Here is a 111,117-nt window from a genome sequence, read left to right as displayed (position 1 = left end):
AATTAAAAATTAAAAATGTATTTAACTCGGCTCATTAAAGAAATAATAATTTATTTTTATTAATATTAATATATTAAAAAAACGGCTATTTTTTCTTTATAAATTTATTACAAAACAAGCAATGACTAATAAAAAGGAGAATTTATTTTTATTTGTCCGTGAACAAGAAGCTTTTCCCAATATTTTGGATAAAAACAATCATCAATGATTTGATTGATAGTAATTTTCGGGACATTAATTTATTTGTTTAAAGGATATAACGGTTTTCTTTCACATGAGTAACTTTTATTATTATCGACAAGCCATTGTAGGCCCAAGTCCTGTCACATACAAGCCGTACACAGTGCCTACTTTTGCGCAAACCATCTTTCATAGAAGCCACGTAACTATAGCATTCCAAACCCAATAAGACAGAATCAGCTAAATCCAAACCTTCGAAAACTACATGAAATTTCTATGATTTAACTCCTTTGTTTCTTCTCTTTTTAGAAATTCGGCAGCTTCCCTTGGCACTTTTGTGCCTTATATAGCCACGAGAGGACTTGTCAGAAGGAAACCAACAAAGTAAATGCCTCAGTCTTTTTCCAATCCATGATGCATTATTCCATTCCATCAAGGCATCTACCACTACCACATCAAAGTTGTGGCCTTGTGGGAAAAAATATTAACTTGTGTTTATAAACATGTAATATAACAAACCTATGGTCTTTGTAAGACAAAAAAAGGATGTAATGATTGTGCGTGAATGCATGTATCGATTATCATGTTATGATCCCTAGGAAAACTCTAGCATCCCAATTCAAAATATCTCAAAATTTATTATAAGATCCAAATTAGGGTACAAGGATAATCGTTAAACACCTAATAATCCAACTTGCATCTAGATTTAATTATGTGTGTGTGGGTCAACTCTTTGGACTACATGGCTAGCTCACGGCATCTTCTTGCTTTCGTTGTTTGTTACTTTTTCGTGTTTGGATTTGTCAGTGGCATGCAGCAGTCCAAAACCGAAGAAAGTACCAAATTTTTATGTCTCATGAATGAGAGGAAAATGCTAACCTCACGAGTCATTATTATGGCCATTTTGTACCTTCGTTAGTCACACTACAAGAGGTTCCCCGCACCTTCCACGAAAGAGTAACCCCTTTAGACAAGAAAATTAAAATCAGCCTCCAAATTGTTCAAGCAAAAATAGTGCCTAGCAACAACCCTTCCCGTCTCTTCGACCCTTTACAAAAAAAAACACTAATTTTTCCTTTACAAAAACCTTCGTCTGTACCAGAAATTGTCAATTTCTCATCAACCAATCCATCACTCTTTCCTTCCATTCTTCATCTGACTATATAAATGCACATACCCAGATTAACAACTTCCCCACAAAAAAAGTTCCTCTCTTTATTCTCACTATAGAGCCCAAACTCCATTCCTTTTCTTTCTTTTTTAGTCACAAGTGTAGTGTTGCATTGAGAAATTAACTAAGACTAATTAACCAATTAGCACCAATGGCGTCGAAGAAGAACACGGTTGTTTTTGAGGACTACTTCCCTGCAATGATGGAGAAACTGGGCACTGAGGGGTTCATGAAGGAGCTGACAAACGGATTTCAGTTGCTGATGGACAGAGAGAAGAAGGTGATAACGTTTGAGAGCTTGAAGAAGAACTCTGCATTGCTTGGGTTGGAAGGGATGAACGATGATGAGTTAAGGTGCATGCTGAGAGAAGGTGACCTTGATGGTGATGGTGCTCTGGATGAGATGGAGTTTTGCACCCTCATGTTCAGGTTGAGTCCTGCTTTGATGAACAACTCCAAGGAACTTTTGGAGGAAGCCATATACCCTTTTCATTAGTCCTTTTTTTATCCATAGAATTTGCAATACTGACGCGTTTTGCTCAACCAAGTAAGTTAGATCCCTTGATCTTTTCTCTTTTCTTTCTATCATTTTCTTTGTCCTCTTTTCACTCTCACTCAGCTCCTTAATCTTGTGTGTTCTAAGGTGGTTTTCATTTCTTGTTTTTGGTTTCTTTTTTAGTATTTTTTTTATGGAGCTGTTCTGTAGTGTGTAATTGCGGATTTCTGGTTAGTTGGTTGAAGTCTTATTCAACAATGCCATGCCACATATTAAGTTATTACTATTACTCTTTATTTTTGTCTATCAGGTTGCCTCCTACCATACGCGGTAAGCTATACATGCTGTTATGCATCAATATAGGCATCATAATATATTAAAAAAAAAAAGCATTGAAACAGCAATGTGGATGCTCTAACTCATGCTGACCTTTAATAAGCAACATTAATAAGCAATTTATTGTTGACTAAAAGTCCAAAACAGTCTAATTTATGTGCTGGGAATAATGGAAACGTTGAGATTTCATCAGAGCAAGAAGTAATCCAGGGGCAAATAAAGTAGCTTAAAACAGAGCACGTCAAGTGAAGGGAATTATCTATACGGAGATAATTTCATTTTCACCTGTTATTTGCCAAACCAGGGATTTTTTAGTGTAGTGTTACCATAACTACTTTATTCAATAGTGGTGTACCAATATCTAAATAATGCAATTATATAGATTAACTGCGGTGTATCAAATTGATTATACAAATGGACACCACTCCCACCCCCAATTTAGAAATCCAAGTGACGATGCCTTAATGATGGAGTAACTGATTCTTTTTTCATATTCTCCCCTTGGCCTGGACGGCACACAAAAGTGACAAATAGTCATATAGTCCAATATAGAATTATATTGCATATACAATATTTTTTATAATACTTTTTCACAATATTAGATATGAAATTAGTCCAAAAGTTAGTTAAAAACTAAAAAGTTAATTAGAAGTTAAAAGATGAAAATTGATAACTAAAAGATGAAAGCTGGTAGCCGAAAATTAAAAAGCTAGTTTATTAAATTATAATTATTCGACAAAAGTAGTTGTTAAAGTATTTATAAAATATAAAATAACTAAAAAAATAATAAAATTATGGTTTATTTAAAAAGGATAAACAAAAAATTTGACAAATATAATAAGAAAAAAAAGGAAAAAAATATTTTTTTAAGTAACGTTTAAAAAAATGTTAAAAATTATTAAAAAAAACTTATTTATCAAATAAGCAAATAAATTTTTTTATTAATAAAAAAATTAAAAATTAATTAAAATATCTTAACGAGCAATCATTATGTACCTAAATGTTATCATAACAATCTTTTCTTTCCACGATAATATTTTAAAATATCATTATATTATTTATACACGAACAAAAACATTTATGGTCCGTTCCGTAGAGATGAAAAAATAGAAAGGAAGTTAATTGAAATGAAAATTTTGAATTAAGGTATAAAAGTTTGAATCTCATCATTATTTATCTCATTTTTCACTCTCTTTTTGTCCAAACAAATCCACCCTTAAGGAAATGATGAGTTGATGACCCCATCGTAAAGGAAAAAAACGGATTTGGCAAATAAGCTGAAGATATTTGGCTTCGCTATCGCCATAAATGTCAGTTGAACGTAGAAGCGTCTTAAATACGCTCCACCGCATAATCAAGTTGAGGTTGAGGGTTTGGGACACCGGATGAACATGAAACCTAACAAGTTAACAAATGACCAGAGTCCCATTTAAGCAGAGATTCACTATATGCCTCTGAACTGATGGTGACTGTTTTAAATAACTGAAAGTTCACCACACTTTTCCCTTGGTTTGAATTGGATTATTTTCTATATTCCTTTTTTTTTGGTGGCGGGGGGGTCAAAACTCAAAACTCCTGCCCTTATCTAAAATTTGAAGCTGTCAAAAAAGTAAATGAGTAAGGTCATGAAAAATGAGAATATGGGAAGAGTTATTCATAACCATACAATCGCAATGGATAGTCAAGATTGGATTCAAATAAAACAATCTTAACCATCTATAATTAAGTCAAGATTAATTATCCAACCTATCAATATATAAGTCCCCTATAGTCATCAAAGAGCTATATTATCCATAAGTTCTACACGGTAATGATAAAATGATCATTTGTGCAATATTATTGTGTAACAAATGAGCACACATGCAAAACAGAAACTGCCATTGCCATTGCCATTGAGATAATGCACGTGCTTCATTCTACAGAAGCTACAAGGAGCCATGCTATTACACTAATCACTAAACCCCCATGGAGAGATATTGAGAACAATGAAATCATGGATAACATGTAAAGCAGCAAACATCAAGCTGGGTTTTAAATTGTTAGCGTGTTAATGTTGACGTACTTTGTTGATCAATCTCTTCTAAACAGGTAACGTTCAAGAAAATTGACCATTCAACATTAACAAGGTACAGACCACACATGTCCTATAGCAACCGGGCTGAGTGCAGAGCTGTTGCGGCTCCACACCACCACCAAAAAAGTAACAAAGAAAGGGTCTTTTCCCCAAAAAAGTCATCATTTTGGATAGAGGATGTCATAGTGACCAGGACGATATAGTAGTGTGATGAAAGGAATGTTCTTTTCAGAGCTGCAACTAGCATTTGGGAGATCACCAGCCACTGGCATGAAATCATGATGATTTACACTGACACCACCAGTATCACTTGAGCTGCGGTCAAGGTACACAACACGGACTGGAATGCCCAATGCATCTGAAAGGGCAGTAATGTGCACATGGTCGCTCTCTTCACCCATTGGTTCAACAGATGATTTGCAAAACTAAAAAATAAATAACATGATATTAAAATCAGAACACAGAGACCGTGGACAATTTTTCAACAATAGAGCTAATAGTTGTTTTCATTTTTGCCAGATTAACTTAACAACTAACAAGCAACTTTTTGAAGGATTATAAAAGTTCTCAACATTGAACAAACCTGCTCGACCGTTGTATTAGTTAAGCCTAGTATGAATGGTTCAAAAAATTCTGTGCGCTTTTGTATTGCGGCAGAGGTAACAAATCTGAAGAACATAACGACTGACAAAACAAATTTGTCAAGACATGTGGAAGAAATGAGATCCAGGCATTTAGGGTAGATTTTTAGTCACTCACCATAATCAGATACTGACTGATCTCGGCTTCTAAGAACAAGCTCTTCATGACTGTGATCATATCAATAAAAAGGTCATTCAAATAAAACCCCAGGGCAGATAGAAAAACAATAAGAAAATTAGATAAACAGTAAATTGTGATAATTAAATACTATTGGAGCATATCATGCTTGTGGTTCATGATTGTCAACCCAAATTCTTGGTGAAGGAAAAAGTTAACACCTTATGGAAGTCTCTTTCCCTTGAATAACAGATTCCAGCTGCTCAAGGAATAACTGAAATTTTTTACAACAATAGAATTAATCAAAAGTAAATTTATATATACCCTTAGATTATGAATAAAGTTGTATGTATGAGCTTTCTAACCTCTGGAAATGCCTCTACAGATTTAGAATTAGTACAAATAGAAGAAAAATATGCCAAAAATATTTCCAAATTCTTCCCCTTAGTAGAAAATTTTCTATAGACTGAACACAGAATATTGTATGATTTCCCCAATTATTTGAACCAGAAGTTTTTATTTCCCTCTTTAGTCAATTTTCATTCATTGGAAAATTACAACTTAAAAGAAAAGCAAGAAGTTGAGAATAGCTTCCAGTGCAACAAAAATAAAAATAGACCATAGCTCCAATCTATGTAAACTGTAAAGCACTTTGTCAGGTCCATAGGCATATCTGTTCAGGGCCCAGACTTTGCAGCTTCTATTGAAGTTGGTTTACTTTTTCGTATATGATTTTATAAGATATCAAGCTCACAGTGATTTGAAAGGGAAAGAGAAAAGAATAAAGAAAAGGCAATGATGATTATTGAAGATGGTAACTAGCTATCACATGATAATTAAGTCAGTCTACTTCATTTTAGTTTAATTTTGGGGAAACATTAAAAGAAAAAATGAGTTCAAATTTATTCCTACACAAACAAACTTACATAAGGATTATATAATGTGGTAATTCTGAAGACATGAATAGAAGTAATCACCCAATTCTCATACGACTAACAAGACTGTTAAGGAATTAAAACTGGAAAGATGAAAAATCTATTCAAACATTTCCCATTGTTTAAGGGCTTAATTTGTAGATATAAAAAGTATTGATAGCTACTTTCAACTACCACAATTTTTAGGAGAGATTAGTTCATGCACACAGTGCAATATCCCTATTTCCAAAAATAGCAATCAAAAGTATTTTTCAAATGTTAGTTGCGTGTAGTCCATTTTGCCAAGAGAATATTAAAATGTTAATAAATATCCCACGAGGATAAGGAATTGCAGTAGAAAAGTTACCGCAAAAAAATCTTCAAAAGTCAAGTCTGCATAACCCAAGGTCTGCAGTGCTTTTCTACTTTTTTCAACATTGGCTTGGATACGATCAACTTCTGCTTGGTCTTGACATTTCATAACATGCTCCTGAGAAAAAAAAAACAAAGAAAGTTTATGACAATCTATCATTGACCAAAATTATTAGAATATTTAGTTTCATACTCCATAGACCCCAAAATAGCCATCCAATGTAAGCAAAGGATATGCTTTTAAGCTAGATAAACCAAGACATACAAGATATGAAAACATAAAGCTTCGAAAGAAGCAGTTTCCATCTCCTCGAGTACGACGAATGGCAGCGTATTGCTCATCAAGCACCTGCATTAAGGGGAATAAGAAGGGAACTCAACAAACATGATAAGATGAAAGGAGAAAATAAAGCAAAAAATTAAACAGAGCTTAGAGGTTAGCAAACCTTTATTTTCTCCAGCAAGATAGGACTGCCTGATTTATATTCAGCAGCTAAGCTACTCAGTGGTTCCTGCCAATTTGTCACATGAAATCATTGTCCATACACTCATTATTGAAATTATAGTCCACCCCCTCCATCCCCAAAAGAAGTTGCAAAGAATAAAAAGGGACACAAAGTAATGCAATTTGAATGTAATGACTTGTGGTACTTTCCTCAAGCTCATATTCAAATAGATCAAATTCAGATCTTCAAGAGAGGGAAGTTATTAGCACTATACCCAGTAAACCAACTAAACCTAAATCGCTAGGTAAGAAATGAGAGAAGTTTCAAAGAGTTATGCACTAAGCCTTGCCTTGTCGCCCACAAATGGAACTTTCTTAGCCTCTTCAGACTGAATTGTATACTGCTGCTGCATTATGTCATCGTCCCCAAAATTGGTCCACCCATCAATTTCAGACCCTACAGCAGTCACACTCTTTATTTCCCCATCTTCCACAACAGCTTCTTTACTCTGCATTTTTCTCTCAAAAAAAGTTCAATATTTTTTACTATCCACTACTTTTCAGAACAAGCAACAACCTATTCACGAATTGTACAACCCTGCCAAAAATAATATCCGTTCATGTTAGTCTCAGAAACACTGTTAATATTTCACTGATGAAATTCAATTGAACTCATACCTCGGCGGCAACCATAATCTTAGGAATTTAAAGTATAGCAACAACATTAACAAAAATTGAATATATTGGCAATCAAAATCCAGCAATCGTTTATTTCCGTCACATCACAAGATGAATAAATTGGCGCACGCGGCAACATTAACATACAAACTATGGAAATTGAATAGAGACTAACCGGAAATTGATTGCATGGGCGGTGTTAGGAAAACCCTTTTCGGAGCAGCAACTGCAAATGAAAAGAGAATAAAAAACCACAGTGAAATCTGCTTCAATTCGCATTGAGAAATGAAAAAAATAAAAATAAAAAGAGCACGAAAAGGGGAATGTTTAACGGAACCTATGGTAGTTACGATGAGAACTGAAAAGAGAAACCCCACAATCTAGGACAGTGAGGTGGAAGACTGAGATCAGTAAAAGCAAATCCCTAAATTCCCAACAGATGCGAAACGCATAAGCGTTAGCGTTTTATAGTGCACGGCGCTGACGGGTTAATTAATTAGAAGATTTTTATAAGTTATAGTAATTAATAATTAATCGTACATAAATATATTTTTTAAGGAAGTGTATTGGATTGAGATTTTGAGAGAATATTTTGACAAAAACAATCTTGAAGATTTTAAAAGATTATGTGAGATTGTATTGATTTTGTGGGATTTTAAAAGATTTTTTTTAAAAGACTTTTTAGAATCAGGATTCTTAACCCAAGATTTTAATGGATTTCTAACACAGATTTTTAAGATTTCAAAGTACTTTATGGATTTTTAAGATTTTGAAAGATTAATACATTTTAAACAAAAAAATAACGGAAGTTACAAAAGTGAATGAAAAAGATGATAAATAAATTATAATGTTTGAATAAAGAAAATAAAAACGATAGAAATTTTAAACCTTTTAATAACAAAGTCATTATTGCCTAAAAAAATAATAACAAAGTGATTCTCACTTCATGTTCGCCTAATTATTAGCATTTCTTCTCATATATGAACCTATATTAGTCCTCCATATATTAGCATCTTCTCGTTCCTGCTCTTGTGTTTGAACAATGGGTTCATAATACACTAACAAGTGTCTTAAGGGCACATGTTAGCATTTTCCATAAAAATAATACTCATATATCATAAAATCATTTAAAAAAAACTATTAACAAAATAACAATAATAATAACACAATAACAATTAAAAAATTATTAACACAATAATAATAATAATAACACGCTGTCAAAAAAATAATAATAACACATTAATAATTAATATTTTAATAATAACACAAGAAAATAATAATAATAATAATGGACGTTGTAAAAAAAACAAGTTGAAGAAACAGAAAAAAAAAAAAGTTTTTTATTTTGATTTGCATATACAGTACTAAAAAAAAGCAATATGAAATCTTGATGCATATCAATTGTCATTCTTTTGATGCATATTCATTGCCTGGACGTTGAAAACAATATGAATACGAAATCTTGAAGCATATACAGCACCCTTTTCTTTTGATTTGCGTAATATACATATAGTATGAACAATATTGACTATCGATTGTCATTAAAAAGTAGGTAAAATTGATTGAAAAGTTGTAAGAGAATAAACCTGGTAGTGGTTTGTGTCTTGTTCGGCAGGAGAAGAAAAAGTCTTTGGAAGATTATGAAAAGTCTCAAGGGTTTGGGTGAGATTGTTGGAGGAGTATTTTATGTGTATTTCTAACTAAAAAGTCTCTCAAAATCCATTCCACAAAAGAATCCATCAAAATCTATTTACTTTTGAATACCAAAAGACATTTTAAAAGTGGTAAGAAATCTCAATTGAATACCAACAGATTTTGTTGCCCTGAAAAAAAAATCTTTATTGTCTTAATTGAATACCACAAGATTTGTTTATATTTTATAAAAGTCTTGATTGAATACCACAAGACTTTTTAATCATAAAAAAGTCTTTTAAAATCCTTTGAAATCTTAATCCAATACACCCTAGGATAATATTGAGATGATATTTTTTTAATAGAATCTACATTTTAAAACATCGATGATAAAATATTTAGATTGAAACAATGTTTCATTTCAAATAAAATAATTTCGTTCATTTTGAAAGTTTTAAACCTTGTAAATGTAAAATTATGCCCTTGAAAATTTATATAATTCTAACCACAAGGTCTTCAGTTTCACTCTTTTAAAAGATTCATAATAAGTTTCTATATCAAACAGAATGAAAACTTTGAAAAGAAATAAAACATAAGTTAAATTATCTATTTGATTCTTTATCTTATTTTTTTCAATTTAATCTTTTATTTTTTATAAAGTTTATTTTGATTATTTTTTTATTTAAAATGATTCAAATTAGTCCCTACTATTAGTATTTTGTGACTTTCGTTGAATAGTTTATGTTTGTCATCATCGAAACCATCAGAGTCACAATGGGTTTCACTTATAGTATTTTTTTTTAAACACTCACTGATACCATATATGTGTTTGGTTTTTTAATTTGTAGATTAATTTTAGATCTATGATATTTGTGCTCGTTTGTTTACTTTTTTCTAATATGATGGATTTCATTCGTCGTTGGAAACATCATTAAAATAATTTGTGACAACAGAAGTGAACAATGCGACGACAACAATGATGATAATAGCATTCAAACTCATAATCATTGTAGCAGTAGTAGTGACACAACGAAGGAAGGAGCACTAGAGGGAGATTGTTGTGCAACTTTTTATTTGGTTTTGAATACAAGATTTGTAAATTCTCTCAAGTTTTTGAATCAAAATCAAAGATTGTTTTTGGGTTTTGCTTGTAAAGATATGCAATTTAGAAGCCCTAAACCAATTTTAAGAATTGTTGCAATTGTTTTTGGTTATGGGTTGGGGATGTTCTAGGTTCATGGAGGTTAGAACATGTTTTTGTGTATTTTTTCAAACTTTGTAAATATTATAGTAGGAGTTAAAAATTGTTGATGTGTATTAATTATAGTATGGAGATATTTCAGAAAAGAAATTATGTTTTTGTGGCGGGTTATCTTTATATTATTAATGGTGTTAAATTTGCTTTTAACAGAAGGACTATTTCGAATCAATTTAAAAACATAAAAGATTAAAATAATTTTTTTAGAAAATAAAAGATCAAATTAAAAAAAAAGTCATTTGACCTAAATATGTAAAAATGTATATATTTACTTTTTCTTCTTCTTTTGTCTTTTTCTTTCTTTCTAATCACATTATTTATTATATTTTTTATTTTATTTTAGTTTCATTTATCATATTTTTCAAGTGAACATATACTATGAGAAATGAAATTCAGACAAAAAATATATTGAGAAATTAATTTTAATTATGTAATTATAATTTATGCATCCTAATTTAACTTGTACAATCAGTTAAGTTGATTTAAGGAGATTTCAATCTTCTTTCAATTTTGATAAAGATGTGTAGTCATTATTAACTTGTATGATAAAAAAATTATAATTATCAAATTATTGATTATTAACAGATTGACAAGTGTACCAATTTTATCACAAGTAGTAAAGATTAAAATGGAAGTCCAAGGGTTAAATTTACAGGGACTTTGGTTGTACTTAAGTGATGCAACCCCAATTATTAAGCAATAAAGAGAAGAAGACATAGATAAAGAATTATAGGTGCGAAATTTGGAGTAAGACAAAGAAAAAGATGACAGAAAAAATAAACAACAATTTAAATGTGAAAAGATAAAATCAAAATGTAATTATGTTGGGACCTAACAGGCTTTATTTGCTTAAGATGTATGATTTTAGATTTTTCTCTATCAATTTGGTGAATTTTTCCTACCCACATCTATTAGAATACTTGTTTCTAGTGTCTCATGATGATAAGCCTATCTTACTTATCTATCTTTCAAATGTATTTGTAAAGACTCAATAAATAAAATGCATGAAGTTCTAATTTTATATGTTTGCTTTGATGCATACGCATAATGCAATCACTCTATGTCTAGCAATGATTTTATTAAGAAACCTTTTCCTTTGAGTTATATTAGAAATTATCCTCTCCCGAGCGACTAATTGTTGGTCGCTGAAAACTTGTTCCACTGGTCAGCGATGCTAATCGACAAGTGCACCGAGTCGCACAAGTAATATAGAACGATAAGAACCGAGTGTCGACATGGAACTTGTTTCAATCAGAGAGCATTCATTCAGTAAGTAAATATTTGTATAAAGCCAATAAATATAAAGAGAAGTTGTGTCTATAGTTTTGATTTAACTACAAAATTAACTATCTAAATGTGAGAGATAAACAAATGATTAAAACGTTGGGTCTTTCTACTGAACAAAATGATGTAATTAAGTGTTTTTCTCTATTTATGGTTGTTTATGTGTTTTATGCCGAAAACGACTACCCAAACTAGGATTCCTCTAGTGAATGAGTCTAATTCTATTTAAACTTTATTCTAGATTCCTTGTCGAACTTAGCCTAAATGAATTGCATTAGGATTACAGCATAATATAAACTAAACCCCTACACTTCGTGTCCAGACATACAGTTCTCTAGTCTGTTTTATCCAGTTCTAAGGATTTAAAGCACTTTCCAATGCTAAAAATCCTAACTTTATACACAAATGGGTGATCAAGCCACAAACACGCAAGAATTAAATACAGATAAAAGCAATGAACACGTAAAAACAACTTTAAATAGATAGTGAAGAGTTTTACATCAAAGCTTAGCAGAAATCCCCAACAAGAGATTTAGCCTTCCATTGCAAGTTAGCACCTTTCAGCACCAAGATGAGGTTTTTGAGGGAAAATTAAGATTACAAAGTGGTGGGGATGTCTCATTCACCTCCAAAACCCTAACAATCACTCCTAAACCTAAAATCCTCTTGAAAGCTGAGGCCTTCCGTTCAAGTTTTCCTCTCTTGCTCTGTTACGTCTTTCTTCCAAAGAACTCTCTCTATTTTCTTTTTTTTTTTTGTCAACTTTAGTCTTTTAAGGGTTTTTTGATCCTGAAGGCTCGCTTAGCGTCATTTTTCAGCTAAGCGCGAGTTAGTGGATTTTCGCTTAGGGAGTTGTACGCGCTGAGCGCGAGAAGAGACAAATGACTCGCTAAGCGAGTTGATGGCATGCTGGGCGCGTGCATGAATGACAAATTATCTTCTAGATTCTCCCAACTCGCTAAGCGAGCTGAGTGCCTCGCTTAGCGGATGTCACTCGCTAAGCGCATATGCCTCGCTTAGCGAAACACCAGCTGCTTCAACCTTCTTATTTTTTATCTTTTAGCCTGAAATTGAAGTTGAACCACATTAATTCACAATATTGGGAATATCTACTGAGTAAAATTAAACTCAACATAAAAAATATGTACAAACCTACAAAAAGAACCATAAGTTGGGAAAAAGATATAAGTTTCATGAAACTTTTCAATACAAAAGTTACTAATCCCTAAAATCGATTCATGTAAGACCTTTCTTGTATTTATGTTAAGGATTATCCTATCCCGAGCGACTAATCCCTAAAGATAATGCAAGAATGAATGATACATGAAATTAAAACAAGAAAAGACAATAGGAAAGAAAATACCTGATTGCATTGATAGATATGAAGCATTACAGTACATCTTTTGACTTTTTAGGCCTGTCAGGCCCTAACTTAGGGGGGTTTAGTCTCTCATTGTCATGAGAGACTTTTACACTTTAGGGGGTTGATGTGGATGGAAGAAGATGATGGATGACTAATAACAAGAAAATGGGGAATGGTTAAAGAGAGAGGGTTTCCCCTAAGGGATAGATCCAGTGTGTGAGTTCTTGTCTTCCCCCTTCTGCTTCCTACTCCTTTTATAGGTCTAAGGTAGTTTAATTTTTACGCGACCTCGCGCTAAGCGCGCCTTTGGACTTCTTCATGGGCCTTTTTCGCGCCAAGCGTGTATTGCGCGCTGGGCCAGTCTTGCGCGTTAAGTGAGCTTTCCAATTCTTCCAATTTTTCTTTAAGACTTTCTTTTAATTTTTGCATCAATTTTCCTTCATAGCACTTGAAATCTTCTTCTTTTAATTTCTATTAATAAAAAATTGTAAAGATATTAATTTCTTTATTATTTCATTAAAAACAACAGTAAAATAAAGAAATTATAATCATTTTTAGTCAAAATTAACTCAAATTTCACGGTTATCATTGCTCAATATGTTTGTTCTAGAAATTTGTCTAAACTTAGTTTGGATACGATAATCCGATATGGTACTTTTCCATTACGATGGTATGATATGTAATTTAATATGATAATCTAGTGTTTGAAATTGTATATGTAACACATTGTGTTACAATTAGGTGACTATATATTCTTTGTTACCTGCTGTTGTAATCACATAGAGAAAGAAAATCAGTTTTTTTTTTTTTTGCGAAGAAGGAAAATGAGTGTGGTGGTATTGCATGAATAGAGAGATTTAATGTGCATTTATTACATGGACTATTAGTATAATTTAACCGTCACATAATAAAATATTATTGTTTCAAGTTATTTTTTAACAATTTTAAAGCTTTGCAAATTTTATGGCCTCGTCACATGATTTTTTTCCTCTCCAATTTAGACTATTAAAACTCTTTTTTAGCATTTTTACATTATCAAAAAACTTGCAGTGTTTACTGGTGATCAATGTCATAAATAAGGAATGATTTGAGTATGATCCAAGGTTTTATATGTCAAGACTTGTGTCTCTACTATTAGTATAAGCTTTTGATATGAATATTAGAGTTGTCAAGTGAGCCAACTTCACTCTCCCAAGTTGGCCTGTCATAGGTTAACTTAACCTAATATACTTTTGGTGAAATAAGAAATAATCAACTCGATTCAAATTCCATGACGATTTAAAAAGTTACATGCACTTATAGTAATACAATTCAAGTCACAATTAAAAGTTCATACTAGGGAAAGGAATACACTGAAAAATAAATATTAGTTTTAGTGTCGCCATAAAAAACTAAGTTATAAAAAAAGGTATAAGGCGAATGGAAGAATCCCATCTATGTTACCATGCACGGTTTAATACTAGAGAATATGTTAACCTGTTAGGAGTTTGCGATATAACTATAATCTATGTATATGTTACTTTTTCTTAATCCATGTGTGTTTGTGGGTGTATTTGACCAACGACCCAAATTGGCTCACAACAAGTTCATACCGAGGGAAGCTTTGGCTAAATGAGTTGGTTTAATTTTGATTCAAAGCTTTGATGAGTTGACTTTTTATCAATCCAATCCATCTCAATATGAACTTACATAGTAGTGAGTCACATTGGATCATCTGTCATGACTCCTATCAATATTTTCAAGTATGATAATAAATATTTTTTTTTGTCATATTAATTGATATGATAGACAACTTTTAATCTAAGTTAAGTATATTTTCAACTATCTCAAGTTTTTTGGATGAACATATTTACAGTTATTTTAAAGTTTGATGATGAACCTTTTTCTAAGAATGACGGAATAATATGCCTAAAAGATTGCGATGATATATTTGATGTAGAGTAGTATGAGGAGATTTACACCAATGAGACATAATAATCACATAAGGGAACTTGATACCACACTTTAACTCAAAACCTTAAGACTTAGGTTTATGGGTCTTCTCCTCACTTGTATGGTGCTCAACTTTTTAACTTCTATTTGATGTGGGATTTCACCTCACACTTATACTCCAACAATCTCCCCCTCAAGTGTAATATAGATGGGATAAAGTATACAAGAGAACCTCCAAACAGATACAAGAGAACCTCTAACAAATGCACTAAAACGTGTTACAAACAGTCAAATCAAAACAAACCTCAATTGGTACAATAGAGACAAGAAGATAAAATCCTAAAATATAGAGCAAATAATGTAAAATATTTATCTCTCTCTGTAGATATCTTTTTCCCGATCCAACCAAACAATTTGAAGTTTCAAGTGTGTAGAACCTGTTGTCCAAAAATCAACCCGATCCAACGGTGAACGAATCCGCAGTTGCAATCTAAAAAACGCTCTCCGGTAGGTATACGAAAATCCCAATGATTTTCTCTCTCTATAAATTTTTTTCCCTCTCAAATGAGTCTCTCTCATTGTGTCTCACTCTCTAATATGATTCCTCTCCACTTAAATAAGTGAGACATACTTGCCTTCTTATTTGGGTCTTTACTCCACATAGGAAGATAACCCAAAAAACCTAATAAATCTCCCCCTCACAACTATGTGGAGGTGACAGCCAAACCGGTGATCTCAGAACAAGCTTCAAGCATCCCTATTACTGATGCCTTAGTCATCATATCAGTCCCACTAAAAGATTTCACCTTCAAAGGACCACAAATATTTGAATGCACAAATTCAAGTAACTCAGATTTTCTGATGGGGAAAATAGGTCTACGAAATAACAAACTTTATAACAAAGTAATAGACAACGAAAATAAATTTCTCCAAACTTGCAAGAACCCGTAAGGAGCATCAGTAAAGTATAGATCGCAAAATAGAAATTAAAGAAAACAAAGACACAATTTGTTTAACATGAAAAATCTCTCAATACAAGGATAAAAATCACATGTCATCTAGACCAAATAAATAACTTTACTATAATTAATGAAGATACAAGAGAACCTCCAACAAATACACTAAAATGTGCTACAAACAGTTAACACAATAAGTAAAATATACTAGCCTTCTTATTTGAATCTTTATTCTAGATAGGAATTTCAAAAAATTCTAACAAATTTGTCTAAAAGTAACTTTTAATTGTTCCCAAGCACCTTCCAGAAAAAAATTATTCCCGAGCATGACACTCCCCTCTTGACGAAAATCCTATAGCAGTAGTAGTATTTGACTCCTAATTTGCTCGATATTGCATATTGTTGAACGGACGTTTCCTAAAACCACAAAGATGGTGTGTGCGATGCGACGAGAGAACATGCCAAATTGGGCAATTGGCAACCTCTACACCAAAACCACCTACTCCAAGAGAAAATTGAGGCAAACCTCAAAGAGAAGCCCACAGAATTCACTGATCATTGTATTGACGCGTGTCTATTCGGAGGCTGCGCTATGCTAAAGTTCCTTCTTAAAAAATCAAAGCTAATATTTGGCCAATTGGTGTTGTCATGGTGTGGCTATGCAATGCATATGCAACTTTTCTGTTCACAATCAGAGGGACAGAATTAAGTGCATCCGTACACTATCATCAACGAGCAACCGCACATGGACAAAGAGTAACACCTAAAGCTCCATGATGTCAGCAGTGAGGATAATTAAATATATATATATATATATATATATATATATATATATATATATATATATCAGTGACATCTGATGTGGCATGCTCTGGGTGGTGCTTAGCGAGTAAGCCACTTGAATAATATCTTATCTATCCGATTCTCGGTATGGAGTAAGAAATTTATGGAATTTATGGCATCATAATCATTTTGTCAATGGGTTTCGCACTTATTAGAACCAAAATTAGTCGGATATGCAATTTGTGAAAATCTCATCCAATATTCGGTCATGTGCATGCATTTTAAGCAAATTAGTCCAAAATTTCTCCAACATATTATAGCCATAATTATTGCACACCTACACCGATAAAATTGAAAGCGACTTTTCTATTTATTGTTTTTAGGTTAAATCATTAAAGAGTTAAATTAAAAAAATTGTGCATATATTTTTGTGTCCGAAACTATTCCTTTGGTTTGGTACTGACAAGAAGGACTAAATTTTAGCTTTACAATCGTTTAATATCAGAGAACCACTTTCCGTAAATACATATATCATCACCAAATTCTAACTCTCAAGTCTTAAGTACTGTACTGGTTGAAATTTGTCTTAATAACTTCATCCTATTTTCCTTGACCAAATCCACCTAAAAATTTCAATTGACTACATCAAGTTCAAACGCGGATGCTAACATATGACTAAAACTGGAAACGGAAATCATTAATGTGTTGAAAACTAACTGGTGGACCAACTATAGTTTTCTACCTTTTTTTCTCTAGTAAACAATTCACTTAATTCCTAAAATATACATACAACGTTATTATATTAGTCTTTAAATATGTATTCCATCAATTAAATTAATCTTTAGGAGTAATTTGACTTTTCAGATGCATATAAGCTTATTAGTTGCCATCATTCAAGATTCTTTAATTCCCGATCATTCAGGGAGAAATACTTTATATTTTAAAATGACAAATATCAGCGTTTACACTACAGTGATTACACAGTTTTTTTTCCCCTTCTTATTTCTCTCTCCCTCTGCCAAATTTTCCACCTAAGAGCGAGAAAGCAAAAATCTGTGATGAAAGACAAAGCAAGAGAGAATTTCAATAACTTGCAACTTGCCTACACCATATTTTTTTTTGTTCACAATTTAATATATGGTATCTAGCCTGTGGTGTGGCCATAACAAGAAGGGAGAGAAAACAAAATAATTTAAGGTTGAGATGAGGAAGTGTGAGCTCTGTAACAGTCCCGCGAAGTTGTTCTGCGAATCAGATCAAGCCAGCCTCTGTTGGAAATGCGATGCTAAGGTTCACAGTGCAAACTTCCTCGTCACCAAACATCCCAGGATTCTTCTCTGCCATGTTTGTCAATCACTAACAGCGTGGCACGGCACAGGACCCAAGTTTGTACCCACCATGTCAGTTTGCAACACTTGTGTCAACAACAATAGTACTGAGACCTGCAGCCAACAGAATCATGAAGACGATGATGATGATGGTACGGGAGAGGATCATGCAGAAAACGACGATGGTGGTGTGGCTGAAGATGATGATGATGATGATGATGAAGAAAATCAAGTGGTTCCATGGACATCTACACCACCACCCCCAGCTTCCACTTCTTCAAATAGTGTTACAACTAGTTCTACCAGGTTCTCTGATGTTGAAGAAGGTGGCTCCGATTAATAATTCCAATATCGTGATGGATAAAACTTCGATACAGTTTTTTAGGTGTTGTTCCTGCTGTTTTCTAATCAGAATTAGAGTTTTATTTCGAGAATTTATGTAATAAAAGTTTGCCTTAAAGAATTATATAAAACTTAAATTCTCGACTAAAGAACAGTGTAAACAACACATAGGAAATAATATATAAGTTCTATTGTCCTGGGTTCTTCTTCCTCTGTTCTTTTTTTTTTTCCTTTCTAATCTTGAGGATTTTTTACTTGTCACGTCTGTTCATAAAGTTACTAAGATACACCTTCAACTGCAAGGTTTTTTTTTCCTTATCTTTCCTTAAGTTTTTGTGATGTAATAATTATGAATCCACTTTCTCTTGTAGTAAATGCTGCTATCGATATGTTTGTTAATGTTGGCAAATATCAGAATATGCAACATAGTTGAATACAGAAGTTAAGAATGCCAGTGTCTCTAGTTGCTTATGAACCTTTGAGTCAATCTTTCATTCCTTCTCCGTTTGTTTTATCTGATTGCTTGATTTGCGAGATTTGAGTCCTCTCACAACATGTTAGTGTTTTCCAAGTGCCAACAGACACTACCTACTATTGATTTTGATTTTCTTGTTTTGGAAATAATGAAGGGTCACAATCATAGAGCATTCAACTTGCTGTTCTAATCAAAGATTTTGCCCACTTACATTAATTAATAGAATCCGTTAATTAATTATAGCAGTTTAATTTCATTTCATGCATTCAACTTCTGTTTGATGTGATAACATGGCTCTCCTTCCAGCACGAAATGTGAGGAAAATTGATTTATAACCTGTAATTTTCACTGACTGAAGAATTGTCTGATCTAGGATATTGCCTAGATTAGAATCTTTCTTATGTTTATAAATTAGTATACACGATGATCCCCTGGCATTAAATAAAATCGATCCTCACATAGATTTGTACGAATATAGAAGCAGGCCATGTCTTAGGTTAAAAATAAATAAAGGAAACAACAACCATCTCTAATGTGATTCACCGGTATAAAATATATGAGCTTATTAAGTTTTGTACCTGAGAATAAGGAAGTGGGACCAAGCAAATCCGACACCTTCACGTGCCTTCCATAAACATAATTTAGAATTTAAGTGCCAAGTTGAACATGGGATAGTACAATCCCAAAGAATGTTAAATTAAACTAATGTCAAGTTTGCAAACGAGATTTGAAGGAATCAATTTAAAAGGGGAATGGGATGGGAGCTAGGAATTATATATGCAATGACTGTGTGTGAAAATGAAATGGTTGCGTTACAAGAAGAGGGAACCAATGTATGGCTGTCAGTGTAAGCTTTTAATTAGTTGGCAAAATTTACCACCACGGACACGAGAGAGATATACTTTATGAGTTATCTGTGTTTATTCCTTGGATTCTTTCTGCTCCAAAGCCGTTGGTTTTTCTGATTTGTCTCTGATTGTACCATGTGTATATATGTATGAACCACAAGAGCAAAATATTCTGCATCATGGATATATATATCCTTTATCTTCAAATTATAGCCACTACTCTCCCTTTTGGTATCCCTCAAATGTCAAATGTCTTTTTCTCAACAAAGATGGTCTTATTAAGGTCAAGTGCTTTCTTTAAGTAACGAAATAAACACGAGGATATTACTTTGGATAATTTTTTTCTATAAATATAGGAAAAGAAATTAAGAAAATAAAATAAATTAAAATTAGTTTATATAGAAGTTAAAAATCTCTCATCTAGAAAAAGTTAGTCCGAGAAAGCTTATGCAAATTATATCAAATTCTAGGCAGTTTCAGATTAAGGAAAGGAAAAATAAAAGAAATGTTTGAATTGTAATTTTGGTTCTCTTAATTTTTTAAATTTATAATTTTGATTTTTTTAATTTTTAATTATAATATTTGTTGTTTTTAGTTTTATAAATTTACGATTTTGATTTTCTTGATAGATTGTTAACTAATAATTATATTTACAAAGAAAAATAATAATAATGATTATTAAAGATATTAAATTAATTAAAAATTAAATAAAAATTATTAATGATTAGAAATTTTAATAAAAGATTATTAACTCAAGCATGTTATTAGAGTAAGTGAAGTCGTGGGTGCAAGACCGAATATAGAAAAGGTGAATATAATATTATGAAAAATTAGAATTAATAATTTTTTATTTAATTTTTTAATAATTAACTTAATGAATTAATTAATCAGAATTATTTATTAATAATCTATTAAAAGGATCAAAATTGTCAATTTATAACTCTAAAGAATTAAATATTACAATTAAAATTCAAATAATAAATAATCAAAATTATGAATTTAAAAAATTAGATACACTAAAATTATAATTTACCCAAGAAAATAAGGTCTCCATCTAAAAATTTCTCTTGCTTACACAAAAATTCAAAAACAAATAAAAAATAATCTGGCATTATTATGCTTGTCTGATTATCACCTTGGCAATCCTTGAGAGGATTTCAACCGTTAGCATGATTCATGAAAGTGACGAACTGTCAAAGGTAATCACAGGATACGCTAGATGACAATTTTGTTGTGCGTCTGTGTACACACACACCAAGAGAAAGACGTATGAACAGAATTTGTTTATTCTTTGATTTTTTTTATTCTTCTTTGGAATAGACTTTTACTTTTATGAGTTAAATTAAGTCTTTTTTTTATAAATTAAAAGTAATAATATTTTGTTACACAATTTTATTTTACTCATAACATAGTACTACTTAAAATATAACTAAGTCTCTAGTAGTGTTAGATAATATATTTATAAATATTTGAAATTTGATATACAAAATTGTTAGAATAATATCATATAATTTAATAATTTAATCGATAAAACAATTTTTTTTTATAAAAACTTACCCCATTTTGATTCATGGCACACATAATACATACATTTTTATCATAATTAATAAGAAATAATTAATTATTTATATTTTATATTAAATACAAGAATTTTAATAGTTTTAGTCAGTTGTGTTGATCAAATTGTTCGAGAATAACAAATTTTTTATGCGTTAAGTCAAAAGATATTTATATCTTAAATATGAATTAAGACTCCTAATTATTTTGATTAGATATAAATAAATACAAATAATAAAAATTGTATCTAATATGGTAGATCATAGTTTGTATATCTGATATAGCATTTAAATAATGTATTTAAAATTTTCATTTAATATTCTATGTATGAGATTCTTTCACGGAGAAAACATTCTTCCAGGATCTCTCAAAGTCCTATGAAGAACAAATGAAATTCATAATTTGAAATACATTGATCCTCATAAAAAAGTGTGTCTTATTGTTGTAGACCTATTATGATGAAAGAAGTCACTTCTCTACTGATGTCTAAATCACGCTAGCCTATCAACATAGACTTTGCATGAAAAATTGACGTGCATTAAATGCAAACATTCTAAATCTGACTCAAAACTTGAGACAAAGTGAAGAATCCAACTATTATGAGACAAAAATACTTGGAGAAGAATACTATATATAAAAGAAGGTTTGAAGAAACAACATATGAACAATCTATGCAAATTATTTTTTCTTGTAAAGTTTTCTATAAATTCTTGTAAAGATACAAAATTCTCAAAACACCTTGTATAGATTGAAAGAAAAGATTAAAAGTGTTAAGTGATATATCCGTTTGTAAGACGACTATATATTTTAGTCAGTGTGCAATCTTCACTACTAAAATAAGAATTTTTTATGATGCGTATTTTTTATGCTTTGTTGCAAAGATGGTTCCTAATTAGAGAAAAAGAAAGGTAAAGTTACTTAACTGATGTGTATATATGTAGCTTAACATGTGTTGTGTTGTCTTATGAGTTATGCTTCTATAGGATATGGATAGAGTTTGTATTCTTCATGATTGAAAAATTTTATTTCCTTCATTAAAATATGGATGTTGCAGATCATTTAAACCATATGTATGGCTTTGAGTTTGCTTAGTATCAATAGTGAACGAAGGCTATACTGATCTCTGACTTGCTAAGACTTGAATTGGAGCATAAGACAATTTTCAAACTTTTTCTCATTTTTTATGTAAGATTTAAGTTGAGGTCATTTGGGATTTATTATTATTTATGAATTTATACGTATGTACATGTATGTATTATTTTATTAATTAAAAAAAACAATCTAAGACAGTTTTTTGAAAAATCATATTAAAAAGTATATATTTTAAGATGATTTTTGAGAAAACTATCTTAAAATTCTCAGTATTTTAAATTTTATTAAAAAAAAGAAATTTTAAGATGGTTATTTGAAAAATCATCTTAAAAAATTTATATTTTAAGATGTTTCTTTAAAAGATCGTCTTAAAATAGACATTTTTTTTTCTAAGACAGTAAACCATCGTAGAATCCTCGCTATTTTAAAAAAAATATATTCTAAGATGATTATTTGCCTAAAAATTATTTTAGAATGATAACTTCTCTAAGATGGATTTATAGGAATTGTTGTGAAAAGTCAAAATTTTCTACGATGTTAGCTTCAAAAAATGTTCAAAATCATTTTTAAATGGGTTAGAAAAATGTCGTAGAAACATGTTTTTTAGTAGTACTTCTAACAAATCTTGTTGATGTGTTTAGAACCAACCGTCATTTGGTAAGACAAAATATTGAGTTTAAGTCAATCTTGAGATAGAATTTGCAAGTGTAAATGTAAGAGTGAGTGATAATGAATAATACTTATAACTTTGATAAGTTAGTTGGTGGTTCTAAAGAACTGGACGTAGTCTCAGGTTTGAAACAAATCGATATAAATTTTGTGTGTTTTTTTGTTGCTGGTTTGAGTTTGTTCTAGATCTTATATATCTTTCTGTGTTTTAAAGAATTATTTTTCTCATTGTCTAATAAAAATCTAATGAAAATCTTTTTAAGTGATTTTAGGTTTATATGCATCGGACAACAAAATATGGCGTCATCTTTAAAAAAAGTTTTTAAATTTCTAAAAAATATAATTTAACCTTCCTTCTATTTGCTTCAAGAGCATCAATTTTTTTAAAGGAAATTTGAGTTGATTTTTCTTAGTTAAAAATCATTTAATGTTGCATCGTTTACCTTTGGATTTAAATCATTCCATGTTAAAATACGTTGAACGATAGACCAACTCTTGTAGCATATGTAATATTGTATGGATTTAAATCTTTAGTCCCACTTTTAAGTCTCAAATCTTGCCTCACCAACAGAGTGTGTGTTGCATGTCATTAATGTTACCATGTCTATTTTGTTTCCATTCACAATATATCGCTGACATAATACCTGACCCTTCCTAACATAGAGTAGCGCACGATCATAAACAATTGACGACAGTTTCTTCTCGTGGCTTGGGGTTGAAATCAGATTCTCTGATGGTGTTCTCCACCACTATATATCCCGCTTGTATATTAAGAAGAAGAAAAATTTGCTGTGCATCAAAGAAACAACATGGTAAAAAACAATTTGCACTTGTACATCTTGCTCGGGATTGAAATCATATATCTCTTGATAATATTTTATAGCACCGTAACAGACTGAGTTATATTGTTGGATCATGCTTGATTCCTTTGTCATATTATATCTAATAAGAATGCAATCAAATAAGTGGTTTTTGCTAAGTCATTGGAATTGTTTTATATCTTAGTTAGATCTATCATCTTTGGATCGAAATAGGCTATGCTTCATTTATCACAACCGATTGTTTTTTCACAGCAGATTTATTTTAATTGGATTGTTTTTTTTTTTTCGTGCAGTGCTCTTGTTGCTTATTCCAACGATTTTTTAATTTTTTAATTTTTAATCCTGTTGTTATGTGTGTTAAACAACGTGGTTAGGGATTCCTTAAGGGCAATATGAGAATTAATACAAAATACATGTGTCATTTTAAATAATGTGTCAAAATTTGATTGGTGGAACACAAAATGCGACATTAAAATGGGACCGGTGATTTAAATCCATGTATATATGGGTTGAGTTTGAAAAAGTTTTAGCTTAATTTGATTATAATTTGACTTAATGATATATCTAACGTGAATTTTGACCTTGGTGTTGTAAAGAAAAAATAATATGGAGGATTAAAAAGGCTTTTAAAATTCAGAAAATCATACTTACATAAAAGCCCATTAAAACCGAGAAGTCCAGCCCATATATTTTTCGTTGTTTAGTGTGGTTTGCTGGAGGAAATGAATTGGAAGTTGAAGATCTGAAACCCTAATTATCCATCGATCGATCTGGTGTGGAGGGTGTGAATTGTGAATTTGTGATTGTGGGAAAAAGATGCCGCAGAGGCACTCGAAGAACAACAACGATCTTGCGTTCTTCACGTACGATGAGAAGCGAAAACTAGGTTATGGGACCCAGAAGGAGAGGTTGGGCAAGGACTCCATTAAGCCCTTCGATGCTTGCTCTCTCTGCCTCAAATCCCTAATTGATCCTATGAGCTGCCAGAAAGGCCATCTCTTTTGCAAAGAGTGCATTCTTCAGTGCCTCTTGTCTCAGAAGAAAGACATTCAAAGGTATGAAATTCATTTTAACAACAAAAACAACTTTCTCTTTCCCTCATTTTTTTTTCATCATCTGGTAATTGAGTTTGAAATTCTGTGGCTGAAATTGCAAAGCCTGTGATTGAAGTCTAAGCACATGCGTGATTGAAATTCGTGCTGATTGCTGGTGTACAGATTGGGAATACGTAATTATTAATTGAATCGTATTGGTCGTTCTGTAATTATCTTTGTTGGAGTAAGGATGGGTGGGATGGGTTTTGCCGTACCTTTTAATTGGAATTAATATGAAAAGTTTGAGATATATCAAGCTGTGCGGAATTGTGGTCTTTTGGGTTTGACGCTTTTTTGTGAACAAAGAATCTGCACAGTTTTGCTAGAATTTATAGATGGGGTTTTTCTTCAAGGCTAGTTTTTGTTCTTTCGCGTAATCAATCTGCTTCAGTATTTTCTAATGCCTTTGGAATTTGGATAGTTCAGCTGTGTAGTTTAAGGCATTCTTTCTGCATTTTCTGTGCTTTGTTTTGTGAACTTGAGCTGAATTTTATATGTTGCAACAGGGTAATGGTATAGCAGACCTAGAAGGGTGATATTCTGCTCATGAATTTTGCTTGTTTCATGTCTCTGTCTCGACAATTCTTTATGCAAACTGCTGACTGAAGATTTTATTCCATTGTGACATGCTCTTTGAAATTTGGGAGTTGAGACTTGAATTGGTAGAAAGCCTAACAAAATATTCTCAAATAAGAATATCCTTTGTGACTTTGTAATTTGATTGTGGAATGGTTTCCTGATGTGTGATGGTGACAATAGCTCCACTTTTTAAGCAAAATGTCATACTGTGTAATGTGCTTATTGGGATATCAAATGGATATATATACATGTTTGTATGCTATATGATGATTAAATATGAATAATAAAAACTGATAAGATTGAAATGCAAAGAAAACATTTAATTATTTAAAGAGCTATTATTTTGAAAATTTTGAGCAGGACACCCTTACTCAAACAAAATTTGGAAATAGGTTCATGAAAATCTTTAGTAAATTTGTATCTTTTTGTCTAATAAGTTTACTTGTTCCATAGGATTTGATTCTTTAACTTGCTAGCTCTTGATATTGATTTAATTGGGTTATTGTGAAAGAATACTACAGGATTGTGTGGACATCCTTATAGTGTATAGTTTAGCTGCAATTCTCTTGCTAATAAAAAGGATGAAATCCACAATTTTAGGTTGTTTTTTCTGCTTATGTTTGTTTACTTTGTTAATGAAATGACGATTGAGGTGATGTTTCAATAGTTGAGTAAATCAACTAACAAGAAAAGTGTTACTTTCTCTCATAAGTCATAACCATATCATTTACCTTGGGTATAGTCTATTTGATAAATGTCATATCATGATTGCCTATTTCTGGGAGCCACTAAAGTTCAATACTTTATTACATGCACTCGTTTTTTTTTTTTTTTAATTTATTCATTTATTTCCTTTGATATGGTTCCAGTTGACCATCATCACCAGATCTCCTTGAGCTTTTTCATTGGCTTGTTTAATTTTATTTTCCTTTGTCATCACTCATCAATGTTTATATATGTTATAATGCTTCCACTATTTTTTCTTAATATTCTCTCTAATCCTTTGAGATCCCTATTCTGTTTTGGATATTGCATGGGGTTATCTTGTGACACTATGTATTCTATCAACCATTGCTGAACGTTTGTAATTTTTCTTATAATAAAGAAAATGATTATACCAGTCGTATCACGAAGAATTTGCTGTTCTCCATGATTGTTGGTCTGAGTTCTTATGCAGAATAACTCACACTGATTTGCTCAGAACTTTTAAATCTATATTGTCTTTGTTTGTAATATGTTTTTCCTTGGTGTGGATAGGATACAATGGCTGTTATTTTGTGAACCTTAACCAAGTGGTTCTGACAATTATTGATATTTATAATAAAACAGGAAGCTTGCAGCCCATGCTGCTCAGCAGAAGCAAGAAAAAGAGGAGGAAGAAGAGAAGTTGAAGTTGCAAAAGGCTAAAGAGCTTGATGCATTTGATCAACAAAATCATGGTGCTGTACCACAATACAGCGACAGAAATTATAGTCGTGATAAGAATGGTTTCCATGGGGCAAACAGTGTGAAGGTCACTTCCTATGAGGAGGAAGCCCTTCGGACAATGAAGGCATTTTGGTTGCCTTCTGCTACACCAGAAGCTTCTATTAAAGTAGATGCACCTTCTAACAGTACTATCTGTCCGGAAGGCAATGAGAAACTGAAGTTAAAGACACTTTTCCCTGTGCAGTTTACTGAGGATACTACTGAGCAGAAAAAATCCAAGGCTCTTGACAAGACCTACATTTGCCCTAGCTGCAAAGTTACTCTCACCAACACAATGTCGCTTGTGGCCCTTAGTACATGTGGGCATGTATTTTGCAAGAAATGTGCTGACAGATTTATGGCTGTTGATAAAGTTTGTCTTGTTTGCAACAAGGCGTGTAAAGAGAGAAATTTGGTGAATTTGGAGAAGGGAGGGACAGGTTTTGCCGGTCATGGGGATCATCTTGAAGCCAGAGACTTCAAGCATTTGGGAAGCGGTAGTGGTTTAGGGCTGGTTAGACCTGCAATGAAAACTTGACGCTTTATTGATTTAGGTTGTTGGGTGTATGATATAGTCCATTCAGGAGAAGAAAATTGTGCTTTAACTTCTCTTGATGAAGTTACCTTGTTACCGCGATACACATTATTATCTGTCTTATTATCTTATGATGTTCTACTTCGTTTTATTTTATTTTTACTTTTTTTTTTGGTTTATCCCAGATAAACCTTTATAACGTAAAAAATCAGCTTGATTCATTAATGACTAGCGATTGGCAATGTTAAATGTAAATGGATGCATTCTCTGCTGTATTCTTATTTATTATTGTGAAAGGATGCTGGCTGTCAACACTGTAGGTTGGGAATCTGGTTTCTTTGCTGTCTTTGTGCTGTCCGGTGTCTATTCAAAATAACATTGTATAACAATTGTGTTAATATTTGATTGTGGATCCACTCTATGAAAATCATAAAAATCATGTAATTTTGAAGGGGCAGAGATAGTAGGGAAAGGGAAACCAAGTTCGTAGATTGGTGGGTGAGAAATCATCTACCATGTTTATGGAGTTTGTTAATTTGAAATTATTGATAGAGAGCTATAAAATTTTGATTGATAGTTGGTTGCCAACTTTGTTGGGATCTTTTCATTTTTGAAATTTGAATAGTAATACTGATTTTGATTACTGCATATAATTGCCAATTTGGTGTGACCGGGACTCGCAATAGTCCAGACAAATTTGTCTCAGCACGAGCATCTAACAGGGAAAGTAGATCTAACAATTAATTATTTTAGGGTTGAAATGTTGATTTTAATTCTTATAAAAAAATATAATTTTTAATCTTTACATTTTATTGATCGTGATTTTAGTCTCTGGTTAAAGATTAAAATGTTTGTATGTATAAGAATTAAAATCATAAATTTTTACATGGATTAAGATTAATATTTTTAAATATTTGAGCGATAAAAAGTTTATTCCAATTTTTTATATGCATATTCTTTTGCCCATTTTTTTTAGATGGATAAATCATTTTAATGTTTTTACACGCGTACTATTTTGTTGTTTGTGGAAAACATTCAATTTCTAAGGCACAAAATATAGCTGAAGCTGGCTTGTGTTCAGGGGGCAATGGCACATGACACGTTGTTTTTTATCCATATCTATAATTCATCACTTAGGTTAAATTAGTTTTTTTTTAATTTATTATTTAGGTTTAATTTAATCTTCTAATTTAAAAAAAATAATTTAGTCATCTAATTTTTAATATTAATTATTTTAAAAAAATATATATTTTATGATAATTTAAAATCATTTTTAGTAACAATTTTAAATTGTGATAAAATATGATTTCTTATAATTTAAATTTAAAAGTCAAATTAAATCTAAAAAATAAATTAAAGGAATAAATAACTAATTTAATTCTTATCTTATCCTAGTTACTAGTTATATTTGCCCATTTTTTATATTTTGTCCCTACCTCTATCTTTATATAAAGATGACATTGATATGGAAGGTAAGTTTCCAACCTTTTAAATTTTAACTCAAACTAATAAACTTGCTCATTGGTTGTTTCATTTGTTTCTATTTTTATTTTAAAAATTGGAAAAATATTGTGGAAGCTTCAGTTATTTGTAAACAGGCAAAAATATCCTTTGTTAAGAGTCACAAATCACGGATCACAGCAATTCAAATAATTACAACTTTTTTGATTCATAATTCGTAATTACAATTTGTACAAACAGTTTTTTAAGGGTTTGTATAAACAGTTAATTGGGGATATTAATCATTTCAAATCTAGGTAACGTTATTTAAATTTGGTCAAAACAAACAGCCTTTTTAACATTTCAAATTCTGTAATACACTAGTACAATTATTATAGTCACATAACTTACATTAATATTTTTTTATTTGTAGAAATTAAACACAATATAAAAAAATTTATAACTAATATTATATTATATTAATATAATCCCGATTAACTTTTAATTTTATTTTAATCTAACAACATTTCAACTTTTAAAATAAAGATCTCTTATTTTTTTATTCTAATGATCTCTATTGTGATTACTATATTCCAATTATCGGTCAAAACCTATAAAAACCATATTTTAGAAAACGCAACTTGTTACTTTGACAGTAAAATTGGCTTCACATCCAGCCCATTTAATCTTAATCCATTGAGTTGTGTTATTTTTATTATAATCCAACTTGCAAAAGACCTTGTCCTTTTTCTCCAATTTCAACTTTTGACTCTTCTCATCTCTTTAGCGAAAGCGAGTTGAAGATGTTATATTTGGAGATTTATTTATCCTATCACGATCGAGAATTTGATCACGTTTATTATTAGCAAAATTACCCGAATTGAGAAGAACCCAATCAAAATTAGTAGACCGTTAAGTAATCCTAATTAGCATGGGAAAATAAAATCTCCTTAGCTATACTCCCGTGAGGATGTGGTAAATGCAGTACCATCCAAATTGAGACACTTTTAGGGTTATGGGTCCCACACGCCATTATTACCCGCCAACCGAGGGATCACACTGTTGGTATTATTATATTATCGCCGAAACCAAACATCATCGTCCCACTTGCTTTGCTTTCATTACATAACCTACGCACAAAGCCACCGCAACACAACAGAAGAATCCTCAATTCTCATTGTCCCTGTTTTTTGTTTGGAGGGGAAAAAAAGATATTCTTTCTTCTTTTTGCTGAAACCCAATAAAGCGAAATCGCAAAGGGTGTCTTGGAAAAGGGTGGTTTCATTAAAAAGCAGGGATCTTTGGGGGGGAAAGAGAAGAGAATAGGGGCAAGCTTTGTTTTGGGGCAATGGGAGATTTGGAGAAGCAAGAGAGGGTGGAAGAGGATGCGGAAGGAGAGAAGGAGAGGCTTTTGGAGGGTATGGCGGTTTTGGATTTTGACATGCTTTGTTCCTCTGTGGCGTTGCAAAGTTCGCATGGGAGTTGGGGGAAGCTTGGGGGTGGGGATGGTGATGAGGAGCAACAAGGTGGGGTTTTGAGGATGTGGGAGGGTGAACTTCTCGATTGCTTTGATGATCGCCGCATCGCTTTTGAATCTGCATGGTAAGGTTTAATGATGTTTATGTGCTATTTTTTATTCGAAAAGTGAAGTAGTGTTTTGAGATTCTGTAAGATGTGAAGTTGTGTATTTTGAAAATTAAATTTGTTTTGGACGATGATAGATAGCGTTAGTTGTTGTCGTCTAAAGCTAAAGGCTAATTTTGAAACAAATGAAGTAGGTTATTGTAATTATTCATGCTTCATCTCTGGCTAGAGAAACCATTATGATGTTATAATTTTAGTTCTGTGAGACTTTTTTGGTCATTAGGAATGTCAATTATGGGACTGATATATTGTTATTTTCTCAATGTTGGGGCATTCGGGGGGGGGGGGGGGGGGGGGCATTGATTATTTTTTTGAGTTACTGATATATTTGATCGAGTTTTGACAGATTAAGTTAAATTAGTTTAGTTTGTTTGCTCAACTATATCTTTGGCCACTTTGCTTGCTCATTTACACATGTATTTATGTGAATGCCTTTCTGGCCAATGAAAGACTAAAATGCAAGATGACACATACATGGATAATGTGCTGAGGGTTTGTAGTTATTTACAAGGATTTGTTGTAATATATCATGTTTGTAAATAGTAGCTCATTTGGTGTTGCAGTTGTCCTTGTTACCGATTTGGGAAGAACATGAAGCTAGCTGGTTTTGGTTCTTGCTACATTCAGGTATATTTGAAGTTCTTGGAAACTCAACGAGCATTTGTTGTTTAAATTGTTCAAATCATAACTCCAACAAAAGGGAAAACACTTTTAGAATTGGCAATTTCTGTATCAATTTTTCTTTTAGAATATAGCTCTCTAAAGTTGAAATTTCCATGTTTTATTGCAGGCTATAGTTTATTTTCTTCTTGCTATTGGTGCCTTTGTTACTTCCATTGCCTATACTATCACGAGGACTCACTACTTCCTATACCTAGCTGTTGCATTCATCATTGCTGTTGGAGCATATTTAGGATTCTACCGAACTCGTATGCGAAAGAAATTCAACATCAAGGTGACTTTTTTCTTCCAGTACTGCAATTGTCTGTTACCATTTAATTATTCAGATTGGTTATTTACATTTTGTCTTGTTTGGACAAGACTCCTTTACAGTAAGGATGTATCCACCCTTATTTAGTTTAAAGAATTTAAGCTGATCTTGATCTTGACCCTCTTAAATTCAAGGGTGGATTATCCTTGTTTGCTTTAGAGACAATCTCACTTATAGGAGCTTTTTTATTTCTTGTTTTCTTTGTTTATAAAAACTATTGAGGATATTGTTTCATTATGCAACATACATATTCCCAAAATATTTGTAACAAAATTATTACTAGTGGAGCATTAATACTGACTCTGGTGTAAATATGGCTATTCACATAGATGGACTGGAGAATGGAATGTATAGTTTTAATTTTTCTGTTTAAGGATAACAAACTAGTGGTATAACATTGTTATTGTACTCACTTGTGAGAATACCAGGTTCAGCAGGTTCCTGCACATCTACTGAAATTATATAGATTTTTATCACATTGCATATAAGTTGCTTACATGACAGTTTATGATGTTTAAAAGGCTAGATATGATTTGAAAACATTTTGAACTGGATGAATCATTTATTTATCTTGCTGGCTTGCAGCGTATTTACTTTAGTTTGATTCTGTGGTGACCTTTCTAATGTGAGATCAAATGACAAAACTGTTATGTTGTCTTCTTTATCCTTTTATCATATATTTCATTTGGACTACTGTGGCAAATTTTATTTTGTATTTTGCCTGCATGCCCACATGTTGGAACATGAATGTTTAAATTTGATTCTTTGATCAACTGACTTTCTAATCTGTGGACTGTAATGCATGTTGACTTTATTTTTATTAGTCATGTCATGTGCTTTTATTTGTCTGTTTAATATATGTTGACTAACTTTGACAAATTTTGGCTGTGTTCGTATATCTTACACGCTATTGATTGTTGATTTTTCCAGGGTAGTGATAGTTCGTTGGATGATTTCGTGTACCATTTTGTCTGTCCTTGTTGTACGTTATGTCAGGTCATTTCAAAATTCTCTCTCTTTTGTAAATTGTAACTTTGGTTATGTTGATTGAGTTAACTGTAACTGAAATAAAGCTGTTGATAATTGAATATCTTTCATCCATAACCAAAATGGAGACATTTATAATTGGGAGTTATTTATTGTGTTGGATATTTGTATCTCTGTGATATATATTGCAGGAGTCAAGAACACTTGAGATGAACAATGTTCAAAACGGAACATGGCATGGTCGGGGTGACACAATATGTATAGGTGGATTTAGAGATGAAAGTAAAGCTCTCTGTGAGTTACGTCCTCCTTCTGTTGTGTCCATCATGCCTAATGATGAAAATTGCATGGAAAAGAGCACAGATGTTAGCAATGGATCTTGAGTCAAGGTAGTGGGGAAGCTTTGAAACAATGGTTCTTCATGATCTGAATTCTATCCCTAGTGTCTGCAGTGCATATTTCATTCCAAGTTCTCATCGAATTTCTCGGCCAAGAGATCAATGTAATGGCAGCTGCAACACAGGTTCATACTAAGGACAAAAATTGTTGTATGATGATTCCCTCTAGGAAATTAGGAATGCTTAATTATGTTGATTTTAAAACCATTCCGGGGGGAGATGTTAGCTTGCAAATGTGCATGCAGGGTATGTCATTCTCAACTAGTGGGGTCTTATTTTTACCAAACCCCTGCAGTATAGTTTGATTATATATTGTTGGAAGAATGCCATCGTAATTGTGTATTATAATGAACCATTATGTGTGTTCTCGCATCAAAGTTAGGTCGATTTTTCTTGAGGTATTTCGAGGCTTAATGAGGACCGTTACCTTATGAGCATCTCGCGAAGGCTCACGAAAGAGAATAAGAATGTTGATTAATATTTATCTCTTAATAAAAGCTAAGCGGATCAGGATTCAAATTATATTCTTAACTATGTTTAATCAAAGCTTAATACGATATAGTCAACAAAAATAAAAATAAAAAGCAAGCATAATATATCGGTAATTTCATATTCTTGGCTGCTTATACTATAAGAGAAAAGGGGTTATACATTGATATTGTAAAAAAATTTACAATGTAAAATTTATAATGAAATTATTGATTTTTATGATAATTATTTTAAAAGTCATATAAACGATAATTTATGATACGATGACGGTATAAAATTATTTTACACTGTAAATACATCATCATTAAACTCATACAATAAATAATATTTATGTGTATTTGTTATTTCTTTCGTTTCAGTATTGCTTACATTTTTTTTATTTTTTGGATAAGAACGTTAAATTTGGATTTCTTTTAACAGCCATTCATTTATTAACGTCTGTTATTTTTAACTTACTAAGTATATTTTAGGTCAATAATACACATGTGTATTTTTCCATATTTGTTGTTATTCAGGTAAGATGTATAATTTAATATATCTTAATATCAGATCATATAAGCCTCCTTTTTTTTATTCACATTATAACCATCATTTTTATTTTCAATTTTAATTACATGCATTTTAATTTTTCTTGAAACATAAAAGTGTATTAAATGGAAAGCTAAAGAATCAATCACATTGACACAAGTGATAATTATTTTTGTTTCTTAAAAGTTATCCTGAATTTTAATTGATCCTTGTTATGGAATAAATTATGTTGCAATGAGAATATCCAACTTGTGTTCGTTTAAAGTTTCCCATGAAGATTTGTGACTCCTTTTAGCCGGAACAAATTCGTACCAATATGGTTATAAATAAAAGGCAAAGCTAAAGAATGATGACTGAGGTTCTGTGAATGGCAATGGCTCTGGTAACGAGCCACTTGAATCTGATGGTGAAGTTGTTGTGTCTTTCAAGGATAGACCTACGGTGGATCTTTTCAAGCCAAGATTGAATATGATTTACTTGCCTTAGGATTAAAATTTTGACCATTTCCTTTCGTGGTCATTAATAAGATATCCATATGTCTGCCTGTGAAATAATTCTGTCCCAACCTTAATAAACGTTCAATCAGATTTAAATTATACGCAGTATATAAAGTACTTGTTACTGTTCTCCAACCAGAATTGGGTTTCACCTATCAGCCGTTTTATTTTATTGATTTGGTACATGTCACCTTACAACTTCCATTTGATTTAGTAATTTCTGAATTTCATTCTATGCAATAGATTACAGTAATTTCTTTTTGGTGAACAACACTCGAGCGAATCTCAACTCTCATTTGCGTCCTCTCTTGTTTTGGACTGAAACATGATTGTTTTCCTTTTCCCTCAGCTTTCTTCTTCTTGAGTTTGAGAAAATTGGAATTTTCTCCAGCAACATAGGCCATCAAATTCTTTGTCGTTTAGTGTTTCTCTCCAACACACTCACTAGAGTTTCTGTGCTTAAAAAGCTTGTATCTGCCATTAACTCCTTTGCTTCCATTCTCATCATGTCTTGCATCAAATCGAAGCACTTGGACAATGTCTCCTAAAACAACCACCATCAATATCTAGACGCTATATATAGCAACAAATAATCAAAACGTCTGCTTTAAAGGGTAGTGATTAAATGTAAAGTGTAAACTTACCTCATCTAGGTACTCACAGGCTGTAATTGAAGCTCTCAGAGTAGAATATTGCTGTGGGAATAGTTCATGAGATGCAAAGATAAGGCTAGTTGCAGCAATAGTTGAAGGTTTATACTCTAAAAACTTAATGCCTGCAGCCATAATAGCGATGCAATTCAGAGTTTGTGCTGGTTGAAATTGAAGATAAAATCAAGTTACATGTATGAATAGAAACAAGCACTTACCATTTTGAGCATTGAAGATTATCTCTGAAGCTCTATTTTTAAGTGTTTGCTTTAGTGATTGGTCTTTAATTTCAGCTAAAGAGATAAAGAAATGAAGGAAAGAAAAAGGCGTAATTGACCTCATGCGCCATTTCAGAGCCCCGAGAATAAGAAGCTCCATTCTCTGAATACTCTGAGCCTTAAAGTAACAACCTTCTTTCTGTTTCATTGATTGTAAATATCACATGTTCAAGTTACTTTGGCAAGGTTAGAGGTTGTCTTTCTATTAAAATGATTGCAATTTCGTGAATTTGAAGACTTACTTGCATATCCAAAATTGATAAAGTTGTGTTCTTCATCTTTGAAGCAAGAGAAAGACATGATATGACAAGAAGCCTGAGAAACCACGGCTTTCCCTGCTGCAATCTCAGAGGAATAATGGCATAAGGGTAAAAAATTGGAAATTATGGAATGCTATTAAGGTACAATTGTTCCAAGGTTTCCTTACTTTACTATGAGTAAACATAAGCTTAAAGGGGAATCGTTAGATATCTTCTTACCGGAATTTCTTGGCATGACATGAAACGGTGCAAGTAATTTATAGCAAGATAAGCTACAAATTGGTCCAATTTGCAAGAAACCTGAACCTGAAGAAACATAACAATATAACATAATGTAGCAAATGTGGCATGAAGGAGGGGGAGCTGAACCTTTTACATAGACATAACTTTCACCTGAAGAATGAGAGATATGGCTTCACCACAGAAAACGTGAAAATGTGTTGAACTTAAGCAGTTTGGTGAGGGCACGTGTTCAGATTCGGAGGCAAAGAGTTCTGATATAGTAAAGGTTTGCTCTTCTTCCAAGCTGACTAGTGGGTCTTCAAGATCAAACTCCATCTTCCCTTTCTTGATAACCTAGTCTATGTTCTACATTCTGTGCATTGTTGTTGAGGAATTCAATGCATGAGAAAGACAGAGACAAAAAGTCTCAAGATGGTAACTTTGTTGATGGAGAAAGAAAGAGAAGCTTCGCATTCTTTGTTGATAAAGTGATTGTGTTGGCCTTCTTTATTGGCAGTAGTAGCATTTACAAATACATTTTATGGAATATGGACTCTTTGCTCCTCACTCTTTCTCATCTATAGACATAGAAATCAGGAAAATCACAGAGAAGTGCCTATAGAGTTGCATTTTCTACCACCTCGCAAAGATAAGAAAAGTTCTACAGGTATGAAAATTTAGGAAAGAGAATATAATAATGTAGCATGCGCGTTTGATCTGAGATGGAAGTGACAATGTTTTGGTTAACAATAGGAGTGTCACCGTTACTTTCACCCACCCCACACACAAATGGTTGAATCACCATGTCCCACTGATATCATGACGTTCATAAAATTTTAAATTCTACCATTGGTGCTTACATATTCTAGGCAAAATTGCATATTCTTGTAATTCCCTTTTGTTTTCTGTGGTTGTTGATGCCATCTTTTGTGTTTTAATATTTCACTATAGAAGTTATCTACATTTCTGTTTAGTGAGTTTCAATTAATTTAAAACCTCTAATTATCCTTACTTTTAAAATGGAATGCATGCTATTGTATAATGTCTAATAATATCACCATAAGGGTTACTTGAAAAAAAATTCTAATAATATCACCATAAGGGTAAGTGGTCCTCTGCTTGATCTGGTAATTATGAGCATGGTAGAGACAGTTGTGGTATGCATTCACCCTCTTGACCGAGAAAAGCGCTGCTAAACATTGCACCATGCTGTTAAATCCATCGCTAAGTACAAGCTAGTAGCAGCTGGAAAACCAACTTGTCCTATTGGGACTTGTTGTCACACCCTTTCTAGTGTAAACAACTAAACATGAGTACCTATTGTTTTGTGTTTATTTGAGGAACAAATTGTGCTTATTAACAGCTAAACAATGTTTCATGGCATTCTTCTAATTAATTATGTCGTAATGCATAGCCATTTTTAGTTTCGGCTTTTGATATGAGTCACACCCCTTTTGCCCGGAAAAATAAAGGGAAAAAGCAAGAAAATTCTTATTCTCTTCAATGATGGCTATGAAATCTTTTCCTTATTCCCTTTGACTCGTTATTCCCTATCTGAATCCCCACAAGAACAAGAAGGAATCCTCTTTTACTATGACATCCTCAATAATAATAATAACTTTGACTCGATTTGATATTCTTTACTATTATTGTTAGACTCATTACGATTATGATAATACTTTTTTTATCCCACTCACTGTGATAGTGAAATTAATAATGTTGCAGAATATTAAACAGTTTCCATAGCTCATCATGTAACACTTATTCGGCTTTTGTGTTCGAGACATTAATGCAGAGTCGTTCACATGATGATGATCTAGACGAGAGAACGTGTCAGATACTCTCGCTTGAATTGACCGTGGTCTGAGTTGGGGATTATCTGTAACGTTTTGGCTATTGGGGTCTTGAGGGACATTCAATTGTCTTCGCCAACATGTATTACATGTGACTTGTGTTAGACATACATGATAGATCTAATTTAGTACTGTCTAAGTGTCAAATCTCATAAAAATTTCATGAATTTAAGATAAAGATAAATACAAAAGGAACGACAACTAAATCTTGATTAAATAAGTATACGTATAAAATAACCCAAAGCGGTTTAATCATGATGAAGCATGCTAGATTCATAAGACATAAAAGTGTGTACAAGATATGTCCTTGATGTCTCAAAGACTATTCTCACTTATATGATGTTCACTAATATATTCTTGAGTGGGACTCTTCTTCGGGGACGGAGAGATTTACACCAATAAGCCATGAGCAACTACATAAGAGAATTTGATATCACACTTTAACCTAAAATCTCAAGATTCAGGTTTATGGGTCTTATCCTCAGTTATATGGTACTCAAGTTTTTCACTTCTACCCAATGTGAGACTTCACCTGACACTTGTATTTCAACAGTTCTAATTCTAGATGTTTGTTTTTGATGCATGAGCATAATGCACTCTATGTCTAATAATGATTTTATTAAGATACTCTTTCCTTTGAGTTCTATTAGAAATTATCCTTTTTCGAACGATTAATCCCTAAAACTGATGCATATTCTTTGTATTTCTATTAAGGATTATTCTCTTTCGAGCGCCTAACCCCTAAAGATGATGCAAGGACGAATGACACATGAAATTAAAATAAGAAAGAATAATAAAAAAGAAAACACTTGTTTGCATTGATAGATATAAAGCATATAATACATCTTTTGACTTTTTAGGCCTACTAGACCCTAACTAAGGGGGTTTAACCTCTCATGTTTAGGGACTGATGTGGATAAAAGAAGATGGATGGATAAAGGAGGAAAAAGGGATATTAGACATAGAAAGAAGGTTTCCCTTATTAGATATACTTAAGCTTAGAATGTATTTATTATAGAGCTTTGAGTCTCCGGGGTGGTGTAGGGATTGGTATCTCAGTGTGTAGGTTGTCCTTTGCTTCATACTCTTTTTATAGGCATAAGGTAACTTAATTTTCACGTGACCTTGCGCTGAGTGTGTCTTTGGATCTCCTCGTGGGTCTTCTTCACGAGGTCTTCTTCTCACTAAGCCTGAGTTTTCCCCTATTTAGCGAGGATACGCGCTAAGCGAACTGTCCAATCCTTTCAATTTTTCTTCAAGGCTTATTATTCCATTTTTTGCATCAATTTTTCCTCCAAAGCACTTGAAATCTTCTTCTTTTAAGTTCTGCTAATAAAAATCTATAAAGATATTAATTTTTTTTTTATTTCATTAAAAATAACAATAAAATAAAAAAATTATAATCATTCTTAGTTAAAATTGATTATCAAATTAATTCAAATTTCATTGTTATCACTTATCGTTTGTCATATCGCTCTAATCAGAGGATGAAATTTTTTCACTAATATTTTTTTTTAATTCTCTAATGTTTTAATACTATATATATATATATATATATATATATATATATATATATATATATATATATATATATATATATATATATATATGAAAGGAGAAATTATTCATTAGATTGATTTAGAATTTGATATAGGTATTTATCTCTAAAAATTATGAGACAAGATTGTTACAAGATAGTTTCCAGTGTTAAATATCTGGCCGAAGTGAGATACTATAGAACTGAAATAATCGAAAACTTATTGCTAAAAATATATATAGTTCATAAGCACGGATTGAAATAATCATTTCTCTCTCTCTCTCCAATTTAAAAAAATTATACATTTTCATTAAAAAAAATCTTTAAAAAATAGTATATTTCCTGGTTTTTAATTTTTTTTTACTGAAATATAACTTTTTTAATTAGAGGGAAAAAAAAAACATCCACCATAAACAAACATTCATCATACACTAAGGCATCGTAAAAATAAAAGCCATACGATGGAAAGGTACGTACCATTACCAATAATGGTGTGAGGAAAATAAGATTTGTTTTGCGCGAATGGCACGAAGGTCTAATTAGCGTCCAACACGAAATATTAGACCACACGACACCGCTAATCCATTGGTCGACGTCAACTAATTATGTGGTCAAACGGATCATCCAAACTAAAGGCTTGTTCAAAACATGAGCCCAATTTACTTCGCTACAGATAAGCCCAATGCATTCTTATTGCCTTTTGCCAAAGGCAAGACCAGAACAAAAGAAAAATGCTCTCGGTGACTAAATAATATTCGACACAGTGAACAAAAAATCACTTTATTTTAAGTTTTTACAGTTCTATTTTGTGAAAAATAATCTCATTAAGACATTAACTAACCGCATCTTTTGTAATTTGAACAATGATTAACTGTGATATTGTCTTCCCTGTTATCTATTTGACCAAGTCAACGCCAACCAAGTCAAATTCTTATCTTTAAATTTTATATAGTAAACTATATATATGTAATAAAATATTCGCAAGTGAATCAATTATAGTTTTTAATTTATATTATTGGTGTCAAGTATATATATCCACGGGCCCAATCAATAATTAATCTCTGCAGACTGCAGCAAAACTTATTTTTAGAAGGATTATTTTTTCAAACATGTTTTTCCTCATTATAAGACTTGAAGTTGAACTTTGTTTAAGAGAAGTGAATTTCACTTAGATCAACGTAGAATTAGTGAATTAATTATAAAATTTTAATTAATTAGAAATTATCTTAAATGTAATTTCTTAAAGTAATTATTAAGTTCATATCACAAGTTATAATTAAATAACAGGGTCAAAAAATATCTTTGCGTTGTCAATTTTATTCTAATTAAATTCTTAATTATATTGCAGCGCCACTTTCCAATTTCCAATTTTTTTCCAACAGGAAAAGGCGGTTTTTGTTTGCATATTTTGAATTATTAGATGAAGATTGTTGTGTGTGCAGTTAACACTTAACAATTATCACCAAAAGGATTTTTTTATTTACGAGCACTATAACCGATATATTTTTTTTTATCGATATGTATTATTATAGATATATTATTTTACGTTGGTTTTTTTATTTTCAAGTTATTTAACAGACGCACGTTGTTGTCTGGTTGTTGGTGGTGCAGACAAATATAGCCGTATTTCAGTTTCCCGTATTTGGATGAGTACGCTTTTTTAGTTTGTTACTAATTATCATAATACAATTCGATGGTTAACGTTAGAGGAAAGAATGTGTAGTCTTCTTTCTTTTCATGCAACCTTTATTTGGTAGTTCATGCACGTAATGTTCTTTAGTAAACCATTAAAGAATATGCTTAAGTTGAGAGTTCCTGAAGAAACCTCTCTGGCCATTTCCCATTATTCCGGAATCAAATGTCTTCTTGAGTGTGTAACATTTTGAATCTTCTTTCCTTTTTCCTCACTCCAACTTCATTAATGTGAACTTCCGTGAAGCAAGTTTCACCATTTTCATTATAAGTATGACGTACGCCTCTTGATCAACCATTCTTCCATAACATTGTTGTCTTTGAAGTTTGAAGGTTTCTGTGTTTCTTCTAGACCATACCTATCTTTTACATCTACGCTATTTTTCAAAATTTAGTCTCAAAATAGGTACGCATGTATTAATTTAGCCTTCCTTATTCATTTTTGCTTTGATGGAAATTCGTTCATAGAGAAAAACAAGGAATAAAGATTTCCATCAAATGGTGGTGGTGTGCTATATATAGAACCTTTTCCCTACAATGTTTAATTAGTTAATTTCCAATTACCGTCGCTTAATTTAGTTGCACGATTATTTTCTAATGATTATTATGAGAAATTAAGATTATCTTTTGAATTTTTTGTATAATGATTTTTATATAAAAAAAAAAATAATCTTCGATCTACAGATTAGTAGGCTAATATTCCAAAAACCCCAGTCGTTTTGTTTCAACTTCTGAGTGTTTACTGGAAAATTAAGGAGTATTAGAGATATATAATGTTAGAACTAATAAATATTTTTAGATGCCAAAAACTAGTGCAAAGTCCGATTCGTCAGTTGATTAGGTATTTCCACAAGGAACCAATTCCAGTGGCATGGAAGAAACCAAGAATTGGATGGACCAAATTAAATTTTGATGGGTCTTGCAAATGTTTAAGTGGAAAAGCTAGCATTGGAGGGGTTGTTAGAAATCACAATGCAGAATTTTTGCTTGGCTATGCTGAATCCATTGGACAAGCCAATAGCACCATCGCTGAACTTACTGCACTTCGGAAAGGCCTCGAATTAGTGCTTGAAAATGGTTGGAATGATATTTGGCTTGAAGGAGATGCCAAAACACTGGTTGAAATTATAGTGAAAAGGAGAAAAGTTAGATGCACGGAAGTACAAAGACATATAAATCATATAAATACCATTCTGCCAGAGTTTAACAACTTCTTTGTGAGTCATATATACAGGGAAGGGAATAGGGCAGCTGATAAATTTGCTCAAATGGGCCATCACTTGGACCAGCCTAGAATTTGGAGACATCCTCCTGATGAATTGTTGGCTCAATTACTTGAAGATGCTCAAGGCAAAACTGTTCTTAGAAGGAAAGGATAAATCATAGTATATATTATTTTTTGTTGTTGTTTGTATATAGACAATATGAATTCTTTTTAGGCAAGATGATGTATATATGTGTTATAAATCTATCCTTGCACAGATATTGGATGTGTAGGAAGCAGAATTATAATTTGTTGTACATGTAATTATGTAAATGACCAACTAATTAACAATATTTGAAGTTCAAATTGCAAACAGTTGCATTTTATGCAAAACTTTTCTTGATTATGATTATTTGGACCAATATTCTGTCCTAATTTTACACACACGACCACATAGCCAAAAGGAAGGGCTTCTCATCAATTTATACAGAGGTGAATTACTGGAACAAAAATGGGGTTCATGAGATGGCATATTAAATTAAATACTATAGGAATCTGTCCTGTCTATTCACTTTTATAATGAGTTAATGGAAGTGACTTGCGCTGGAAGCAAATAAGCATGATTGATAATTTATACTTTATATCTTGATCCTTTTGAAGCTTCTATTTTGCACAATGTATGTAAAACTGAAAGCAACTATCTTATATTTAAGAGTCTCTCTTTTAAGATGATATTATTACACTAGACGAGGTTCTGGCTTCTCTTAAAATGCAACGATACACAATCAATAAAAATATTTCATTATAAAATTATGTTCCGTGTGCTTTTTATTTTTTAATTTTGTGGCACAAAAAAGAAAGTGCATTGCCAAAACAAATATGCGTAGTGCACTTTACGTGCCGCTGGTGCTGCAATCGAATTTCCCTTAATTTTCGGTCACTGGATCATATTATCCACAGGCAAACGTAGGCTACTATTTGAGCCCACAGCCCACGTTCAGATCGAAACCGCTCTTTAACTTCCACGTTTGAACTTGCAACTGCATATATATGTCACAGATAATTAATTTTAAATTATGGAGTATATTTTTTTCTATTCATGTCTAGTCATGACAAAAAAAAAGTGTTGCGAGTTACCTGTAATTATCATAGAATGATATTGTTATTGGAACACTCCATTTTGGAGTGCAAAGAAATGGAAAGGAAAAAAGAAAAAAAAAAGAGTAAAATATGTGATATATTATAAAGATATTGTATAACAAATAAAGATATTGTATAATACTACATATATTATTATTGCTTATTACATGCAAATTTCAGCAAAAATAAGTTATATGGATAATATATATAATTCTACTCTCTAGACCTAAACTTGAGCAAAAAAGAAAGTCTCTAGAGCTAAGTAGATGAAATAGCAGTACAAGATTCCATTCCAGTACAACTGACCAGTACAAATTTGAGAAGCAAACAACTAGTCAAGTACTGAAAAGGTAGTACAAATCAGTAAAGGTTAATTGGCATATATATAATTTCTAGTGCTTTGTCTAAGCTCGTTGTCCACGTGATATCACATGATATAAGAGATGCATTAGGCAGAAGAGAGAAATATGGATGATCTCATAGAGTACTGTGAGTGTAAACCCCCATATTGGAGAAACATCATTGAGTGCAGCGTTGATGAAGTCCTAAATAGTAAATAGCAACTACCCCTCGTGTTTCTCAGGTAGATGCTTAAATGGTTTTATTGACGCTGCACTCAATCATGTTTTTTTGCAATATGTGATATGCCGATCATGGATTCATGCTCCTTGGTGAAAGGTGTTTATGCATTTTATTTTATTTTTTTAAAGTATTTTATAATCCAAAGTTAAAGATTAATCTTTTAAAATATTAAGATTCATAATAAGAGATGGACTTCTCTTCCAAATACAAAGACCTAGAGATCAACTTCTTGGCCACATCAAGACAGGTTATGCTTCTCTATACCTTTTACCTTTTTTCACTTGGTCGGATGTTATGTGAAATCTTGCATTTTATTACCTTTTTTTTGGCATAAAAATTGAGCAATTATACACTTTTCAAGTATTGTAATTGCGGAAATTCAAGAGTGTTGCATCATGGCAATGACTCGTTTGTTTGACAGAGTCCATCACTAGGAATAATGTTTGATTGAATTAATATTTGTTTTGATAAAAACAGCATAATACATTCTTGGAATTTCTCAATATTTCTTGCAGCATGTATGGATGGGACTCGAGAAATAAAAAGTTCAAAGCTAGCTGCAACTCATGATTTTGTTGAATATATATGTCATGATCCATCATTGGAACAAGAAATACACAGATATTTGGGTCCTTGGTAGCCACAGAAGTTCTTCCTCGGATACTTGAATTTAGCCCCTCAAGAAAAATAAATGCAAACGAGTTTTTCTTTTTTGTACTATCTTGCTCGCTCTCTTGGAATTTTGTATGCATGCATAATTTCAACTTGTTCGGAATTATGTTTGCCTACTTCTTCTCTAGTTAAAATTTCTCAAATTGAGAATCATAACCAAATTAGCAAGTAGTATATATTGGTTATCTGATTCAACGCCAAATTAAAAGCGCAACTATTCCATTTGAACTCAACTTCAAAGACATTCGTGATAAAGGTAATTAAGACTTTACTTACCAAAAAAAAAAAAAAAACCTTAAGAAAAACTCATATATATCAATTTATGCTATATATAAATTCATTAAACTTTCAAATAAGCAATCCCGAACTTGCACACTTGATTTGTTTATTCAGGATCTTCTATAAAGGTAAAAGACTCGTAATCGGTTCATATTTTTAAAGTTCATTTGACATATGCTAATTGACAAAATAAACAAATAGATATAGGAATTTCAGCTTTGAAGACTGTGATCATATATTAGAATCATTCTCTTTTCAAATGCTTAAACAGATTGCAAAGTTTTAACAAAACAAAACAATTTAAGTTAGTAGTGTCCCTGTCCGTGTGTCATGATAAGAGAGCCAATCCTTTTTTATCAAATGTATGCAGCAGCATAACTGTGTACTCTATCTGCATTTAATTATAAGCACAAAATTTCAACACGAGAAAACTGAACTTCATCAAACAACACTTAATTACATTTGGAACTCTAATTTACATAACTGAGCCGCAAAAAAAATAAACTAGCCTCCGGCATAATTAAGGAACTATCTCATATACCATGCAATACTACCGTGTTGCTTTTAAACTGTCTATGGAGTAACATTGAGCATATATGGATCAATACAGGAAGTTATAATTATAGTGTTTTTTGGATCAATTGATATGGAATTATTTTAGTTTACTTAATAATAATAAGTCGTGAGCATAAAGTTACTTGAAGTACTTGAAAAATCTGTTACATGTAATGATTTTTATCTAACTCAAACTAATTTGCTTCCTATGGAAGTTGCATATGGTGTCTTACATGAAAAGAAAATTGTATAGTTAGCAGGCTTATTAATCATTCTTTTGGGTAAATTCCTGTTATCTAAAACTAGACATTAACAAGAAAATCTAAACATTCCACAATTTGATTCTTGAAAAAGCTTTCCAATTTTATCTCTTTCACACAAGTAATTTTCAGAAAGTACAATAAATATATATATAATACAAAAGTGTATGTCATACTGTTTAATCAGATATCAGTTTCATATACATGAGATTGCACAGAATCAACATATATCAAAAACATTGACTTTGATCTAAGACTTGAGAAACAAAAACATACACACTGTTATATGATAGACATAAAAAAATAACTAATCTAATTCAACTAAACCACATGGTCCCTGCATTGGCCAATCAAGTATTTTATTTTATCTACTCTTATCTCAATCTCAATTGCTTAATCAAAAGTCCAATGCTAATTAGTAAATCACAACACTGCATTGATTTCAGCCCAATAACACCAAGAATAGCAAATCTGTTCAGACAAATTCCTCAATAAGCAACCTGAATTTTGCAGTGACACAATTCTCAACCATATAAATGCTAAGTCCAACAAAAAAAAACAACGGAAAAAATAAAAAAGATAAAGCCAAATCAAAATTCATATATCATAGTATACTTTTTTCACAGAAGAGCATGCAGTATCAGGTGAGTAACCAAAAGATAAGAACGATTTTGATTTTATTGAAAGAGTATCGATGAAATCATGATCCTACATTCGAATTAAGAGACTAAATAGGACGCTATAGTTTCCAATAATTACGGGAATATGCCACGCCATGCTTAATAGAATTAGTAATTTCTTTTCTTTTCTTCCCCAATAAATACACTACTCTTTTAGCCTTAACCTCCTTTCTTTTCTTTCTTTTATTCCATTCCTCTGTTCTGCGTGCTCCGCTTCTACTTTCCCCAGCAAAAAAATCCCAATTCCGCCACAAAATAAAAATAAGAAATAAATCAAAGAATTGTCATTTTTTATGGGGAAAAAATCGAATCCGGCGGAGGGAGAAGAAGCGGTGCCGGAGCATCTGCGGTGCAGCCGTACGGACGGGCGGCAATGGCGGTGCCGGCGGCGAGTGAAGGAAAACCTAAAGCTGTGCGAGATTCACTATGTGCAAGCTCGGCGTCGGCAGCACAAGAAGACGCTGAAGCTGAAGAGAAAGAGGCAAAACGACGCCGTTGAGGCTCAGATTGGGGCAAAGCGGGACCGAAAATCGAGAGAGGCATTGGTGAATAGGAGGAACCAATTGGAGCTCATAAGGATGGTTCTGCAGAGAGAGGTTGAGAAGAAGAAGAAGAAGGAATCGCAATTGAATTTGAATTTGAATTTGCATTTGTATTCCAATCACGAGTTGAAGAAGGAACTTCCGAATGGTGTTATGGCTATTGCGTCCAATGTGGCTTCTTCTCGTTACTTCAGGTCCAAGAATGCTGACAGCGGCTCTGTTAGTAAGTTGCAGGTGGGTTTTGACTTTTGACTTTTTGTTTTCCACTACTTTTTTTTTTTTAAAGTGGTTGGAATTGTTTGTTTGATTTTTATTTTTTAAGGTTGTGCAGTGTGGACGAAGCATGAACAAGGGGAGGAGGAAGAAGTGTCATTGGTGTCAGAGAAGTGATTCTTGGAGTCTTGTAATGTGTTCAAGCTGCCAGAGAGAGTTTTTCTGCATGGAGTGCATTAAACAACGGTTGGAACTTGGAACTTATCTCGTTCATTTACTACCATTTTATAAGTTTCTTTTTTCATTGTGAATTGCTGGCTTCATTGTTATCCTTGCCTACAGGGTCGTGCTTTTTTTAATTGCTGTCGACATTATAGACTATGGTACATTTTGGACAATGCTGTCAAGTGTTGTTTGATCAGTAGATCACCTAGCTGTAGATTATTTGTGATGCAGTTCTAGAACTTCTTAGATGAAAGGATTAGATACCCCCTTCGAAGTAGTTCATAGCAAAGTCATTAAATTACCGTTATAGTGCCACCATAACACTATAATGTGGTGTTTTTTTATCCTTCTGCCATCGGCAATTTGTGAAGGGAGGCCCACTGTGGTGGCGCCATAGGCCACAATGGCGTGTTTATGTGGCAGAATTTTGGCCTTCCACCATAACTGTCATTGATAACATTGGTTCATAGAGATGTGTGGAATGATTCCCATGTGAAGAGAGTTTAATAAGAATAAAAGATTAAGGGAAGAAGAAAAAGCTTTCATGTTTGTGTAGATCCAATTCCAGACCACTCTCTTGTCCTGTTCTTTTGTACCACTTTTGGTATTAGTAATACCTCAACGATCAATAGTGACTAGAACTAGGATATTTAGTACGGACATTGTGACATAACTTCTTTTGCCTAAACCTTTTATGCTTATGATCAAAATATAAGACATTTCCCGATTTATTTGTTGAAAAAACTTTAGGTATTTTGATACTCAAAATGAGGTTAAGATGGCATGTCCAGTTTGTCGAGGAACTTGCACCTGTAAAGATTGCTTGTCAAGTCAATACGAAGACAGTGAAAGTAAGGTCTGACATCAAAGATGGATGCTTTACTTCTTCAACAATTTTTCTTTAGCAGCACTTGCTGACAGTTTGATTTTATGCCATATTTTTTCAGGAATATTTGGCTGGTAAAAACAGAGTTGATGGGATATTGCATTTTCATTATTTGGTCTGTATGCTCCTTCCTGTACTAAAACAAATAAAAGAAGACCACCATGTAGATGTAGAAGAAACAGCAAAAACTAAAGGTGGTAACTATTGTTCATCTGATATGATGGCTTCTAGATTAGTTTTGTTGATTACAACCTGGTTATCTTAGATGATTTTGTGCATGACAGGCAAAAGAACTTCTGATATTCTCATCAAGCCGGTTGATTTTGTCTGCAACGAGAAAAATTACTGGTAAGTTCTCTTCTGTTGATGTTATTAGGAAAATTCAAATGATTCTCTAGTGTTGCTCGCTAACAAATGTAAGTATCTGTTAAACACTGTCCCAGCAATTACTGCAAAACACCCATTTTGGATCTTCATAGAAGCTGCCTTAGTTGTTCCTACAGTCTTTGCTTAAGTTGTTCTCAGGCATTAAGTCAAGGAAGCACCTCTGAAGAAATCAACTCTTCTATATCCAACCTACCTGACAAAATAAATGCATGCATTTCTAGTGAAAGTCACCTTTTGGATGATAAGGTCATTTCTAATGGAAATTTAACTGATACCTCAACATTACTTGAGTGGACAAATTGTAATGGTGCTGGCATTGTGTCATGCCCACCTACAAAGCTTGGTGATTGTGGTGATAACCACCTTGATTTGAAATATGTCTTTCCCTTAAGTTGGATCAAAGAAATGGAAGTAAAGGCAGAAGAAATAGTTTGCAGCTATGACTTTCCTGAAACTTCGGATAAAAGTTCGAGCTGCTCACTGTGTGTTGACAAAGATCATAAAACTAGCAGATACAAGCAGTTACCGGAAGCAGCTCAAAGAGAAGATTCCAATGATAATTACTTATTTTATCCTACAATTTTGGACATCAGTTGCAATCATTTTGAACACTTTCGGAAACACTGGGGAAAAGGCCATCCTGTAGTAGTGCGAGATGTGCTCCAATGTACACCAAACCTTAGTTGGGATCCAGTGGTCATGTTCTGTACTTATCTTGAGAGGAGCATGACAAGATATGAGAATAATAAGGACTTACTTGAAGCTTGTTTGGACTGGTTTGAGGTCAGTTTATCAACATATTGTATGTGTTAAATAATTTTAAATTGATACTATGTATGTTGGTTGGGAAAAAAGGGTCAGCACCATCTTAGGAAATTATTATTGCAATTAATGTACTTGGTAATAAACTACATTTTAATGTCCATAGTTCTTCCTATTTTTTAACTGGCATGCATTGGTGCATATACACATCATATGCTCAGATCTGTGAAACATGAAAGAATGATGGATCTGATGTTGAGTGTTAAACCAGAAGACCATTGATAAAAGTGTGTAATAATAATTTTGGAACTCTTACTCTGACAGGTGGAGATTAACGTTAGTCAGTACTTTATTGGGCCACTTAAATGTCAACCTCAGAAAAATACTTGGCATGAGATGTTGAAACTTAAAGGATGGTTGTCTTCCCAACTATTCAAAGAACAGTTTCCAGCTCATTTTGCTGAAGTAATTGATGCTCTTCCGATTCAAGAATACATGAATCCCTTGTCTGGTCTTCTGAATTTAGCTGCAAATTTGCCACAGGGGAGTACAAAACATGACATAGGACCATATGTTTATATTTCATATGGCTGTGCTGACGAAGGAGATGATTTCGTGACAAATCTCTGTTACGACTCATATGATATGGTGTGTTCCCTAGTTATATTTCAGTTTTTTAATATATCTAGAGTAATATTTCCTGAAATTTTAGCTTATTTAATTAAAACTTACCATGGAAAGGTTACTTCAAATATTATGTGCTTCGGGTTTCAATATTTCCTTGAGACAAAATTGCTATGTTCATCTTTTGTGCGTGTATCCTGTCATGATAACTTTAGAGATGATTTCATCTTCTGAAGTAAAAAGCGTCCTCTTGAAATGCTTCCTATTGAGGAAAAGTTATGTCTTTGTATGCTTCAAAAACCCTGTTCCTTGCATATATGCTTGTTTTCAGGCGTCCGAGTAAAGCATGAAATTTTTTTCAATACAATTCAGGCTGCATCTTATATTCTTAAAATTGTTCAAATTTTACCATTGGTTTTGGTTTTAATAGCCATTGTCTTCATAGTTATAGTGAATATATTACTAAACTATGTCAAAAAGTAGCTATTACCACCAAAACAGCCAAATGTGCCGTTCACTGTGTCTGATTTGTAATTCCAGGTTAATATTATGGCATATAGCATGGACATTCCTCTCTCTACAGATCAACTTGCTAAAATAAGTAAGTTGTTGAAAAAACACAAAACTCTATGTCAGAAGGTGTCATCTAAAACTACTAGTGAGCATTCAGAAGACAGGGAACAAAATGGAATGCATAGTATAGTAAAAGAAGGAACTGACTTTCTCAGGAGAGTCAATAGAACATCTTCCATCTCTACTGAAGCCAAAACGATATCTAATCAGAAGTTAGACACCAATATTTCTGATGATGAAGAATGTGGTTCCGATTCTGAAACTGAAAAGGCACAAAGCTCTTTACCTTCCCACAGGAGGGTTCTAAGCACTGAACGGTCTCCAGATCATAATCCTAGAAATCCCTTTGAAAACTCAAACAGTGATAAAGGGAAGAAGTTTACTGAGAATTCTGCTGCTCATTGGGATGTCTTTCGAAGACAAGATGTGCCCAAGCTCTTAGAATACCTCAAAAGACACTCTGATGAATTTTCTTATACTAGTGAATGTCATGAGAAGGTAAGTTTAGAAGAAGACAATTTCTTAACAACATGATCTTGTCAGAGTTGATGATGATTAATTTTCTCTCACGTATGCAGATGGTTCATCCAATTCTGGATCAGAGCTTCTTTCTTGACAATACTCACAAGATGAGACTTAAGGAGGAGTTTAGTAAGTACACCCGTGTTTTATCATATATTGTAATTATAATCCTGCATAACTAAATCTAACTCACCTGTCACTGTTGCCAGAAATTGAACCATGGACTTTTGAGCAACATGTTGGAGAAGCTGTCATCATTCCTTCTGGATGTCCATACCAGATTAGGAATCCTAAGGTCTCTGTTACATTTGTATTAAAGATTTCTTACCCCATTTTTCTCTTTTTAAGTCAATTTAAAGAACAAAAACTTTAAACTATTCTTAACTGGATATAAATTATAAATTCTTGTTGAACTTGATGTTTACATTTTGAAATTTACTGACAATGTCAAATTTGAAGTTGTGTCTAAGAAATATCAAGTTATCGATGTTTACATTGTACCCATATTAAAAGAAAACAAAAAGATGGTCGCACTATTAATGGTCTTTCCACATTGCTGATAGAGGATATTATTATCTCAGCAATGATTTATGTTGCACTTTTTTTCTTAAATTTTTTGGTGCATGACAATTATTTGATTATTGATCTGCAGTGTTGTGTACATGTGGAATTGGAATTTGTGTCCCCTGAGAATGTCTCCGAGTGTATCCAGTTGATTGATGAGGTCCGGCTGCTTCCTGAAGACCATAAAGCAAAAGTAGAAAAGCTGGAGGTAGACTTCATACTAATAATAATTCCATTTACCAATTTATACATTTTTATATTAGATGTACACCTGAATTGACAAGCTTTGTTTCCTTTTTTATTTCATGAAAACAGGTGAAAAAAATGGCTCTTTATAGCATGAGTACAGCAATAAAAGAAATACGTGAGCTTACATGCAAAACATGATTGCACGAGCTAAAATATATTCTTAAGATTCATCTGAACCTCGCTCATGTCTCAGCCTCCATACCATGTATTCTTTTTGTATAGATTAGTTCTTAAACTCATCAAGATTTAGCAAGGTACTTCAATTGGTTACTTCCAGATTGTATTCTTTTTGTTTTTTATTACATCTGTCTTACCGGAATCTGAAATAAAAATTACATGGTCTGTATATATTTCTTTAATTGTTTATTTTTTGGAGCGAAATTTAAATAGAGAGAAAAAAATTATTCAGTCTCTGCATTACCATCTATTTGCTTCCCCTGTTTTTAAACTTCACTTGCTGTTTTCTTAAATTCGTTTAGCCGCTAGTTTTTAAACTTAACTTGCTCTGTTCGAGTGTGTTTAAGCTGGAGTGGTATGTAATAAGATAATAATTCAATATAAGTCTAAAACAATCAACAACTTTATTGTGCATATGCTTCAAACTCTTCAATCATTTCAGCTATACCTCTAACGTACTTAAGTATGGATTAGCTTCCATGAAGTATGGCATACAGATCCATTGTCTATGTTCGTTGACATTTTGAAATGCTATAAAACAGAATGTTACACGTTTTTTATTGTGAATTTAATTGGAGTATACTGTAAAGTTTTTTTTATACAATCATGTAACTAGAGATTCTCAATAGTAAACGTTTACATAGTTTTCACGTCAATTGTCTCGTGTATGAAAATAAGAAAGCAACAAAATTATGAATGAAAAATATTAACAAAAACATGCATTTGTTTAAAAAATTTACATCTGAAAATCAAGGAAAGAATAAAATAATTTTCTTTTAAAAAAGTTAACTGTCAATTTAAGGCCAGATTTTTTGTTTAATTTAACTTCAACTAAAAAATAAGCAGAAACTTTAAACGCATTCTCATGTCAGTAGGGTCTAACTATATCGTTCATTCATCCTGCGAGTAAAGAAGGGAGAGGAGATATATTCACCGTTTTATTGTTTCTACTTCCATTTTTGTTGTAAACTGTGACGCTCACAAAAATAACTTGGAAATTAACCAAGATAAATACAAGGGATAAATCTTTAAAAAAATTAAATAAAAAAACAAATGTGAGAGAGCCCTTAGGACAGATGTTTTTGTTTTGGGTTTTTATGTTAGTCAAAATTGTTTCTCAAGAGAGAGCCTCAACAAAGAAAGAAACTTCCTCCTCCCTAAGGGGCCATGAGTCCGTCAATTGTGTACGAAAGAGACTTTGCCCAATCAGCTCTAAGTAGCAATGTCTGCAATGTCTGCATCACATTGTACCCAGGATCAAGTTTTCGCTGCCAACCCTACAAATTAAACAAAAAAGGTTTTTATCCTTTGTTGTAAGGTAATAAGCTATTGTTTGTATGTATGGTCACATACATGATAAAATGAAGTAATTACCTCAAGAACTAAGGTTGTCACCATGACAGTACAAACATTGCCATCAATATTAACTCTATGACGCCTAACTTTCTCAAGTAATTGTTCCATGCACTCTGCAGGATGAACAATATCACCTTCTGGGGTGCCCCAAAAAGTAAATGACTCTTCCACCTCCTGTTAGAAAACAAATAGGAGACAATGAGACACATAGTTGGAGACCATATATGAACTTATAGAAGAAAATAAAATACATTTATCTTTAGAAAATTAAGCAGTCAAATAAAAACCAGCGTCAGGTTGGTACTTTCAAAACTGTAATAATAGAATATAATATCAATACACTTGTGCATATAAGTTTTGACCAAGATATCACAGAACAAAACCATAATAGTAAGGTCTTGTTTGATACTTCAATTGTAGTTTTCAAAAACTACTTTCAAATTTTAAAATGAAAAGAATAGAAAAACATGTCTGGATAACTGTTTTCTACATTGTTCCCAAAATTGCAGCTCTGAAAACAAGACTACAGAAACAACTTAGAGTTGTTTTGGTTTATTTGTTTTTAAATTTGATGATATTCTCATAATAAACAAAGCATCTTTTTGACCTCGTACAATGCATACTTGACAGATGTTAATATCTCATGCACAATTCTTTTAAAACTATTTTCAACATTTTTTTAACAAACAAGTGTTTTGTTTTCTTTTCAAAAACTATAGTGAAAAGAAATTTTAAAGCTGTTAAAATAAGCTTTTTTTCTAGAAAAGAGAGAATCATTTCAAACAAGACCTAAGTCTTCCAATGGAATTAATTAACTAAGCATTTGTAGATTGAATAACAAAGAATACAAGTTGAAGAAAAAAATACCTCAATGAAGGCCTCCGGATTTGGACAGTTCTGTTGATTTGACAAGTTCAGGGCACATTCTGCAGCAGTCCGGCCATCTCGGCGGGCAACAGCTTTAAAAAATTCCAGTAAATTTACTCTATCACTACCAGAGAGTTCGGCAGTCATGCCTACATCAAGGAAAACTACATGAGGCTTTGATTTGAAGAGCCGTTTTCGAGACTTGTTCTGAGACACTCGAACAAGGATATTTCCAGGATGCATATCTGCATGAATGAAGTTGTCCACCTGAAAGAAGACATTGCAATGTCTTGGAAGCTAAAACTTATGATGTTCAAGTTTAAAACTATTATGGGACCCCATGTTTCTTTTAGTTCGTACTAAGGATTAGGACACAATTGATAATACGAATATTATTAAATAGATCAAAATGTTCATTCAAAAAACAAACTATTATTTTGGTTAAAGAAAATTCAGTATAACTAAGACAAAAAAAACCTATTATAAATAATATAAGAAGTAGATCTAAACAATAAAACAACCAAGGCCAGCAAACTAAGTAAAGCTCGCCATATTCACAAAATCCCTCCAAATCTAAATAATGTATTGATCTGAAAACCAGTTCATCCCACAGTAAAGACAGTTTCTAGAAAAAGTGACAAATCATGGATATGAGAGATTTTATGTCATCAACCGTGATTATTTATGCTTTATGGTGCATAATAAATCAAGAATGCCCAAAATAAAAGCAATATGCTACTATGCCTAACCGCAAGATAATAGTAACACAAAAAACTGCTAATGAGAGATATTTTACCAGAAGCATTTTCAAAAGTGCATGAGTACCAATGTGGGCAAGAGCAGATTTAACCCGTTCATGTCCTTGAAGATCATCAACATAATATGAGACACTTTCACCCTTTTCATATGTTTCCACCAAAACAGCCGGGTGCACAAGTGGATAGACAGGCTTGGGGAAAGAAACATCCTTCCATCTACGGAAATTATAAATAAAGCGACTCAAATGGGCAGCTTCCCTAGCAAGGTCAACTTGAGACATCATGAAAACTGCAAATTGTTGTACACTCTCATCTAATCGTAACCAATTAAGAGCAGGAATGAACTTTGAAATTTTTGCCGCCAAATTAATAATAGCAAAATCCCGTCTAATTGACTCTCCCACGCCAGGATGTCTAACCTTAACTGCAACCAATAGTGGCTTTGCCTGCTGACCAGGATAACGACATTTTAGTGAAGCACGGTGAACTTGAGCAATGCTTCCAGATGCAACAGGAAGTTCTTCAAAATTGTCAAAAATTTCAGAAATTTTTCGGCCAAATGCTCTTTCTATAGTTTTCTTTGTGTAGCAGAAACTATGCTCAGGAGCTTTGGTATGAAGTTCTGAAAGCTTAGTGCATAGATCTCGAGGAAAGAGATCAGGCCGTGTAGCTGCCCACTGACCCCATTTTATGAATGCTGGACCTGATTTTTCTAGTGTGCGATGAACTACATGGAGCCACAGTTTCCTAAAGTTTGGTCCAAAACAATCTGCAAATGGTGCCATCACAATGCTAGGAGAGAATAATATTGCCAGATAGAGAGCCCTCATCAATAAGATAAGTCCTTCAACTATTATGAATGCAAATGTAAACATGTAATTATACCCATCTTGTGCACGCATATACAAACCATTCTGTGATGGGTAACGTTCTGCATCTGCCCAATTTTGCTGAGCTAATGCAAGCTCTCCACATGTAAATGCCAAAATACCAGGAACTAGCAAATAAGAACGAGCCAAAGCCAAGCTTACTGCCTGAGCAATCATATTTACGGTAGGAGGAAATGTACCATCACCACTGGAACAATACTTTCTGTACAGCCTTTTCCAAGCAATCTGGGAATGGTGCGTGACTGTATTACTTGCTGAGGTTACAGAAAAGTTCCTGAAAGAACCACGTTTACGAAAGCCTTCCCTTGTCCCATGCCACAAGAATGAACTGCATGCTTCACTTGGAAACTTATATTGCATGTACAACCGGCAGTGGTGGATATTCGGTCCAACTGAGACAACTGGCCCATTTTTACTCACTTCCAGGTATCTGCTATTGATTCTACAAACAGACTGGGCAGCTCTCCTTATATTTCTAAGCATCAAATATCTGCAAAAGTGCAAACCAATAACTATGTCAACTGCAACAATATTTCAATCACATAATTCAAGTTCAACTATGTTTCCCGTTATTCTATCCATAAATACTGTACAGAAATAAACCATTACTTTGGAAATGCTACCTACAGTGACTTCTCTTCACTCATGACCATAATAGGTATACATGTAGATGAGCATTAAATTTTACACGAGTGTACACAACGTCCATTCCTCCAAGAGGCATCAACAAGACGAAAACTCAGTTGATCCAGCTTATAATATGTCCCACTATAAGTTCCTGATTTTTTGGAGTCCCAATTCATTCCTACTTTGCCGGTATTACCTCTCATTTCCACTTATTTACCGCCTGCTATAAATATTAAAACGGAAAAAATTCTTAAAACAATTATAATACATTATGTTACACTCCAAGAAGGGATACATAGAGAACCTAATAAGGTTAGACATTTCAATTAGAAGGTAAGAGTTGATGTTTGTATACATTTCTTTTGGTAGAATAGATCTCTACCACTTCAAGATAGTGGTGAAGGCAATAAAATAGAAACATGGATGAAACTTTCATTACTCTGAGAACCACACACCCAGCTCTAATTGTGGATGTACATGAGATGATATTAGAGTCCCAAAATTGCAGAAGAATCAACAATTAGACCTTTAATATTTTTTTGGGTACCCCAGAATTGAAAAGGATCAACGATTCATACTCTGAGTCCAGATGCATTTCCCACATCAGAGATCACGGGTCTAAAATTCAACCACCTCACAAGGAAACACGCTAAAGATTTTATCTTTTAATCAAATAAACACACCCGCATCTATTCAATAGCCATAAAATCTACTGCGAAAAAAAAAAATCAATTCCCCAAAACGCGGAGGCGAAGCAAAATTGACAGAAAACAAAAAATAAAATAAAAGAAGCGAAGTGAAGAGTGAAAAAAAGAAGGAATGGAGAGAGAGAGGACCTGAGAAGGAAGAGAACATGCTATGGTGTATTGAAGAAATGAAATGGAATGGAAGACGTAACGAGCGATTAAGGAGGTGAGCCTCAGTTTTGTGCGATTGCAAGAACACGTCTGTCTTGTCTTTAAGTTAGAGGCGGTCATAACCAATACAAACCCTAAGGCCCAAGAAATTCATTTCATTTCTTTCCAAAAATGGAAAGCAATATTTAAAAAAAAAAATCAATAATGCAAAAGAGAGATCAGAGATCCATCAAATGGGAAAGTATCATTTTCACTTTCACTTGAAAATATTCGATATTAAACTTTATTATAAAAGGGGTGAGATTAAAACATAAAAGTTATGTAACAATTTTAAATAAATTTTAGTTAATCCAATTTGATCGGTTTAGTGATAGGTATTTGAGTAAGATGCATGAATTTTTAAGTTCAATCGAAAATAAAAAATGTATTTGAAAAGTGTTTTTGACATTATTACATATTTATAGATTATTATATATGATTAATTTATTGGTTTTGATGATAATCAGTAAAAAAAATTATATAAGTTCTATAATTATATTATTAAAATTTATTATTTTCATTCCTATATAAAAAGTATATATCTCACTCGCAATGTGAATTATCTTAAAATTTCTTTATATTTTTTAAAATAAAATATCTTTACTTTGATTCTTTATTAAAATATATATATATATATATATATATAAATGATTTAAATATTTTATTCAGAGAAATATTAAATTTTTAAATGTTGATTTAGTGTAAATCCTTTAAAAGATTGACAAAATAATAATTTACAATTGTAAAAACCAATCTCTTGACTATTTTTTTTAATGACTAATGTGGTAAGAAATATGATTTTGGAGGATTAATTACCTTGATTTTTTTGTGTTACTATTTGACCAAAATATCAGCAGAAAAAAATATTTTTTACAAAAAAGAAAATACTTGTATTTAATTTAATTAAAATGTGAGACACAAATAAATAAATATGTATATATATATATAATAAGATTTTTTTAAGGATATATATATCACATACATATATATATATATATATATATATCAATATTAAAATTATCTTCTTCATAAATATAAAAAAATATTGAATATTTGACTAATACTTTCAAATAATTCTAGAGTTGTTAAAGTTGACCAATTCGCCTCTCCAGTTGGTTCATCATGAGTTGCTCAAGAACTGAACAAGCTCAATCCTATTAACTTTTTGGTGAGTAAAGAAAAGGGAAACTTAATTAAACCTTCCATGGTTCACCCCCGATGAATTAAATTCTAAGTGAGTCAGCTCTCAAAAAGAAATTTAATAGAAATTTACAATGTTTTGAGATATTTATTTAATTTTTTCTTCCATTTATTTTCAGTACATTGCACGGGTTATTATAGTAGTCCATCTTAACATTACAATTTAAAGGTTGATATAATAATGTAATTTTATACGAATGAAAATGAGTTATTTATCATAATAGCGTTCGATTTTCGTGTGTAGAATTTTCCAAGACCCACTGAGAGTCCATCTTAACTTTACAATTTCTATGGACCATAAGATCATTTAATGAGGGCAAGTGAAAACAATTCGCAGCCACAGTTTAGCACCTTTGTATGAAAGCTACGTATGTGTTGTGATATAAGCGAACGTGTCATTTTAAAGTGCAAGTAATTAAGCTAAGTTGTACACCAAAAAGAGAAACGAAGATGAACAGTGAACACAATGGGCTGTCCAACTGCAGCATATGAATGTAAAACGGGTTAAAAAGCTCAGCCCAATGAAATGTGTTGTAACGCACAATCTAATCTTTTTAGTTTTGGGGGTTGATATGGCTGATTCTCCTTTTATACAGAAAACTAAATTAATTTTCATCCTTCATTTTTTAGTAGTTTTTGTTTAATCTAATAATTATTGATGTTACACTGATGTGGGTGCTACAGTTGTGTTACACTGATGTTACTTTAAAAACCCTTCCCTCTACAAAAATTATCTTCCCTTTAAACCTTTATAATTTAAACGTCTTAACTAAAACTTTTAATTTTAAGATTTCGAGTGTGTAACTAATAGAGGCGAGTATCTAAAAAGAAAAAACTAAATTCAGCAAAAAAAAACAAAAAAAAAGCTAATAGAGGTGAATAAGTAAGTCCGTCTTGTACTGTAAGGCCCATATACAAAGGTCCGTAAATGGATGGGCTAATTTGTTTGAGCCCATATTTTAAATGAGTCTTTATCTATTTATTTATTTATTTTTATCTCTTAAGTGAGTGTAACTGATAAGTCTGAGGCCACCTGCGCACACCTTCAATTTGAAAATTTGAGGATTTTTCATAAATTATACCGAAGTTTGTAAAAGGAAAAAAAATATTATACCATTGCAGAACTATGTGTAAAAATATGATAGAAAAGGACAAATTAAAAAATATAAAATGTCTAAAATAATGTTAGAATGAAAAGAAAAAAAAAAGTTACAGAAGTAACAGAACTATACAGGATTATCAAATGGTTGGACCTTAACAGTGATCCCAGTCATCTAAAAATAGTCCGGCCACCAATCACACTTACACGTGTTGCTTTTTTGTGCAATATAGATGACTTTTTTTTTTTCTTTTTTTACTGTTGACTGCAATTGCTGTTGTTGTTTGTGTTTTTTTTTCTTTTTTTTTTTTTTGAAAGGTGTCTTGCTTTTTTCTATGACTTAAAAGCACGGTGGAATTGATCTAGTTATCCTAATAATAATTTAAGAATTATTGAAACCCAATATTTAGTCTTAACTCTTGATATTGATAATGATTACTGCTAGGGAAATTAGGTGGCAGGTGTACTTTTGCGGAGACTACAGATCTAATGGCTGACAACCTAATTATGAGATTTATCAGTGGAATCACATCATCAAGCTATCTTTCGACCGATCAAACTATAAATCGAATTTCGGTTGACTATATTGCAGCGAGAGTTGTTCCAAACTTTCCAATGGCCAATTCAATTTCTTTTGCTCCGCCCATAGTTTCAAGATATAATATATCTCTGGACAGTCACTTGTATTAACATGTATGCCGTTGAAAACTGTTGAACTTGAACCTTTAATTATATTTTTCGAGAAGCTTTTTATTTTTTTTGGGTCACATCTCTCAACACGAATAAATGAGCCTTACAAGCATGCATTTTTAAGTTTCTTTGTTAATCTTTTTGTTGAGCAGCGATATATATACAGGGACGCCGACGACGATAATAATAATAATAGTTGAAATGATTAAGTGAGAGAAAGATTGCCATTATCATAGTAGACACGTTGAAGAGTACATATTAGGTGCACTCTTTATTTATGGAAGCATTTGACAATTCATGTGGAAATTTAATCTATTTCAAACCATCTTCAATGAGGGGGTTAATTATAGCTATGCTCTAAACTATAGTAAGCGTTTCTATTTGGACCGTGGAGCTCAAAAGAAAAATGTCTTGAAGTATGTTGAATATTTCAAGGAAATAGATATATGGTGGGACTATGGTCGGTTGGACACTGCAAAACTTCAACTCAGGAAATTTAAGCAATTTTATATTGTACTAATTAAAGGGTTTAAATACATTTTTAAGTTTTACTTTTTTAATATATAGAAATTAAAAAAATGTTTTTTAATGAGAATTTGTGGGGAGATTAAACATTTTTTGTTATTTTTAAATGTAGAGAATAAAAATAAATTTTAATATAGATTAAAATAAAAAAATGTTATATTTCCTGTAATTAAAATTTACTTAATGTAATTATTTTATTTAAAATTACATGTATTTTCCATGGATTACGTATTTCTGTTTGAGTCGAATAACACTATTATAATCAAGAAAAGAAAATTTCTTTTAAATATTTAATATAATATATACAATTAGCTCTAAAAATTTAAATTTAAGATCATTAATTAAGTTAAAATAATCTCATACTAATTAATTAATTCATGTGCTTGACATTACTAAAAGCATTATTTAAATCAATGTGTGTCCATCAATTACTTGAATGTAAGTTTAAAAATTTATAGCAATTACATTGTTACTATGGATAAAAAATAGTTGGATAAGGGTAACCCTTATACCTATACATTGTTACTATGAAATGTGTGTCCACTAACTAATTAAGTTTTAAAAGGAAGAAACCGCGCGGTAGCAATCTTTTACATATCAGTTTACCATTAATTTTAGTTTTCTCACGAATGTCGACCTAGAAAGTTAATCTAGCTAGCTTTACAATTTTTTTTATCATACTAGCTTTACAATTTGATGAGTTAGAATGTTGTACAATAAGTAGGCTTAAGAGCCAAATTAATTACATACAAAAATATAATTAATATCATTAGTCAATATGGTCTAATGCAACAATAGAAAACTGGCCCACTATCTTTTTGTCCACACCCTTGTTCAGACGTATTGCACATTTTCTTGCTTAGGAGGTGCGCTTATATGTAGTCATGTCATCTCAAAGAAACTCATAATCAACAAAGCTAGAGAACATTGACAAAAACTAGAGATAAGAGAAAAGGGATCGAAAACTAAAAGAAGCGAAGACAACATGGATCCACTTTAAGTAGTGTTTACCTATTCAAAAACTTTGAAGTTCGAAACCGTTTTTCTTTGGTCGGTCGAGACAGAAAGCGAGGGTCACATTACAAATACATAGATGAGATTCAAATACTAGCCCATAATACACCAATATCCTTTCCTTAATAATGTTACAGATGGACATGCACGTCCCTATTGTGGGACACGTTAACTGATTAACTTTTTTCGTAACGACAAATACGACTTAATTCGTATACACCTTTTGCAAAGTCAATCATTTTTTTTTTGTTAACGTAACCGTGACGAACATATTACATGCGTACTAGTGACAAAGAGGGTAAGGGCTTCGGCAATGCAATCAGTAACCCAAAATTATGGACCTTCATATAATTAACGTGTGAGTAGGACAAGAGAAACAAATATGGCTAATTATTGCAAAACTATGCTTGAAAGGTAGTATGTGGTGGAAAACATGGAGTTGACCAAAAAATGTCCAACTTTCCTGCATGGATACTCATCGGAGGTACCCAAGTGTGATGTGATGAATATAATGCATCTATTAATTAAATAGAATGCCATCATATATATGATTCGTGGTTCCAGTAGTACTCCTAAATGATTGAGTTGTTTCACATTAATTATATTACCAAATAATTTCAATTTTTATACTACTTCTTTTAGACATAAATGAATAGCTAGTATTTATTTGATAAATAAGTGTCTGTTAAGGATTTCTATTTTTTGTAAACCCCTTATCTTTATTTCTTACGGTGATGACAGAATTTAATCCTAAATTTTAATGTCTGCCAAAAAAAGTATGAATTAAAAATATTGACATTATCCTTACAATCTATTGTTACTTGGAAAAAAAAATAATTTTTTCATTTTTTTTTTGGTATAGGTGGTATTTTTTAAAAAATTTCTTTGTAGTTTGGACCTATTATTTATAAAACAAAAGTCAAACTCCATTCTTTTCTAGCAGGAAATCCCAGGTCGTCATTCCTAAACAAATTAACTACCACGACCAGGAAGGGGGCATATATATATATATATATATATATATATATATATATATATATATATATATATATATATATATATATATATATATATATATATATGCAAGGATACATGTATACACAATGAATTAAAATTGAATTCAATTGAAATAAAAATGAAAAAGGTGCATATAGCTAGCTAGCTAGCTAGCTAAATATGCATCACTGTAAGGTTTTAGCTTTTGTGTTTTAAAGCAAAAGGAATCGGAAGTCGACAGAAAGGACCTGATTGTCAGCACATATGGTCACGGATTTAGAGCATGTGGCAGAAACCATGTACAGCCAATTTCCAGTTATATAGAGGCGTGTCCATGTTAAAGAACAACTACAAACACAAAAGGACATGAAAAAATTAGGACTAGATTCTTGTTTGCTTCTGAGTAGAGTACTTCAATTTGCTGTGATAAAGAGAAACTAAAAAAACACATGCAAAATTCAAAATTCATATATGGACCGTACCTTCTACAGAACGATAAGAAATCGAATACACGTAATTGAAAAGTCATTTCACCTAACACCACAACTCTCGCATTTGCTTCTAGCAGCTCAATTCTGGATCAACAAACTTTAGTAATAACTTACATGTCATATAACTTAAGGGAGACTTCATTTCTTAATTTTTTTTAAAGAGTTTTGAAATAATTTGAATATATAATTATTTATATGTAGTTGAATATTTATAGTTTTATTTATTTAAGCAAGGTCTTAATTAATTTATATTGATGATTTACATCATGGAGTTGCTCTGAAAGGAAAATCAAACGATTTGGGCCCATTTTTTTCTTTCTCTATCAATTCCGTACATATTTGCAGATTTTTCTACCACCCTAATTCAAAATTAAGAGATAAAAAGGTAAAGAGGTCTTTCTATATGATATGATTTGTCTTGGTATGGTCATTATCTTTACTGCGGAATAAAATTACTTTCCACCAAAATTCTTTTGATTTTATTTATCTGATAAACCATATAAATCTTCAATCTTGACTTAGTTCCAAGCATATATATGTTGGTAATATATTATATTTTTATTTTATTTTTGAATTGGTATATAAATCCAGTGTGCTGGATGTATCGATCACAACTCAATTTTCTAGTTAGATTTCTAATGCTTTAGTATAAGGATTGGAGTACATCTTGTACTCTACAGAATATCATTTCATTGCTAACCAGAATAAAATTCAAAATTAAAGTCAGAGGTAGATTCCAATGGATCATGAAACACAAATCTATGTTTTAGAAGATAATAAGCCGTATAATTAAAGTGTAAAATAATAGGTTTCATATCGATGACATTCTTCATTCATTAAGATAAATGGATGTGTTAGTTTAATTTTAAGTTCTGGAAACTTCAAACCTAACTAGTTGTTGTATATAAGTACTATCTGCGTAATATAACACTTAAATAGTTTAATCAGTTGTTGTATTCAACTTTTACTGCCATGCAAGTCTGCAAACAGCGCAGCTTTTCAACTCAATCATGAACACAGTATTGCACGCAACCCAACTCGATTCCTGTTATAAGGAAACAACGGCGATCGAGTGTTTCACTTCAGTTTACAGTAACGCCGTTCCCGGTTCAACTAAACTTGGACCGGCTCCACTCCTCCATTATTGAATCCACGTGTCTCAAATGCTGACGCAATTAATAATCCTAATAGTAAACCAATTATTAATGGTAACGCTCTCATAAAATACTAAAAAGAAACACCACAAGAAGCACGTCTCGCCTTGTGTTGTGATTTCAATCAAAAGCAACATACGGGCTCCACACACTGCGGTGTCACCGCCATAGCATGGACACGTGCCCCTATATCTTTAAGTCAATGCCTCCTTCGCTCCAATTACCCATAATCCCTATGCAAATCATATTACTTTAACCATTACATACAGGTGTCCTGGACACGTGTCATTCACACATGCTCCGGCGTGCCGTCGCCGGTCTCCTCGCCAGTATCTTGGACTCACTGTCGGGATATCTGAAACCCTAGCTCATCATCGTTTCCTTCCCAAAGATTTCCTCACTACTCCATTCTCTTCACTTCAATTATTTTTATTTCTCTTTTTCCTTTCTATTTTTGGGTAATAACTTCTAATTGGAGAAAGGCTCATCAAAATATTATAAACACTAAGCATTCGATTTCAAAGAAAAACAATCTATATATATATATATAATGTAACTAGACAAGTAGTTGCCCTACCCAGAGAATATTGAATATTTTGTTACGCATCCTGTGAAACATGCAGCTGACAACAATACATTTTAAGAATTTAAATATATTAATACCAACTACTTTTCCTTTTTTATTTATTTTATGTTTTGCCATGGAATAAAACAAAAGATATGAACATTATTAATTTTGGCTTTTCTATTTCGGTAAAACACAGGTCGTGACTTGGAGGATATACTTGCCTTTAATTTAGCGCTTTTTCTTAAAGTAACACTTTCTAATCTATGGAGGGAAAGCACTAGCAGACATATGCATAGTACTATAGGTCTGTACTCTGTAGCAATAATAGAAACTTTATATAACTCAAAAAATAGATAAGGACGTTGGTACTTGCTAATAAAGTCAAAGATCAATTAATTAAGAAATTTAAACATTTGAAAATTTAATCAATAATGAAAATTAAGAAATGTTACAGGTATGAACCTACATCATGGATCCATAATCAAGCTATCCCAGAAAAGAAAAACAATTGGGGGACATGTGATATAATCGATCAACGTTTTGGTCGATTTAATCATTGAAGATCTATCTGATCACATTACATGAACTCATTCACATCTAAAATATCTGGGATTTCAAATTTCAACATGTTACTACTGTCATAGCTTTGGTCTCTCTCGTCTTCTGTGTTGCTCCCATTGATTATCGTGGAGTTCGAATTCAGCGGTGTGGGGCTTGACGAAGGTGTTGATAGAACTGAAGCGAAGCTGAAGTTCTGATGATTGCTGTTATTGGAATGAAAAGTTGAAGGTTCGGACACTTGAGGATACATGAGATTTTGATGACTATTAGAACTATAATAATTATTATAGCTTGATAACTGAGGCATATAGTCATCTGTTAAGGTGCTTAACGCAATCCCATCTTTGTGCCAATCACTTAGTTGTTGGTAACTGAAGTCTGTGAAAGTTGATGATGTATATTGGTCCACATTATTTGGCTCAACCAACTGTGGTTGAGTTAGAGGCATTGAAAAACAAGGGGTGCTGAACATGGTGCTGCATGCAGGCACTTCTTGAATTGGATCTTGATATTGGACAAAGTGTGGAACATGGTTCTGAATTTGAGGATCGCAAAGCTGATTCTGTTGACCTTTTTGAGCACACATGTCATCAGGGTCATGATTGTGTTGCTGCGAGGTGGAGAAGAGTGAAGAAGCCAATTTTAAAAGCTCAGGGTTCACCACGTACTGGTGCATGCCAAGGAGCCTTTGGATGTTGATTTGTGATGAACCATAGAAAGATGCGTTTAGAATGGAATTGATGTCCAATAGATCAAGTCGAGGACTGTGTGTCACTGGGTCAATTCCCATCCTCAGAAGCCTTTTTCTAATGTGAGTGTTCCAATAATTCTTTATTTCATTGTCAGTCCTTCCTGGTAAGCGAGATGCAATGGCAGACCATCTACACATAAATCCAATAATCCATTAGTATAATAATATTAATATAAACATTTATTACAGAAATAAAACTTCAATTTAAATGGAAGAACAACATTAATTAAAAGCACTTAAACTGTATGTAAGTGTTGTCTTAAATTTATTTGACTCAAGTTAGTTGTCATTTATTTAATTAATAACTTGACTGAAAGCTATAAAAGAAAAAAAATAGAAAGAAATTATAACTCACTTGTTGCCAAGAATGCTATGTAGTTGAATTATTGTCTCTTCCTCTTCAAATGAAAACCGACCTCGCTTTATATCTGGTCGTAGATAGTTTGTCCAACGGAGACGGCAACTCTTTCCACACCTTTGCAACCCTAATGAACCAAAATTAACCATTATTAGTTGAAATTAACAAAAAAAAAAAAAAAAAGAGAGCCATTTTGTTAAGTTTAGTTTAATTTGGTGACATACCAGCATTCTTTGGGAGTGTCCTCCAATTGCCATATCCATGTTTCTGAATGTAATCAATGAGTTTCTGGTCCTCCTCGGTTGTCCATGGTCCTTTCTTGAGGCCATTCTTGTCACAACAAGGTGCTCTCCCCATACTGCTAGCTAACTAATAAATGTTTTACCTTGTTGAGCAAATTTTTTGACCTACTTTGCTCAATGAGTGATATCTTGAAGCTGGCGAGAGATGGAGGAGAAAATATTTGAGACGTGAGAGAATAGGTAAATTAAGAAAGAGAAGAGAGGGAGAGAAAAATGGAGTTATGATAGTAGGGTCCTTAGTGGGACGTACTACATGCTTGAGGTATAAATAGGAAGAAAGTTAAGTTAAGAAACAAGGCAAGTCAAATTGATTCGGTGCCGTCCTTCCTGTTATATCTGTGGGCATTGGCTACGTGTCTCATCTAATCTATGAATATTTTTTCTCTATATATATCTAGCCATGCATATCTCGATCACTTGTTAAACTATTTTTTATGAATTTAATTTAAAATTATTTTATTATATTAACAAAAGTGTCTATTCATTAAATTCATAAAAAAAAAAATCATTTAAGATTATCATGGAGTGAAGTGTGAAGGCATCATTTTCCGGGGGTGTGACCACTCTAACTTTCTGGATTCATATTAGCTGTAATCAAAATCACACGCCACGTACCCCTCTGATCTCTCTATTACAGGGACTACACGGCGTTCATTTTCTTCCTTTATGCATGGACGTGGCTTCTCTTTTCTTCCTTTTGCCCAAAGCAAGCCTTTTATGTTGAATGACTAGCTGATCTGTTCTGTAGTACACATACTGTTTTAGATTTGTGTTTTTATTGACAACTCTCATATCTTGCTGCAAATCAAGCTGTCTTGCAAAGCCTGCATGAATTTTAATTATGATTGGGTAAAGTATATATTTGGTCTATATGTCTGTTATTTGTTCTTAATTTTTCTGTATATATGAAAAACATAATTAATCTGGTTTATATTTGCACAATTATATTTTTGTTATGAATATAACATTGCAAGGTTGACGTTATTACAAACAGAAAAAATACAAAAATTTAAAATATTTGGTATACGTGTTCGTAATCTTTATGGCTTTTGTATTTCACTCATTTTCATTTTGATCATACCCTTTATGTATTATACCTTTAATGAATATTAATACTATACTTTATAACAATAATTAAATTTAAAAAATCACACGTTATTAAAAACTTTTAATATGAGAAATATGCACTTGTGTTTGTAATAATTTTTTAAAAAAACGAACTTTCTCAAAAAAATATTAAATATATTTTTTAAAATAAACTAGACGAAACACACATAAAAAAAAATAGAAATTAATTAACTTATTAGGTTAATTGTTGGGCTTTAAGTTGAGCGAATGTTCATCCCAAATATATATCGTGTTATTCCAGGAAAGACATTTGAGCAAATGTATGTATTGTTTTAGTCACCATCTTAAATGTGTGTACATAATAAATGTAAAGAAGATTGAGGATGGGCATTTAATATACGCCGTGGCAATAATAGAGTTCGGTGTTTACCGAAATATAAAATATATACTCCGGTACTAACATTTATTAGGCATGATATGGGATAAGATCCATTTATCTAAATTATTATGAAAAGTTGGGTTTTTATTATTTTCTTATGTTCCTATACATATGCTACGCCTCTTATCAGCCTTTTGCAATCCGTTATCTGTTTCTGATACTGTTCCCTTTAACTTATTGTTAACGTCATATTTAACAATTAATATTAAAACAACTTCTAATATATCATTTGATATGACAGTATTTTACAAAAAAAAATAACAATAAAAATATATTGACAATATGGTTTTATATTTTTATTTAATTATAAATTTTCATATAAATTGTGGATAATATAAAAAAAATATACTTATGGTCAATGAAAATTAAACTCTTTTATGAAACTCCCATAAAAAAATCAGCGGAAAAACATTACTAATTAATTTGTTCATTTTCTCTTTAACTTGTGTTGCGAAAACGCGAAAGGGAACTTTCAAAACTTTATTGACTTATCCCTATACTTAGTGCGAGTGTTTCAAATTCAAACTACTAATTTCAATCCATTTCAGTTTCTCAGCTGCTTAAGCCATTTAGGACACATGCAAGGCTTACTTTTTATGAAAAGGGAAGAAACCATCTTTGAGTTTGACGGTATATGCTACATTTTTCATCCCAACAGGACTACAGTTATTGCTGAAGTAATGATTATGGTTTAAAATAAAACTTATTAAAACCCTCATCCTTCTTAAAAACATAATTATTTGTTAATATTTTAAGTATTTATAGTATCTTATCTCTTAAATACTAATTTGGCCTTAATGTATTTGTAGGCATAAACCGTCGTCTCAGAATACAGTTAGCTAGCTGTAAAACAATTACAAGTCAAATTTATATTTATACTTAATACTTCTCCCATATTATTCATATAAATGAGCTTTTACAGTAAACGAAAGCGATAGAGACACCATATGAGTCCATAATGTCCGACATTGAAGGGACTTTCCTTGGAAGAAAAATTTCATTATCCAACATTTTTTTAAAATATTTCAAAAGTATTTATGTTATCTTCTTCTTCTTCCTTTGTTCTTTTATTATTTTCTTCATACACCATTCATTTTCATTTTCTTTTGGTCAAGGTCCTCCTTTCTTATTGTGACGTTCAATCGATGTGTATTGTTGCGGGGATTCATTGGTAGTATGTGGTTATTGTCGTGGTTAGTGTTACGATATAATGGCGGAGGTATTTTTTTTCCTGCAACTTTTGTGTTAATAAACATGCAGATTTACAATCCGTAAGAATCATACCGATTGTCCATTCGTATAATGTATTTTTTAAAATTAAAAAATATATGTTTTTTAATAAATTGTTATAATTTTTTATAATATTTGTGTAAATATTATTACATTAATTGGATTTCTGTTTTTAGCCTTATTTGACCTATCCTATCACAATTGTTTTTTTTTTCATGGTGTTGCAACATGAAATATAAGGTGAACTAGGATTTGGGTTGTATGGAAAGTTATTTAAATGCTACATTGATATTTATATGTTTATATATAGATAAAGATAGATCCAAGAAAATATTAAAGGGGAGTTAATTTTTTATACACAATTATCAAATAAATTGTGAATTTCACACAAATATTTATTATTAATTTTATGTGTAAAACTAGAGATAAATTATGTAAATACTAACTTAATTAACACTCTATTTTGATATATTAACATACTTATGTAGTGTAGAAGATTTTAAAATAAATTTCAACATGAAAATTGTTTAAAATAAATAGATTTATTTACAAATAATTAGAATTATGTATGGTGTCGTTAGGGATCATTAGTTTCTCATTGAATTTTTTTAAATGTTTTGTTAAGATAGATGAAAATCAATAAATATATGACAACATAATGTCCCAAGAAGTTAATATAAATGAAGACAATGGAAAAAAAATGATGTGTTTGAAAATATTGATTATTCTGATGTTTTCAATAATTCTCCGGTATTAATAAGATTTTATATTTTGTTAAAGTAAGTAAACAAAATTCGTAAATAAATTTTTTATTAAACAAAAATTATTAAAAATCAACTTAAATAAACAAATATAGTTAATTAATTAAATAAATATTTAAAATAAACAACAATAGTTATTTATAAAATAATTAAATAACAAAAAAATTAAAAATTAATTTTTAAATAAAGAAATTAATTGAATTAATAATTTATTAAATAATAAATAAATAAAAATAAACAAAATCCATATGATCATACAAATTCCCAATTTGTACTAACACAGTCAAAATTAAACTGAGATACAGGTACTCATAACGTTAGCGACAACAACGACACCACCAACAACAATGGTGAAGATGAAAGGAGGGATGAAGGGAGGGGAGAACAAAAGGGATTCGTGTCAGTACAACAGGAAGAACGAAAAATGGAACACAGGGGAGGATATGTGTGTAGGGAGGAGAGTTGTAATTCAATTTTAATTGAAGGACAATTTCGTTAATTTACTTTAATCATTAGGTGTAGAAGAAGGTCTTCTAATACAGGAAGAATAAATCGACATGGAAAAATTAGCGAGTGGGAGGAAAAGGATAAAATGTTCCTGATCATGAAGCCCAATTTTAGATGATTATCACCAGGATAAAAAATTATTAAGTAATCTAAAATTACCACACTTGTTTAGAGTACCAACCAATTTTTAAGTTACATATTTTTAACTTTTTTAATTTACAAAAAATACATTAGGAAAATTAATTTAATTATATGCTACCTGCAAGAAATTAAGAAGGACTATATTGATCTTGACCGCCTCATGATTTCTCCATCAAACAGGCATTTTTATCTCAGTGTGAGCAACATACTCCTATACTTCCATATATCTTTATAATTTGTTGCTAATTTCAAAATATACTTTTACTTATTTTATATAACAGTTTTAATACATTTTGTTTAGAAGAAATGAAATTTTATATTGGATCGATCGATGTGAACATTATAGTCTTGTATTTTATGAGTTGAGTTTTACTATTTATTTATTTATTTTAACTAGGCTATTATAAAATGTTTTGGAAACTCACCGCCGTGAATGTAGCTATACCATAGGGTCTATATATGTACTCATATTTCTAGTATTCAATATCTTTTTCTCATTTACTTATATTTATAAAAGTAATTTTCTCAACAGTCAACACACATATATACATATAACTATATAACAGATGTATCTAGTAAAAATATGAAAGGTAAGAAGAGTTAATCTTGATTGTCATAGATAGATGTTAAGATTATTTTTATCAAACACAAATTTAACCATGGTTTTTAAATATATCACCAATATTTACTCTTCAGTTTTCACATTGTCATTTTTCACTTAATACACGTTATACATATAATTGAGGTTCTTCGTTCGTACATATATGGTTAAGTGCTTTCGTGGATATTGATACTTTTGTTTTTTGTCATATTTTTCAAGATTCATGAATTGAAATGATGGTAAGGTGTGAAATTACTATTGGTTACTGCTTATACATTGTCTTGAAAAGTTCTCACCCAACTCTGCCTAATGCACTAGAAGGTATAAAGTCAAACGTTAATTTAATCAAGTACTGAGATTTCCTCGCATGATTTGTTTCCCCTTATGTTTTCTTTAATATTTCTCCTATCAGATAGCAACCATTTATGTAAACCTAACTCTACTCTTTTTGGCTTGGTCGCAACAGTTTGCCTCCCTCTAGAAAATGTTGAAGATTTTATATAAAAAAACTCTTAAATATTTGATGGTGTGGGAGCCATTGTTAAAGTATGTATGCTTATAAAATCAAACCCAACTCCGATCTCTACAATCTACTAAAGATTATGATAGGTTGATAAAGTTTTCGTGCTTGATATCCTAGAGACGTTCTCATGTCATGTAACGCAATCATCATATAGTATAGTTTATTGCGTGAATTCTTAAATACATTTTATCTCCAACTTTTTTTCCTTCCCTATGCCTAAAGAGCAATTATATCTTATTTTTTTTAGCTCGTAACCATCCACAAGAAGGTGTCCACGTGTAGTAAACAGGCATTTTGTTCACAAATTTGGTGGACTGCTGTCTTAGAGTTTGTTAATATTTGTTTTGACATATGAGCTGTTCAATAGCTCCAACAAACTTTGAAAAATATTTTATTTGTTTTATGGCATTATTTCCAGATACGAGATCCGAAGCTTGCGCGAATAAAGAGCTAGCACAACTATTTTAAGGTAATCACGCATATTTTTAAATTACCGTCGTCATCGTCTTCTCGTAGCTACTTCTATTGGTAAGAACTATATTCCAATCTAAATATTTAATTGATTTTGATGAAATATAAATCTAATTAATTGGCGAAAGATAAGCAAATTGAGACAATGCTATTGAATTTATAAAGAACACCTGGCCCTTGATGGAGCTCGAGAACTTTCCTGCATGAATTGGGGTTTAATTATATATAAAAGCTTTATAATTCTACAAATATAATGAAATAGGTAACGATCGAGTAGCCAATAGTTAAAGGCCGAAAATGATTTCAGGATACGGAAGGCTAACTCTAGAACTGTTCAGCAATTTTTAGTGTAGTATATCTCTTAAGAAAATCAAGGCTTTTGCATATATAAAAGGTAATAATTGGTACAGTTCTGTCGAAATCCAATTTATTTAGAAGATGTATTTCAATTCAAAGTGACAAACTTGTGTATGCATACAAAATTCTGGAATAGTGGAATTGGTAATCCGAAAAACATGCGGGATTACCCATTCTGGAATCTGGAATGAGTAATTTGGAAATGAGAAGTGCTCATTTTGTTGTCTATTCCGGACTATCCAATCTGGAATTATAACTAGATCCGCAGAAAACAGAAAGAAAGAAACAGAGGGTATTTTTGTTCATTCGAGTTTCCTATCGAGTGCAGGAAGCAAAGGCCAGGTAGTGAGTGACTTTGAACTGGGCTACAGGCTGAAACAGTGAAACCCAAAGTTCACCCTTGCATCTTGGAACCCAAAAATAATAATGTAAAAATAGCATTTTCTTTTATTAAATAAACAGGAAGAATTAGGCAATGGGGTTTGGTGTTGCTAGAAAATAGTGGATATCAATTATATTTCATATAAATGAAAATTTAAGAATATATGTGACAAAGGTTCAACAAAATTAATCAAAATACAAATCATTTCACAAAATAATGAGGATGAGCAATTCCACAAAACATCAAACTCTTGAAGTCTGATCGATAATCTGCAAAATCTTATCATGTAAATTGCTGTTGGTAACAAGGACACCGCCATAGGGAAATATAATCCGCCGGCCAACATGACCCACTGCAAGATCTATGTCGCTGCCTTGCCAGTCTGTTACCTGATCAAATTGGATATTATCAAATGAAACAATTTAAAAGAAAAAAAAATGGTCATCTTAAAAAAGTACACTTATTCATACAGCAATGTCTGGAATCATATACAAGTGTCCACGAATCATAAATCCGTGCTAAAACAACTTAACAGGCATTTCACAAATTCAAGGCTGGACAGAGTAACAGGGCAGAATTAAAAGGTTTCGACCGCTGTGCACAATCCACTACACCACATTATCAGTTTAGTTTATTACTACATATGAGAATTCCTTTGCAGCACTAAGAAATCCACTATGCCAAAGTACATCAAATAGCAAACAAACACTTGTTTAATTAGATGAAAAACGAAATTTAAACTACCTGCCATCAGTTATAGGGGGCACAACAATTATCTACAGTACTAATAGTTTCGCTGGAAATATTTGGAAGACATTATTCATGCGGTCATACCTTCAACTACATGTCAAACAGAAAAAAGAAAATGCGCAACAAGAATACAAGATGAAAGTATGAGATATTTTAACAGACCCAAAAATGATAAGAAAAAAAAACTACCTTTCCACCAGCTTCATGAACGCATATAATGCCAACAGCATGGTCCCATACCTACACAAGACCAAATAAAAAAAGTATCACTACGTAAATTATCCATCCAATTATAAACTTAAAAATTGATAGGATACCTCTATAATAGTCTTCTCGTTTGCTCAGAGAATGAAAATAGATGCTCTACCAGAGGCAACCATCAAATACTTGCATAAACTGCGTTGATCCATAAGAATGTCAAGAAATGAGCAAACAAAAGAAAGAAAAGATTAAAAACCAATGAAGCTTAAAGTTATTGGCGATTTTAACACCATGAGATGAAACTATCAACAAATTGCAAAAATAGTAATCACAGTTAATTTAATTAGTAATTACTAATTAGAGCAATAACTTCTCTGTTTAAACTTCAGATAAAGATATTAACAAAGACTTCCTTTCAGAGAGCAGACTGTAATTCTACTTTAAAAGTTACCTCAGGAAATGTAAGCAGTAAAAATAGAATAAGAATATAACACAAACTAATGATCGCTTCATAGATCAATTATCAGAAAAGTTTTGATTGGATGTAATCAAGTAAAAAACACATATAGATAATATTTCTGAGACCTTCCTCAACATGCTCCCAAAAGAAGAATTTGATTGCTCCCTACATTGCCAGCATTGCTTGGGGCATTAGATAAGGAATACAGTGGCAGTGATTCCCATGTTTGACTATCTGGAATACAAAAGCTTGCTTTATGTATTATGTCAGACCCATCAACAAAACATCTGGTCCACACACAAGGTGATTTGAGTTGGCTATTCAAACTTTTCATCCAAGTTCCTCAGCCGTTATGAGCAATCATTACAGTTCCTGATCCACCAAGAGAATCCCAACCCTCCTCAATCTCAGTAGAGGATTTCTCAGATAAGTCTTCCTCCCAGTTAGGGCAGCCCATAACACCAACAACAATCTCTCCTTCAACCACAAGAGCCAAACCAACCTGTTTTCTTTGGAAATCCATTAGACAATTTTTAAGATAATAATGACAAAGTCAGATCAACATATGATGCACTGTGAAGAAAATAACATTCATTGCAAGAATTCCTTATCTAAAGATATACATGCACAGCTTATTTGTACCCAGTCGTTGAGAGGAAAGTACATCATAGCTGAAACAATATCACAAGGTTTACTATACAACAAAGAGCATTTCCGGATGAAACCTCTAGGATTTCTCTGTCATAGACTATTACATTTATATGAAAAGAACTTCAAAAGGTATAAATTACATTATGACTTACCACATATAAGGCTTTGCCAGCCTTTAGAAAACCATGTGGGCCATCGATTGGGTTGAGCACCTGTATTTATTCAATGGACTTCCCATAAGTTATGATGGGGAAATTCAAACATGAGAAGTAAATATATAAATATCCAATATTAACCTTTAAATAGATAATGTCCCAATGGCTAATAGAAATTCACTTGTAAAAGTATGTAGCTTTCATAAAACAGCAAAAATAATTACCAACATTTTCTCATCTCCAGGAATGCAATGTGAACAAACATCTCATACAACAACATAGAAAAGGAAGTCATGAATCAAATTTTTAAGAAGCTATACTGCATCACTTTACAGCATTTAATTGAACTGCTTAGATATGCCCACCCAATATGTGGCCGGCTTTGATCCAAATACAAAAGCATCCTTGCCCCCTCTATCAATTGCTTCGAGTACATCATCTTGTGTCAATGGTTTACAAGTGGAACTAAGTGTGTCAGTTACTTCATTAAGAACAGTATCTGCCAAGTTTCTTGATAGCAAGAAAGCAGAGTCCTCCTCGGCCACCAAAGGTATAGAAGGGAACAGCTTATTTAACTCTGTTTTAATAACCACATAAGATATAAAACCAAAATTTTCAATCCCGTGAAAAGAATAATAACTTCTGACAAATCATTTTCAAGGCTACATGGTAATCCTAATACTAGACTAATTACATTAATACAAGGAAAATATGTTTTAGCAAACTAGTGTTTACAATTACATTTTCGATGAATCACATTGGCCAGAAATTATGAGTATTAATCAGATTTCATTGGCATTTTTTAAGTTTCACCGAGTCCTTTAAAATAATGTTCATCATATTGCTGTTATGTCCCCAAAAAGAAAAGCGACTCATGTAGAGCTGTAATTGACCACGTTAAGGACCTATTTAGATAAACTTATTAATAGGAGAAGAAAAACGAAATAAGCTTCTCCATAAACTAAAATTAGCTTATGTACAAGTTAAAAATAATTTTTGAAAAAGCTAATGAGAGAACTTCTACAAATTAGCTTATGGAGAGGCTTGTTTCTTTTTCCCTTCCTATTTTCTTATAAGTGCTTGTGAAGAAGTTTATCGAAACAGACCCTAAATAAAATTCATTACATTTACTCCACATTGGTTTCATTTCATACACGCATCACAATTAAGAAATATGTTAAGCTAATTGTTATATTTGACACGAGACTAAGTTAATACCCAAACTTATGAGAGCTTGAACTCCAAAATCTGCCACGGTCACTGGAGTCTGGTCATTTTTTTCAAGAACCTTCTCATCAGTTGAGAACAAGGATGATTTCACCTGCAGAGTGCGGGCATTTAACTCAAGTCACATAACATTCTTCAATGCACATAAAATACAAATGTAGCAGAATCACTTCTGAGTTCTGACGATTCCCCATACACACAAAAATTAAGAACAACTACAGACCAACCAAATATTGAGAGGGAAAAAAGGAGACAAAGAAGATTACTATTACATTAAGACAGAGACGGCAAGCCCTGCGAACTACGTCAACAGCGGCTTCAAGCTCTTTGTAATGCTTTGCGTTTTGCTGCGGAAATGGCAGGATCGCCCTAATGAATTGCAAATCGAAATGAGGGGAAATTCAGGCTTTGAGAGAAAATGAAATAGTTTCCTTTTAAGAAAAAAATACGTTGAAGCGGAAGGTGCTACTACAGCAACGACTGCGAGTGGCGGCACCGTTAAAGAATCGGACGGCGGAGACAGGTGAACGCAGGATATCAATCGCCATCAGTGTCGAGCGTTGAAGAGAGACACAAAATAGTGCAAGTGGAATTGCCTGTTGGTAATGAAAATAAATATATTTTTTTAAAAGTTTAATATGCATAGATTGCTTAAATATATATCTAGATTATTTTAAATATAATATTTCTATTCCACTAAGTTTTTATTAAAACAAAATAGTTGAATAATACTTTTTCAATCAAATGAGTCTGGTAATTGAGTTAGGTGTGAAAATACTATGCATTTCACTTTTTAAAGAGATTGATCTTGCTTATCTTAATGGAATTGAAATTCGAGCTTGCAACTGATGAGCTAATGCCAAGGTTGATTTAGCTGAAACAGATGCCAGAAAAATTCCCAGTGAAACTTATAAGAGTGTAAATGGTGAACTTAAAGCAGAAGAAAATAGTAATGACCTCATGTGGGCTGATACGAAAAATGCTGTTATGCACTCTATGCAAGTTGAACCCTGATAATTTTCTCTTGCAGCAATCACCTTTGAAGGTTGTATTTGGATTGGATTAAAAAATATATATTCTAGTAATATTAAGAAAAAATTATCTGGTTGACTGAATTGAACTTATGATGGATCGGTTTTCTCGCGACTTGTCTACGAATTAAAAAAAAATCATTAGGTTATAAGATAAAAATTTTAGGTGAGTTCTAAGACAATTATTCATGTCTTATAATTGTTGTTTATTAAAATCAAAAGAATTAAAATTGATCGTAATTAAGAACATTTGATGTTACGATTATATTTTTTTATAAAATTTTGAACTTTAAGTACCATAGAAGTTTAAATTTGTTTCTTTAAGAAGAATTTTTAATTTTTTTTTTTTTATATTAGGTAAGTCAATCTGTTTAATTCACTAATCAGTGATACGTTAAGATGAGTTAGTATTTTATAAACTCATTAAAAAGTGACTAGGGTTAGATTCACCCACCTATTAAATAAGTTAAGATAAGATATATATAATTAATTGAACTGATACATTTTGTTAGTTTTATCTATTGATCTTGAAACACATGATTTTTAGACATGATTTTAATTTTGTATTTTAAGCTTTATTCCCCCTCTTAATCAAAAGAAGAAATTGAGCTTGAAACTCTTCATAAGTCATTCAAAGACATCATTAGCTATACGTGTCTAAACAAAATTTTAAGTAAATCTTAACCTATTATGAGCTGTCCATATTATTATAGGTAAAGTAAATTATTTGGCATGTTAGCTATAGAAATATACTAACATTATAAGAAAGGAAAAATATTTTAATTTGTAGAAAAATATCAAACTAATATTTATTTAAATCAATGATGATTTTACTCAAAGTATATATATATATATATATGCAAATTTTAAGTAACACAAGTATATATATATATATATATATCAAAGAAAAACAGCAATGATGAAACTAGCTATACTACTTCATTAATCAGTACATTATTGAGGTCAATATTTTTTCTTACATAATTATAGAGGATAATCAAATAGTAATGAAGTTTAAACAAAATTGACAAAAATAACTAGCTAGACTACTTTAATTTTTATTATAAGAATTAAAAGAGAATTAAAATGTAAATTATATAGACTAAAAAAATCACTTTCAAACTATAAAAACTAAAAAAATACAAATCGTGAAACTATAAAAAACAAATGAGTAATTTAACCTTAATTTTATATGTTGTATTAATAAGACTTACATCAGTAAAAGAGTTATAATTCTTAGGCTAAATTATAATTTTGGTCCCCTTATTTATAAATTAAGACATTTAATCTTCTTATTTTTTAAAGTAAGTAATTTTGGTCTTTTTGACAGTTGACCATCTAAAGTAAAATGTTGATTTTGATGTGACATTAATGTTGATGTAGAACTTAGGTACACCATTGACATGATACTTATGTGAAAAAAATAAAATGAATTAAAAAATAAAAAGTGTCTTAATAAGAATTGAAATCATGACTTTTTATTCATAGATAAGACCATAAACTACTAACACACTTCTTTTGTTTAGTTAAATATATTGACATTATTTTTTATGTGTCAATAGTCAAATGTTTTTTTTTCTTCAAATTATCAAAAATTTATAAAATTAAAAATATTTAATATATAAATATTTTTTATTTTATATTATATCATTTTATATGTTTTTATTTTGAGTAGTATATATATTTTATTTTACCAATTCATAGTTGAATTTCATAAATTAATATATAAATTGTTTATATTTTTTTGTAAATTTATTTTAATATACAGATTATTTTTACTATAATTATTCACATAAAATAAAAAAGATTTATATATATTGAATATTTTTTAATTTATAAATTTTGATAATTTGAAAAAAAATTATCAATATTTGACTAGTAATACATAAAAAATAACATTAATATAATTAACTAAATAAAATAAATATTTTATCGTCTCGTCCATGAATAATTTTATGTAAATAAATAGAATAAAATTAATTTGTACAATAAAATTAATTAAAAAAATTATGGAAATAATTTACATATTAATTTATGAATTTTAATTATAAATTGGTAAAATAAGAAATGTAAACTATTCAAAATGAAAATATATAAAATGATATAAAATAAATTAAAAAGATTTATATATTAAATATTTTTTAATTTATAAATTTTGATAATTTGAAAAATAATAATAACTCTTGATTAATTGTACATAAAAAATAATACTAAATTAAACAAAACAAGTATGACAGTGATTTATAATTTTGTCAATGAATAAAGCATCATGTCAATAATATTATGTCATATCATAAACAATGTTTGGTTTTAATCTATTGAGGAAAATATTAAAATTGTTTATTTTAAAAAATAGAAGGATTGAATGTTTTGATTTTAAAATAGAAACTAAAATTATAAAAAAATTAAAACTACAATTTAACACAATTCTTATCATGTCGTGGAAAATAAAAAAAAAAACATGTAAATTGCATTAGAAACGTAATCTTCTTTCTAGAGGTCACAAATATTTTCACTAGAGTGTATTAAAAATGATTTTTTATTAATTAATTGTCTAGAGGTCAACTCCAATGAGCGACTCCAGACATGTATTCCATGCCAGGTTTCAAGACAACTATATTATTAAACCACACGATCGACAACAGAAGCATGCATTGCATAGCCCACTGCAACATAAACCTCTCATGTGTATAACTGTATATACTAACAGTAAAATAAAATAAAATAACGATGGATGAGCCCCACAATAAAATAAAGGGCAAGATTTGGATTTATATTAGTATAATGCAGTACATGGTATTGTTATATATTCTCAGCAAAGAATATTTTATTGTTGTATGAAACTATTATTATAAAATGAAGAATATTCCTGGTGACTAATTGGATAAAAACAATGAGCTGTATACAGTATACGTATACGGTGATAGAGTGGAAGCGATAAGCATGCACACGGTCAAAAGAGAAGAAAAACAGTTTCCTTACAGCGATTAATTAGAAAGAAAGACAAGACATAACCGAAGGCAACAGCCAACAGAATTATTCTATTCTTACCTCAGTAATTATTTACTTGCCATTTTGACCGTTTCGCTAGCAATCCAAAATATTACGTGGCTTTGTGAATATAATCCTTTTAAATTCGATGCACCCGACACGTGTCCCCCGCCCACAGAGTTATATATATGCAGCCCATAGACCTAAAGTTACTACCCAGTACCCAGACCAGAAGAAGACAAAACACAGCCGGTTGTTTCAACCTTTATCTCCGGTCAGCCCATGTTTTTGTTTGTTTTATAAATGTCCCTTGAACTTGGCCATTTTCTGCCAAATATTTGATCTCTCTTCTTAAGAAAAAAGGTGATTATTCAAGAGATTCTGGGCATGAGCTTGAGGTACATGAGCAGGGTGATATACCAAGGTGGGATGAGAATGCTTCAGGGCATGAAGGAGCAATTAGGGTCTAATAAGTGTGACTCAACCATAAAGTCTCTGAACCTGAGGGATTCATCCTCTAAGCAGAATCGCTTCTTGTCATCAGGCACATCCTTCAAACCTCCCAACAATGACAACAAGCTAAAACAGGCAGAAGACTCTCTCAGGACTGTCATGTACTTGAGTTGCTGGGGTCCCAACTGATCCATCTTCTAATTCTAAGACCACATGCGCCATTGCATGCTTATATGTATAATATGGGATTTATTTATTAATTTTATACCTATCTTTGTATAAATGTACTTGCAGATGATGATTAAATCCATAATTCAAATGCCTATATTTTATATATACACACTGCTCTCAATTTCTTTAGCTTTTCTCAATTTTTGCTTACATGACATGACTCGATTAAACTTTTTTTTATCTTCATTATTTCACCACTACTGAACACAAATCATTTGAAAGAAATTATGAGGCACCTGGATTTATGCAGAAGCAGTGCTAGCTCTTATTTTTATCTTTTGACAATTTTAAAAATTAATTAGGGAACACGTTCAATTCTTATTGCCGCCATTATAAATAAAATGAAATAAAATCTGAACACATATGTCTAGACAATGGCATTGCTTAACATAATTAATTGAAAAAAAGTTAGTTGATCACGCAAATTTTGTTGAAAATCTATAAGATGCTGAGCATTGAAAAGTTTTTAAACTGAAGTTGGTAAAGTTTACTGATCAAACACATAAAATAACATTGAAAAACATGTTTAGGTATATATTTGTCTGTATGTATAATAATTGAAAATGAAATAAATTTATTATTATTAAGTAAAGTAAATAAATTAAGTATTCACATGTAATTTATAGAAAATATCGACATTAATTAGAGAAGAATAAAAAATATTATTGTCTTTTTAATTTAACATGTACACAATTGAAAAATATAATATTGTGTAACTTTCGCTTTATAAGTCAAAAGTTTCAGTCATTAACATATCAAATATTTTTTTTTTAACTTATGACTTTTCAAAACAGAAAAAGTCAATAATTAAATGTGCACAGGAAAACTTTCCATAATTTTTTTAAAAAATAAAATAAGGAGAAGCTTATTAGGTGTAGTCTGATTTGGGCTACATTTATAAAGTTAAAGGCCCAATCGTGTACCAGTTAGGGCTGGAGTTTGTCCAAATATAAGTGGGCTAAGGCCTATGCTCCCTGTAGTTTTCTTCCGCTTAAAACCACTTATTTTTATATTGTTCTTTAAAACTTATTTTTTCTTTAAAAAAATATATTTTACTTTACATTTAAAATTTTTAAGATAATATTAATAATTATTTTATTAATTTCACTCCTTCTTTCACTTATTTTATGTTTTTATCGTAAAATTAAATAGAATGTAATTTTTTAATAGTAAATACTAAAATAGATAACAATTTGGTTAAAAATTGTTAATTTGCTTATAAAAAACACTATATTTCTTAATTTTAATATGAATAAAAAATATGAACGAAAGAATATTAAAATGACATAAAAGAGAACAGAGAGAAAAGAAATGAGAATAACAGATAAGCCTCCCTCTCGCGTTGTAATGTTTCATCCCCAAATGCCCCATCCAAAACGAGACACTGAACACTGATACTCTCTTCACTCTCAGTGCTATCAGCAAGGAAAACCAGAGTACCCAAAGAAAAACTAATGATTTCACTACGACCCTATAACACATGTCTTGAAACAACAACGTTTCTCTTCAACCCTTCAAAGCTTGGAATCTCTAGACAAACCCAAACATGCATGATAGCACAAAGGAAAGCAACACCACGTAGAATAGAAGTCAAATGCAGTGGTGCAGAAAATAAGGGTGAGAGAACGTTTTTGACACTGGAGGAAGCTGGTTTGGTTGAGATATCAGGCTTGAGCACACATGAACGCTTTCTATGCCGTTTAACGGTACCTCTCTTCTCATATAATCTCTCCAAGGACTTACGTGTATTGTTTTTCATATTATATTCTAATTAGTTATGCTAACACTATTAAACTCTTATATAATTAACCATTTATTTGTTTTTGCTATAGATATCGTCGTTGAACTTGCTAAGAGTGATATCGGAGCAAGAAGGGTGTCCAATTGAGGAGCTCAATGCTGCCAAGATATGTGATTGGTTCCTCAAAGATAAGCTCAAAAGAGAACAGAACTTAGGCTCTGCGGTTCTTCAATGGGATGATAATTCCGACTACAAATTTTAATTTTCTATTTACTACTTGTTTCTTTCTTAAGTCACGAGTTTTCTAGGATTATGTTAATCGAGAAAGGGGTGACACTTTTTTTCGGTATTGGATTCTAAAATTCTTATGGTAAATGATTCGGATTGTTGACGCTGCTCAGGTTCCCTTTTTTTTTAGTATTTTCTCCTCTTCATAGTTACTGAATTAATTACAACTGCTGTAATTTGAAGAAACTTTCCTGGTTTGATGCCATTGGGTTTCCAAAATCTAATAATCCCTGTCATGGTTTCTTAATTATTACTTTCTTTAGCATTACATTTTTTTATTTATTTAGCCTTACTTCACTGAACATGAATCCACCAAAAAAAAAAAAAATACTTTACTAAACATGATGCATACAAAGTTTTATTATATACACAAACAAATTGTAAACATGATTAGTCTCTTATTTAATGTGTTAGAAAATATTCGTAGTTTATGATCTAAAACCAAAAAAATAGAAAAGTTATGTGTTTTAATAAAGAAAAAAATATAATAAAAATTATTATTAGAAAGAAATTTTATTTTATTATATATTTTAATAAATTGAAGAATTTTTGATAAAAAAAATCACAAAATAACAATTTAAAAGTTAGGAAATAACTTATAAAGGTGAAATTACATTAACTAATTATTAATTTGATATATTTTTTTACAATTTATAATTTTGCATTTAATCTTAAGCCTTAAATTAAATAAATTGAAAATAAAAAAAAGTGATAAATATGAAATATTTAACACAAGAGTCAAAAACTTCGATAAAAAAGGTAAATCAAACTAAACAAGGGAACATGCACTAAAAGAAATGAACATTTAAAAAAAAATCACTAAAAACATAATCACCCTTATAAAAAAATGGAAAAATTAGAAAAGGACAAAAAAAAAAAAGTTGGGATGTGAAAGCAGGAAGTGGCATTTGAATAGGAAGACTAGAATCCGCGGACTTAAGTTGTTAGAATTAGTTAGTGGGACCCGACACTGAAGCTTTGTCTTTAGAGATAGGGTCGACGACCACGTTGCTGCATCCCGTGCGTGGAAGTCATGGAAAAATCAGGCACAACAATCTAAAGGCAAAGTCTGGAATTTGTTCAAGCTTCGCTTTCTCACACCTCCAACTCTGTTTCTTCCCTTGCCAGATCGCTCCTCCCCGCACCTCGTCGTCTTAAGCTTCATCCTTCCAACAAGCTCTACTTCCCTTGTATGCTTTCCTCTTCTTCCAATCTTTCCCTCTACTTCTTTGCATCTGCTGCTTTTTATTCTTATTCCACTAGGTGGGGGTGCTTTTGGGCTTTCAATTAACCGTTCCAAAATTTGAATTTAATCACTATGCCTACTAATAAAAAACAGGTAGTTTTTGTAAAAAACAACAAACTTATTATATATGGAGTTTGTAATTGGATTGCAGGATAAAACTGTTTTACTAAAGAAGCTATTTTCTCTTTTTGTTTATGGACAATGATAATCGCCTTCTTTTTGTGACGTTGTATCCCCCTAATGTATCCTTGTATTAATTACTAATACTCTATAAAGAAAGTACTATATAAATCCATATGATTGATTCAAAGTCTCATCCTTGTGTTATGCCATTTGGTTCTTCTTTCTTGTCATGTGTAGAGCCGGGCAAGCAGGCTAAGAGTGCCGTCAGGATTAAAAACACCAGCAAATCCAATGTAGCTTTCAAGGTATACTCAAACAAACATGTACACCTCGTTATCTATGCCTTTGTTTTGCATATTGATGTTACTGAGGCACTTTCAACCAACGGTCTATTATGTTGAACATTACTACTGTGTCAAAGTTTTTGCAAAAGAATAATTCATCTATATAAATGAAGGAAGGAAGGAATTTTCATTTTTTTATCTCTGATTATTTTAATAATACTTATTCGTTCTTCTTTGTCTTTTTGTGCGTATTTAGTTTCAAACAAATGCACCCAAGAGCTGTTTCATGCGACCTCCTGGGGGAATTCTAGCACCTGGCGAGAGTATAATTGCAACTGGTAATATTTTTTTTTTTCATTTCTTCATGTTCCTTTTTGTGGAGCATAAGATTGTTTACAATGCCAAGTTATCTCTCTAATATGTATTTGGTTTGCTAGTGTTCAAGTTTATAGAGCATCCACTGAATAATGAAAAGCCACAAAAAACTGGAGTCAAATTTAAAATCACGAGCTTGAAGGTCAAAGGACCAATTGATTATGTCCCTGAAATGGTGAGTATTTCATCATCAATACAAGCTTACATTTGTTTCAATTTCTTTTGGGTGGATTCTTTCTGCCTCCCCTGTCTCGTACACAATAAAAATAAGCTCTGTTGTATATGCTTGGCTTTTCTCTTCATATATCAACCACTGTTGTTTTGAATCGTGGGTGTATGTTCTTCCTGTAAACAGTTTGATGAGCTGAAGGATCAAGTAACAGTGGAGCAGATTTTGCAGGTTGTTTTTCTGGATCCAGAGCGTAGCTGTCCTGTAAGTGCTGAATTTTTAAGTTTTCATTTGTACTTGGTGGCAATATTCCTGCATGTTAATTGTTACTTTTTTGCTTGTTCATATGTCTATTCTCTCTTACTAGTTACTACATTATTAGTTGTAAGTCCAACTAAAATGTAAATAAAGTATTTCAACTGCATTTACTCAACTATTTGCTGCTTAACAGTCTGTTTTATCTAAAGGAGGGGTGGAAAGGGAAGGGAATCTTTGTTTGATTTGAGTAAGGGAGAAATGAGTAAATTTACTGTTATTGTTATACCTATATTGTAGACAAGTAAAACAACTGATCTTAAATATTCAAACTAAGGATAATTTAGTCAGTACAATTCTCAAACTTTGAGCATCTTCTTTCCCCTCCAAATCCTCTCTCATTATTGACTCTCTTATCGCCCTCCCCTTCTCTCTATTTCTCTCCAATCAAACGTACTACTTTTAAGACATTAAGTACTTTGGTAAAAGTATTTTCTTATTTTGGTATACATGTTTATAAGCTTGCTACACATAATATACATTAACTAATTCCCGACGTATGATTGTATTGTTAAGGCTTTGGAAAAACTGAAGCTTCAGCTGGCTGAGGCTGATGCTGCTGTTGTTGAGGCACGTAAGAGAGCCCCAGAAGATGCAGGTCCTAAGATTCTCGGCGAAGGGCTTGTCATAGATGAATGGGTGAGTAAGTTTACTTATTTTTTTTATTGGAAAAGTTCCCTTGTAATATGTCACTTTTTTTACAAATGCTTCACACGTCTTCATCTACATCTCTGATTTTGTTTGCAGAAAGAGAGGAGGGAAAGATACCTGGCCAAGCAGCAGGGTGAAGTAGTAGTGGACTCTATATAGCTAAGTTTGAGTAGGAAATTGCGTTACTGCGGGGAAGATGACTTTAGGGAAACAATTATATTTAATCACAAAGTTTGGCTTAGAGAAAATTGTGGTGAATAAGTGTGAAGTCTCCTTTTGAGGAAACTATGATTGGATGAGAACATCCCCTGTTATGTACATAAGTGTCAGTGTCATTTGGTTTCATGGAATGATATTTTGACGGATGATTTGCTGTCATGGCATGGTTTCATGTCAAATGATAATTGTTGAGATTTTCATCCAGAAAAAGGGTTGATTCATGATATACAAGACAAAAATCTTAAGCATGGTGTGAAACTCTGAAATGTCTATCTTAATTAATCTTCGTTTATAAAGATACCTTTACGTAAATTAACTAAAATCTAATAGAATGAAATCTCGATGGTAATACTGATAAAATCATATCAATTAGGAAAAAAAAACTTAATATTCTTAACTAAATTAACTAAATGTTTATGTTGTGTATCTGATTAAGATACATAATGAAAAAATTTCATTGCACTGTGGGGTGTCAAATGTCAAAAGTATTTTTTGTCAGAAAACAAATTTCTATAAAGTAGGGGTTTTAATAGCAATTTGGTTTTGGGGTGCCAATCTCAATGCCATATTTACTGCTCAAATTCTTCATTTAGCCCAAAACGTAAAGCTAGGCGGAAAAGAACATATCAGACCGAACAATATTCTTTTTTATTCAGCCCAAATCATAAATACGTCGGTTTTCACCATTGATACCAGCTGCATTTTACATTATGAAATACTCTGCTGCTTTATTTAAGATCCATGTAATTAATCAAAATTAAAAAAAAGTGATTGATTTAGTTAATAACAGTACATTTGTCTTAAATTTATACCGTAAGTTCATAATTTTTTCCAAAATTATCATTACCATTAATACTTTTCTCTCTTTTAATTGTTATTAATACATTTTATGTCTTCTTTTAATGAGTAATATTTCTAGTATGAAAATAATTAATACAAAAATTATTATAGATTGAATCTTATAAAAAGAAACAAACATGAATTTTATAAATAAAACAGAATATATGCAACCATAAATTCAAAGCCCATCAGAGACAGAAAAAGAAAACATCTCTCTTTATTGTGAGTGTGTCTGTTTTTTATTAGTGTTCGTGGTTATGGAGGAAATCAAGTATTTCTATTACATTCTTTCGATAATATCACTTTTAATTTGGTATTTTTTTTCCTTCTCATTTTAAAACACTAGAATTAAAAATTTAATGATAATGATACATGTCAGCTATCGTGATTTTAATGGAACGAACACGTATTGATGGAGGACTAAAAAGATTATTGAAGGATGTCTTTTGACTAGTGTAGGGTGTCAATCAGTTGAATAATGCCCCAAAGTGGATGCAAAGACAACCGTTTGCAATCATAATCCAACCTTTTTATTGAAAATGAAAAAGATTTTACCCGTTAATTGATCTAATTTTCGTAGTAGCGTTTGGAACAAGCGAAGACTATAGTAAAAAACAAAATATAACTAACATTTTTTTTTAAAGGAGAATATAACTTAAACATGGGCACCGAACTTATGACAAATTTTTATGTTATTAAGTGGGTCATACCTACCACAATGCACACTTCTTCAACCATTAGTTAACGTTTTTAGCATCAATTTCTTTTGCTTTTAGATATATTCAATCACAACTCTTTGTTCAAAAGAATGCTTCTTCTGGCCTTCAATAAACACAATCAATAAAATCATTTATTTGGGATGAGATCTTGGGAATTGGAAGAAGCATGGGTTTCCTGTGCCTTCCTCAACCCAACACCACCCTACTTGATACACATTTTCACAAGTTTCCCATTCATTAGTCCTCTTCCATTGGTTGCATATACGCAGTATAATAAATGCAGCCCAACACCTTTGATTTGACTTCACCACCGAAGCAAGAAGTTTGCTCTTTCCTCCTTCACAGAATCCAAGTGCCTCATTCTTCACCCAGACTTAGAAACTTACACTTTCACAATGTTAGTAATTTTCTACAACTCTAGAAGCTAATAGGGTTTAGTTAAGAGAAGCATAAACAGAAAGAGAAGGATGTAGGTTCATTTAGTTGTCTTATCTGAAAGATCCCAGGCAACAAGCATGCAAAGAATTGGCGTGTTGTGCTTTTCTCAATTAACAATAAGGAAACTGCTGCTACAGTATAAAAGACAAACTAGCTAAGAGACAAAGCAATACAGATGGGAAACTTCATCTATCACTATCTCTTTGCACATAATGCTAGATAGAGAGAAGCAAGATAGCCACTACTCACATGCTCCTCAAGGATTGATGTACTCCCCATGTGATCACACGATTCACGTATTTATACACGATATAATGTTTTTGGAACACACACTAGTATGGTAACTATCACCAGTGATTAATTACATTATTTTATGATATATAATACAGTACTAATAATAATAATAATAATAATATCATCCTTTTCTTCCTCACAACTGAACAGTCAAAGCTAAAAGCCTAAAAACAATGCCATAGTGTCCCCAAGAAAATCTACAACAAATCTTTCATGTTATCACTATTTTTCTTGTTACAATCTCAATAAAAAGGCTGAGCTACTCTTGTCATGAAGGCAAATGAAATAGTAAAACTGAAAACAAATTGAGATGAGGAAATCAAATTAGCAAAACTTGGAAAACAATTATGTAAAAATATACAGTTAAAAGGTGAAAAAAAAATACAATTACATTCAAGAGTGCCAGATTCCATTCAACATACTGCGGAACCGGTTTGTGGATAGCTTCCTCACAAGCCTCTTGGCATCAGAAGAAACCTCAGCTTCTGCAAGCCTCTCTATGTTTTTGGCATACCCGGAACTCACAATTTTTTTCCTCCCACTGTTGCAACTTGTTAGTGACATCAAGATAGAGATCAACAACTTTTTGTTACCTGAATTGCCCTCCCCTGGATCCAGCAATTGCAGAAGAAGAGCAATGTTTTGGTCATCCTGCACAAACCTCTTCCTATTTTTTGCCACCATAACCATTCCAGAGAGTGCCTCTGCTGCCATTTCTCTAACTTCAAATGATTTGGCATTCAGAAACTTCACAAGCTCAGCCATGAAGCCGGCATCGCCCAACGCCTTCTTAGCCTCCTCCGATGTTTCGCAGAATCTAAACGCCACCTTCAGCGCCAACTCCTGAACCAAAGCCTCCCCATTTCTCACATAATACATCAATTGATCCACAAAACCATAACTCAGCAAAACACTAACACAACTAGGCGAAGAAAAACACAAATTCTCAATAGCCCTCATCACAACCTCTCTTATTTTGGACGAACAAGTCCACTTAGGATCCAAAACACGCAAAAGAACACGAACCCCTCCTTCTTTAACCACCATCTGCCTAACCAAATCATCATCAGAGGCAATGCTCTTAATCAACTCAATAGAACTCACCTGAACTGTTTCATCCTTAGACCTCACAAGCCTCACAAAAGTGGAAACCACACCCTCCTCAACCATAAACCTCTTGATTTCCTCAACACCACAGAGATTCCTCAACACCCCACAAGCAGGACCAACCAATTCCCCTTTACACTCCACACTCTCACAAATCCTCAACAAAGCAGTGACACCCCCATGAGCCGAAACACACCACGCATTATCCGAATTCTCGGTCAACCTTTGCAAACACCTCGCAGCACCAACCTTCCCTACCTCACTCCCACATTCCAAAACCCGAATCAAAGGGGCAATAACCCCAGCACTGACCAAAACCCCTTTATGAGAATCAAACCCGGCAACCAAAGAAACAACCTTGGCAGCCTCCTCCACAACCTCAACCTCATTGCAACCTAGAAAATCCACCAACACGTGAACAAACTCAGAAACCTCAGCAACCAACTTCACATACTTTTCATCCTCCACAACCACCTCATGCAAGTTCACCAAAGCCTGCTTCTTCATACCCAAATCACCAACCTTCATTCGAGTCAATAAGTCCCTTAAGTAGAACCTCATGTCATCTTTGCAAGCTCCAAAGCCAGGCCTTGAAACCACAACGGCATAGCCATGCATCGACACATTCTTCTTGAATATCTCAGATAGCTTCTTGACGTGAGCTTCCAACTTTCCCAATGTCACGTCCAAGTCGCTCTGCATAAGAAGCTTTCCGCTGTAGGACAGATCCAAGCACCGCCGCGCCAGCTCGTGGCACTCCTCCGCCGTGCCCGTTATCGCCGGGAGCTCGCCGGAGAGTGACGTGGCATCTCCGGCGACGAGGGCCGAGTGGAGTTCCTCCAGCCTGCTCCGGATAAGTTGCCACTTTCCGGCGAAGACTCTGATCGAGAGGGAGAGGGAGATCAAGGAAGAGATGAGCGTGATGACTCGACGGAGACCGGAGACGGCGGTGGTCGACGGTTGTTCGTCACCCATTTCGGTTCTCAGAGCAAACCCATTTGGTTTCGGATGTGGGTATTATCTGACTAACGATGTCGGAGAGATTGTGATGTGGTTCTGACTTCAGATCTATACTTATCCTTCAGTTGATAGAAAGTTGGACTCTTTGTGTGTTTATTTACCGGAATACCCTTTTGGGTTTCATTGTAAAATGACTATTCACAAATAATCGCATTTCTTAACATGTACAGTGCGTGTTTAATTTACGGTTTGCAGCCTTATAAACGTGTTTGTTCAGAGAGAAACGTATTTTTTTAGCATGGATAGTGCCTGTTTGGTTTATCGTTTACGGTCCCACAAACGTTCATTCACACTTTTTAAAATTGCAAACCACAAAGAAACTGCTAGGTGGAATAGAGAAAACGTGAGTTAGTTTACCGTTTGCAGCCTTATAAACATGTTTGTTCATAGATAAACATATCTTTTAGCATATATAATACGTGTTTGGTTTGTCATTTATAGTCTTACAAAAACGTTCATTCACACTTTCCAAAACTACCGGGTGGAATGAAAAAAAAAGTTACATACTTACATTCACCCTTTCTAAAAAAAAAATATGATTTTTAGAAATTAATAGTTAAAAGGTCATAATTTCTACATTTTCAATGAATTTTTAAACATGCTAATAATCATGTGTATTTGTTTGATTTTAGATGTGCCTATAAAATAACATTTGTTAAAAGAAGTTAATCTTAATATTTTGAAATATCCTGAATTCACAAAAATATTTTGGATGATCAATGGGACATGGGTATTTTTGTCAATGTGGTGGGAATAGGGCAACTCAATCTGTAGGGTGTTTTTGTTTGGAAAGAAGGGGGACAGTGCAGGTCCCAGAGAGAAAGGGAGGGTTCAGAGCAAGGTGATGTCTTTATGCTTCGTGAGTGAGGGATTTTGTATTGGTGCTTCAGCAAAGGTTAATTTGTCTATCCTGCTTCTTGCTTCTGCTTAATGCAAAATTGAAATGAAAATTTTGGATATGGGACAAAAAAAGGCAAGTAAATTATGGATCAACAAAAAGACAAGAAAGCCTTGTATAAGCATCTAGCGAGCGAGGCGTGCCTTGCAAAATGCACTTTTTACTATTATTTTCCCGGACACTGGTGGAAGTTATTAGGTAACGGTTATTCAAGTAAGAGCAGAAGTTGTATTAGTTACTAGTTCTGTAAATACAGGAGTCATACTTTTGCAGGCACTCTCATTACACCGAACAGGTACGAATTAACCTTCTTTTTTATCTTCATAATAATTTAGGAAACTGGAATCTCTGGATAGGGAGAATAACAGTAATCCTACTAGGAGATCTCAAGGAAGAAGAGGATATAAAATTATACAAGTTGTATTTTGAAGTTTTTATTCATATATATTGGAAAACAAGAAATTTTTATGGTATCTTTTGGCACATAAACCCTTTTCAGTTCTATGAATTCACTGTCAAAATTAATGTGTGTTTGGAAATGGACCAGGAACATAATTTTTCACATCAAAATGAAAACCAGTAGTCCTAACTTTCACGTTGTCATGTCAAGGACATGATTTGTTCACAGTAGAACATGTTTCCAAACTTGAATGTTTGTTATTTAACAAGCTTGTTTTGAGTTTATGATTTTTTTTCAATTTTTTAAATCACCGGCAGAGTAGCTTCTCTCTGAAACATATAAATCAAATTTAAGAAGTTATGTATCTTCCTTTAGGGACGTGAAAGTTACTAAGAATTTACTATCTTTCTATCAGCTCCAGAGTTTATTTATATGTCGGAGAATATGATTGAAGTCAAACCGAAACATTTATGACTTAGAACAAGTGTCGTATTTATTCAATTTAAAATGATATACTTCTGAAGAAGAAAAAAAATACATAGTTTGCCAAATGCCAATGGTCCAACTATATCCGGTGCATGATTTCTGCAACATCATAACATAAATCATGTAACTCTTAAATATTGTTTCTAGTGCATTGTCTCCATGAATTTGTTGACAAAACAGACCAACTGCAAATCAATTGAAGGGCACTAGAATGAAAGATGAGCCGAGAGAGTGGTATAACTATAATATTAGAGCAGCGTTTGAATAATAGTTGAGAGCAATGTAAGAGCAGAGGCACACACAGCTGTGAAGTGTGAATAGATGGAAAATGCAGATGGACCACACCACACAGTAATAAGGACAGAGCTTTGATTAGGAAAGCAAAAGCAAAGGGGCAGCTTTCAATGGCCTTGGAATGGGAATGACACTGCACACACCCCACCACCATGTGAACCCCCCTTTTGTATTAACCTTCAGCCAACAGTGACCTTTCGCATTGAAAGTGGAAGTGACTCTCATAACTAATTCAGAAAAAAGTTACTCTCTTTTCCTACCCTTTTTGTTGCTTGCAAACGGTTATCAAACATGAGTCCAATGAAAGCCAAAGGGGAATCACTAAATCACTACCATACAACCACCTCCCACTAAACAACATTCAGCAATGAAATCTCAACCGTTGGATCTCAGCTTCAAATGCCCAAATCAAATCAAATGATGCATACTACATCATAAAAAGTGTGCATGTTTTCAAGAGACAAACACGAGAGAGCGTGAGAAGAAGGTCCAAATGGTACTAGCCAGAGGCCACAGGCTCAAAGCAAAAGGGTAAAGCTGCCCCCATGTCATGACAATCCCGAAAAAAGCATTAAGATATTGACCAACCATCCCCCAATAGCAAGATCATCTTTTGCAAAATTTATGGTGGTTTACTATAGAAATAAGAAGAGGTAAAGAAAAGTAACATTGGTACGTGACAAATGGGATACTAGTACTAGGTAAAAAAGAAATACAAAAATTGAATAACTCAGGATGTGATTTGGAGTAAAGTTTCAACAATGTTAAAGGACAAAATTGTTATCTGATACTATATAGCATGTTTGGATACCAGTACCACATATAGTATTCTCTAGACCAGAAGTTCAGATTAGCGGGTCTAAACTGCAAAAAAGCTATTCAGTTTGATTTGTGCTCGTAGGGTCCTGCTGGTTGAGTGGGGGGAAAAACAAATTCATTGGAAAATACATGTTATTGCTATCCATACAACATAATTGCAATTTCAGTTCTGCACATCAGCACATGCCTCAATTCGGGGGCCAGGAACCCCGTATCTTGCAAATATGTCTCTCTATATCTTGGAAGCAAAGTGGGGCCCTTTTCTCTAATTTCATATTTTCATTCAGTTGTGCACTACTGGGCCTAAGTTACTTCATATCATGCTAAATGGATCCATCTTAGAATTGAATTTTACTTGCCTAAGGCTTTCTTCCACTTGTCAATGGATTGTGTTTTCATGTTTTGTAAGATTACCTAGCAATGATGATCATCATTTGAACTTCAATTTCACTGTTGAACCAAAACACTAGAGAATTACTGTCTAACCCTTCTCCATGTTAGTCAAGTAGAACTGTTTGCTATTTTGGGTTTTTTTTTACCCACTTATATATGTTAGGTACAGAATGTCATTAATTTAATGCAATGCTATCTACCTTTGAGTAGGCACGAAGTAAAATTCAAGACAGCAGAAAAGTCTGAAAATACCTTAGCTTTGAAGAGAAATGTATCTATAAAACAATATATTATATGTTCGTCAACTCAATGGAGGGGCAAGATGTTCCTAACCAATAACAATACTATTGGAGATTGTTTGATGTGGTTATAATATGGATTTAGTGTTAATTCCGTAAAATAAGAATAATCTGCTACGCAATCATTCCACTAAATTTGTTTATATAGAAATTGCTCAATTATTATCACAATGAATTTGTTTTCAGCTACAAGCAATCAAATATATATGACACGTAAAATTTTGACTTCTTTTAAACTACTTAAACTTGTCATTAGTATGTTCCTTCCTAATGCTAATGCTCTTGATATTATCTTGAATAAAAGACACGAATTCAGATCTGAGAATCTGTCCGTTATCAACCTCGATGTGATGTATTAAAGGAGTTAAATAGCAATCAATTCCTGCTTCTTTTGGACCCTTACAATTGTCGAAACCTAAGAACCAAAAAAGGTGGATATGAAACCGACCCCGCAAAGTATCATTGGTCGACTATTGCTTCTTTAATCTAATCACTTTCACATCAACCGTTAAAGAAACACCCCACGTTTCAATTAGAAAAATTATATACTTCAACTCCCAATATCACCATAATACATTTTCAAATTTAAATTGCCTACACATTTCCATGTCCTAATTATAGGTACAGAATATCTAACGTATTATATTTTCTGTTTAATTGTATATAAATGTCTTTGTTCATTTAATTACTTGCCACTGTTGCCAGGTTAATGTTTGACACATGTGTGCATGAAGTAAGCATGATGTCCATGCATTAAAATTTTATCTTTTTATTCAGAAAAAAAATGTCCATGCATTAAAAGCTGAGTAATCTTGACTATATGAGTTGAACACCAAGTGTAGCCATATATATGCATCAAACCCCAATCCCTATTCAATATCTTGACTTATGAATTTGATAATGAATGGTTATGGACCAGCTGCAGTGCTAGATATTATAACTTGTAATGCGAGAAAATGATGTGCCTATGGGGGATCATGCATGGGTCCTGCTCCTGCATGCATAGCCCAAAGACCATACGGTTATTATTAGCTAGAAATTTGAATAAGACGGCTTACCAAAACTTTGATTACATCTCATAATGCACTAACTTAATGTATAGGGAAAAGTACTGCCCTGTTTATAGATAATTAAATGCTGCATGATCAAATACTAATTAAACATGTATCTCATAACAACCATTTTAAATTCAAACCTCACGATCAAGTTAATGAAATTATTATACAGTATTACTTTGTGAATTGAGCTGGTAATGGTACCGGTTTCAGGCAATCATTGTATGTAAAGTGGTTGATTAAAACAGTGAGCAGGGGACCAATGCATACATAATATTTGAATTGAATCATGACTTGAAGAATTGTAACTGCTATCAGAGAGAAAGAGACTTGTGCTGCTGCCCAACTTGGAAAGAGTTTTATACTGAGGAATAAAACTGTAAGTCAATTGTTACTGTGAAACATTGTGTGTGCGCGTGTGTTTTCTTTTTTTGAAAAAAAAAAACAGGGAGTAGATTACTATTTTTTTAAAGGGTGTATATTACTTATTCAATTATATTTGTTATCATGATTTTATCTTCTAAAACAAGCAATAAGATGTTTTTATGTTAATTTTAAATTTTGCCTAATCTTTTTTTCATAAATTAATATATTATATAAGAAGAACTTACCTATAGAACAGAGTACTTACTTTGACCGTGATTGAGTATCCAGTGATGGTCATCTTGATATTTCAACATACCTATAAGAAGAACTTAGAATAAACTATCAAGGAGAGTACTTATTTCTCAAAGACAAATTGCATTAACTTCAAATAAACTTGGTGGTGGAACATAATTAAAAATGTTTCTAATACAAACTAAAAAAAACATTATTTAAATTATATAATGTATAATATATTTTTATGTCTGTGCCAAAAAACTAATAATGTATTTCAACAAATTGTTTTACTATTTTTATGCAATAAATTTCTTATATCTTAAATACTTTCTATGTGAAATAAAAATAAATGAGATATTAAGAAGTTATATATATATATAAAGAAGTTTTAAAAATATAAATATTAAATTTATTATCACAAAAAAAATAATTGAATTTTTAGTACAAATAATTTGATATAAATTATTAAAATACTCTAACACGAGATGTTAGCAAACATGCATAGGATGAATTGAAAATTGAAATCCATGTAAAAAATTTATAAAACAATGAAGTTAAGCGATTTTAATTTCAATAGACTGTAGCATTAGAGATATCTGGTTAGCCATAACAAAAAATTCTGGCAAGCAGAGCTAGGGGCAATTGGCAAGTTTGTGGAACTTTGGCGGATTGACCAATGGGTCAATAGGTCATGGCCCCAACGCTCATGCGTTCTGATTTTTCTTTTGAGCTGACCAATAAAAAGCTTTCCTTTTACTGTTGACCAAAACAAATGACTCTCATTTTTTAGGGGTTTTGTTGTTTTTTTGTTTCCTTTGCTTAGACAAGTCATGATCATCTTCCTTTTCCCCAAAATAGTGTTTTCCTAAACAATTTTCTGCTTTTTCTTTCTGTTTTAATAAAAAAAAATGTCATTTGTAAAGGAATCAGGCTGGCATTACAGAATTAGGTTATACTTAAGGCAATTGTATTTATATATAAACTAGATTCTTAAGCAAGGAACTAACATGCTTGGATGTCTATTTTTTAGATAAGTTTTCTGCTGGTTTCTTCTACATCCTAATAACTAACTACTATATATAAAGTAACTTCAATTTCAGGAAAATGCTTGAGAAATTTACCAGTCGGGGACCTTTATATGGCTCTAGGATTAAGTCTTGGACGATCACTCTCCTTAATAATTTTTTAAAATGCAAATTTTCCATAAATTTAACCATTAAATTATGTGATACCATTTTGAAAATCCTGCATGCCAAATTTTAGAAAATTATGCTGTTTTTTTATCGACAGTTTATGGTTGCTAGGATAAAATGGTGTGGACAGTCTTCTTATCCCTGGGGTAGGAATGTGAGTCAAGTTTTAACATGGCATAATGCTAAATTTCTTCTTTTTCTTTTTTATCTTCTTCTTAATCATCATTAAGTCAATCTTATATTTTCATCAATTTATATTTTTTTCGTAAAAAAAAAAAACAAACTGCATGCTTAGAAACTAATGGCAAACTTGAAAAATCACATCAAGTAGAAGCAACTTTCACATTAATTTTTTTTCTTTTTAATCTTTCTCGGCAAATTTGGTTCTAAACACGCAATAGAGATTTGTTTATTTAGAGTTCATTTACGTGTCAAGAATCCAATCATTAAGGGATTGGGACTTGGATACAACGGGGGAATATCTCTGATTGTTTGAAAGTGGACCTGGACGGATCAAGAAATCACATCTAGTCTGTGCAGGAAAGATTTGGCAGGAAAGATTTGCAGGAAAGACTAATAAAAATCACATATTTTTTCCCAATTACAAAACTAAATTGCAATTAGGAGAGTGCTCATGAATTTGGTCGGTTATTCTAATTCTTATAATCATAATTAATTAATAATTAAATTACAAATAATTATTATAATCATAACTATAACCAATTTTGTATAACTGATTATAATTTTATATAATTGATTATTATTCTTAAGACTCGATTAGATAACCTGTTATGAATACATAATTGATTATATGTACTAGATATACCTATAATTAGTTATATAACTGGTCATACATAAATAACTACTTATATAAATAATTATTTAACTAGCTTTTATGTTAAATTAAATTAATATTTTTTTATCTTCAATTAATTATTAAATTTTAAAAAATTATGTTCCTTATTTTTTTTTAGTAAGAACGCAATTATCCTTTAAATTATAATTTTATTTTATATATCAAGTTAAACTAACACATTTATTTTAATAAATAACACTATTTTTAATCATTTAATTACCTAAAAAATTAAGTTTAATATAAAATTAATTCCAGATGACAACATTAGAATGTTTTTCAAATTATTTTTAAATTTTTTTGATATATTTCATAAACTGATTTCTGAAAACATTAGAATTTAACATATTCAAACTTTAATTTCTAAAAAAGTTAATTTTTAACTCTTGAAAAATTGGTTTCGACAAGTAAGAAACATGTAACTACTAGATCTTAGTTCCAGTTCATATTTATTCATCATCAAAATCATCTCTTAAATCAGAATTCATAATATTTAATTATCATGAATTTTAATTATCATATATATATTTAAAATATCTATTTATAATAAACAGTTATCTTATACACTACACAAGCTATAATATTAGTTCAAAACTAAATATTAGAAGTGTTAAAATTTTATTATTTTTTATATTTAGTTTTTAAAATTATAATTTTTTATATATTCATAAATAATTTTTCAAAATATATTAAACACAATTTATAAACAAAAATTCAGCATATTTACTTATTTAAAAAAATATTTTGAAAATTAGTATTAAGAAAGATATATTTTTTTTAAAAGAAAAGAAGAAAAAAAAGAAATACGAGTGATTTTATATAATGATGAACACATGCAAATCACAAAATTCAAACCTAAGCTAAGAGTTGTAATTTGTAACCAATTTTTTTAACTAACTAGTTATATAATTATGAGTAATTTTTATAACTAATTTATTTGATCAATCCTAGTTGCAATCAATTCATTAATGATGACCAAATTGGAAAAATGGAAAAAGAACAAAACATTAATTGTAAAAACAAGAATGATTGGGTTCGAAAAACAAACTTAATCTGCAAAACTCGGAAACCAACTAATGCCACGACTCTAAATGGCGAGCATGCCTCAGCTGTTCGAGTTCGAACATCACCTAGCTTCCTTATTCAAAGAATAAATGGAATTGAAACAAAATTTTCCTATATGAAATTTATGATCAACGAGCTCTGCCACATTGCCAATGCAAAAGACTCTGGAAGATGTTGAGTTCCCTCAGATGCTACTTGAGTCCCTTCCAAAAATAAAACGTCTTGTCCAGTCTGAAACTACTAACGCTCTTGTACGCCAGCTTACTTGCTTACTGTTCAAAGGATTCAGAGAAGCTAAATAATAATGTCTCAAAATTCAGGCAGTTTTTGTGAATATAAAAATTGGTAAAAGGAACACAGTACCTTGCATAGACAGAATACCACAGCCATTGACTGCTATGGCCAATTGAAACCCAATCTCCAGGAAGCTGGGCAGCTGTCTGCTCTCCTCCCAAAGGAGCAAATTGACCTAAATGCTTGTACCTTGGGGACCAATCAACAATGTGCTAATGAGTAAAAACATTGGCGAATGGATAACCTTGAAATCGTATAAATGTAAAACATAATTGGGCCAAAGGTGGGAGCTATTTAGTTACCTAAAGGGTTTGAACCGATGGTGACCTTCTCCCCTGAACCTGAGAGGACCCTCTGGATTTTTTTCACACTCTTCCATCCGGTTAAAACACTTGGCCAGGTAAGTGCCTTGCTGAGATGCAACCTGTCATGAATTTTCAGAAATTCAATGTCAAATAACTGAGAAGCATGCATCTTATAAATACAGTTGTGAACGCCACAAGCAAATTATGTCATGAACCTGGGCTGTAGCAGGAAGAAATTTCATTTGAGAATCCACTTTGGAAAGTGCAGTTTTGAGTTCTTCAATATTCAGCTCAATTGATTCTTTTTTATCATCTCCCTTGGCTTCCTTCAATAAATCAGCAATGTTGCCCATCTGTTTATTCTTCAGATATAGCTCAACCTGAGGGTATCTTTCACAGATATCTTTCATGACCTCTTGAAATTGTATGACCGTAAGTGTTCCAGAATTGTCTTTGTCAGCCTTCTTAAAGATCGCCACAATATCTTCCTAAAATGGCCAAAATCAATTCACAATTAACAGAGAAAGATAACATTTGAATTGAAATGAATATTGTCAATTAATACAGCCCTCTAGATTGTCAATTAAGAAAATGTGCAATTTGTTTCTATTTCATAGAAGTTAAATATGTCTCTAACGAAAAATAAAACAAAGAAACTGTAAAAGCCAGATTAAAAATTGCATTACTAATTAGTCTATGGATAAGAATGTCACCTACTTACGCGTATGTAGACGCTAGGAAGCAAGTTAATTAGATATTATATAATGGAAATATTGTATAAATTACCATGACTTTTCGCTGGTTTATTGTGGCACAGTCACCGAGCGCGTAGACATTGTTGCACCCCTCAACTCTCAACCATTCGTCTGTAGCTAGGGCACGCCTGCTAGCCTGTTCAGAAGAGAAAAAGCAGAGTGAATGACAAATGACTACCAGAGAAACATGATATGGAATTTATGAAATAGCAGAGATACAATTCTAATTTCTCAATAACACACCTGACCAATTTGTGCCATAAAATCTTTAATAAATGGACGAGTGCCAATACCAGTTGACCAGACAGCCATTCCATACGGAATTGTCTTAATCTCTCCATTTTTCAGTTCTTTAGTGGAAATTTCTTTCTCAGATACCTTAACAACCATGGATCCTGTTTTCACATCAATCCCATCTCTTCGAAACTTGTCTTCAGCAAAAGCAGTGATTCTCTTGTCAAACCTATGAGAAGAGCAATTGAACATATCAAGTATGATAAACTAAATAACAAAAGATTCAAATGTTAATGTTCCTTTCAGATAAATATAAATAGTTAAAAATGTTTAGGTTATATACATAAACATGTCTGGTCCAGTTCAAACAGCCAGACTTTCTATATATTCCTCCTCACTAGCTGAACCATGAAATAATGATTTTCAGCGGTTAAAAATTGTGCAAAAAACTTTCCACTGAACAAACCCATGGAATCTGCGCAGTTAAAACCCATGACTGAATAAAATACCTTGGAAGCCTACTCACACACATATCAAACTATATGACCAGACAAGGTATGGAAGAAGTGTAATCTTACATGCCCAAGATATGATTGCCCGCCTCCAAAAGTGTAATTTTAACTAAATCTTTAATTCCAGGATATAAACGGACCAAATCCTCATTGACAAAATCATGAAGTGAGGCTGCAAACTCCACTCCAGTAGGTCCACCTCCAACAATAGCAAAATGAAGAATTCTCTTCTTCTCATCTTCACTAACATCAGGCAAATTTGCTCTTTCAAAGCAGTCAATAACTGTTCTTCTAATCTTTTGAGCATCTTCAACTTCCTGCACACCATGAGATATTAAATTCCAAAAAGCATGTCAAAAAACATAGAATCCGGTGCACAGATTGGTCACCAACCATAATAACAACAATTGATTTGACCCCTTCCCTCCTTCCCCTGACTATTTTTTCTTAACAGTTTTTTCTTAAATGCTGTACAGTATAAAATATGATAAAGGAAAAGAAGTAAGTTACCTTCAAAAAATGGCAATTCTCCGTCACTCCTGGAGTATTAAACGTATTGACATTAGCGCCCACCGCCACTATTAGGTAGTCATAATCCACAACAAATTCTTCTTTCCCATCCAAATTATTGTTCACACTAGATCGACAGTAAACTTTCCTATTTTCTGCATCAATCTTGAAACATTCTGCTTCACTGAATTGTACGTCCACCTTTTTCTGCTGAAAAGAAAACAAGAAAAAGGCCAGTTATAGCCCTTCACTGGAAACCTAAGCACCAGAATCTGCATATCCTAATAGCTAATAGTAACCGGTGAAAAACTAACATTGCCGTTGGGTTCGTTATGAGCTACAATTTTGTTAGTGTACTCAAACACAATAATTGTACGAAGAGAAATATGGAAGTCTAGCACAGCAGTGAAGGAAAATTTTACAATCATCAGACATGAGTCATATGACGCTTAAGAACAGAGCTCTGTTTACATCACAGAAAATAAAACAAAATGATGTCAATTGTCAAAACATTTCAACCGAAATGCAGTTGACTTAGACAACATTATCGGTGCTTTTTGAAGCAGAAACAAAATAATAATAATAATAATAATAATAATAATAATAATAATAATAATAATAATAATAATAATAATAATAATAATAATAAAGAACGTTTGTTAGATTATTAGAAGTATAAAATTCACTTAATATTTTTTTTTAAAGTAACTAAAAATATTTACTAATAATATTTGATATCTAACATTTCTCAGTTATGGTATAAGATATAATTAATACTAAATACTCTGTATTAGTAATAATATGAGCCTATAATTGACTTTTTGATTTTATATATTATGAACAAGATATATAGTTTAAAAGGAAAAAAATATAAAAATTTGTAAGAAAAAAAATCACTATTTTAGTAACATAAAAATAATTTATTTCATTAAAAATATTATAATTTTTTTACTGCCTAACCTTTGTAACTGATATAGATTAAAAAATGAAAATCATAAAAGTTGGTCAACAACAGCTTAAGATTTACTGTTGACAATGATTACTTATTGTAAATAGCATTATTTATATATGGGTGGCATGAAATTGACTATTGTTGATATAAAAAATGATTTCTGCTTATTCCTCGTTAAACGGGAAGTACTACAAGTGCAAAATTATTTAAGAGTTTATTTAAAGTTTAAACGTAACCCTCTAGAATTATTCATCAAATATTCACTACTCTCTTACAAACTCCCACATCAGGTCAAAGACGTACACCTAAAAAAAAGAGGAAATTATAGTTATTTTTTCCTGAAAGGTAATTAAACATCTTACCTAAAAAACTAAAAAATGCAGATAAACGGGCACTATATTAGTAAATGTTATTTTAACACTGTTTTACCACTTGTCTTTAAAAAAAAAACTGTTTTACCACTTGAGTTCAATTTTTAACAAGATATTTCTCAATCGACGTATAAATCGTATTGATATGCTATTAAAAAACATTAAATCATTGATTTTTTTAAAAATAATATATATATATATATATATATATATATATATATATATATATATTGATATTGTTAAAATTCGTATTGTTTATATTTAATTGTAGAGATAGTAACATATCAATACAAACAAGACACACAATAATATATATGTATATTAGCATGCATTATGCTACTGCAAAGAGTGTTCAACTTTAGCAAAAAAAATAATATCGTGGTAAGTGCAAGAAATAATATGGGCTTTTAAATGATCACCTTAAAAATATTGCGAACTGGTTCAACAATGCTGCGCGCTTCGACTGTCCCGCACGTAACGCTAGGCAGCAAAGGGGTGAATGCAAAGTAATTACGAGGCGAAACTACTTGAATCTCATATTTTGGATTGTTCAAATTCTTCATAAAACTTGTGGCCGCCCAACCAGTTCCCAGCACCACCACCTTCTTCTTCTCCGTAACTGCCTCTTCAGGTGCAACACTCTCACCATAAGCCCAAAGGCCACCACCACTGCATCAACCAACATGAACATTGATCATAAGATATCATAGATCTACATCTAGGCTATGTATTTAAATTTTGCTTGCATATAAATCCGAACGGATCGCCATAAATTTGATAAACTTAAATAGAGAATTGCTTGAAACAGAGGATTCTAGCAGCAAATGTGAACAGAAAATATGTTTGACATTTCAAAATCGAAACTATATTTCATATTTATAGCAATGCACGGATCTGAGTTTTTCCTTAAAAAAAAACCTAAACAATGGAGTGAAACTCGCTGTAAAGCAAAAATAGGATGAAACAAGCACACCCGCAACCCATATAACTGCGAAGCTGAATGATAAATGTGTTTTCTCTCCAATAACAATAATGAAAAAGAGAATATACCGAAAACAAGGCGAAGAATGAAGTTAAATATATGATCCGATACCTTACGGCGGTGCAGAGCAGTACAAGCTTAAGATGCGACTGGTTGTCACGGAAAGCACTAGAGAGACGGTGGAAGAAAGTGATACTCGACATTTTTTTTCTCGCAACGAAAGTGTTTGTCCAAAATTCGGGAAGAGAAAAGAGAGAGAGAGAGAGAGAAAGGAGTCAAAGAGAAAGAATGGAAAACGAAAACGCAAGCCAAGAAAATAGGAATGTGTTTTAGGGCTTTGGAGTCTCTCTCATGACGGTTCCATACGTTTATGCAGGGATTTGGCAGATTTGCCCTTTTTTTTACTTGGCGGCCAAGTTTGGACAGCGCGAATGCAAAACCCGACTCAGTTTTTTATTTTATTTTATTTTTATGCCGTATTTTAGTTTTTTTTGCTTTATAAAAAATAAAAAAAAGAACTTCACGCGTCCGTACTAGTGGGGCCACCTGGTTTGGTGGAGCAGTGAGCCCCTTTAAAAAAAATAATAATTATATCCCAAGATGAAAGTCAAACAGAAAATATTAGGGCAACATTTTTATTTCGAAAAGGTAGTTTAACGAGATAAAATAGAAAAGAATACGATAATTGTAATATGCTGTTTATCACAACAATAAAATATGATAATAATAATAATAATTAAAAATATATATGATAACATTATTTTATCTCCTATAATATATATTGTTTGTCGAATGTAACTTTTATTCTAAGAGAGTGTTTGTTACAATGAATTTGTTTTCTTATTCAAGAATCATATGAATTCTAGAAGTATGATTTTTAAAAATAAATAAATTTTGTTTTATTGATCATGAGTTTTATTATGAATACTTATATAAATTTCATGAGAATTAAAGAGTGATATTATATTATTGTTGTAAACTCTAATTATTTATCATATTAAATTATTTAATAAGATTAATAAGATATTTTATCATAGCAAATTTTATATGTAATATATTCAACCAATATAATACACAGTAGTATATTAATATTAATTTATAGGAGAATTTTTAATATTCATTCTAGTTAGTGTACATTAGCATTCGACATGGAAAAAAATAGATTAAAAATCATTAAATCTTTTATTTTTCAAAATTTAATTCAAAAATATTATCATACTTTATCATTTAACTTTAATAAAAATTCCCATATACACAGAAGAGAATCATGAATAAAAAAAGATATTCTTTTTAAAAATTAAATGATGAAATATCATAATATTCTTTAATTAAATTTTGAAAAACAAAATGATCAATGATTTTATAATCCAAATTTTTTTGTGTTAAATACTAATACATTCCAAGTAAGATGGATATTATCATTCCCCTAATTTAAAATTATATATATCTATATAATATTTTCGGTTGATTGCAATTTACAAGGAATATATCATTTACAAAAACTAACAAATCAGATACATTCTTATATCTCTTTAGCAAAACAGTTTCGTACCAGCAAGCATTTTTTCTTTCCCAAAATACTTAAAAAAATGTATTGGATTGAAGTCTACAAATATATTCCCTTTATTCTTGCAATGTAGAGGGTCTATAAAGTGTCAATCCTCCACTAACACTTACCTAATTAATAAGTAATCTCTTATTATTCCAATACATTTGAATATCCTTATTTCTTAACAGATATTTAATTATCTATAAATTACACATTATCAATAAAGTATAATTATTTATTAAATTTTATCTTAAATTATGTATTATCTTTAATATTATCTATAAATTACCGACTCTTAACCGAAAATTATATATGCAAATGTTATAATAATTCCTACTATCTCTCTTAACTCATATCTTAAGTGTCAAAATCTTTTATTTTATAGGTCTCTTCTCATGTTTTTTTAACAAAAAATATTCTCTTTTTTTAATCAAATTTATGTATATGTCTTATATAGGAATATTAAAAAAATCCCATATATATATATATTAAAAATGTTAAGAAATTTCGTTAAAGTACAGTTAACTGATAAAGACGGTAAATTAAATATTGTGTATACTAACGCTTTTTATGATATGAAAATAAAACGCCAGTATGGAAAATAATAAAAAGGATGAAAATTGCGGGTGCGAGACAAAGTATGCTTTGAAGATTGAACGGAGACGTTAGGAATTAGGAAGTGGGGACACACTCTCATTGAGGAATTGACTATTTAACATCACATGGCTGAGGACTGCACCTAATATGGAGGCTGCAAGCAATAAAGTTGGAGAATGGATACTGATCGACCAGGAGTATTTCTAGAACAAAAGTTTTTTATTTTATTTTTTAACATAAGCAAAACCCGAAAGAAACCCATAGGGATTTTATTATTCTACTACTTTTAAAAATATTCTTTAATAAAAGTGATAGATTGGGAGATACCTCTAAACTCCAATAATATTGAGTGTCAATGGTATACCGGTATAAATATTTTTTGAGTTCGGAGTCTTCTTTTTTTTTCCTGGACCGGAGTTTCATTCTCTTTTAAATTTTTTTATACAAATAAATACTTTTAATAATCACTAATTGTGGTTGTTTTTTCTTTTTTATTTTCCCTTTTTCTCTCTTTGTGCTCAAAGTTTCAAATTATGCATGATTGAGCGTTTTCTTTTAATATTATGTTTCTTAAAATTAGCTAAAAAGTAGTTAGAAGAAGTTGAAAAATCATCTTATTGAATCACATGTATTTAATAAAATGATCCACTGAACTAATTGAAAAATATGAAATTACATAAATGAATATAAAAATTTAATAATCACTAACCGTTGTTGTTTTTTCTCTTTGTATTTTCCCTGTTTTCTCCCTTTGTACTCTAAGTTTTGAATTATGCATGATTGACGGTTTCCTTTTTTAAAGTTATGTTTGAGAAAATTAATTAAAAAATTAGTTGAAAATTGAAAAAGAAAGATAATTTAAAGTTAAAAAATTATCTTATTGAATCATAAATGTTTGATAAAATCATCTAATAAAATCATCAAACCACCCATAAGAGGGAATCATTTTATTTTTTTGTTTGAGAGGGAATCTTTAGGATTGAAATCAACTGTCTCAAAGTATGTCCCTTTTCCCACCAATCATCTAACGTACGCCATGTCAATTAAGAAAATAAAATTTTTAATCTTGACGTTAAAACGTGGTTAAGGGTCTTGGCTGACCCACCCCTTTCTTTTCCATATATTAAACTCACAATTTGTTGCCTTGAAAGGGCATTTCCGTGGCTTCTCATGTTTGAAGTCAACAAACCTATACTACTTCTTCACTTTTGATTCTCTTGCCCTATGTCCTTTGATTTGGGAAAAAAAAAATGCTCAAAAGGTACGTATGAGAAACTCAATTAACAGAATAACATATGGGGGAATTGGTGGAGCAATCGAAAGGAAGTATGGAGTGTTTGTTGTTGGAAAAAGGGGAGGGAGTCAGTGAAGTGGCTAGGGGAAAAGTCGGAGAAGGACCAAGTCACACCCAAGAGGAAGACAAGAAGTTGAATGCATAACACGTTTATTTTTTACTCTAACTCCGTTAAAATATTAAAAAAAAAAAATAGTTGACTGTATAAATTTAATTGAATCATCGCCGTCTATATTCAGGAAAATGCTTTAATAGTACGAATAAAATTTCTCCATGCCAAAGATTACATTTGTTAAACAAATTAAAGAGAAAAGGTTGCATATTGCATATAGAACCATCAACTTTAACCATGAATGCTCCTAATAATAGTTATATGGGCTTGTTATTTGTGGTGTTGGCGAGTGCTTGTTGCTTGATTTGGCTAGCAATAATGGGAAAGAATATTAAAACCGAAAATAAAATAAGGTAATTTTGTGTAACACTTTGGGTAGAGTCTTGTCTACTTTCTGTGACGATGGAGACGAACATAAGCCGATGACCATACTTAATGGCGAAGAAGATTAGTCCATTACGCTCTGCAGATGTAGCCTTTATTATAGATATACAGTGTTATATGATCCTAAATATGAAATTGATATAACAGCCAATATAACTCAGCTGAATTTGGTCTGCTTCGCACACAAAGGGGTATATCGTCAGTGCATGGTATGTGAAACACGACGGAATATATCTCCTGGATCCTCGTAACATGAAAGAAATATTTCGCGTCAAATGGGAAATTTCGATTGATTATGAATAAGCTTTATCGTCCTTACATTGTTTTGGAAAAATAAATTAATTTATGTATTATCATAATGAAATTGTGCATGAGAACCAATTTAAAATTTGGTCTTAATCAATCACAGTTTGCAAAAACAAAATGTTGAAGAAATTAAACATGTGAAACCAAATATTTTATTTTATATGGTATTAACGTGCTCTCTAACGGATGAATATGAGTTTCATCCGCAGACGAGCCAATGCTCACTCTTTTACTAGGCGTCTAGATTCTATGTTAGTTTGCAAGTATTTTTTTTTATAATTCACCTGTCTATATTAATTCAATAATTCTCTTCTTAATGAAATGATATCAACCTCTTTTTGAAGTAGGAAAAAAAAACGCACAACTCAGTTGCCGCTGAACTCACTGGACAAATCTCAAGCATTTTTATTATTTTATGCTTGATAATAAAAGATTATCTCCACAAAGACTATATTATTAGTTATCGGAATACTCATAAAAAAATTAGTTCTCGGATAAAGTTCAAAAGAGATTAAGAAGAAGATCGATGAACAAAGAAAACAGGAATTAATTGTTAGATGACAAAAATTTCAAGAAACTTCTATTAAAGAATAAGAAAATAATTGCTAATTAAAGGAATGACGAATGCTAAAAAAAAAATTAAAAATGACGATCAAACTGTTTAGGAGGGAGACGTTTTATGAGATTAGATGATTCTGATTTTTAAATGTACAATTTTAGTTTGATTTACAAAATACTAGGTTTTATATCCGCTGATTAAAAAAATTAGATTTTATGTCCGTGCAATTCTACAAACATTTTCCATTATCCTGAAAATATCATCCTGTCCAGTATAGATATGTCTCAGACTCCAGGAGTCTTTGCCTGCCATGTCCATAATTGAGGTGTAGAAATGGTTAACACGTATATAACGTGTTTGTTTCTTCGTTTTCGGCCTTCAAATCATGTAAAAGCAAGATGCCAGTTATTTTCATAAAACGTTGCTTATGAATGTGTCAACATGATCCAATGTCTACACAAAGATGCTCATAATTGCTCCAAAAAACTTTGATATATTGTAACTGATATTTTAAAATTAAGTTATGTAGAATCAATTTTAAATCATTTATATAACTAAATTGTATGTTTAAAATAATTTAATTATAAATTTATATTAAAATGTATTCAAAGATACAAAATCACTTTTCTAATGCCAAAACAAAACAAACAGGTACTACACCCTTGTTAGACACTCCAATTTCGTTTTCATGAGAATTGGATTATGTTTGATCTTAAAATATTGGCTGGTGAACAAAAACAAACTTCAACGTAGGAATCTGGCTTGTGAGCTGAATCGGAAGGCATGTCAAGTGATTGTCTATGTCTTTTGTGGCAATTTCGAAAGTTGATAGATTGTTTAACAGGATCAATCTAATTGAGTGGAGCCCCTGAAATAAGCATCCCATTTCCGATGAACGCAGTACTGTCGTGCTTGAGAACAGTGAAAACATCTTAATTATTGATGAGGAGACTTGATTTGATGAGCATGCATCATCAGAAACTGGCTCAACATGGTAGGTACTGGGTTTATCTGGTTTAACCATTTCTCTCTACTATCTAGAATGTTTTAACCCGTTGAAAATTATATCAGAATTTTAAACTGGAGATATTTTTTTTAAAATCTATTCATGTATGCAAATAATTTAGTGCTAAATCATTCTAATTAAAAAAAAAACGTTGGATGCAAATAAGAATGAAATCAATCATACCAATTTTATTGAATTTGAACATGGAAATCTTGCTTCTACTTCCTTCAATATAATTTTGAGTGAGAATTAATTAAAAAAGTATTATTATCGATCAGCATTCATTGAGCTGCTGACAAAAAAAAAAAGCCTTATTCATTGAGCTTATCTTCAATCTCATTTACACTTTAATTTCTTTTTATTTCTTATCCATTACTTATCATATTTATCATTTTTTTTCCTATTTTTCTTTTTACCCATATACTCCAAAAATGAAGTGTCTATTTAACATTTTTCTTAAAAAAAAAATAAAAAAG

At 31.8% G+C, this 111,117-nt stretch overlaps 13 protein-coding genes, 1 non-coding gene and 1 pseudogene across 22 annotated transcripts; 8 read left to right on the top strand and 7 right to left on the bottom strand.

Moving 5' to 3' along the window:
- The first annotated feature begins 1,101 nt into the window (after positions 1-1,101).
- On the top strand, positions 1,102-2,129 carry LOC100306210 (calcium-binding EF-hand family protein). The gene has a single exon (NM_001248529.3). The coding sequence runs from the start codon at positions 1,503-1,505 to the stop codon at positions 1,845-1,847; it is 345 nt and encodes a 114-aa protein (NP_001235458.2). The 5' UTR covers positions 1,102-1,502; the 3' UTR covers positions 1,848-2,129.
- Positions 2,130-3,822: 1,693 nt separating this feature from the next.
- On the bottom strand, positions 3,823-7,866 carry LOC100787261 (ubiquitin thioesterase otubain-like). The gene is made up of 10 exons (NM_001255191.3): positions 7,763-7,866; positions 7,601-7,651; positions 7,098-7,345; positions 6,749-6,814; positions 6,568-6,651; positions 6,298-6,420; positions 5,238-5,290; positions 5,017-5,066; positions 4,841-4,941; positions 3,823-4,682 (listed from the first exon to the last, which is right to left on the bottom strand). Exons 3-10 carry the CDS (start codon positions 7,260-7,262, stop codon positions 4,419-4,421), a joined length of 906 nt encoding a protein of 301 aa, NP_001242120.2. The 5' UTR covers positions 7,263-7,345; positions 7,601-7,651; positions 7,763-7,866; the 3' UTR covers positions 3,823-4,418.
- A 9,811-nt stretch (positions 7,867-17,677) lies between these two features.
- On the top strand, positions 17,678-18,499 carry LOC100306080 (B-box type zinc finger family protein). Its single transcript, NM_001250289.3, has one exon. The coding sequence runs from the start codon at positions 17,837-17,839 to the stop codon at positions 18,299-18,301; it is 465 nt and encodes a 154-aa protein (NP_001237218.1). The 5' UTR covers positions 17,678-17,836; the 3' UTR covers positions 18,302-18,499.
- A 5,981-nt stretch (positions 18,500-24,480) lies between these two features.
- On the top strand, positions 24,481-27,752 carry LOC100786703 (nitric oxide synthase-interacting protein-like). Its single transcript, NM_001317431.2, has 2 exons — positions 24,481-24,820; positions 26,768-27,752. The coding sequence occupies exons 1-2, from the start codon at positions 24,582-24,584 to the stop codon at positions 27,441-27,443; spliced, it is 915 nt and encodes a 304-aa protein (NP_001304360.2). The 5' UTR covers positions 24,481-24,581; the 3' UTR covers positions 27,444-27,752.
- A 2,197-nt stretch (positions 27,753-29,949) lies between these two features.
- LOC100786186 (cell number regulator 1) lies at positions 29,950-33,277 on the top strand. The gene is made up of 5 exons (XM_003543047.4): positions 29,950-30,482; positions 31,088-31,151; positions 31,315-31,479; positions 32,446-32,511; positions 32,694-33,277. Exons 1-5 carry the CDS (start codon positions 30,229-30,231, stop codon positions 32,883-32,885), a joined length of 741 nt encoding a protein of 246 aa, XP_003543095.1. The 5' UTR covers positions 29,950-30,228; the 3' UTR covers positions 32,886-33,277.
- Positions 33,278-34,506: 1,229 nt separating this feature from the next.
- Positions 34,507-36,716, bottom strand: LOC100799763 (putative cyclin-D6-1). The gene is made up of 6 exons (XM_003541705.5): positions 35,996-36,716; positions 35,822-35,908; positions 35,585-35,680; positions 35,283-35,481; positions 35,059-35,189; positions 34,507-34,958 (listed from the first exon to the last, which is right to left on the bottom strand). Exons 1-6 carry the CDS (start codon positions 36,158-36,160, stop codon positions 34,818-34,820), a joined length of 819 nt encoding a protein of 272 aa, XP_003541753.1. The 5' UTR covers positions 36,161-36,716; the 3' UTR covers positions 34,507-34,817.
- A 7,044-nt stretch (positions 36,717-43,760) lies between these two features.
- Positions 43,761-43,882, top strand: MIR397B (microRNA MIR397b). Its single transcript, NR_048862.1, has one exon. It is a non-coding gene; the product is annotated as a microRNA MIR397b (primary transcript).
- A 2,101-nt stretch (positions 43,883-45,983) lies between these two features.
- Positions 45,984-52,184, top strand: LOC100799234 (lysine-specific demethylase JMJ25). Of its 2 annotated transcripts, none has more exons than XM_014765840.3 (12): positions 45,984-47,054; positions 47,143-47,279; positions 48,009-48,114; positions 48,206-48,338; positions 48,429-48,492; positions 48,588-49,314; positions 49,618-49,941; positions 50,458-50,988; positions 51,069-51,141; positions 51,222-51,307; positions 51,665-51,784; positions 51,892-52,184. In XM_014765840.3, the coding sequence occupies exons 1-12, from the start codon at positions 46,572-46,574 to the stop codon at positions 51,961-51,963; spliced, it is 2,856 nt and encodes a 951-aa protein (XP_014621326.1). In that variant the 5' UTR covers positions 45,984-46,571; the 3' UTR covers positions 51,964-52,184. The 2 variants fall into 2 exon arrangements, with proteins under 2 accessions (XP_014621326.1, XP_006594637.1); XM_006594574.4 differs by having other exon boundaries at positions 45,986-47,054; positions 47,152-47,279.
- Positions 52,185-52,931: 747 nt separating this feature from the next.
- LOC100785128 (probable serine/threonine-protein kinase abkC) lies at positions 52,932-57,494 on the bottom strand. Of its 5 annotated transcripts, none has more exons than XM_014765839.3 (6): positions 57,337-57,487; positions 56,497-56,720; positions 55,022-56,363; positions 54,226-54,492; positions 53,377-53,532; positions 52,932-53,279 (listed from the first exon to the last, which is right to left on the bottom strand). In XM_014765839.3, the coding sequence occupies exons 3-6, from the start codon at positions 56,354-56,356 to the stop codon at positions 53,160-53,162; spliced, it is 1,878 nt and encodes a 625-aa protein (XP_014621325.1). In that variant the 5' UTR covers positions 56,357-56,363; positions 56,497-56,720; positions 57,337-57,487; the 3' UTR covers positions 52,932-53,159. The 5 variants fall into 5 exon arrangements, with proteins under 5 accessions (XP_014621325.1, XP_006594635.1, XP_006594634.1 ...); XM_006594572.4 differs by having other exon boundaries at positions 56,501-56,720; XM_006594571.4 differs by having other exon boundaries at positions 56,501-56,723; positions 57,337-57,469.
- An 8,008-nt stretch (positions 57,495-65,502) lies between these two features.
- LOC778071 (transcription factor MYB102) lies at positions 65,503-67,404 on the bottom strand. Its single transcript, XM_006594570.4, has 3 exons — positions 67,028-67,404; positions 66,801-66,930; positions 65,503-66,575 (listed from the first exon to the last, which is right to left on the bottom strand). Exons 1-3 carry the CDS (start codon positions 67,158-67,160, stop codon positions 65,711-65,713), a joined length of 1,128 nt encoding a protein of 375 aa, XP_006594633.1. The 5' UTR covers positions 67,161-67,404; the 3' UTR covers positions 65,503-65,710.
- A 6,301-nt stretch (positions 67,405-73,705) lies between these two features.
- Positions 73,706-77,561, bottom strand: LOC100798710 (putative PAP-specific phosphatase, mitochondrial; annotated as a pseudogene). The gene is made up of 9 exons (XR_005887760.1): positions 77,479-77,561; positions 77,302-77,398; positions 77,021-77,123; positions 76,168-76,379; positions 75,800-75,859; positions 75,122-75,498; positions 74,653-74,731; positions 74,525-74,575; positions 73,706-73,974 (listed from the first exon to the last, which is right to left on the bottom strand). The product of XR_005887760.1 is annotated as a putative PAP-specific phosphatase, mitochondrial (transcript).
- Positions 77,562-83,043: 5,482 nt separating this feature from the next.
- LOC100784070 (uncharacterized) lies at positions 83,044-84,141 on the top strand. Its single transcript, XM_003543043.5, has 2 exons — positions 83,044-83,441; positions 83,568-84,141. The coding sequence occupies exons 1-2, from the start codon at positions 83,190-83,192 to the stop codon at positions 83,736-83,738; spliced, it is 423 nt and encodes a 140-aa protein (XP_003543091.1). The 5' UTR covers positions 83,044-83,189; the 3' UTR covers positions 83,739-84,141.
- Positions 84,142-84,432: 291 nt separating this feature from the next.
- LOC100798185 (vesicle-associated protein 4-2) lies at positions 84,433-87,305 on the top strand. 2 transcript variants are annotated; one of them, XM_006595353.4, is made up of 7 exons: positions 84,447-84,954; positions 85,371-85,438; positions 85,674-85,755; positions 85,855-85,967; positions 86,148-86,225; positions 86,793-86,915; positions 87,024-87,305. In XM_006595353.4, exons 3-7 carry the CDS (start codon positions 85,704-85,706, stop codon positions 87,084-87,086), a joined length of 429 nt encoding a protein of 142 aa, XP_006595416.2. In that variant the 5' UTR covers positions 84,447-84,954; positions 85,371-85,438; positions 85,674-85,703; the 3' UTR covers positions 87,087-87,305. The 2 variants fall into 2 exon arrangements, with proteins under 2 accessions (XP_040864283.1, XP_006595416.2); XM_041008349.1 differs by having other exon boundaries at positions 84,433-84,954; positions 85,371-85,755.
- A 2,314-nt stretch (positions 87,306-89,619) lies between these two features.
- Positions 89,620-91,792, bottom strand: LOC100783537 (uncharacterized). Its single transcript, XM_041008334.1, has 2 exons — positions 89,829-91,792; positions 89,620-89,731 (listed from the first exon to the last, which is right to left on the bottom strand). Exon 1 carries the CDS (start codon positions 91,517-91,519, stop codon positions 89,831-89,833), a length of 1,689 nt encoding a protein of 562 aa, XP_040864268.1. The 5' UTR covers positions 91,520-91,792; the 3' UTR covers positions 89,620-89,731; positions 89,829-89,830.
- An 8,053-nt stretch (positions 91,793-99,845) lies between these two features.
- On the bottom strand, positions 99,846-105,166 carry LOC100797657 (external alternative NAD(P)H-ubiquinone oxidoreductase B2, mitochondrial). Of its 2 annotated transcripts, none has more exons than XM_006594565.4 (10): positions 104,946-105,166; positions 104,272-104,521; positions 102,530-102,739; positions 102,086-102,336; positions 101,517-101,736; positions 101,305-101,409; positions 100,734-101,006; positions 100,516-100,637; positions 100,283-100,402; positions 99,846-100,191 (listed from the first exon to the last, which is right to left on the bottom strand). In XM_006594565.4, the coding sequence occupies exons 1-10, from the start codon at positions 105,035-105,037 to the stop codon at positions 100,104-100,106; spliced, it is 1,731 nt and encodes a 576-aa protein (XP_006594628.1). In that variant the 5' UTR covers positions 105,038-105,166; the 3' UTR covers positions 99,846-100,103. The 2 variants fall into 2 exon arrangements, with proteins under 2 accessions (XP_006594628.1, XP_006594629.1); XM_006594566.4 differs by having other exon boundaries at positions 102,530-102,736.
- Between the last annotated feature and the right edge of the window lie 5,951 nt (positions 105,167-111,117).

The sequence above is a fragment of the Glycine max genome, chromosome 13, assembly GCF_000004515.6.
Source record: "Glycine max cultivar Williams 82 chromosome 13, Glycine_max_v4.0, whole genome shotgun sequence".
NCBI lineage: Eukaryota > Viridiplantae > Streptophyta > Magnoliopsida > Fabales > Fabaceae > Glycine > Glycine max.
Note: the sequence above shows the minus strand (reverse complement) of the source record. Positions and strands in the feature narration are given on the sequence as shown.

Excerpts from the sequence above, each read along its gene's own strand:
- LOC100798185 (XM_041008349.1), top strand. The coding sequence starts at position 85,704 with ATGCGACCTCCTGGGGGAATTCTAGCACCTGGCGAGAGTATAATTGCA. Across the intron at positions 85,756-85,854 it reads CGAGAGTATAATTGCAACTG|TGTTCAAGTTTATAGAGCAT; the intron begins GTAATATTTTTT and ends TTGGTTTGCTAG. Across the intron at positions 85,968-86,147 it reads TTGATTATGTCCCTGAAATG|TTTGATGAGCTGAAGGATCA; the intron begins GTGAGTATTTCA and ends TCCTGTAAACAG.
- LOC100787261 (NM_001255191.3), bottom strand. The coding sequence starts at position 7,262 with ATGCAGAGTAAAGAAGCTGTTGTGGAAGATGGGGAAATAAAGAGTGTG. Across the intron at positions 6,815-7,097 it reads TTCCATTTGTGGGCGACAAG|GAACCACTGAGTAGCTTAGC; the intron begins GCAAGGCTTAGT and ends ACAAATTGGCAG. Across the intron at positions 6,421-6,567 it reads GCTTTATGTTTTCATATCTT|GAGCATGTTATGAAATGTCA; the intron begins GTATGTCTTGGT and ends TTTTTTTCTCAG.
- LOC100786186 (XM_003543047.4), top strand. The coding sequence starts at position 30,229 with ATGGGAGATTTGGAGAAGCAAGAGAGGGTGGAAGAGGATGCGGAAGGA. Across the intron at positions 30,483-31,087 it reads ATCGCTTTTGAATCTGCATG|TTGTCCTTGTTACCGATTTG; the intron begins GTAAGGTTTAAT and ends TTGGTGTTGCAG. Across the intron at positions 31,152-31,314 it reads TTGGTTCTTGCTACATTCAG|GCTATAGTTTATTTTCTTCT; the intron begins GTATATTTGAAG and ends GTTTTATTGCAG.
- LOC100783537 (XM_041008334.1), bottom strand. The coding sequence starts at position 91,519 with ATGGGTGACGAACAACCGTCGACCACCGCCGTCTCCGGTCTCCGTCGA.
- LOC100799763 (XM_003541705.5), bottom strand. The coding sequence starts at position 36,160 with ATGGAGTTTGATCTTGAAGACCCACTAGTCAGCTTGGAAGAAGAGCAA. Across the intron at positions 35,482-35,584 it reads TATCAATTTTGGATATGCAA|AAAGAAGGTTGTTACTTTAA; the intron begins GTAAGTCTTCAA and ends TCAATGAAACAG. Across the intron at positions 34,959-35,058 it reads CCTGTGAGTACCTAGATGAG|GAGACATTGTCCAAGTGCTT; the intron begins GTAAGTTTACAC and ends TGGTTGTTTTAG.
- LOC100785128 (XM_006594572.4), bottom strand. The coding sequence starts at position 56,526 with ATGGTCATGAGTGAAGAGAAGTCACT. Across the intron at positions 54,493-55,021 it reads CACTTTTGAAAATGCTTCTG|GTGGACAACTTCATTCATGC; the intron begins GTAAAATATCTC and ends GTCTTCTTTCAG. Across the intron at positions 53,533-54,225 it reads ATCCGGAGGCCTTCATTGAG|GAGGTGGAAGAGTCATTTAC; the intron begins GTATTTTTTTCT and ends GTTTTCTAACAG.
- LOC778071 (XM_006594570.4), bottom strand. The coding sequence starts at position 67,160 with ATGGGGAGAGCACCTTGTTGTGACAAGAATGGCCTCAAGAAAGGACCA. Across the intron at positions 66,931-67,027 it reads GACACTCCCAAAGAATGCTG|GGTTGCAAAGGTGTGGAAAG; the intron begins GTATGTCACCAA and ends TTGGTTCATTAG. Across the intron at positions 66,576-66,800 it reads CATAGCATTCTTGGCAACAA|ATGGTCTGCCATTGCATCTC; the intron begins GTGAGTTATAAT and ends ATTTATGTGTAG.
- LOC100799234 (XM_014765840.3), top strand. The coding sequence starts at position 46,572 with ATGGGGAAAAAATCGAATCCGGCGGAGGGAGAAGAAGCGGTGCCGGAG. Across the intron at positions 48,115-48,205 it reads ACGAAGACAGTGAAAGTAAG|GAATATTTGGCTGGTAAAAA; the intron begins GTCTGACATCAA and ends ATATTTTTTCAG. Across the intron at positions 49,315-49,617 it reads CTTGTTTGGACTGGTTTGAG|GTGGAGATTAACGTTAGTCA; the intron begins GTCAGTTTATCA and ends TTACTCTGACAG.
- LOC100306080 (NM_001250289.3), top strand. The coding sequence starts at position 17,837 with ATGAGGAAGTGTGAGCTCTGTAACAGTCCCGCGAAGTTGTTCTGCGAA.
- LOC100784070 (XM_003543043.5), top strand. The coding sequence starts at position 83,190 with ATGATTTCACTACGACCCTATAACACATGTCTTGAAACAACAACGTTT. Across the intron at positions 83,442-83,567 it reads GCTTTCTATGCCGTTTAACG|ATATCGTCGTTGAACTTGCT; the intron begins GTACCTCTCTTC and ends TTTTTGCTATAG.
- LOC100306210 (NM_001248529.3), top strand. The coding sequence starts at position 1,503 with ATGGCGTCGAAGAAGAACACGGTTGTTTTTGAGGACTACTTCCCTGCA.
- LOC100797657 (XM_006594565.4), bottom strand. The coding sequence starts at position 105,037 with ATGTCGAGTATCACTTTCTTCCACCGTCTCTCTAGTGCTTTCCGTGAC. Across the intron at positions 101,737-102,085 it reads GGCAATCATATCTTGGGCAT|GTTTGACAAGAGAATCACTG; the intron begins GTAAGATTACAC and ends CTCTTCTCATAG. Across the intron at positions 100,403-100,515 it reads CATCGGTTCAAACCCTTTAG|GTACAAGCATTTAGGTCAAT; the intron begins GTAACTAAATAG and ends TTGGTCCCCAAG.
- LOC100786703 (NM_001317431.2), top strand. The coding sequence starts at position 24,582 with ATGCCGCAGAGGCACTCGAAGAACAACAACGATCTTGCGTTCTTCACG. Across the intron at positions 24,821-26,767 it reads CAGAAGAAAGACATTCAAAG|GAAGCTTGCAGCCCATGCTG; the intron begins GTATGAAATTCA and ends ATAATAAAACAG.